Source organism: Salmo salar, chromosome 13 (genome assembly GCF_965601325.2).
Source record: "Salmo salar chromosome 13, fSalSal1, whole genome shotgun sequence".
In the NCBI taxonomy this organism is placed as follows: domain Eukaryota; kingdom Metazoa; phylum Chordata; class Actinopteri; order Salmoniformes; family Salmonidae; genus Salmo; species Salmo salar.
In genome coordinates, this window is record NC_138303.1 from 37,344,011 (window position 1) to 37,469,645 (window position 125,635).

Genomic DNA, 125,635 nt, shown 5'->3' on the forward strand with positions numbered 1-125,635 from the left:
AACATAGTTATCAGTACACACATGTAAATTACAAAGTACTACAAATGTAATGTTAATTCAGTGTGTTCTACCACTTAGCTTCTGAGCATCCTTGAACAACACTGATCCTACTAATTACAAGCATGTAATTGAGACAACACTGACAGTGCTATAATTTAGATGGTGTTCATGGAGAGAGAGAGAGAATGAAGGAGAGAGCGTGAGGAAGTGAGAGAGAATGAACATTTTAGAACGAGAGAGAATGAGGGCGAAAAGAAAAATATTATGATGCATCCCGACTTCCACAGGACACAGTGTGCTCCACACACAGCGCAGTCAGAACACAAGCAGCATTATGAAAGAAGCAGAAATCATTATCTCCTGAGCAGCCAGCCAGCCCAGCAGCCTCACATAAACTACTAGCTACCGCATAAATAATTCATGATATGAGATCTGGCGGAGCTTTAGTGGAAATTGACTGGGAGAAGTTCAGAGGCTTTTCTCTCTCTCGTCAGCTAGTCCTGATGCACTGGAGGGAGGATAATGAGCAGCACTGAAGGGCTGACTGTCTCCCTGTTACACACACTGAATGTAGGTCTGCTGAATGCTAACTACTGTACTGCTTAAGTTGGAGATAATGGGGAATGGTAGGTTTTATCTTTTGGATATCAATTTTGTAGAGTGCAGTTATATCATTCTACTTGGTAAATAACTATATAGTATTAGTACAAAGCTGACATTTTCCTGTTCTGATATTCTAAATCATTGGCTTTATGCCAACAAAGGTAAATGAGGTCAGGGAAGGGCCCATTAAGACAACAAAACAAGGTAGGAGGTACACTGGTGCCATCCATTAGTGAAACATGAGCCAAGAATCAGGTTAACCTTTTTAACCACAGAGCTCCAAAAAATGTACAATTTGAAGTAGATGAATCAAGATGTTGTGGATTTGGACTCATTTACTGGACATGTAAATACATCAGGAGACCAATAACACTCTAAAACCCATCATGCTCTCCATGGCCTTGTAAAGTTAAAGGGATACTCTGGGATTTTGGCAATGAGGCCCTATATCTACTTCTCCAGAATCAGATGAACTCATGGATACAATTTTTTTGTCTCTGAATGCAGTTTGAAGAAAGTTGCTATCTAGTGCTAGCGCTATGACTGAAAGTCTATGGGTATCTGCTAGCATGCTAGTAGATACCCATAGACTTCCAGTTATTGTGCTAATGCTAGTTAGCATTGGTTCACAAAACTCTCTCTAACTTCCTTCATACTGGACACAGAGACAAAAACATTGTATCCACGAGTTCATCTGACTCTTGGGAAGTAGATAAAGGGTAAAGATCCTGAAGTATCCCTTTAATGTGCCGCTATATTCATAAACCATACCACTAATGACATTCAGTTAATATTTAGGTGAGGGCTACATAATTCACACACAAGTCCTACGGGACCTTATCAATAAAAAATCCCTACCTATGTATACAGTGGCACCAGCGAGATATGTTCCCTAAAGTTCCCCCTGACAGTCCCAGATCCCGACAGACAGACAGACAGGAGTCAATTAACAGCTGGCCTCAGGCTACTGTCCCCAGCGTCCACATGAATCCACAGCATCCAGGGTGAGAATGGGATTTCCAAGGACACGGCCCTGCAGCTGAGCTCATAGGGAAAGTGCATTTTAAAGAAGTCTTTTTTCCTTTAAGGGGCCAGATAGAACATCCTCATGAATAAACTGAAACTATACGGGTTTCACAATGCTTTAAAAAAAGAAAAGAACATGGTGACAGAACATGGTGACATTAAGTAATAACAAACAAAACTCTGTTTTGGAATGAGCCACATAGTCAACAGGAAAATCTTCCCACACAGTGACGATGATGACGATAATGATGTTGCTGAGCTGAGCCATAACTTAACTATGCTAAAAATAATAGAAGACAGTCTATTTGGAGGGAGTGTCAGAGTAGAGCGAACCCACTCTGCCTCCTCCTGAGTGTCCATACAGGCTCCCAGTGCCAACACAGAAACAGAACAAGGAGAGCAGAGCAGAGTCACTCATCTGGAAGCATAAGGGATGGAGGGACAGAGGATGGAGGGAAGGGGCAAGGGATGGTGGAGTGGTGGCCGGTAAGGTTACTGGGTAGAGTGGCTTAGGGGAGAGATATTTCAGAAACCCTGATATGCAGTCACTGTATTCTATTAGCTCCTCAGGAAATAAAAACTACATTTAGGCAATGGCGAATGCACTTGTTACCCCAAAAGGACAGCCTTGACCAGGGATGGGTTGGGCCCACAAAAATATGAACTCATCATGAGGGGCCACAGTTGGCAAACTAATTTTATGCAATTCTACAAATTTTGCCATGGGGTGGAGAGGAAAAAGAGCTGTTTTACAGCTAATTTCCTGCAATTTGACACATTTTGCCATAGGATGGAAAGAAATGTTTGCAGTATGATATCCGAGTGAGACTGACTAACAAAATCGATTGGGGCCCACGGGCCGGTAATTCAACCATGATAACAAGTTTGGATAGCTGGCCACTAAACGAACTTAGCAATGTAAAAAACGTCAGCTGACATGGGCTAACTGACTGACTATCAGTGACTGACATAAGAAAAACTGCTGATGCACAACCAAAATGGTATATTCTCCTATTCTACTGGTGTATTCTACTGGTGTATTCAACTTTTCTACTGGTGTATTCTACTATTCTAACTCGCAGCATTTAGTTAAGACCCCGATCCCTGGCCTAGCCAAAGAGACACACTTTGTTATTTCATTAAAAAGAAGCCTCTCTAATTTAAAATTGCTTGGGTAAATCAGGTCTGGATAGCCTAATTCCTAAATGATAAGATTTAGGAAAAAGAAAGATCTTCTTTATGCAACCAGTGTTGCCATCTGGTGCTCCTGGAACTGATGTGTAGACATCCCTGAGGACATAGGGTTATGGAAAGGGTCAGACATGCAGGCAGCCCTGCGGCCACACAGAACCATGACTCTCTGAGACCATAATACATATACTGAGTGTAAAAAACATTATGTACATCTGCTCTTTCCATGACATAGACTGACCAGGTGAATCCAAGTGAAAGCTATGATACATTATAGATGTCACATGCTAAATTCACTTCAATCCGAAGGGGAGGTGACAGGTTAAAGAAGGATTTTTAAGCCTCGAGACAATTAAGGCATGGATTGTGTAAGTGTGCCATTCAGAGAGTGAATGGGCAAGACAAAAGATTTAAGTGCCTTTGAACGGGGTATGGTAGTAGGTAGTAGGCGCACCGGTTTGTGTGCTGCTGGGTTTTTCAGGCGCAACCGTTTTCCGTGTGTATCAAGAATGGTCCAACTCCCAAAGGACATCCAGCCAATTTGAGTCAACATGGGCCAGCATCCCTGTGGAACTCTTTCGACACCTTGTAGAGTTCATACCCTGACGAATTGACAACAATTTCTGTGAGAATTAGATACTCAAACTCTTTCTTTCACTTGGATTTCAATCAAAAAAATCCTTGCCAAGAGAGGAAATCCCAAATCCAACTGTCAACAGAGAGATACTGGGGAATCTGTTTTTAGATGATGCCAACCGTCAACCGACACAGTGGGACATGGGGAACACTGTCCTGGCAGCCCATTACCTATGCTGGAGGGTCAACCTGGGAAAACACACACTGCTCAGCTCTGAAGCAGCCTGAAGAGGAAACATTCAGGATGCTTCCCAAATGGCACCCTTTTCTCAATATAGTGCACTGCACTATGTAGGGAATAGGCTGCCATTTGGGACGCAGCCCCAGTCAGGAAGCTCTTCACTCCGAGTCTCACAGAAAGAGTCTCAAATGGTCGTCATGGATCGATAGACACCGACACACACAGAAAATGTCACATCCAGAAAATGCCACATTTTCTTCGGTCCCATACATTGAGCACAATTATCCATGGCAGTGTATGGAAGGAGACATTAAGTAATTTAGTCAAGGAGACGTGTCCTACAGTGGCGTGTATTCATGGATGCCAAGGGAAGGGTTACTCCCCAGAAAATGGACCAATGAATTGTTTTCAAAACATAAAATCTTGTATATTTCATCACTCTGTGTTTCACAATTTTCCTACAATTCGCAAGAGGCTGAATGAACTATATCTCACAGGAGAAAGCATCCGAGCGAGCGAAACAGCGCCCCTCTCTCATCTATCTGATGTTGTCTGGTCCAAACAAGTATGACATTGTTGCCGTCCCTAGCACTGAATGCAAGGGAAGCCAGCGAGCATCTGGCCTCCCTTGACAAAAAAAGTATAAAACATTAGCCAAATCAGCATTGAGCTAAACTGAGCGAGCTGTTGTTATCCTCCAGTAGCTAGCTACTGTAGCCAGCTAGCTAAAATTAGCCCTTTCCAAAATTAGCCATGGATGGAGATAGGGATTTGGACTCCATACTGGCCAATGATTTTATAACGCGATTCTGATCCAACCTTTGTTATGCCCCTGGCCTGAGAGGATGGTAGTTCAATATGTAGCTAGATTTACAGTAGAAGGCTAATGTTAACTAGCTAACGCTGCCCATGAATGAAAGTTTGGCTAGCGAGCAAGCATTTTAGCCAGGTAGCCTAGGACAACAAAAAATAAAAGTGTGTACTGTATGACAGAGTGATAGACCGTTTAGTCAACATGAAAGAGAGGAGGATGACATTGTCGTTTCTCAACAAGTAGGGATAGTCAACATATTTTTCTACTTACAAGAACGCGCACACACAAACACAGAAATCAGAACCATGAGGCTCATCATATTTAGCTTACGTTGATTGGTGATTTGTTCATGTTGAAATGTTGAAGTTGAAATGGTGCTGGAATAGTGGAAGCAGCTCCTGTTTTCTTTGCGACTTGCGGTAACTCTCTGGTTCTAAACCAATAGTTGTTTAGTGGTCCGAAATTTTCAGGATAATGCACTTGCTTTATCATGCTGTAGGTCATGTAACTGTCTGTTACTGTACATGCAATATGCTTCACTGAACAGAGGTTGCTGTCCGGTGGTGTGGTTGAATTTACTCTGCCACTGTGTCTTCTTATTGTCTCGGCATTTAGGCCTATATATCACAATCGCATATATAACGGTCGCAAGTTTCTCCCTGATTATTTCTGCTGAGATATAGGCCTACCGGACAGTGCCGTCATTAGGCCTGGGCTTCCGGGGCTTTTTTTTTTAAAGGTTTGCCTAATTTAAAAGTTTGCCTAATTTCAGTTTATGTGACAAAACAGGCAATGTACAGTGTAGATAATCATTGTACCATCTAAACTGCTGTGAAATATATTTTCAATAACCAAAATATTTTATTTTCAGCTGTTTGAAGTTGGTGTACGAAACAGAGTAAAAGACGTAAATACGAAACTTAAGAACGGGAAGCATAGAAATAAGGAAAATCTGGCCAGCTTTGTGGTTAGATTGTGAAAAATACAGAAAATACATAGGCCCTTAAATTGTCTTCAAATGTTATGTAATCTAAAAATCTCACATTAGCTGGTAGAACTGACTAAATGAAATGAATCATAAAGGTCTTGTAACTTATACAATTCTACTGTTAAAATTTACTACACAGTGTAAATAGAATCATTTTTGTCACAGTCAGTCTCATCCAAAACAGAGTTTTGTGAGACTTTACGTCGTGACTGCATCACAACGTAAATTAAGGTTGGGTTTGTTTCAAATCCTGCCCATATGCCCACAGCTGGCAGCACACAAGTAATCATCAATTCAGAGTGCAGCTGCAGGCGACCCTATCGTCATGCCTGCGGTAAATTTGGGTTGACTTTAAATATCCCTATGGGCCTAATAAGGGACCGTTGGTAAATTACACAATGTACATGGGACAATGTGTTAAAATTCCAATAGCTCCAATTTTCAATGACTTAAAAACCTCAAACAATGATAAATTGTAGAAATTGATATAAAATATTGAAAACATTTAATGAGACAACTAAAAGATATTGTCCCATTTACATTGTGTAAATTATTGACGGTCCCTAACTTAGCCCCGGAGAGTCAGTCAGGTTGCACACCAGCAGGCTGAAGCTAATTGGCTAAATAATTTGGCTAACTCTTCCCATGTGTGAAGACACACACACACACACACACACACACACACACACACACACACACACACACACACACACACACACACACACACATCAAACCACACCCACATCAAACCACACCCACATCAAACCACACCCCAAAACCAACTCACGTTTGAATTCAGTCATGGCAGCTAGCATTTCTTAAAGAACCAAATCTAAAACATGCCAAATCAGGAAGTGCAGTCGCCCTTTCAAAGAAACGAATGACATGTTGTACCCCTACCTTGCTACGTTGGGGATGAGCCCAGGAGGAGGACAGATGAGAAAAACAGGCCAGTGGAGCACTTTAGAACAGCAGCAGCCAGGGGCAACTTCTAGGGATGAGGATGATTTAGGTGACCCAGACACCGGCCCAAAACAAGTTAAGCTACCCTACTATCCCCTTGACCGTTTTGGATTGAAAAACTAAAGAGACACACCAGATACAGAGACAGCAACAGAAGACTAGATGATGGAAAGAGACACCAGACAAGACAAAGAGATAGCAACAGAAGATAAGGATATGATGGAGAGACACCAAATAAGACACAGAGAAAGTGGCACAAGAGATGGAGAGAGAACAGATGTGGGTTGAGCACACATTAGACTGTATAACTTCAAGCTGTTCTATAGATTCTATTTTGTTTTATTTATTTGCACAAATTATAACAGGTGAAATACAGACAGTGAAAAAGTAAAACATGGTTTACAAAGAATTTACAGGAGAGGTGAAAAAGCCTTTAAAATTACTATTAAAAACAATTGTTTACAACCAGGGCAAGACGAGAGAGGAGGATAGACAAGAGACAGCAACAGAAGAGGGCAGACACGAGGGACAGCAACAGACATCATATAGAAAGTGATGGAGAGGCAGAGTAGGAGTGAGCACACAGCAGACTGTATCACTTAAAGCTGCTCTATGGATTATAATTACTGCACATCTAATCTCTCAATGTTAATTTCAAAGTGCACCAAATTCATGCATTTAGCTGTTGAAATTAATTTTGCCAGGGGAGGATGCCCCCGGACCCCCCTACTGGCTTTGGTGAACATGATGAATGGCCTATAAGCCAGTTTAGTTCCATGATGTACAGCCCCTGTCAGCTCCATGACCGGGTCAATTCCCTTAGAACAGCTGAGACAAGGAGAATATCAATCAATACATCATACATGTCAGAGGAGATAACCAACGCATAACATGCTGCTACAGTCAAAATCAATTTAACCGACATGGGACACAATTAAAAGGCTAATGTGAACAACACATTCTGACAGATACACCAGCTGGGTAACTACAGAAAGAGTCTTGGGGAATTAAATCAGGGAAGAAAATGTATCTGCTATTGAGAGTTCTTATTGGTCAACAGACCAGCTCTTGTTGTCAAATTGACCGGGGCCAACAAATCTCTTGTTGTCAACTCAACAACAGACCAGTGAATTCGACAACAAAATATTTTCTGGCCCCAGTCAATTTGACAACAATAGAGTTTAATTGTTACATTTAGTACCTTTAAATTCAGCTTTAAAATGTATATTTCTCTTAGCTTTCTCCTCTGTGGCAGAAAATGTTCAAAGAACTGCGACTCCCATTCTCCTTTGCTACAATACCTACACTCAGTATTAGAAATAGCATGATATTTAGTGGCTATATGAATACAACTTGGCTCCATGGGTTCTATGGAAATGTTCTAGCGATCTATAGAAACAAGTGAAAACAACTGAACAAGAAATGTCGCAAAAAACGAAACAATTTCAATACTCAAACATGTTCACTTTAAAATTCTCACCCCGTGCCCGTTTTAACTACACAAACACTCTCAAACGAGTATGTATCCTAATAAACCAGATTCAATACGCAATAAAGCTTTAAATAAGTATCAAACATGCATGTTTTTTCTGCTTACCTCTTTCTTTGCCAGGAGTTTGCTTGGTCTGTCTCGTGCGCAGATGAGGTGACACTGGTATCCTTAAACTGGTGGTGAGGTGCTGCCTAGCGACGTGCAACCAACAGCCAATGAGATAAATATGAAGAAAAATTAGCAAAATAGCCTATGCCTTCAGTTTATATCATACTAGAAGCTTCAAGAACATATGCCAACTCCTGGCAATGGAACCGTTGTTTTTTCTCGAAGTTCTGACTGATGACAGCCGTGAGATGAAATGTAAAAATGCATTATGGAAACATTTCCTGGCAAAGTGCTTTCATGATAGTAAGTAGCCTAGACCTAGCCTATGTGATAGCTGATGAAGTGGTAGACTTGGGAAAAGCTCTAATCCATTCAAATAGATGCCAACCTCAAGGGTTCATACACATTTCTTGATTTATACATGTAGTTCTCACGATGCATCATTCCATTTTATGGGCATTCAACAATTTTATGGACATTCAACAGTCATAGGCGACACATGCAACATCATGACAAATTAAACTACTGGCCGCCTCGTGTTAGATCAGTGACAAATATATTTTAATTTGGTCATATACTCTATTGAATGCATACAGGCACAAAAACAGGTTTTAAAAGCAGCTACGGTATTTTCAACATACATAATGAACAACATACATTAATAGCTATGTCTTCTCCATAGAACAGACAGTGTCCATGATGGGCACATGCTTCATCTGTCTTTGCATGCCGGTCATCAAATACAACCAGCTGTATTGTGTGCCAGTCTCACAGAGATGGGTGTTACCCATTAGTTAACAATTAATAGTGTACAATGAAGGGTGTTTAAGGTTTATAAAGTGCAAACATATTCCTTCATGTCTTTGATTATTTAACTTACATCAGGTCTGCCACAGAGTAACTCCTATATAGGCCATGATAATACTCACAGTGTTCACTTACAGTAAGAGCAATAACCTAAGCTTATTTGATCTACAGTTCCCCCTAGTGGGCTGTTTTTTTATGTCCATGTTGAGAACCCAGTTCTGAGAACCCATTGTTGGCTTAGCGGATGTGGGCCATCTCCTCTAGGAAGGGGGTCTTCATGCAGCCAGTGCAGAGCTGGTCCATCCACAGGGGCGCCTCGTGCTGCAGAGGGGTGCGTCGGGGGTAGAAGGTGTAGGAGAGGTCGTAGTTCAGCAGACAGCTGATGGAGGCCATGTAGACGTCTGAGAAGCGACACAGGCGGCGGGAGAAGTAGGTGGGGTTGTGACAGGTGCGGAAGATACTGCCGAACTGGGGGTTGAAGAGGTTCTTTGTTCTTAGTCTGTAATAAAAAGGGACAAGAGAGGAAGAGATAATACAAATACAAGTGGGTCATTTTCAGGCTCTGCAGATATGAAATCCTAATCACTTCAATGTCCAGAGTAATAGGTACTCAATCAGTACCACTAAATCCATGGGACCAACCTGAGCTCCTCTCTCTCCTTCAGCCAATCCTGCAGAACCTCCCTAGACTGTGAATCCCGATGCATCTACAAAAGGACATGACAAGAGTCAGCTAATGTATGGGAAAAACTTGACAACCATACTTAAGATGTACAGATACAGCTCCTTATCAAATAATGAATTCAAAAGAGATCTTGTATGTATGTTAATATGGGGAGAAGGGAAAACATGCCAGTATCTATTCCCCAGAGGAGTGTACCTGCATGCGTTCCAGCAGGCCTGTGAGGGCCTGAAGCCATGTGAGGCTCTGGGCGTACTGTTCTGTGTTCACCACCTTGGTCTCCAGATCCAGCTCAGGCACTATGGCTCCCGTACGCCACCCATGACGCAGCATCAGATCCTTGAAGAGGGAGAATACCATGTAAAGGACAGTAAACATATTCCGAGGTTTAATTCGTGAGTGAAAGAATATAATACAATAGAATAGTCTCTTTTGTTCACCAAAGAGTGAGCTTCTGTCTTGGGTTTCACCTCTCAGCAGGCAGCATGAACACACATTTAATAATTGTTATAATTGGGTTCGTAGGAGTTCAATATGTATGTAGTATATTGGTTCCTAGTTTATCATTATCATCATTGAAAAATATGGACTTTATGAGCCGGACGCAATACCTGCTAAAGCCCAAAGATGGCAGTCACCAGAGAACAACTTCCACAAGTGATGATTCGTCCCCGCCATCAGACTCACCCTCCAAATCGTCTAGTCGATTATGAGGTAAGCTACGATTCAAGGTAGAGAACACCATAAAGACCACCCCAACGAAGGACCACGAGTAGAGGTCGCTGCGGGAGGAATTACTTTCTCTCACAACCAGACCAGCAGCAGTTAAACTCCTGCAAAAGATGAGAGAATCACCCGCTCTTCTTCCAGAACGCTTGCAACGTGCCTGAAGCTAATTGAAGAGGAAAGTGACAAGTTGAGATGTGAGATAATGGAATTATTAGGAAGAGCTAACCTCATCCGCTTCAATGAGCATCCAGCAGTTCAATTCACCTCCCAGGCTGCGTCGCAACATTGAGGATGGAGCCTCATTCTCATCGGTTGCCAACTCACCAGCACCCCACAGCAGGCACCCTGACTCGAGGTCATCAAGATCAACGTCAGCCTGAGCTGGCATAGCTGGTGACAACCAGAGAGGACACACTGAGTTCACAAAGGCAGCATGATAAGATCAAACAGCACATTGAATAACTCAGGATCAGAGAGCTCCCCGACCCAAACCAGTCATCATCATTGTCATGATCAACTCAATCAAATCCTCACTGTCGTGAGCCATCGCCTACACCTGACCGGCGCCGTTGCCAGCCGACACCTGACCGCCGCCGTCAGCCGACACCTGACCGCAGCCGACACCTGACCCTCGCCGTCAGCCGACACCTGACCGCAGCCGACACCTGACCGCCGCCGTCAGCCGACACCTGACCGCAGCCGACACCTAACCGCCGCCGTCAGCCGACACCTGACTGCAGCCGACACCTGACTGCCACCGTTGCCAGCCGACACCTGACCGCCGCCGTCAGCCGACACCTGACCGCAGCCGACACCTGACTGCCGCCGACACCTGACCGCCGCCGTCAGCCGACACCTGACCGCCGCCGTCAGCCGACACCTGACCGCCGCCGTCAGCCGACACCTGACCGCCGCCGTCAGCCGACACCTGACCGCCGCCGTCAGCCGACACCTGACCGTCGTCGTCAGCCTACACCTGACCGCCGTCATCAGCCCTCACCTGATCTCCGCCGCCGCGACTACTCACCTGATCGTCGTTGTCACGCACCTGTCCGCTACTGCAAACCTTCTCCGCCCAGCTGGCAGCGCACCTACCGGGACCAACTCCTAACATCCCCAACTTCGTCAAAGATGACCCACGGGCGTTAGCCCTCAAGAATGTGCTGCCTGTAGATGCAACAGAGTGCTTCAAGTTTCAGATACTTGTTGACCCACTGAAGTTGGAAGAGGCGTTGCTAATTGCAGACTCCTACAGCAACAGCACATACCCATGCAGCAACACCTTGGATTCCCTCACAAAACTGTATGGCCAGCCCCACCAGCTTGCCCTCCAGCGTATCACAGGATTAATGGACAGTGGTGACACCAAGGTATTCTGAAGACACCCATTCCAACCCTGCTTCACCTGGCAGAGTGGCTTGAGTACGAGGTGAGAGTGCAAGAAGATGGCACGCAGTTCAGCTGCGACCAAGGCAGGGACCACCCTGGCTCACGTAGAGATCAGCGTAAAGACAAGTCTTTCCCCAAGACCACCACCATCCTCCACAGAGGTGAGCAGAGAAAGGACAAAGCCAAAGCCTGCACAGAACCAGTCTCTGGAGGAAAGGTCATGGGAGAAGCCAAAGTAGTACTGCCTGTTCAGTACTTCTTTGTGAGCTCTGGTTCACCCAGGATGGCGTGGAACACCAAGAGCGCACTCTTGGACTACGATGGCAATGTCTGTCTGACACTCTGGTCCACAAGCATGGTCCCATAGAGAAAGCTGGGCCCACCATGCGCAACATATATTGGATCCTTGCCAGCCAGTACGATCCACTCAGCTTCATCATCCCATACACTAGAGGTCTTCACGAATCCATCTGTACCCGAATACCTGAGACCCGATCCGGGACCCAAGCAGGTTCGGATCCAGAATTCAAAAAATTGTCACTGGTCTGGGTCAGATCTGATTGTCACGGGTCTTGGGTATGTATAATTTTAACTGACTTGTCCGGAAGGGCCCGTACAGATCCGAACGCGACAGCTGCAGTAGAAAGAGGGAGAGAGAAAAAGGTTATCATTAATGCTGCTGCTCTTGCTTTTCTCAAGAGTGTAGCATGGCGTGTGTAGCTTGTTATTGTTGTTGGCCAATCATAAGTCGTCAAAGCGGCGAGCTACAGTCATAGAGCCTCTGTGTGAGGCAAAAGTTAGGAGATATCTAGGCTAATCAATGGAAGATGAAATTAAAATGACGGAATTAAAAGTTAAAGGAGAAGGATAGGCTACAACGACCAAAAGCCAACAAGTAGGCTGCTATTTAATATTCTGTTGTTTTTACTTGTAACTGTAGGATGAGAAAGCGCATGCACTGTAGCCTCAGTTAGCCTAATTAGCTAACGTTAGCTAGCTTAACTAGTTTCTCCCGGGTTTGATGCAGTCAAAACAGGTACTACATAATCATATTTGATGATAAATAACCTAGCTATGGCAGCTATTAGTCTACTATATTACGAGTCAGCTTGGTTAGCTGCTGTCTCTTCCTCCGTTCTCCCTGCTCCCAGTGTCACTCGCTCACAGTATTTCCGCATATCGGGTCTAGGTGGGAAAGCCCGAAGTCCATTTCGGAAGACCTCTACCATACACCACACAGGCCAAGGCCATGGTCCAGAGGCTCTGAGACAAGAAAAGGGGTTGGGATAACCCAGATCTACCTGAAATTCTCCACTCCTGGGCTACAATATCCAGACCCCTTCTACTGCCAGTACAGGGCACGGAACCCCGCCGATCCTCTACAACTGGAATACTGACATAATCTGCCCGAGGATTCCAACAGGCCCCTCAGGCGCGACGTCCACTGAAGGCCCATTCTGCTAACCGCGGCCTACTAGCTACCTAGAGCTACATGGAACCCTACTAATTCCATGACTGGTCTATCGACGTCACCGCACGAAGAGGGAAAAACTGTTTCACCCCCATCGCGACGTACCCCAAAGACTAACTTGCTAGACCCGGTCTGTTAAATGCTAGCTTGCTTGCCCCGGTCTGCTAACTGCTAGCTTGTTTAGCCCCGGCCTACTAACTGTTAGCTTGTTATCATCGGCCTGCTAACTGTCTGAATCGCCGTGTCCCCAGTCATCCCAACCACTCACTGGACACATATGTTCACTTGGCTATGCATGCCTCTCTCTAATATCAATATGCCTCGTCCATTACTGTCCTGATTAGTTATTACTGTCTTATTTCACTGTACAGCCTCTAGCCCTGCTCAATATGCCTTAACCAACCATGTCGTTCCACCTCCTAGATATGCAATGACATCACCTGGTTTAAACGTCTCTAGAGACTATATCTCTCTCATCATTACTCAATGCCTAGGTTTACCTCCAATGTACTCACATCCTACCTTACCTGGCTGTACACTACGCCTTGAATCTATGCTATCGTGCCCAGAAACCTGCTCCTTTTACTCTCTGTTCCGAACGTGCTAGACGGCCAGTTCGTATAACCTTTAGCCGTACCCTTATCCTACTTCTCCTCTGTTCCTCTGGTGATGTGGAGGTTAATCCAGATCCTGCAGTGCCTAGCTCCACTCCCACTCCCCAGGTGCTCTCATTTGTTGACTTCTGTAACCGTAAAAGCCTTGGTTTCATGCATGTTAACATTAGAAGCCTACTCCCTAAGTTTGTTTCACTCACTGCTTTAGCACACTCTGCTAACCCGGATGTCTTAGCCGTGTCTGAATCCTGGCTTAGGAAAACCACCAAAAACCATGAAATCTCCATCGCTAACTATAACATTTTCCGCCAAGATAGAACTGCCAAAGGGGGTGGTGTTGCAATCTACTGCAAAGATAGCCTGCAGAGTTCTGTATTACTATCCAAGTCTGTACCCAAACAATTCGAGATTCTACTTCTAAAAATTCACCTTTCCAGAAACAAGTCTCTCACTGTTGCCGTTTGCTATAGACCTCCCTCTGCCCCCAGCTGTGCCCTCGATACCATATGTGAATTGATTGCCCCCCATCTATCTTCTGAGCTTGTGCTACTAGGTGACCTAAACTGGGACATGCTTAACACCCCGGCCATCCTACAATCTAAGCTTGATGCCCTCAATCTCACACAAATTATCAATGAACCTACCAGGTACAACCTCAAATCCATAAACACAGGCACCCTCATAGATGTCATCCTAACTAACTCGCCCTCCAAATACACCTCTGCTGTTTTCAATCAAGATCTCAGCGATCACTGCCTCATTGCCTGCATCCATAATGGGTCTGCGAACAAACGACCTCCACTCATCACTGTCAAACGCTCCCTAAAACACTTCTGCGAGCAGGCCTTTCTAATCAACCTGGCCGGGGTATCCTGGAATGACATTGACCTCATCTCGTCAGTAGATGATGCCTGGCTATTCTTTAAAAGTGCCTTCCTCACCATCTTAAATAAGTATGCCCCACTCAAAAAATGTAGAACTGGGAATAGAAATCATCCTTGGTTCACTCCAGACCTGTCTGCCCTTGACCAGCACAAAACATCCTGTGGCGTTCTGCATTAGCATCGAATAGCCCCCGTGATATGCAACTTTTCAGGGAAGTTAGGAACAAATATACACAGGCAGTTAAAAAAGCTAAGGCTAGCTTTTTCAAACAGAAATTTGCATCCTTTAGTACTAACTCAAAAAGTTCTGGGACACTGTAAAGTCCATGGAGAATAAGAGCACCTCCTCCCAGCTGCCCACTGCTCTGAGGCTAGGAAACACTGTTACCACCGATAAATCCACTATAATTGAGAATTTCAATAAGCATTTCTCTACGGCTGGCCATGATTTCCACCTGGCTACCCCTACCCCCGTCAACTGCCCGGCACCCTCCACAGCAACCCGCCAAAGCCCCCACCATTTCTCCTTCACCCAAATCCAGATAGCTGATGTTTTGAAAGAGCTGCAAAATCTGGACCCATACAAATCAGCCGGGCTTGACAATCTGGACCCTCTCTTTCTAAAATGATCTGCCAAAATTGTTGCAACCTCTATTACTAGCCTGTTCAACCTCTCTTTCGTATCGTCTGAGATTCCCAAAGATTGGAAAGCTGCTGCGGTCATCCCCCTCTTCAAAGGGGGTGACACTCTAGACCCAAACTGCTACAGACCTATATCTATCCTACCCTATCTTTCTAAGGTCTTAGAAAGCCAAATTAACAAACAGATTAACGACCATTTCGAATCCCACCGTACCTTCTCCGCTATGCAATCTGGTTTCAGAGCTGGTCATGGGTGCACCTCAGCCACGCTCAAGGTCCTAAATGATATCATAACCGCCATCGATAAGAGACATTACTGTGCAGCCGTATTCATCGACCTGGCCAAGGCTTTCGACGCTGTCAATCACCACATTCTTACTGGCAGACTCGACAGCCTTGGTTTCTCAAATGACTGCCTCGCCTGGTTTACCAACTACTTCTCTGATAAGAGTTCAGTGTGTCAAATCGGAGGGCCTGTTGTCCGGACCTCTGGCAGTCTCTATGGGTGTGCCACAGGGTTAAATTCTCGGCCCGACTCTCTTCTCTGTATACATCAATGATGTTGCTTTTGCTGCTGGTGATTCTCTGATCCACCTCTACGCAGACGACACCATTCTGTATACTTCTGGCCCCTCTTTGGACACTGTGTTAACTAACCTCCAGACGAGCTTCAATGCCATACAACTCTCCTTCTGTGGCCTGCAAACTGCTCTTAAACGCAAGTAAAACTAAATGCATGCTATTCAATCAATCACTGCCTGCACCTGCTCAGCCGTCCAGCATCACTACTCTGGACGGCTCTGACTTAGAATACGTGGACAACTACAAATACCTGGGTGTCTGGTTAGACTGTAAACTCTCCTTCCAGACTCACATTAAGCATCTCCAATCCAAAATTAAATCTAGAATCGGCTTCCTATATCGCAACAAAGCATCCTTCACTCATGCTGCCAAACATACCCTCGTAAATCTGACCATCCTACCGATCCTCGACTTCGGTGATGTCATCTATAAAATAGCTTCCAACACTCTACTCAACAAACTGGATGCAGTCTATCACAGTGCCATCCGTTTTGTCACCAAAGCCCCATACACTACCCACCACTGTGACTTATACACTCTCGTTGGTTGGCCCTCGCTTCATACTCGTCGCCAAACCCACTGGCTACAGGTTATCTACAAGACTCTGCTAGGTAAAGCCCCGCCTTATCTCAGCTCACTGGTCACCATAGCAGCACCCACTCGTAGCAAGCGCTCCAGCAGGTATATCTCACTGGTCACCTCCAAAGCCAATTCCTCCTTTGGTCGTCTTTCCTTCCAGTTCTCTGCTGTCAATGACTGGAATGAACTGCAAAAATCTCTGAAGCTGGAGACTCATATCTCCCTCACTAGCTTTAAGCACCAGCTGTCAGAGCAGCTCACAGATCACTGCACCTGTACATAGCCCATCTGTAAACAGCCGAACTATCTACCTACCTCATCCCCATACTGTATTTATTTATTTATTTATCTTGCTCCTTTGCACCCCAGTATCTCTACGTGCACATTCATCTTCTGCACATCTACCATTCCAGTGTTTAATTGCTATATTGTAATTACTTCGCCACCATGGCCTATTTATTGCCTTAACTTACCTCATTTGCACTCACTATATATAGACTTTTTGTTTTCTTTTGTTCTACTGTATTATTGACTGTATGTTTTGTTTATTCCATGTGTAACTCTGTGTTGTTGTATGTGTCGAATTGCTATGCGTTTATCTTGGCCAGGTCGCAGTTGCAAATGAGAACTTGTTCTCAACTAGCCTACCTGGTTAAATAAAGGTGAAATAAATAAATAAAAAATAAAACTTGGACCTCCCAGCCAGCACAAGAAGTGTCCATGTCTTCAGTGATGTTTCAGAGCATGTGTATGGTGCTGACGCGTACCTCCGCACTGAAGATGCCAATGGGCGGGTCTAGGTGGCATTCCTTGCAGCAATATCAAGAGTGGCTCCAAAATGGCAAGACTCGAGCTCTGCGATGCACTCAGCGGTGCCCAGCTGGCAGTGGCCCTCAGAAGAGAACTCACCCTGGAGATCCATGACATCACATACTGATCGGATTCTACAACAGTCTTAACCTAGCTCCAGTCAGACTCCAGCAGGTACAAAGTATTTGTGGGCACAAGACATGCACAAATAGAGGAGCTCACGGATCCCCAGGCCTGGCGTTACGTGGACACAGAGAGCAATCCAGCTGATGCTATCATACACGGCAAGACACTGTCTCAGCTCTCAGAACATAATCATTGGAGTCAATGTCCTCCCTTCCTATGGCAGGCACAGTAATCCTGGCTGAGAAGACCTGACAAAGTACCTCCTGAAAAAGAACAGGGGCTGTGGAAGCCTACTTTAGATGGACTCCTGTCAGCGGACACTAAGTTGTCTCTCCCTGATGTTTCCCAGTAAAGACACTTTTTAGGAGCTAGTGGAAGCCACGAGGGGGACAGTAGTGCCAAAAGATCCTCAGTTGACAACTTCAAGCAAGCCTAACTCAAAGTTCTTAGACATGCCCAGTCAGAGTTTCCCAAAAGACCTCTCCCTACTAGAAGCAGGTAAAGCCAGTTCCTCCGAGCAGCCGTTTGGTGACTCTGGCCCCAGAGTACAACAACGACACCGGAAAGATCCGTATTGGAGGTCGCTTTCGGAGATGTGATCCGGTCACAAGGCTACTAATTAAGAAATATGACAAGCAGCCGCGGTATCCAGGCCCAGAGAGGGTGTTTGTCGAGTTAATTGAGGGATCTGGATTCTGAGGGGAGGGCAGCTATCTGTCGCTTCCAGCATGGTGATGCCAGACAGATATAACTAAGATGGCTGACCTGCCTCCAGCCCAACTGCGGTTCTACAAGCCGACGTTCTATACTACAGGTGTGGAATGCTTTGGACCGTATGTTATCAAGATTGGCCGAAGAAATTAAAAGAGATGGGGCATCATCTGTACAGGTGGATCTATTGTCGAACATAGATACAAATTCGTTCCTGATGCTTTTGAGATGCTTCATCACTCGCAGAGGAAAGCCCTTTTGAGATCTTGTCAAATTGAGGATCACATTTCAAGGGAGGAGAGCAGCCCGCCAAAAGTGGCACAGGGATAAGGAAGACCTTGCAGTGGGGAGCGTTGTGATGATCGTGGACAATCAGTCTTCTAGAGCGCTCTGGCAATTTGGAACTGTCAAGTCAGTTATCCCTGAAGCAGACGGGAAAGTGAGGACAGTGGAGATCCAAGTCAAAGACAGAACCTACGTCAGGCCTGTCGCTCGGCTTATCCAGCTGTCCACCCTTCCTCAAGAAGCTACTAACCCTTAGCTGGCCTGTCAGTTGAAGCAAATTCGTTCAACACATTTGGGGGCGGCTGAAAAAATGGCCAGCTTTGTAGCACTCCCTTCTGGTTAGTTTAGTCAGGCAGTTTTCAGACCCTAACCACCTTTAGTTTTCTTTTTGACCAAGGTCACGCCAGTCATTCATATATTAACCAATCAGCAGCCTCTATTGCCAAGACTTCAGGTTAATTAATTTAGGACCCCTAGCATGGTAGGGCATAAGCCAGATAACATTGCTTTCCATCCTGACAAGCACCACGTTTTTCACTCTGCTACCTTTTTCCTCTTGTGGACAATGTCCTTGCTGTCTAACATTTTATTATGCATGCATCTAAAATGTAAGCGCCTTAAGATCATTATGTCCGTTGGTTTTGGAGCTAAGTATTGACTGTTGTTGTATTTTGACATTTATGTTGAGTTTGTTAGCTAGCTCGTGCTCCCGCTAGCATTAGTGCTAGCTTTAGCATTTACATTGAGAATGCATTAGTATGTTAGCATGCCTAGTAGCATTAGCCATTTGTTAGTGTTTTTCATTTGTGGTGATAGCTACAAGCCTGTTTAGTAGACAGATAGGCATATTTTCCTGCTGCATGGCTAGAGTCTATGTTTTTATTATCTCCCTTACAGAATCACATCTGTCAGTTTCAACAGTGGTCAGACCTGTGTGTGAGTGTGTGTGTGTGTGTCCATTAAAAAACTCTAAACTGGAAATACTGTCTCCTCATTGTTTTTGGACGGACATTGCTGTAGTGGTTACTACCGACCTGGAAACTGAGTTTTCTATCTATTTGAATGGTCCTTCGATTTTGTAACCAAACCATATTTTTCAATCATAGTGAGATAAAATAGTCACTCACAGCCAAGTCACTGTAGAGATGGTCTCCAAAGTATAGCACACTGGACCCTCTCCAGCCTGTCAGCCTCAGGAAGTCGTAGAGGTTTCCCTGAAACACAAACTAAATGCCTCAGTATTCTGTTAAAGGGGAGATGTCATAAGCGTTGTAGTTTAATATTGAAGATGTACACACTTGTTTGTAGATCTGTCCTTTGTCCAGACTGTTTATTTTGTCCCACTGGAGGTCACCATTTCCATCCAGGCGTCTAAATGGTCTGTAAAAGGGGCAACATTGGCGAGCAAATTGAATATGGTCCCAATAAACCTGGTCAACAAGAACACTCCATACTCACTTGACACAGTCATTGAAGAAGTGTGGTTTGTCTGCCTGAACGATGACCACGTCAAAGAAGTCCCTCCAGTCCTTCCCAACCATGTACCTCATGCCTTTATCCCTACAATCAGAGATATCAGAGAGTGAGTGGACCACAGGAGGCTGCTGAGAGGAGGACAGCTCATAATAATGGTTGGAACGGAGCGAATGGAATGGCATCAAACACATGGAAACTATGTGCTTGATATATTTGATACCATTCCACTTATTCCACTTCAGCCATTACCACGAGCCCGTCCTCCCCAATTAAGGTGCCACCAACCTCCTGTGGATTGGACCAATCTTACAGAGAAAGCAACAGAGGTGTGGCTCATTCCATTAACCAAAATAGACTGTGCTGACCGACTGTGAGTGCTTCTGCCCACTCTTCCCATTCGTCAATAGTGTTCTGACTGAATGATACATCAGTGTTTGTGTTTCCTCTGTCAATCATGTTGGGTAACCATGAAAACAAGTAATTGACATTAGGAGAATGACTCTTCCACGATCCATCGTAATTGTGGTCAATTTACCAACCAATCAATACGTTATTCAAACCAACATGACCCTGGGTCTTCATCCTCAGATGGACACTCACACAAAGCTGAAGGGGCTGTTGGTGATGAGGAACAGTTTCTTCCCGTGGCTGACCAGGCGATGCAGAACAGCATACGTCTCATCCCCTCCCAGAATGTACTTCTCTATGGATGGGAAATGAGGGGAAAAATAACAACATTAACAAAAACATGTCAAACTTTAACATTCTGCAGGCTTCTGAAAATAAGGCATTTGACTGGACTCCACAAACAGAATCCAACACCGCTCACCCAGATCTTGCATGATCCATTTGTACATGTAGCCTTTGATGTGAACCATCCCAATGGCTTCCTGAGGATAAAAATAACATACATTATGCAAATAACAAGTGCCAATGAATCTACTTAAATTCAGTTACAACATGTACCTACAGATAAGGATAAATTCAACATGCTCATAGTGCATATAGTCAGGTTCTGAATATCACACTCTCTACTCCAACCCAGTCTAACAGGCAGAAGAGCTTGGTTACAAAAGGGACGAGGGAGGATAAAGTCAGAGCTAGATCACTTCTGTTTCTCCTGGCAGACAAAGTGAATCTGAAAAAGACAAACTGTAATCTAAACCCTTTGACCCCAGTGTGGAATGAGAACAGCTATTGTTCATTAGTCCACATGTCTGAATCCCTGGCAACCTCTCTCTAGGAGGAGGACAGGGATCTGAACCTGGTGCTGAAAACCCCCACTGTGTCCAAACGGTCAAATTAACCTGGCAGAGGGTTTGGAAAAGCAGCAAGAGGGAGGGAAAGAACATTACACAAGGTGATAAATGGCATGAGAGTGTGCTGTGAGAGTGTGCTATGAGAGTGTGCTGAGACACTCACTGAAACGTCTTTGTAGAGGTGCTCGGGATCGTACTCGATGTCGTTGGAGATGAAGAAATCATTGGCCACAGCCAGGAGGGTCATCTCTGGGATGGAGAAGATATCCATGAACTGCTTAACCTTGGGTCCCTATGGATGATAGATCAGCTGCTTATTGTATGCTTATAAAAAAAATACAGTTATACCATGACTCTAAATTGGGTGTGATTAGAGAAATGCGGTTTCAAAATGTACATAAAATACTTATTTATAAACATTATATTACCACCTAATGCTTCTAGCTCAAATGAGGCACCATGTTTGGAACCAGTTACTTTCCATTGAGGAAAAAAATTAAACCAGTGTCCACAGGGAGCAAGGCCTGTACACAGAGCTAATCCCTAATTTATAAAGACAGGGATCCCAGTGCCAGACCCAGAGGATTGTGGGTAGTGGGCGCATGTTTGTGATGGAAGATTAGAAGGCAGGGGAGGCATGGTGTGCTCCCTCCACAGTGTTGTATTCAATGTAGAAGAATGTAAAGAATGTGAACCTGTGTGAAAACATCAAAGCCCCTGGCCCTACAGACTGAACCTGATGAACAAACACTATGCCACAGTCAGACTGTCAGACCACATGTAGAGATGTATTAAGATTTGTCCAATAATAACCTGTAATTACAAACAAACTGCAAAAAGGCTTTAACGTTAACATCCTGTAGCAGGTTAGCTCTTTTACTTGATTTGTGAAATGTTGCTTGTCAGTTGCTAAAAGAGTAATGACAAAAGTCGAGCTTACAAAATACAATGCTTATATCAAATCAAATTTTATTAGGTCACATGCGCCGAATACAACAGGTGTAGACCTTACAGTAAATGCTTACTTATAAGCCATTAACCAACAATGCAGTTTTAAGAAAATACAACAACAAAAAAGTAAGAGATAAGAATAACAAATAATTAAAGAGCAGCAGTAAATAACAATAGAGGGGCTATATACAGGGGGTACCGGGACAGAGTCAATGTGCGGGGGCACCGGTGTCGAGGTAATTGAGGTAATATGTACATATAGGTAGAGTTATTAAAGTGACTAAGCATAGATAATAACAGAGAGTGACAGCAGCAATGTACTGGGCCGTACGCACTACCCTCTGTAGTGCCTTGCAGTCGGAGGCCGAGCAGTTGCCATACCAGGCAGCGATGCAACCCGTCAGGATGCTCTTGATGGTGCAGCTGTAGAAACTTTTGAGGATCTGAGGACCCATGCCAAATCTTTTCAGTCTCCTGAGGGGGAATAGGTTTTGTCGTGCCCTCTTCATGACTGTTTTGGTGTGCTTGGACCATGCTAGTTTGTTGGTGATGTGGACGCCAAGGAACTTGAAGCTCTCAACCTGCTCCACTACAGCCCCGTCGATGAGAATGGGGACGTGCTCGGTCTTCCTTTTCCTGTAGTTCACGATCAGCTCCTTTGTCTTGATCACACTGAGGGAGAGGTTGTTGTCCTGGCACCACATGATCAGGTCTCTGACCTCCTCCCTGTAGGCTGTTTCATCAATGTTGGTGATCAGGCCTACCACTGTTGTGTCATCAGCAAACTTAATGAGGGTGTTGGAGTCGTGCCTGTCCGTGCAGTCATGAGTGAACAGGGAGGACAGGAGGGGACTGAGCACGCACCCCTGAGGGGCCCCCGTGTTGAGGATCAGCGTGGCGGATATGTTGTTACCTACCCTTACCACCTGGGGGCAGCCCGTCAGGAAGTCCAGGATCCAGTTGCAGAGGGAGGTGTTTAGTCCCAGGGTCCTTAGCTTAGTGATGAGCTTTGAGGGCACTATTCTGTTGAACGCTGAGCTGTAGTCAATGAATAGCATTCTCACATAGGTGTTCCTTTTGTCCAGGTTGGAAAGGGCAGTGTGGAGTACAATAGAGATTGCATCATCTTGCGGATCTGTTGGTGTGGTATGCAAATTGGAGTGGGTCTAGGGTTTCTGGGATAATGGTGTTGATGTGATACATGACCAGCCTTTCAAAGCATTTCATGGCTACAGACGTGAGTGCTCCTGGTCAGTAGTCATTTAGGCAGGGACTACGGTGGTCTGCTTGAAACATGTTGATATTACTGGCAAATGTCAGTGAAGACACTTGCCAGTTGGTCAGCGCATGCTCGGTGTACACGTCCTGGTAATCCGTCTGGCCCAGCGGCATTGTGAATGTTGACCTGTTTCAAGGTCTTACTCACATCGGCTGCGGAGAGCGTGATCACAGTTAACCGGAACAGCTGATGCTCTCATGCATGTTTCAGTGTTACTTGCCTCGAAGCGAGCATAGAAGTTATTTAGTTCGTCTGGTAGGCTCGTGTCACTGGGCAACTCTCGGCTGTGCTTCCCTTTGTAGTCTGTAATAGTTTGCAAGCCCTTCCACATCCGACGAGTGTCGGAGCCGATGTAGTATGATTCGATCTTAGTCCTTTATTGACGCTTTGCCTGTTTGATGGTTCGTCGGAGGGCATAGCGGGATTTCTTATAAGCTTCTGGGTTAGAGCCCGGAAATCAGGAGGATAGAGTTATGGTCAGATTTGCCAAATGGAGGGCGAGGGAGAGCTTTGTATGCGTCTAAAGGTAATGTCATTTTAAGTAGGACCTGTCCTCATAACTGTTGGCGGCAGATTAAAATAAAATACCTTGATCCTGTCAGTGCACTAAGAGTGAATATTTTAACAGGCAACTCTGGAGGAAATGTATTCTTCAAGGACACAGTGACTGACCTTTCCATAGAAGCCGCTGACCTGGTGCAGGGGGACATGGTGCGTCCCCCCATAGAGCCTCAGGACCTCCTCATCTGGAACTGGGTTCAGCCCCCTAAAGGGCCAACACAGTTTTAGTACACTGACTGACATTGCAGAGTGTTATTCACCAACCCATAAACAGAACTCACCGATACACAGTCCCCAGCTGAATGTAATGGAAAGCATCTATCTTCATCAGGAGGCCCTGGGGGAAGACAAAACATATAGTACTGTAAACGCACTGCACCTTGAGATTGGATGTTTAAAAGAGTGGCAGAAGTGCTTTACGGGGTTTACCTTTTGAATATCATAGTGAAGACCCCGTGCAGCAAAGTTGGGGATGTAGTCATATTTGCGGATACCTTCAGGGTACTGTCAAACAACAGCAGAAGATGCTCAGCTTAGAAGGGTCCACAACTGTACTCATACATGGAATTATCAGGAAAACTGAATATACAATACGTATTGGCGGGTTAGTTAGAGAACACACACCTTGAAGTGCTCGATGAGGAAGTCTCGGGCAGTGTTGTAGATCATAGTGTTAAGGGCATCGGAGTAGAGGGCCAGGGTGTAGTCATAGTCAAACCCATAGATGTCCACCTCCGCTAGGCTGACCTCGTTGTTGGCGTAGATAGTGGAGGAGTTGAGCAGGTTACACACACTTGGTGGGATCAGGTCTGGAAAGAGACAGCACAGAGACATACACTGTAATAGAGCGACAACATAATAGACTGATACTATGTTTATGGCATCAGAGATGACATAACTACAGCTTTATACCATTTGGTACTTCAATGTTAAGTACTAATGTTTTTTTTAGATGATGCCAATTGTACAGCAGGAGTGCACTGTACCTGAAGCAAAGTACTGAGTTTAGTGAGGCAAGCAACAACAGAATTACAGGGTAATCATTGGGGGTAAGAAATGTGAAACACTGAATGGGATTTAGAGGAAAATTAACTTTTGCACACACACACAAACAGCCAAATGTGTTCATAATCTAAATCACTGGACCTAAAAATTGAGCAAAATCCCAGATTTTCATGTGAATATTCTAAAATCAGCATAACCAATATGCGTATTTTCCCACAAGAAATGTTTCCATCAAAATGACTTGTTGCAAATAAAAGGCTGTGTGTGATGACCTAGCCCTAGCGCACATGCAAATACCTTTTGAGGGAAAATTCCCATGGAACGAATCACCACAACAACCACCACTCACACAGTTCCCATCGATCCTGCGCCTCCCCCTACCCGTTGGCTACAGCGCACAGATAGTTTACATTATGAGATTATTATTATGGACAAAAGAGCGAGATTATTTTTATTTGTCAAACTGCAGCCAAACATCGATTATCATGTCACCAGAATAAGACCCTCGATATTTATTGGAAAGGAGCGTCAAACTCATCACTGTGCACTTCCACCACCCAGTGAAGTTTATCATCATTTATTTCATCTCTAGCCTAATAAACCACATACTTTGCTGATGAGTCGTAGTGGGAGGACCGCACAACATGTCATAGTGTGACTCAAAGTTGACTTCGATATAATGGTTAATATATCAATATTTGCACAAACGCGTTTCCACCGACATTTCTCCCATAATTAATTTTACCGACGCACAAAAAAAAAACTCGTCTAGCGTACTTTCTTTTGTCGACATTTGGAAAGTTTATCGAAAAGTGTTTTTTCAATCAGGCGTGTCATGCAATTGTTTATCCTAAATGTACTTTACTAGCAAAAAAGATTTCATGGAAACATGGTTTGTGTCTATTTTTGTATTGCTCTGCGTGTTTTCAACCCGGTTCTTCCAGTGCAATCATAACAGCCACACAGCAAACACACAGACTCAGATTAAAAAGAGGATCACCAACGGTTTCCCAATCTATCACTAAATCCCTGGAATATGACGACGCTACCATGTTTCATTTTTAGCTGTCTATGACAGATAAGTGGGCCAAGGCCTTTTGGATGAGACGAGTGACAGCAGCTGGCCGTTAACGTGACAGATTGACCATATCTAGCTTGAAACCTCATTCTCAGATTTGTGTCTCTCCTCTAACTCTGCCTCTACCTTCACTACCAAGTACGATCCTTCTAGTGTCTTTATAGTGGAGGTTATGGCTATGTGTTTGTGTGCTGACAATCTAAAGAAGGAGTAGATAATTAATCACAATATGCAATCGTATGGCTAGTGGGTAAATGAGAAAGAGTGTGTCGGGGAGACCATGGCCTGTCCTGTAGGGGTCTGGGATTGGTTCTGAGATCGTTTTTTTGAATATAGCCTGTAGAATTATAGAGTATGTTGGTTAAGACAATTTGGTTCACTTTCATTTTTTCAGAACAAGACCAATGACAGGATTGCCATCCAGCTGTCATGCTTGACCCACTTTCAAACCTAGGGAAGGGATGAACTATTACAGCACTGGTCTAGAAGAGGATGAACTCATATAATCCCTGTGCATACAGTAATGTCTTCAACCAGGACATGACAAGACTCACATCAGTAGCAGATGGGGAGTAATACGGAATCATTCCCCAACAGCACCCATCACTATAAGTGTACGCACGTCACAAATGATGGGAATCCTTTGAAGTTTACCCTGCAGACATTGAGAGTATTTGTATTTTGTATTTATTAAGGATCCCCTTTATCTGCTGCCTTCTTCCTGGGGTCCTGCAACATTAAGGCAGTTATATACAATTTAAAATATTACATTTCATAATACTTTTCACAACACATTAAGAGTGTGCCCTCAGGCCACTACTCTACTACCACATATCTACAATCCAAAATCCATGTGTACGTGTGTAGAGTGCGTGTCTTATCATGTGTCTGTGTGTCTGTGCCTGTGTGTGTCTCTCTTCACAGTCCCCGCTGTTCCATAAGGTGTATTTTTATCTGTTTTTTAAATCGCATTCTACTGCTTGCATCAGTTACCTGATGTGGAATAGAGTTCCATGTAGTCATGGCTCTATGTAGTACTGTGTGCCTCCCTTAGCCTGTTCTGGACTTGTGGATTGTGAAGAGACCTTTGGTCCCATGTCTTGTGGGGTATGCATGGGTGTCTGAGCTGTGTGCTAGTAGTTTAAACAGACACCTCAGTGCATTCAGCATGTCAACACTTCTTACAAAAACAAGTAGTGATGAAGTCAATCTCTCCTCCACTTTGAGCCATGAGAGATCTACATCCATATTATTATTAATGTTAGCTCTCTGTGTACATCCAAGGGCCAGCCGTGCTGCCTTGTTCTGAGCCAATTATTATTTTCCGAGGTCTCTCTTTGTGGCAACTAACCACACAACTGAACAGTAGTCCAGGTGTGACAAAACTAGGGCCCTGTTGATAGTGTTGTTAAAAAGGCAGAGCAGCACTTTATTATGGACAGACTTCTCCCCATCCTAGCTACTGTTGTATCAACATGTTTTGACCAGGACAGTTTACAATCCAGGGTTACTCGATGCAGTTTAGTCACCTCAACGTTCTCAATTTCCACATTATTTATTAAAGATTTAGTTGAGGTTTATGGTTTAGTGAATGATTTGTCCCAAATACAATGCTTTTATATATTTTTTTATATTTAGGACTAAGTTATTCCTTGCCACCCATTCTGAAACTAACTGCAGCTCTTTGTTAAGTGTTGCAGTGATTCCACTCGCTGTAGTAGCTGGCGTGTATAGTGTTGAGTCATCCTCATACTTAGACACCGTGGCATGTCATTAGTAAAGATTGAGAAAAGTAAGGGGCCTAGAAAGATGCCCTGGGTAATTCCTGATTTAACCTGGATTATGTTGGAGAGGCTTCCATTAAAGAACAACCTCTGTGTTCTGTTAGACAGGTAACTCTTTATCCACAATATAGCAGGGGGTGTAAAGCCATAACACATGTTTTTCCAGCAGCAGACTATGATCGATAATGTCAAAAGCTGCACTGAAGTCGAACAAGACAGCTCCCACAATCTTTTTATCATCCATTTCTCTCAGCCAATCATCAGTCATTTCTGGAGGCACTGTGCTTGTTGAATGTCCTTCCCTATAAGCAATGCTGAAAGTTTGTTGTCAATTTGTTTACAGTAAAATAGCATTTTAACTGGTCAAACACAATTTCTTTCCAAAAGTTTACTAAGGGTTGGTAACAGGCTGATTGGTCAGCTATTTGAGCCAGTATAGGGTGCTTTACTATTCTTGGGTAGCATAATTACTTTTGCTTCCCTCCAGGCCTGAGGGCACACACTTTCTTGTAGGCTTAAATTGACGATATGACAAACAGGAGTGGCAATATCGTCCGTTATCCTCAGTAATTTTCCATCCAAGTTGTCAGACCCCGGTGGCTTGTTATTGTTGATAGATCATTTTTTCACCTCCTCCACACTCACTTTACGGAATTCAAAATTACAATGCTTCTCTTTCATCATTTCATCAGTTATACTTGGATGTGTAGTGTCAGCGTTTGTTGTTGGCATGTCATGCATACATTTGTTAATCTCGCCAAAGTATTCAAGTAATTGGCAATATAAGTGGGTTTCGTAATGAATGAGCCATCTGATTCAATGAATGATGGAGCAGTTTGACTTTTTGCCCAAAATGTCATTTAAGGTGCTCCAAAGCTTTTTTGCTATCATTCTTTATATAATTTTTTTGTTTCATAGTATCATTTCTTATTGTTATTCAGTTTAGTCACATGATTTCTCAATTTACAGTACGTTTGGGGGGAGAAAATATGACAAAGGACAACTGTGAGGTCAGTCTACTACTTACCGTGCACAAGCCGTTTCATCTCATTATAACGTGCCCATAAGTACGTCCTTTGATCTGCTTTTGGGGCGGTGGAGGAGTACGATCGTCCAGACACTGTCAACGGCTCCTCGGGACCCTTCTTGCCCCCAACCTGATGTCTTTGAGCGGCAGGTGTAGAGGAGCAAGCGGCAGGTAAAGGCATCGCCGCCGACCTGCAATTTGATTCACAGCTTTGATCTTTACACTTCTTCTCTCCACTTTTCAATTCCCTGCTTGTTGAAAAGTTTATAATTTTCGAAGATCTTGAAAGAGGTGGTGTCCAGCTACCGTTTTGCCATAATGCACGGCCCAGTGTAGTACCCACTTTTTTGCAGGCCATTCTAAGAAAAAACGGCGAAAACAATGCGTAAAAATATACCCGTCGAGTTTACAATTGCTTTAACGGAACTTGACCAATGAACTTGGTACCTGTTTACAGAATAAATAACTGCAAGTACCGCTGACTGCAGTGTACAGTTTGGGCAGGGCTCAATGTGGGCGGAGTCAAACGGCGGGGCCGCCCTCAATGTGGGCGGAGTCTAACTTTTGGCTCCGCCCACGCTTGACCCCGCCCACTTGTTTTTGTCCATCTGAGATTTGACAGTCAGACACTGACTACAAACATACACGTTTGCGCAAGGCACACGTTGAAAACAAACGTATTTCATTTTTGAAGATCGTAAGAAATATTATATAAAGTGGTACCAGCACATGTGTTGTAACACTTTTTGCTTCATGCTATATTTGAGACAAGCTACTGATATTGTTGCAGTGAACAACAGACTTGTTATGTGAGTCATGCACTGTTAAAATTGTGTTGATAAATGTTTTACCTTTGTAATTATATTATTTATATATATACAGTTACTACCTATCCTGATTTATAATGCCATTTACTCATGAGAATGGAGACAGACTATACCATATAGACATACTGACAAGCTGAATGTGCTTTTGTACATTAAGTTACAGTGAGGGAAAAAAGTATTTGATCCCCTGCTGATTTTGTACGTTTGCCCACTGACAAAGAAATTATCAGTCTATAATTTTAATGGTAGGTTTATTTGAACAGTGAGAGACAGAATAACAACAAAAAAATCCAGAAAAACGCATGTCAAAAATGTTATGAATTGATTTGCATTTTAATGAGGGAAATAAGAATTTGACCCCTCTGCAAAACATGACTTAGTACTTGGTGGCAAAAACCTTGTTGGCGATCACAGAGGTCAGATGTTTCTTGTAGTTGGCCACTAGGTTTGCACACATCTCAGGAGGGATTTTGTCCCACTCCTCTTTGCAGATCTTCTCCAAGTCATTAAGGTTTCGAGGCTGACGTTTGGCAACTCAAACCTTCAGCTCCCTCCACAGATTTTCTATGGGATTAAGGTCTGGAGACTGGCTAGGCCACTCCAGGACCTTAATGTGCTTCTTCTTGAGCCACTCCTTTGTTGCCTTAGCCATGTGTTTTGGGTCATTCTCATGCTGGAATACCCATCCACGACCCATTTTCAATGCCCTGGCTGAGGGAAGGAGGTTCTCACCCAAAATTTGACGGTACATGGCCCCGTCCATCGTCCCTTTGATGAAGTTGTTCTGTCCCCTTAGCAGAAAAACACCCCCAAAGCATAATGTTTCCACCTCTGTTTGACGGTGGGGATGGTGTTCTTGGGGTCATAGGCAGCATTCCTCCTCCTCCAAACACGGCGAGTTGAGTTGATGCCAAAGAGCTCCATTTTGGTCTCATCTGACCAAATCAAATCAAATCAAATTTATTTATATAGCCCTTCTTACATCAGCTGATATCTCAAAGTGCTGTACAGAAACCCAGCCTAAAACCCCAAACAGCAAGCAATGCAGGTGTAGAAGCACGGTGGCTAGGAAAAACTCCCTAGAAAGGCCAAAACCTAGGAAGAAACCTAGAGAGGAACCAGGCTATGAGGGGTGGCCAGTCCTCTTCTGGCTGTGCCGGGTGGAGATTATAACAGCACATGGCCTAGATGTTCAAATGTTCATAAATGACCAGCATTGTCAAATAATAATAATCATAATAGTTGTCGAGGGTGCAACAAGTCAGTAACACAAGAGTAAGTGTCAGTTGGCTTTTTCATAGCCGATCTTTGAGAGTATCTCTACCGCTCCTGCTATCTCTAGAGAGTTGAAAACAGCAGGTCTGGGACAGGTAGCACGTCCGGTGAATAGGTCAGGGTTCCAGCAGTTCTGGGACAACAGGTCTGGGACAGGTAGCACGTCTGGTGAACAGGTCAGGGTTCCATAGCTGCAGGCAGAACAGTTGAAACTGGAGCAGCAGCACGGCCAGGTGAACTGGGGACAGCAAGGAGTCATCAAGCCAGGTAGTCCTGAGGCATGGTCCTAGGGCTCAGGTCCTCCGGGAGAGAGAAAGAACGAAAGAGAAAGAGAGAATTAGAGAGAGCATATTTAAATTCACACAGGACACCGGAAAAGACAAGAGAAATACTCCAGATGTGACAGACTGACCCTAGCCCCCCGACACATAAACTACTGCAGCATAAATACTGGAGGCTGAGACAGGAGGGGTCAGGAGACACTGTGGCCCCATCTGATGAAACCCCCGGACAGGGCCAAACAGGTAGGATATAACCCCACCCACTTTGCCAAAGCACAGCCTCCACACCACTGGAGGGATATCTCCAACCACCAACATACCATCCCGGGACAAGGCCGAGTATAGCCCACAAAGATCTCCGCCACGGCACAGCCCAAGGGGGGGCGCCAACCCAGACAGGAAGACCACGTCAGTGACTCAACCCACTCAAGTGATGCACCCCTCCCAGGGACGGCATGGAAGAACACCAGTAAGCCAGTGACTCAGCCCCCGTAATAGGGGTAGAGGCAGAGAATCCCAGTGAAAAGAGGGGAAACCGGCCAGGCAGAGACAACTAGGGCGGTTCGTTGCTCCAGCCTTTCCGTTCACCTTCACACCCCTGGGCCAGACTACACTTAATCATAGGACCTACTGAAGAGATGTGTCTTCAGTAAAGACTTAAAGGTTGAGACTGAGTCTGCGTCTCTCACATGGGTAGGCAGACTATTCCATAAAAATGGAGCTCTATAGGAGAAAGCCCTGCCTCCAGCTGTTTGCTTAGAAATTCTAGGAACAATTAGGAGGCCCGCGTCTTGTGATCGTAGCGTACGTGTAGGTATGTACGGCAGGACCAAATCGGAAAGATAGGTAGGAGCAAGCCCATGTAATGCTTTGTAGGTTAGCAGTAAAACCTTGAAATTAGCCCTTGCCTTAACAGGAAGCCAGTGTAGGGAGGCTAGCACTGGAGTAATATGATCTAATTTTTGTGTTCTAGTCAGGATTCTAGCAGCCTTATTTAGCACTAACTGAAGTTTATTTAGTGCTTTATCCGGGTAGCCGGAAAGTAGAGCATTGCAGTAGTCCAACCTAGAAGTAACAAAGGCATGGATTCATTTTTCTGCGTCATTTTTGGACAGAAAGTTTCTGATTTTTGCAATGTTACGTAGATGGAAAAAAGCTGTCCTTGAAACAGTCTTGATATGTTCTTCAAAAGAGAGATCAGGGTCCAGAGTAACGCCGAGGTCCTTCACAGTTTTATTTGAGACGACTGTACAACCATCCAGATTAATTGTCAGATTCAACAGAAGATCTTTTTGTTTCTTGGGACCTAGAACAAGCATCTCTGTTTTGTCCGAGTTTAAGAGTAGAAAGTTTGCAGCCATCCACTTCCTTATGTCTGAGACACAGGCTTCTAGCGAGGGCAATTTTGGGGCTTCACCATGTTTCATTTAAATGTACAGCTGTGTGTCATCCGCATAGCAATGAAATTTAACATTATGTTTTCGAATGACATCCCCAAGAGGTAAAATATATAGTGAAAACAATAGTGGTCCTAAAACGGAACCTTGAACAACACCGAAATTTACAGTTGATTTGTCAGAGGACAAACCATTCACAGAGACAAACTGATATCTTTCCGACAGATAAGACCTAAACCAGGCCAGAACTTGTCCATGTAGACCAATTTGGGTTTCCAATCTCTCCAAAAGAATGTGGTGATCGATGGTATCAAAAGCAGCACTAAGATCAAGGAGCATTAAGACAGACGCAGAACCTCGGTCTGACGTCATTAAAAGGTAATTTACCACCTTCACAAGTGCAGTCTCAGTGCTATGATGGGGTCTAAAACCAGACTGAAGCGTTTCGTGTACATTGTTTGTCTTCAGGAAGGCAGTGAGTTGCTGCGCAACAGCTTTTTCTAAAATTTTTGAGAGGAATGGAAGATTCGATACAGACCGATAGTTTTTTATAATTTCTGGGTCAAGATTTGGCTTTTTCAAGAGAGGCTTTATTACTGCCCCTTTAGTGAGTTTGCTACACATCCGGTGGATAGAGAGCCGTTTATTATGTTCAACATAGGAGGGCCAAGCACAGAAAGCAGCTCTTTCAGTAGTTTAGTTGGAACAGGGTCCAGTATGCAGCTTGAAGGTTTAGAGGCCATGATTATTTTCATCATTGTGTCAACACTTTCACCTAGTTATCCTCTGAATCATTCAGATGTTCATTGGCAAACTTCAGACGGGCATGTATATGTGCTTTCTTGAGCAGGGGGACCTTGCGGGCGCTGCAGGATTTCAGTCCTTCACGGCGAAGTGTGTTACCAATTGTTTTCTTGGTGACTATAGTCCCAGCTGCCTTGAGATCATTGACAAGATCCTCCCGTGTAGTTCTGGGCTGATTCCTCACTGTTCTCATGATCATAGCATCTCCACGAGGTGAGATCTTGCATGGAGCCCCAGGCCGAGGGAGATTGACAGTTCTTTTGTGTTTCTTCCATTTGCGAATAATCGCACCAACTATTGTCACCTTCTCACCAAGCCGCTTGGCGATGGTCTTGTAGCCCATTCCAGCCTTGTGTAGGTCTACAATCTTGTCCCTGACATGCTTGGAGAGCTCTTTGGTCTTGGCCATGGTGGAGAGTTTGGAATCTGATTTGCTTCTGTGGACAGGTGTCTTTTATACAGGTAACAAGCTGAGATTAGGAGCACTCCCTTTAAGAGTGTGCTCCTAATCTCAGCTCGTTACCTGTATAAAAGACACCTGGGAGCCAGAAATCTTTCTGATTGAGAGGGGGTCAAATACTTATTTCCCTCATTAAAATGCAAATCAATTTGTAACATTTTTGACATGCGTTTTTCTTGATTTTTTTGTTGTTATTCTGTCTCTCACTGTTCAAGTAAACCTACCATTAAAATTATAGACTGATCATTTCTTTGTCAGTGGGCAAATGTACAAAATCAGCAGGGGATCAAATACTTTTCCCCCTCACTGTATACCAGCTCCAGTAAAGAGATCAGAGACTCGGGTGACTTCTACGTCATCTTTACTAAACAACATAACACAATTAACAATTGAAAAAAATAACCCAGCAGACAAAAACAAGGTTTGACCACTCCTCAAAAATGACTTCACTCCTGCTCCTCAAGAGGCAAAGACAGTCATGTTCTTGTTGTCAACTGCCTCCACATAGAACATCTCATAATGTCTCTGTAACAGGAACATGAATGGTTCCTTGAGGAGAATATTTTCCTCTTCATCCAGGCCATCATACAACCATAGTTCTTTAAGGGTTGTAATGCGGTCTTCCCCCTCCATCATACAACCGTAGTTCTTTAAGGGTTGTAATGGTCTTCCCCGTCCATCATACAACCGTTGTCCTTTAAGGGTTGTAATGCGGTCTTCCCTGTCCATCATACAACCGTAGTTCTTTAAGGGTTGTAATGCGGTCTTCCCTGTCCATCATACAACCGTAGTTCTTTAAGGGTTGTAATGAGGTCTTCCCTGTCCATCATACAACCGTAGTTCTTTAAGGGTTGTAATGTGGTCTTCCACCTCCATCATACAACCGTTGTTCTTTAAGGGTTGTAATGCGGTCTTCCCCGTCCATCCCAATTACACTAGAGAGGGAAACAGTGCCTTTAAATGTTTGGAGTTCACACCACCTTGCTGCCTCTAGGGTGTCCCTTAGAAGAACATCTGCTTCCTTGAAGAAAAAGGAAGAATAAATATTAAGAGAAGTGCCTCATTGGGTGATCAAGACAAATTACACCCCACTTTCACAATACCACCATGCAAACAAAAGCCCCTATTACTAAAGGGGTTTTCAGTGATATCTATAACTACTCAACAAGTCATCACAACTATTATATCTTACCATGCATCAAGCCTTCAGCATTACACACGGTAGACTACATACCCAGTTCACAGCTCCCAGTTCACCATGCATCAAGCCTTCAGCATTACACACAGTAGACTACATACCTAGTTCACAGCTCCCAGTTCACCATGCATTTTGTTTTCAGTATCGTCTAGAAAGAAAACAGATGGTGGTCATTAAGTAATGTAAGGGAACCTCTAGGGATGTGTGTACAAGAATGCACTTTACTTTAGCTAATAGCCTATACAGTACCTGATCCTGCAGAGCTGGATGCTGATGTGACATGCTGTGACTTCTTAGGGGGACGTCTTCTACATCATCCTGAAATATATTGGGGGGGGTTAAGTCTTTAAACATTGGTTTAAGACTATACCACTCATCATATGACACCTACCTGTAGTGTGTTTTGTTTTCGCCGCCTTTTTCGATCTTTCAACCTCTTCTTCAGACCTTAGTGAGTGAATGGCATACATTTTTATTTATTTTATTTCACCTTTATTTAACCAGGTAGGCCAGTTGAGAACAAGTTCTCATTTACAACTGCGACCTGGCCAAGATAAAGCAAAGCAGTGCGACAAAAACAACAACACAGAGTTACACATAAACACACGTACAGTCAATAACACAATAGAAAAACATTTGAAAAATCTATGTATAGTGTGTGTAAATGTAGAAGAGTAGGGAGGTAAGGCAATAAATAGGCCATAGAGGCGAAATAATTACAATTTATCATTAACACTGGAGTGATAGATGTGCAGATGATGATGTGCAAGTAGAGATACTGGGGTGCAAAAGAGCAAGAGGGTAAGTAATAATATGGGGATGAGGTAGTTGGGTGTGCTATTTACAGATGGGCTGTGTACAGGTGCAGTGATCGGTAAGATGCTCTGACAGCTGATGCTTAAAGCTAGAGAGGGAGATATAAGTCTCCAGCTTCAGTGATTTTTGCAATTTGTTCTAGTCATTGGCAGCAGAGAATTGGAAGGAAAGGTGGCCAAAGAATGTGTTGGCTTACATACATTCAATATCAAAATATATTCAGGTCAGTCTGGCTACAGTGAAACAAGTGTTTTTAAGGATGCAAATGAAAAGTCTTTATAATGTTCAAGACTTATGGCATGGGAAAGTTCTGTAGGAGAACTAGGCACCACCATCGCCTAATTTGCTGCATGATTTCCTTTGAAAAAGAAAATCACATATATCCACTAGTGATGAGAATTTCATAATTTATACATACCTCAGTGAAATCACCCTGTGCTTCCATTGCAATGTACAGAGCGTACTGTAAGTTAATAAAGAGTAGGTTGTTTAGTTTGATAGTTATGATAACAACAATAATGATAATAGTAAATAATAATAATAATAATACCACCCCCCAAGAATATATTTCAGGATGTAGAAGTCACAGCATGACACATCAGCATCCAGGAGTTTGATGTATGAATTGTGCATGTAGTGTAAGATTTTATGGAAATAGGTCCCAAAAAGTGTCAAGAATAATAAACAAGAAAAATTATGAGCAATAACAATAGTGTGCTTTGCATGCTGCAAGCACAGAAATAATAATAACATATGTAATAACAGAAAATAGGACTAATATAACATACTGAATAGCCAGCATCTTACCATCAAAACAAACACACCACAGTTGTCTGAGAAACCTTGCTTTGGTAGGCCCTGTGGTGTGAACAAGGTACATTTTCAATAAAGGAATGACAATCAAATGGTACAGTTCAGTGGAATAATTTAAAGGAATATCTAACCTGAACATCATCCACACCAAAGGTCCTCCAAGGTCCAGGGGACAAGACCCGAGCAATGTTTCTGTGAACACAGTGTATGTGAAAGTTAAGAAAAAGTACAATTCAACAGCTTTTTATTCTCCAGCATGCATAACAGTTTTGTACACAGTTGGAACTGAATTAGCCCAAGTATTTTTCACAACAAGTATGGGTATTGCTGGACCAGAAAATGTATTTTCGATTGTGTTTTTGCAATTTCTCACATCAATGCACTCACATGCAAAAAATCTTTCCTCAGACACTGTTTCAAAGCAATGTGTATGCCTTATTCGTAAATGTGTTTGGAAGTTTTTCTTATTTAACTTCAGTTTGCAGTGTGGACAAGTTACAGTTACTTTTCTTGACTTGCCATGTATGTTGGGACCAGGTGATTTCATTATTGTATATACAATGTGTAGGCTGTGTAGACTCGCTATATGTAACTAAGGGAATGGCCATCGGCATCAACGATACACATTTAGAGCCAGCCAAACAACAAGGTATACATTGAAGAAACACAGAAAATGAACGATCACATCACGAAAAACTTCCAAACACATTTATGAAGAAACCTAGGCTTACTGCTCAACTAGGCAAATGTCCAAATAAGATTCCCTCATTGTAAGCAATTAGCTAGCTCACGTGCAAAAGGGTGCTATTGCTAATTAGCTTGCTCAAGTGCAAATGGGTGCTAATTAACGCTATGCTAACATTGGTGCGGTAGTTGGTTATATAAAAATATACCACTGCACTGGTATAACATAATATTACAAAGTACATTATGCATAATGACAGTCTCACATCCATGGTTTATATTTTTATCCATGTAGGTTAGGTTCGATTAAGATTCACTTTCGTTGACACCTTAGATGTGAACCTCAACTTGGGTGACCTTGAAGGAGACTAGTGATGGGTCATTCGCGAACGTTGGGAACCGGCTCGCATATCAGAGCCGAATCTACAGTTGAAGTCGAAAGTTTACATACACCTTAGCCAAATACATTTAAACTCAGTTTTTCACAATTCCTGACATATAATCCTAGTAAAAATTCCCTGTCTTAGGTCAGTTAGGATAACCAGTTTATTTTAAGAATGTGAAATGTCAGAATAATAGTAGAGAGAATGATTTATTTCAGCTTTTATTTCTTTCATCATATTCCCAGTGGGTCAGAAGCTTACATACACTCAATTAGTATTTGGTAGTATTGCCTTTAAAATTGTTTTGCTTGGGTCAAACGTTTCGCATAGCCTTCCACAAGCTTCCCACAATAAGTTGGGTGAATTTTGGCCCATTCCTCCTGACAGAGCTGGTGTAACTGAGTCAGGTTTGTAGAATCCTTGCTCACACACACTTTTTCAGTTCTGCCCACAAATTTTCTATAGTATTGAGGTCAGGGCTTTGTGATGGCCACTCCAATACCTTGACTTTGTTGTCCTTAAGCCATTTTGCCACAGCTTTGGAAGTATGCTTGGGGTCATTGTCCCTTTGGAAGACCCATTTGTGACCAAGCTTCAACTTCCTGACTGATGTCTTGAGATGTTGCTTCAACATATCCACATAATTTCCCCTCATGATGGAATCTATTTTGTGAAGTGCACCAGTGCCTCCTGCAGCAAAGCACCCCCACAACATGATGCTGCCACCCCCGTGTTTCATGGTTGGAATGGTGTTCTTTGGCTTGCAAGCCTCCCCCTTTTTCCTCCAAACATAACGATGGTCATTATGGCCAAACAGTTCTATTTTTGTTTCATTAGACCAGAGGACATTTCTCCAAAAAGTATGATCTTTGTTGCAAACCGTAGTCTGGCTTTTTTTATGGCAGTTTTGGAGCAGTGGCTTCTTCCTTGCTGAGCGGCCTTTCAGGTTATGTTGATATAGGACTCGTTTTACAGTGGATATAGATACTTTTATACCTGTTTCCTCCAGCATCTTCACAAGGTCCTTTGCTGTTGTTCTGAGATTGATTTGCACTTTTCACACCAAAGTACGTTCATCTCTAGGAGACAGAACACGTCTCCTTCCTGAGCGGTATGACGGCTGCGTGGTCCCATGGTGTTTATACTTGCGTACTATTGTTTGTACAGATGAACGTGGTACCTTCAGGCGTTTGGAAATTGCTCCCAAGGATGAACCAGACTTCGGAGGTCTACAATTTTTTTCTGAGGTCTTGGCTGATTTCTTTAGATTTTCCCATGATGTCAAGCAAAGAGGCACTGCTGAGTTTGAAGGTAGGCCTTGAAATACATCCACAGGTACACCTCCAATTGACTCAAATTATGTAATTTAGCCTATCAGAAGCTTCTAAAGCCATGACATCATTTTCTGGAATGTTCCAAGCTGTTTAAAGGCACAGTCAACTTAGTGTATGTAAACGTCTGACCCACTGGAATTGTGATACAGTGAATTATAAGTGAAATAATCTGTCTGTAAACAATTGTTGGAAAAATTACTTGTGTCATGCACAAAGCAGATGTCCTAACCGACTTGCCAAAACTATAGTTTGTTAACAAGAAATTTGTGGAGTGGTTGAAAAACTAGTTAATGACACCAACATAAGTGTATGTAAACTTCCGACTTCAACTATATTTATAAAAACATAAAAAAAATAAGATATGAATAATCAAAAGATTTAAATGAATAGAATTAACTAATAAATAATATAGATCCTCAAGCGCACACACATTTGTTCTGACTGTCTGCTCAGACTAACAGCCTCACTTGTTGTTCCTGTCAATCAGACGCGCAGTGTCAACCAATGAACCAAAGACGCGTGAGGGAGGGCCGAGCCAACTCACTCACAGTCACACACTTAGCAGCGGAGGAGAGAGGAAGGACAGCTGCGAAAACAACAGCTGGAAAATGAGTCGGAAGCACAGTAGCATTTGGATGCATTTTAATAATGTAGACAATGTTAGATCACAGTGTAGAATTTGCCAAAACCAAATCTCATATAAAGCCGGTTCTACTCACAACCTACACCGGCATATACAAACTGTGCACCCAACTGTGAATCTAGCTGTGGCGGAGCTTTGAGAAACTAGCAGGCCTGCTAGTGATAGTGGTGGAGTCAGCACCTCCACACGTGGAGATGTATCCACTCAGTCAAGTAGGCCTACTCGACCCACAGCAACGCACTTCTATGGACCAGTTTATGCCAAAGCCTATGTCTGTAGCAAAACAAGGCCAGATTGATATTGCATTGGCTAAAATGATTTCCACTGATTTCCAGCCATTTTCGATCGTGGAGGACAGAGGTTTTAGAAATGATAGCAATAGTCTAAATCCGATGTACACAATTCCAAGCAGTAAAACCCTTTCAAAATCCCTTATTCCTGTACGAGAGCACACAGGCTTCAGTGCGGGAAAGAGTCCAAAAAGCTACTGCAGTTTGCCTTACCACTGACTGCTGGATATCAAGGGTAACCACTTCTTACATGTCGGTTACATGTCACTTTATTTAAGATTTTTCGATGTCTAGCTGTCTTCTGGACTGCTTAGAGTTCAGCGACAGACGCGCCTCGGAGAACTTGGCAGAGGAACTGTTGAGAGTGGCCAGAGAATGGCAAGTAGATGGAAAAGTGGTCTGTTGTGTTAGCGACAATGCAGCTAACATAACCAAAGCCATGAACATTTTAAAATGGACCCATCATCCATGTCTTGCCCACACAATCAACCTGATCGTAAGAGATGCTCTAAAGGTGATGAAGCCCACTGTGGACAAAAGTGAAAGCAGCTCTGGAATACTTCCACAGGAGCACAGTAGGTGCTGAAAAACGAAAGTCTACACAACGCCAGATTGGGATGCCTGAGCTGAGGCCTAAACAAGACTGCACTACAAGGAAAAATTCAACATTTTATATGTTGAAGCGGTTTCCTGAGTCAAAGGATGCCATCATCTCTACCCTGGCCATTGTCAATGCACCTGTTGTTGCTCTGACCCAAGAGGAATGGGAGGTGGTGGAGGAAGTGTGCAGAGTCCTGGAACCCTTTGAGCAGGTCACTGTGGAGATCAGTGGAGAGATGTACAGTAAGCAGTTATTACTACATCATTATTTAATCCAGTATTATATATGTATATGAGCAGTAGATGAGAATGTAGTATCAGTAGACAAAACATGAACCTGACCTAATAAGTTACTGTTCTCTCTTTTCAGCTATGTGACCGCCTCAACAATGATACTCCTGTGTAAGGGTCTGCAGCGAATCACAGCCAGCCGCCAGAGAGAAGCAAATGTAACCACAGGACATGTGACAGAGTTGATGGACACCCTATGTTCATCAATGGACAGAAAGTTCAACAGAATGGAATAAAATCACGTGCTATCAGAAACCGCTGCACTTGACCCCAGGTTTAAGAAGTTAGCCTTCAGTGATGCCAAAGCGATTGATAAGGCACTTCAAAGAATAACCTCAGCAGCAGGGAGGGACAGCCCCAGCAGTCAGCTGGCTCAGGCACCAGGGCAACAGGAAGAAGAGGGATCAAATGGAGCAGAAGCACCAGCAGTAGTGCCACAAACGTCTGCTGTTTGGATGCTGTTTGACGAGAGAGCAACTGGGGATGCAGCACGAAGGAATCCCTCAGCAGATGCCATAATGGAGGTCCGATCCGATTTGGAGGAGCCCCTCCTCCAAAGGTCTGCAGATCCTCTGAGCTGGTGGAAGAACAAGGCCTCTGTCTACCCACGGCTTACTAAAGTCATGACAGGGAGACTCTGCGTAGTGGCCACATCCTTTCCCTCTGAAAGGGTCTTCTCAAAAACGGGACAAATAATTACTGAGAGAAGAAACCACATCAGCCCCTCGAAAGTGAGGCAGCTTACATTTCTGAATGCAAATCTCTCATAAAAGCAAAACATGGTCAGCATTGCTGTGCGCTGCTGGTTATAACATGGCAATAAAGAAGAGAGAAAAGAGGGACCAGTTTAATGTTTTAAGTGGGATGCTGCAGTTTTGCACATTATTTGTCTTTGATATGGTGCAATATTCTATTATGCTGTTCAGATTGTATTCGTTTTAAATGGTCAGATTTATATGCACTGTTTATATACATTAAAACGTTATGCAAATGTTTAATAGCATTCTTTTTCATAACAAACCAATGCATTTTTAAATACATTGTGGTTAAGGTAGAGTATGATTTCATTTAATAATTTAATTAGAATTGTTTTAACACCACTCATAGTCAAACTATCACAAACTGATCGACTTGAAAAAATGCAAAACATATTTTTTTTAAAGAGCCGTTTGGGAGCCAAAAGAGCCGGCTCACTGAAAAGAGCCAGAATGCCATCACTAAAGGAGAACTGTTCAGGTTAAACGCGTTTTACTCCGCCCACATTGCGAACTGCAGTCAGGGGCTTCTCACTCTACGCCCCCTGGTGTAAGGGGAAGGGCCTGGACTTCATTGAACCAATCACAATAAATTGCGTGAATCCAAGGGATACGTCAAATACAATGTAACGAATGAAACATCAAATAAATTGGCTACATAACGTGCTTCAAAAGTAGCATTACCTCCTCTTCTGAATTGCCAAGTCATTAGGGGAAAGCACTCAAAATACATTTTAAAAAGGAAAACAGTTTGATTAGAATACCATAAACCCAACAATTACATACACAGACAGTGGCGTTCCTTTATTCTCCATCACACAATAAGTGGTGCACAGGTCAATAAAATTAAATTACTTTACATGCACAGAAATGTATGAACACCATTTGGGTTGTATCGACACAAAATCAATTTACAGATAAGATACATTGTCCACATAATACATATTGATGTTGTATGATGATCAGTTACATTTACAATACATGTACAAACACATTGGTGAAAAGAGTGAGAAAAGGGGGCTCAAAGTGCAGAATAATGTACAAACTCATACTAGTCAATGATGCACCAAAAGAAGAGCCTATTAGTTTCCTCAAAAGCAAACAAATAAAAGCTCCATTATCATATAAATAAAATACACATCACGTGTTGAATAATACTGTTCATCTTTAAAAAGACTTCGCCTAAAATCAGCTGACCGGAGGCAGAGGAGAAAAACCAAGGCACTATTTCAAAAATTAGAACCACCAATTAGCATCATGTATTGACCTTCACTAAACACAATTGTACAGAGTTGACCTCAGACATTTTTAGAATATTTAAATAACATAAAAAGAGGCCATCTCCAAAAAACATTTAGGTTAGGCTACTAGATATGATCATATGTAGATCTGCTGCTCAGATCCTGTTATCCCATTGGTTCTGTACTGAGGCTGGCAGTGTGGTCCTGAAGGGCACCTGTAGAAGAAGACCCAAGACCACGGCAGCTCTGCTGCCAGGAGAGAGAAGAACCATCCAATACAATTAGAATGAAGTAGTAATAATTACATTTGTATGGAACCATCAGCCTCACGAGGTCCTGAAGAACAAGATGTCTGCAGGGTCTTCAGTCTCAGAGTGATACACAGGCTCTGCTGAACTACGTGCATAGCTTGGAATGAAGCATGCTAATCACATATCGCCAAATCTTTTTCTGAGCTAGTTAATTCAACTGTGATATTAACCTTGAGTCCTGAGACTATGGCTTTGTAATTTCCAATCAGTGGTATTGATCTCCTGACTGAAGGGCATGGCTGGTAGGCCGAAGCCGAACAGTGAGGTACGTCAAAGAATAAAGACAAGGATTTAACAGTTATAGCCGGTAGAAAATGCAAAGAGCTAGAGGAATAAATAAACATCAAGACAAGAGCGAGACAAGACTGGGGGGGGGGGGGGGGGGGGGAAATGCCCATGAAACCTGTGTTGATATGGGGCACGTCCGAAATGGCACACTATTCCCTACCTACTGCCCTACTTTTGACCAAATCCCTATGAGCCCTGGTCAAAAGTAGTGCACTAATATAGGGATAGTGGTCAGGCTAAGCAGCAGTTGTCTAACGGGGATGCGGTCTGACACCACTGGGAGAAGCCCATTTCCAGACAGGCTTTGTCATGTTGCTAGGCTAAAAGTCTTCACTAGTGTCAAAAGACATGCAGCAGCATAAAAGTGGAATATATAACCTTGCATACATACACGTCAACAGCAGGAAAAATAAAGGGTAGATAATACTGTGCCGGTCAGGAAAACAGTCCTTTAGTTCATAAAAATATAAATAAAATGAGCTTCTTTTGCTTCTTTTACACTCCTTTACTGGTTGCATGCAGGTAGGCATCTTTGGTCGATACAGAAGGTGGGGAGATGTGTTAGGAGCAGCCAGTCCACTGGGTCTGATGAGCAGAGTAAGAGAAGGTCTGGGATGAAGAGGATGTCTTGGGAGGAATGATGACTTCAGGAGGGAAGGCGTTTGTTTCAGGAGGTCGACATGGAGAATACAGGGGATTGGGGTGATCATGATGGCTGACTGGTTTCACCGCTGCAGAGACAGGGGGAGGCAGATGCATAAAAAAGGACATTTAGTAATAAACCAAAGGACCAAAACAAACTGAAAAAGGATACGGTCACCGATCCAAACAGCACAGCAAAACACAACAAATGATTAAGACAACAGGTATGAAGAGGTTGGCAATTGACAATAGTTTCTGGGACTATGTGGTGCTATTAGTACAAAACCAATGCTGAGGCCGGGTGTATTGCATTTTGCTTGTTTACTTTCTCTAACCTGGGCTTAATTCTTCAGCACTGCTGAAGGTGTGTAAAGGTAGTTGGTTAATGGTTACGACTATTTGTGACTAGAGAAAACTTATGTTGACGAAACGCCAAATTGTCATTGGTTGCATGAGCGTGATTCACTGGGCTGTGACCTACGAGCCCTGGCTGGTTGTGGGTGAGGATCACTGGTGCCTCTAGAACCAGACCAACTCAAACTACTCTGTGATTCTTCAGTGTTTCGATGACCTGGGCCTGGGGCCTGTCTGGTCTTTCTACCAGCTCCACTGGTCTGACTGGTGGGAGAGAGGGGAGCTGCTGTAAGGCACCTTGAGGTTGGAGCAGAACTTGAACGGGAAGAGCTTGTGGATGTCATCTCTGAAGAACTTGATTTGTAAACAACGTTGTGTTGTTTTCTACGAACAGAAACCTCCAAGGTTGGCTTTAACACTGGCTTAACAGTGCCCTGTTGGTCCAATATGTTGACAGAAGGGACACAGCAAGACCTGGAAGAGGCCAGATTCTCTATCGATCTGGAATTGAAAGACTTTACTCTGGAGGCAGAGGACGAGGAGCACAAAGTACGATTGGAGAAAAAGGTGCCTTCACGATTAGGGCCTAAAGCCCCTCTACCACTCCTTACAAAAGCACGGCCAAAGACGGCACTATCCAGGGAGCTGGAAGACCCTCTACTGGAGTCAGACTGGGTGTCATCCTGTTCCTCCCAAGGACTCAGCCCTGCTCGGAACACATCAGTGACACTACGACTTCTAATGAACGTGGCATCCCTGGGGAGCTTGGCTCCTCCGTGTGGTCGGGGAGCGGTACAGGTAGAAGAGGAAGAGGTATATAGGGGAGGAAGAGGGTCAGGATGGAAGGAGGTAGTGGTGGAGGAAGACCGGGTTCTTACAGGGCTGGTGTGGAAGCTGCGGGTGAGGGCTCGGAGGTGATGGGTGGCGGTGCTGGGCACGTTGTTGGTGAGGACCGGGCTGGAGCGGGGGCTGTTGCGGCGGGGGCTCCGGCCCGTCTTGTTGCCTAGCTCCTTGGCCCTGGCGCGGCGGGGGCTGCTGCCGAGGCTGTGGGGGGACAGAGGGGCCTCCAGGTCCTCCAGACGCTGGGTCAGGGCCAGCTTCTGCTGGATGGCCATGCGGAGCAGGGAGTTCAGGGTCTTCTTCTCATCCTCAGCCACCGCTAGCTGCCTCTGCATCTCATCCAGCTGGGTGACATACTGGTCACACCTAGAGACACATGCATGTTAGAGCAACACAATCACACACATTTAGTAGACATGTTAGACAGATAAATATGTTATAGGAACTGTACAATCAGACAAAACAAATAATCTGAATTATATTTTGTATATATATCAACAGCTATGATGAAAACAGAGAGGAAGATGAGACATACACCGAGCACACAAAACATTAAGAACACCTGCTCTTTCCATGACAGACTGACCAGGTGAATCCAGGTGAAAGCTATGATCCCTTATGGATGTCATGTGTTAAATCCACTTCAAATCAGTGTAGATGAAGGGGAGGAGACAGGTTAAAGAAGGATTTCTAAGCCTTGAGACAACTGAGACTGAATGGGCAAGACGAATGATTTAAAGTGCCTTTGAACGGGGTATGGTAGTAGGTGCCAAGCCCACCGGTTTGAGTGTGTCAAGAATTGCAACGCCACTGGGTTTTTCATGCTCAATAGTTTCCCGTGTGTATCAAGAACAGTCACCCACCCAAAGGAAATCCAGCCAACTTGACAACTGTGGGAAGCTTTGGAGTCAACATGGGCCAGCATCCCTGTGGAACACTTTTGACACCTCAGTCAATGCCTCAATGAATTGAGACTGTTCTGAGGGAAAAAGGGGGTGCAACTAAATATTAGGAAGGTGATGGTAATGTTTGGTCAATGAGAAGACCGACAGTAAGATCACACGAGACAAACCCAAGAGAAAGAGAGAAAGCCAAGAAAATACAAAAAAAAGCTGTTTCGTTTCTGAATTTGTTGAATAATAGTTACAATTTCTGAGTGAGGTCAACATGGCACTGTGGGGAAGTTGCTCTAAATGTCCACTTGGTGGCACCATTACACAAAGTTTACCAAGTCATTTCAAGAGGGTCAGTGCTCAATGCTGTCACTCAGAATCAGACAGGGTCTTTCAAATGCTAGGCCTAATCAAACGTCAGCTCATTTACCGCCCCTAGAGAAGAGACCGAGCTTATTGTAGTGTCCATGCCCCAATGAATTTAGGCTGTTCTGAGGGCAAAAGTGGGTGCACTCAATATTGTACGTTTTGTACACACAGTGTATTATGTAATTCTATGATTAAGCACATAAAAATGTCAAGTGCACACACATAGGAGGTCCCGTACTGGGAAGAAATGAAATCTACGTTTACCCCAGGTAAACACCCACATCTACTAAGGACAAACCTTAGAAATACAGAAACAGTAGTCCAGAACAGTGTAACCAACATCAAGACACAAATAACAAATCCCTTCGTCCTGCCACACACTAATGAAGGATATACATGCTAACACTCAAAAACAAATACTGTATCTGCCTACCAACAAACAGAGCACTGCAAGTGAGTCAGGGGCATAGCCTACATTCTGCACAGGTTAATTCTGTCTCGGTCTACTCTTGGTTGCTAGCAGCTATCCTTACAGAGAGGGATGGGGTGGGAGAAGGGAACGTTGCGTGGAGTCGCTTTCCCTGTCCCGACATGACGGACAGGTCCTTCCAGGCTGAGGCTCCAAACAGGGCAGTGCATGTGCGTGCTAATCTGCACGTGAGAAAATGGATTGTTGCGGACTGCAGAGTGGTAAAAGGACTCTAATCTGATTAGAGACGACACTGTAGTGACAATGTCTAGTACGCGTCTCAAAATGGCAGCCTATCCCCTATTTAGTGCGCTCCTTTAAACCAACGCCCATAGGGCTCTGGTTCAAACGTAGTGCAGCATAAAGGGATATGGCTCCATTTGGGACGTAACCAAACTCTATAATACCATGGCATGACACGTCGGACTGTCTCATCTAAACAAGAGCCACAGGAGCACAAACACTAAGCATGACGATTAACTTTAGCTGATTTAAGCTGGAGAACAATTAGTTCCAGTGGAGGGAGTCTGTCCACTGCTAGGTCTACATCTGCTCACAGCAGCAGTGGTAGGCTAGGCTAGTCTGTGGATGTGCACTGCTAGGTCTACATCTGCTCACAGCAGCAGCGGTAGGCTAGGCTAGTCTGTGGATGTGCACTGCTAGGTCTACATCTGCTCACAGCAGCAGCGGTAGGCTAGGCTAGTCTGTGGATGTGCACTGCTAGGTCTACATCTGCTCACAGCAGCAGCGGTAGGCTAGGCTAGTCTGTGGATGTGCACTGCTAGGTCTACATCTGCTCACAGCAGCAGCGGTAGGCTAGGCTAGTCTGTGGATGTGCACTGCTAGGTCTACATCTGCTCACAGCAGCAGCGGTAGGCTAGGCTAGTCTGTGGATGTGCACTGCTAGGTCTACATCTGCTCACAGCAGCAGCGGTAGGCTAGGCTAGTCTGTGGATGTGCACTGCTAGGTCTACATCTGCTCACAGCAGCAGCGGTAGGCTAGGCTAGTCTGTGGATGTGCACTGCTAGGTCTACATCTGCTCACAGCAGCAGCGGTAGGCTAGGCTAGTCTGTGGATGTGCACTGCTAGGTCTACATCTGCTCACAGCAGCAGCGGTAGACTAGGCTAGTCTGTGGATGTGCACTGCTAGGTCTACATCTGCTCACAGCAGCAGCGGTAGACTAGGCTAGTCTAGTCTGTAGATGTGCAGGCCGAGTGAAAACGAGGCCAAGAACGGTAATGTAAAACAAGGCCAACCACAGGACTTTGGACAAATGTCACACAATATGTACATTTTTGATTGTAGCGTAACACTAATTGATGCGCAAAGTGTAAATACTTTTTCCTGTGTTATCCTCAGAGATTTAAAATGGAGCGTATCCACTTGTAAGACTGAATTCTGTTTCTAAATTGTCAAATTAAGAAATAAAAACAGTGCTTCTCCAACTCAGGTCTCTAGATTGGTGTTATTCTGTGATTGTGAATATATACTGAACAAAAATAAACGCAACATGCAACAACTTCAATGCTTTTACTGAGTTATGAGTTACAGTTCATATAAGGAAATCAGTCAATTAAAATAAAATTAATCAAGCCCTAATCTATGGATTTCAGGCCCACACACTTGGGACCCAGGCCCAGACAATCAGAATGAGTTTCCCCCCTCAAAAATGGGCATCATTACAGACAGAAATACTCCTCGGTTTCATCAGCTGTCCAGGTGGCTGGTCTCAGACAATCCCACAGGTGAAGGCGGATGTGGAGGTCTTGGGCTGGTGTGGTTACATGTTGACATTGGAGGCGGCTTATGGTAGAGAAATGAACATTACATTCTCTGGCAACAGCTCTGGTGGACATTCCTGCAGTCAGCATGCCAATTGCACGCCCCCTCAAAACATGAGACATCTGTAGCATTGTGTTGTGTGACAAAACTGCACATTTTAGAGCGGCCTTCTATTGTACCCAGCACAAGGTGCACCTGTGTAATGGTCATGCTGTTTAATCAGCTTCTTGATATACCACACCTGTCAGGTGGATGGATTATCTTGGCAAAGGAGAAATGCTCACTAACAGGGATGTAAACAAATTCGTGCACAAAAAGAGAGAAATTAGCTTTTTGTGCGTATGAACATTTCTGGGATCTTTTATTTCAGCTCATGAAACATGGGACCAATACTTAACATGTTATGTTTCTATTTTTGTTCAGTATGAAAGTAAATCAATGACTGTACCTGCTGGTGAACATGACCCTCAGTGAAGAGAAGGTGGCAGCGTCCTCCTTCAGGGCCTTAAGCTCGTTCCTCAGCTTCACCATGGTCTCAGACACCATGCTCTTCTCTGTCTCGTACTTGGTCTTCAGGTTGCTCAGAGCCAACTCTGCTGTCTGGAATAGAAACATTATGGCTTGTTTGATCGTTTGTTATTGTTCTGCATACCACCCTATTCTCTTCCCAACAGCAGAAATATGACAAACATCTATAAGATTTATCTGGCCATGTAAATTCCTAATAAAGCTTACATAGATATTGCACATTACATACAAACCAAACGGGCGTAAGAGACAGCGAGCAAGACAGCGCCACAATCACCAGATGGTGCCGCAAAGTATTATGGGTTGCACCTCCGTCACTAAACTTAAAGTCCGAATCGAGTCCAAAGTCCCCTGTGCTCGAGTCCAAGTCCCGAGTCCCTATGGCTGAAGTCCGAGTCCCAGTGCTCAAGTCTGAGTCACTAGGTCCACATGAACTCAAAATAAAAGTTACATACCCAGTCAGACAGTGTAGAACCAAGAGGAATTGAGTCAAATTGTTTGCCATCCTTTTTCCTTTCTTTCTGTGCCACCAAATGTTTGCATATAGGCTACTGGTAAATGTCACCAGGGTCACATTCAGTTGCATAACGTTTTCCAACATTGCAGATCGAAATTCAATGACTCGAACCAATGTTATTCCTTATTCAACATGTCAGAGAGGCATGTTTGTTCTACATAGAAATAGGCTATCTGAATGTTCCAAAACGTTGCGTCCCGCTGAACGCGCCCCAGGTTGTTATCTATAGCTAGCTAATGATGTAACATGACTGAACAAGGTGTAGCCTAAACATATGGTTAAACGGTCCAGCCCACAAGTAGCCTGGTTTTAGGAACAGCCCGCAATATGCTTTAATGAATGTAAAATGCAGGCCTCCAGAGTGGCGCAGTGGTCTAAGGCACTGCATCGCAGGGCTAGCTGTGCCACTAGAGATTCTGGTTCGAGTCCAGGCTCAGTCGCAGCCGGACGCGACCGGGAGACCCATGGGGCGGCGCACAATTGGCCCAGCGTCGTCAGGGTTAGGGGAGGGTTTGGCCGGCTGGGATGTCCTTGTCCCATCGCGTACTAGCGACTCCTGTGGCGGGCCGGGCGCAGTGCACGCTGACACGGTCACCAGGTGTACGGTGTTTCCTCCGACACATTGGTGCGGCTGGCTTCCGGGTTAGGTGGGCATTGTGTCACAAAGCAGTGCAGCATGGTTGGGTTGTGTTTTGGAGGACACACGGATCTCGACCTTTGCCTCTCCCAAGTCTGTATGGGAGTTGCAGCGACGAGACAATCGGATACCACGAAATTGGGGAGAAAAAAACAGGGGTAAAATAAATGTAAAAAACTAATTACTAAAGAAAATTAGATACAAAAATAAAAAAAAAAGGCAAAAATGCACAATAGAAAGAAAAAAAACCATAGGACCCGTAATACCGGCGCTATCTTTTGAAAGGTAAGGGTTAGAATCAATCTGTTTTCTCTGAGGAAAACAGGGAGGCTTGGCTACAGAACCTGGCTATGCAATGCAGTGGGGAAAGTGGGAGGGTTGAGCGAGACTACAAATTCAAAGACTGTTTTTCTCTCCCTTGAGCATAGAAAAGTAGGCAGACTTTCCACATTGTTACATTACAGCCTTACTCTAAAATAGATTTCCCCCTCAATCAACACACAATAACCCCTTATGACAAAGCAAAAACAGGTTTAAAAATGTTTGCAAATGTAATTAAAATAAAAAACAGAAATACCTTATTTACATAAGTATTCAGACCCTTTGCTATGAAACTCAATTTAGCTCAGGTGCATCCTGTTTCCAATGATCATCCTTGAGATGTTTCTACAACCTGAATCCACCAGTTGTAAATTAAATTGATTGGACATGATTTGGAAAGGCACACACCTGTCTATATAAGGTTCCACAGTTGACAGTGCATGTCAGAGCAAAAACCAAACCATGAGGCCGAAGGAATTGTCCGTAGAGCTCTGGAGACAGGATTGTGTCGAGGCAGATCTGGGGAAGGGTACCAAAACATTTCTGCAGCATTGAAGGTCCCTAAGAACACAGTGGCCTCCATCATTCTTAAAATGGAAGACGTTTGGAACCACCAAGACTCTTCCTAGAGCTGGCCAGACGGAAGCCACTCCTCAGTAAAAGGCACATGACAGCCCGCTCGGAGTTTGCCAAATGGCACTTAAAGGACTCTCAGACCATGAGAAACAAGTATCTCTGGTCTGATGAAACCAAAATTGAACTCTTTGGCCTGAATGCTAAGTGTCACGTCTGGAGGAAACCTGGCACCATCCCTACGGTGAAGCATGGTGGTGGCAGCATCATACTGTGGGGATGTTTTTCAACGGCAGGGACTGGGAGACTAGTCAGGATCGAGGGAAAGATGAACAGAGGAAAGTACAGAGAGATCCTTGATGAAAACCTGCTCCAGAGCGCTCAGGACCTCAGATTGGGGCGAAGGTTCACCTTCCAACAGGACAACGACCCTAAGCACACAGCCAAGACAACGCAGGAGTGGCTTCAGGACAAGTCTCTGAATGTCCTTGAGTGGCCCAGCCAGAGCCCGGACTTGAACCCGATCAAACATCTCTGGAGAGACCTGAAAATAGCTGTGCAGCGATGCTCCCCATTCAATCTGACAGAGCTTGAGAAGAATGGGAGAAACTCCCCAAATACAGGTGTGCCAAGGTTGTAGCGTCATACCCAAGAAGACTTGAGGCTGTAATCTCTGCCAAAAGGTGATTCAACAAAGTACTGAGTAAAGGGTCTGAAAACTTATGTAAATGTGCTATTTTCGTTCTTTAATTTTTAACACATTTGCCCAAAATTCTAAAATACAGTTTTTGCTTTGTCATTATGGTGTATTGTGTGTAGACTGAGGGGGGGGAACAATTTAATACATTTTAGAATAAGGCTGTAATGTAACAAAATGTGGAAAAAGTCAAGGGGTCTGAATACTTTCTGAATGCACTGTAGCGAGACTTGTTTTACTATTAAACTCAATCCACTAGGCACAAACGTCAGTTCAACATCTAGTTTAGATTTAGATATGGTTGTCAATGTGAATTCAACGAGATATCAACCAAGAATTTCACCCCGTCATTGGATTTAGGTTAAATGTTGGGTGATAAAATACAAAATTCCCTTACGTTGATGACTTTTTGCAAATCATATCAGTTTTCCACATTGATTCAACGTCATCACATTGCATAGTTTGGTTGAAATGACATGGAAACACTGATTCAACCAGGTTTTCGCCCAGTGGGAATGCTGTGATTGTTTACTAACCAGACAAAAGGTAGCTAACTAGAAAGCAGACTGGTTAGCTACGGGGAAGCAAGAGCGTCGTCTGCGTGATGTGTATAATCAGAGGCCGAGCCGGAGTGCATCTGTGCTCATCACTGGAAAGCTCTCAATCTCTCCAAAACTCTTGTCCTGTCCACTTAGTAGTCAGAGGATTTTGTCTAGTCTCATTTTATAGTCTTGTCAATTGCCTCTGAAAAATAAGTGTTTAACGAATATTTGTCACGACTTTTATTGACAAAATTAAGACAGTAGAGATGAAAATATCAACCCTTCAATTAAACAGAAGCAAGAACTACAGCATGCACCCTGTCAAAGCAAATCACCAAGAATGTATTGGGAAATATCTTACTTATAAAGTCCATTGGCATTCATCAGTACAGTCAGACATGATACTGCTTAATGAGGCTTGCAAACCTTACTGAATTAAATTACTTTTCTAGCAGTGTGCCACTGTGGGGAACAAAGAAAGCTTAAGCAGAAGTATAATCATATTAAGTGAATAAATATTATAGTTCTGTCTACATTTCTCACAGTAGAAAAGGAGAGAGCCTGACATCTGAATTCAGTGGCAAACCCGTGACAGAGAGGCTACCCTAATCGAGCAAAGATTAGCCGTACAGTGTGTGTTTGCGTGTGAGAGAGCAAGTGAGTGAGAGAGAGCAAGTGAGAGAGAGCGAGCGAGAGAGAGCGAGAATGAGAGAGAGAAGCAGTTGACAGCAAAATCAGGTCAGCCATGTCGGGATGCATACAGAGTAGAGGGGAGAAAGGAGCAGTGTAATGGAAGATCTCTGAGGAAGACGTCATCATTCTCCAACTACAGCTCTCCACCTCTACACTCAGACCATCCAATGACGTCTAGCCTACCCCTTCCCCCTCTTCTTAGGGAATATCATTTCAGCTGTTCATGGAGAAAAAAAAATATTGATCGCAAAAAAAGATGAAAGACTGAATTGAACAAAGGAACGTCCCCTGCAGGCAGACTGGTGGATCTAGCTGTCAGAAGGGGTTCATTGACAGAAAGTTGGAGCAAAACTTTACTGTTGTTGCTATGGGTCAGATACCCAAGGAAATAGAACAGGATGAAAACCTTCACAGCAAGCAAAACAATGGAGAAAGGCCAGAGGAAGTCCTATTAAAATGTTCAGTTGTTATCAAGTTAGAATGTTCTCTACCGACTTTGGTCTGAGGATTACAGGTCATGGATTGGTCAGGCTGAGAGTCATTCAGCCAGACAAACCCTGAATGGAAGAATAGATCCACCAGGGAATTAAACTTATTTTCAACACTAAAATAGACACCGCCCATTGATGACCGATTTCAAGATCAATAGTGATATACGGTGACCTTTCGGGGTCTGATTGGTTGTGTGTGTCGTGTGTGTGTTCAACTTGGCGTGCCCATTGAGTGATTTGTCTGCAGTGCTGTACCTGTTTGTTGGCTTTGAGGACCGTCCTCAGCGTGGCGATCTGCTCTCTCTTGGTGCTGAGGAGAGACTTGAGCTTCAGCACCTCCTCCATGAGGGCCTCGCTTTCCAGCTCCCCTCCACAGCTGATCCCTCCCGAATAGGGCAACGTACCCCTCTGGCGACACAGGTCCACCGCCACCTAGGGCAGGCAGTTCACAAACCATGAGTGATTGTGCTAGTATCATTATTAGGTATTACTTTCAGTTTCACTAAAGTGATGGACCACTCAGCACAACACGTGTTAGAATTGGTTATCGTCCCAGCCTTTATCAAAGTTTATCAACCGAAACAAAGCAAGGATGCCAAAATTATCCTCATAAAGGAGGTCAAATAACTGCAAATGAAATATTACATATGTAGTCTTAGTGGTCTACTACTCTCTACAATCTAAAGATATCCGCTTTCCCGATCGATGCCAAGCGCCAGACAAGCTGCTTAAAAGCTTTCGGAGGCCAAATAACACATTCTGTACTGTGGGATCAGAATTCAGCAGACTATGAACTAACTGAAGTGGCCATTAAATATGCATGTTGAGTGGAAGACAATATGGCGGTGGCACTCGTACCTGGAGGTGTTTGATCTGGCAGCGGATGACAGCCACCAGGTTGCGGACGTTGGAGGGGTCCCTGAAGTCCATGGTGGGGGAGCTGGGGCAGACTGGGGCGGGGGAGGAGCAGCGTGGTGTGGGGGAGTTGTCACAGGAATCCTGGGGAGTACCAGGCCTGCTGTCTCCATCCCCTCCATGCACTGCTTTCGCAAACAACTCATTGGAGCGTCGCTTGTTACGTCCATGATGGGGATGGGGGTGCAGGTGGTTGGACTTCCCTCCACTCCCCCCTGACTGGCCCCTGGCCCCGTCACGGTAGTAGTCCAGGGTGACGCGTTTGGGCGTGAGGTTGTTGCACACACAGATGTGGTGGTAGAGGTTGGCCAGCTCCTCAGAGAAGGCCAGCAGCTCCTCCTGTGCCATGCTGAGATGACCCTCAGAATCAGTAGCCACTTTCCTCGTCGCTCCGATCTCCTTCTCCAGCTCACTGATGCGCTCCTGGTCCTGCCGGCTGGACTTGATGCACTGGCGGATCTTCTCAGCCAGCTCATGGGCCTCTCCCCTCCACCGCTCCTTCTCCTGCCGGCAGCTCTGCTCCAGGGCTGAGTAACGTTTCCCAGCCTGGGACAGCTCCCCACGCAGCTTCAGCAGCTCCTCGCCGGCCTCCTTCATCCGGGCCTCCAGCACCTCTGTGCTCTTCACATCCAGCTCATAGTCATAGTCATTCGCCCTGTTCTCCAGGGTCCTGGTGCTCCCGTCCCCCTGGTCGCCCGCTGCCTTCCCCTGGGGCAGGATGTGTTTCTGCAGCTGCACGGCCTCCAGCTGCTGGGTCAGGGAGCCCACATTGTCTTCCTGCTCACTGAAGGCCTGCTGGGACAGCTCCAACTGCCTCTGGAGGTCCTGGACCGTGTTGGCCAGACCAGTCTTATCCCTCTCAGCCTGGGGAAAGAGACATGGAGAAACAGAAAATAAGACTAAAACATCTTTGCTTGAAAGAGGCATTATAGCTACAGTACCAGTCAAAAGTTTGGACACACCTACTCATTCAAGGGTTTTTCTTAATTTTTTACTATTTTCTACATTGTAGAATAATAGTGAAGACTTCAAAACTATGAATTTACACATATGGAATCATGTAGTAACTAAAAAGTGTTAAACAAATCAGAAAATATTTTATATTTGAGATTCTTCAAAGTAGGCCACTGATGGACATTTTCTACGTTTTTCTTATAACTAATTTCTTAATGTGCTGTTCTATAAACCAATTTCTGTGTTCATGCAAGTGGCTAACTGAACGAATCCTCACAATCAGTAGCTGCAATTTGACAGTACGCCCTATTTGGTAAAAGACCAAGTCCATACTATGGCAAGAACAGCTCAAATAAGCAAAGACAAACAACAGTCCATCATTACTTTAAGACATGAAGGTCAGTCAATCTGGAAAAATTCAATTACTTTTAAAGTTTCTTCAAGTGCAGTCACAAAAAACATCAAGTGCTATGATAAAACTGGTTCTCATGAGGACCGCCACAGGAAAGGAAGACCCAGAGTTACCTCTGCTGAAGAGGATAAGTTCATTGGAGTTAACTGCATCTCAGATTACAGCCCAAATAATTGCTTCACAAAGTTCAAGTAACAGACACATCTCAACATCAACTGTTCAGAGGAGACTGCGTGAGTCAGGCCTTCATGGTCGAATTGCTGCAAAGAAACTACTACTAAAGGACACCAATAAGAGATTTGCTTAGGCCAAGAAACACAAGCAATGGACATTAGACCGGTGGAAATGTTTGGTTCCAACCGCCGTGTCTTTGTGAGACGAAGAGTTGGTGAACAGATGATCTCTGCATGTGTGGTTCCCACCGTGAAGCATGGAGGTGTGATGGTGTGGGGGTGCTTTGCTGGTGACACTGTCAGTGATTTATTTAGAATTCAAGGCACACTTAAACAGCATGGCTAACACAGTATTGTACAGCGATACTCTATCCCATCTGGGTTTGCACTTAGTGGGACTATCATTTGTTTTTTTAACAGGACAATTATCCAAAGCACACCTCCAATCTGTGTTAGGGTTATTTGACCAAGGAGAGTGATGGTGCTGCATCAGATGACCTGGCCGCCACAATCACGTGATCTCAATCCAATTGAAATGGTTTGGGATGAGTTGGACCACAGAGTGAAGGAAAAGCAGCCAACAGGTGCTCAGCATATGTGCGTACTCCTTCAAGACTGTTGGAAAAGCTTTCCTCATGAAACTGGCTGAGAGAATGCCAGGAGTGTACAAAGCTGTCATCAAGGCAAAGGGTGGCTACTTCGAAGAATATAAAATACATTTTGATTTGTTTAACACTTTTTTGGTTACTACATGATTCCATATGTGTTATTTCATAGTTTTGATGTCTTCACTATTATTCTACAATGTAGAAAATAGTTTAAAAAAAAAGAAAAACCCTTGAATTAGTAGGTGTCCAAACCTTTCCCTGGTACTGTAAATATATAGTAGAAGGCTTTAAATGCAATTTGCTATTATCCATTTTCCATGGCATTTCAAAGTGGCAATTATGCCTCAGATTACTGTAGCAAGCATTTGGGTGGCTGAACTAAACGGCACATTCAATACGAGACCAATGTCAGTAATACATTTCTCCAGGTTGATCAATCTTTGCTGAGACAAAAGCAGAGGTTCTCTCTGAGACGGTACACACACATTCCACCATCCAGTGCCTTCAATCTCACTGCATTATTCATGACGTGGAGCAGCACTCGAGCCACACAGCCTCAACATGCTCGTTCAGTACTCCTAACATCTGCTGGGCCTGGGCGGCAGCATACCTACCCCCGGCTGAGTGCTTTATAAATTATACATTTACACAACTGAAATAGGACAATAAATTATTGGTTGGGACAGAGCATACTGTAGAGCTAAAAGAAAGTGTAGAAAAGTGGTAATTGAATGTGCAATGTGGTGTTTGATAGGCCGTTTCAAACAGTTACTGACAGTACAGTCACACTAAGTGATCCAATGATATCTGTAGCAGGATGTGGTCTATAGCAGGAAGCTTACCTGACTGAAACCTTTACAACTCATATATAGGACATCGCCATGGCAAGAAGTACTGCTGATCAGAGAACTAAATCTAGACATTGACACACGTAACCACTAGTCTACAGACCATCTCTGTTACAATCTTTTTTAATTCCAACAATTCTTTACTGAAAGTGAAGACAAACAGATGATTAGTTGAAATGAGTTAGTGTCCATACAGTATGTACCAGTACGTACGTGGTGTTGATCCCATTGCGTACCTGCATGAGTTGCTGTTTGAGTTTCTGTCCGTCAGAGAGGTGCAACTCACTGAGCAGGTCAGACACCAGGCCAGGGGCAGGCCTCAGGAACACGTCACTGTTCCTGGGGGTGGAGAAGCGCTGGACATGCTCATTAGCCTTGGGGTTAGGAGGAGCGCAACCAGACCCCGGGCCGTCGTTGCAACCGCTATCCTTTTGGTGCTCCCGGCCCCCTCCACTGTCATCCAGCTGCATCTCCAGGTGTGTGACCGAGTCGAAGGGGTTGAGGGCTAGGGCCGAGAGCTCCCTCCTCAGGGTGTTCTTCTGCTCCCTCTCCTCCTTGAGGGCCTCCAGGGCCTCATCCAGCTGACGCTCGGCGATCTCCCTTAGCTGCGCCGCCTCCTCCAGCTGGGCCCGGAGAACGTCGTCTTGCTCCTCCTTGTGGGTGAGCTCCAACTTCACCGCCTCGAACTCCACCTGCAGATGACAAGACGAGAGAGAGGGCATGTGATTACAGAGACTCAGAGTGTAGGACTGAGTGTTACGGGCAGGGTTGGGGATTACATATACATTACAACAACAAAAATGGTAACTAATCCGTTACGCGACCAGCAAAAATATTGTAATCAGATTACAGATACTTTTGAAAAACTTGATTACTTAGAGGATTACTTTTAAATTCAGAAAGGATCTTTGCAGAATTTTTGTTAACACTTTTCTCAATGACAGTCATATCAGCATTGAAAAAGGGTACAAGTTTAAGTTTGTTCCACCTGAGAGAGTCTGACCACAAGTCAGAGACCACTATGATGACACACTAAATATGTTTGATGGATTGCGGGAAAAAGGCAGGAATAAGCTTTTGTAGGCTAACCGTCCAAGCTATGTCTTTCAAATGGTGCGACTGCTGTCGGCATCCAAAGATGATCCAACTTGAATTAACACTTGGAGGTAAGGATGACAGCAGTGGTGTAGTCTACGGCGATACGGATATTACTTATTGTTATCTACATAGCACATTGATGTGAATCACACTGCTGCTCTCTCATTTAGCTATTTATGCCTTTCGGATTGTGGTTGTTGTGGATGGCTGTTCACAAATCTAAATGTGTATTTCAAAGCAATAATGGTTGAATTCAAGAAGTTTAAGCTGCCTATCAATCATTGTTTTTGAAACCGGTGGACAGCCAAGTGAACAATGAGCTCTTTTAACAGCTGCACAGTGCGGATCCCAGCCTATGGAATAAAAGTGGGGCTTTTATTGCTCAATTTAATTCATGCTGATAAAAAAGAAAATAAATCCATAGGACATTCTCAAACTTGCACACTTTTGATAGACTTAAAAAGGGTAATCTGTAGTTACTAAAACTATTTTTGTACATACAAATTATATATCCATTGATTCTTGAAGAATATAACTTAAATGCCTCATGAGCTTAGTTCAACTATCATTCTCCATGAGAATCCAAAATAAGCTGGAATTCCTCCAATGTTTGTAAATATTGTACATGTAAACAAACACTGTATAGCCTCATAACATGTTAAAACAATAATGTTGATATCATGGATGGTCAGTCCTTGCATCCATAGCTCTGTCTATTAATCTGAGAGTGGTTACATTTCTCCAGGCCCATCCCTCAGCTTTTTACCATAACAGAGGCAGGGCGAACGTTTTGTTATTGTTCCATCTGTGGATTTGCCCTTTAAACAGCTGCACATGACCTTTTTGTTGATGACACTTTAATATCTTGATAAACAATAGGTCTATAGCAAATGCAGCATATGGCATTCATTTTTCAGTAGTAAATAGCATGTTTCAGTAGTGCTCAAAGCATGCCATTTCATGAGCACAGCATTTATTTTTCAACTCTAATCAATGGCTAATAAGTCCTTAGTTTTGGGGTTATGCTCAGGTTAAACAATTTGTCTAATCTATACTTCCATATTTGCAAGTCCTATTCTTAAAGATCAAGGGGTATAACATTTATTGGAATGACGAATTCTGAGACTTTGTTTTTAATGTAAAGATATAATTTAATCGTATTATATGTAGTAGAAAGTGATGGGTTAGAAGAAGCCTACATAACCAACCCATAAAGTAAAATGTAACATCCATATGGTCAGCTATGTAAACTGTAACATTGATTTATCCTACAATAAATGTCGTTCAATTGGTAACATACATTTGTCTTCTTCTAATGCCTCTTAAGGGGAAGTCATCTAAAAGTTACAGAATGTAATCAGATTACGTTACTAAGTTTGGGTAATCCAAAAGTTACATTACTGATTACAATTTGGGACAGGTAACTAGTAACTAACGGATTACATTTAGGAAGTAACCTACCCAACAATGGTTTCAGGTCACTATGGGAGGGGTGTGTTGAATGTTCCAGAGAATTTTTCCTTAAGGGACAATAAAAGTGAATCTTATGTCTGTTGGGTGGTACTGAACTAGGAATGTGTAACTGTCATTACTCTGACCTTAGAACATGAGGAATTTCTGTGGTCTATGTTCTACAACTTACTTTTGGACTGGCAGTTGGTAAATTATTTCAAAACCTTCTCAATAATTGATCTATGCTACTTGGCCACCTGATGAGTAAGACGAGTTTACGTCACATTTACAGTATGCTTATGCGTGACCAGGATGAGAATCAAATCTGTCCCGATTGTTCGTAGAGACTTCCCACTTCCGAGATGCCACTGTCTCCCATCTGAGATGACTCCCCAACAATGAGTGTGTGTGTCAGCCAGACCGACAGGGGAAGTCACTGTCAGCCAAACCCAAACCCAGGGCGCACGCACGCACACACACACGGCTAGCCCTTATTCATCAACCACTTGGAAAGAATCCTCACACACCCTCAGTCTAAACCCAGTAGGAGATGGAGACTTAAATGGGCAGGAAGAATAGAAGCCTACCAAACACATTATAGTGCTGAGCGATTAACATACATTTCAGTTATTTTACCCCTTTTCTTTTTAACTCATTGACCTCCATCGGTTCAATTATTAGAATTCTATTCTGTTAGTTTATTTCCTGTGAGCTCAATGCGCACATTGCAGTTTCTCTAGAGATCAGATCCAGCCTGAACTGTGTGATGTAGTAGGGAGATGTAGTTTCCAACGGGCCAATATTCTACATAATTACCACATTTTATGCACTAAACTAACTACAATGACCATAATCCATTGCACATCTACGTGTCCGGTCTGTGTTTCTTTCACGCCTGCTATGAGAGACAAGAATGCGCGATCATGAGGGATATAGAGAGCAAATGTCGCTTCGCAAGGTATCTCTACCTGAAAATACATGATCAAAGTGATTGCTAGTATATATTCAACAGTCAAAAGTAGGCCTTATTTACAAAGTACTGATTTTGTCAGACAGCATAGGTAGGAGCTCTATAGAGATGAGATGACTTAAAATGAAATAATAAAGTTATTAAATACAACAAATGTAATATACACAACTGAAATATTTTATTAACCTCTCTTGGGTAGGGGGCAGTATTTTCACGTCCGGATAAAAAAACGTACCCGATTTAATCTGGTTATTACTCCTGCCCAGAAACTAGAATATGCATATAATTGTTTGATTTGGATAGAAAACACCCTAAAGTTTCTAAAACTGTTTGAATGGTGTCTGTGAGTATAACAGAACTCATATGGCAGGCCAAAACCTGAGAAGATTCTATACAGGAAGTGCCCTCTCTGACCATTTCTTGGCCTTCTATAGCCTCTTTATGGAAAACAGAGGATCTCTGCTGTAACGTGACATTTTCTAAGGCTCCCATAGGCTCTCAGAAGGCGCCAGAACGGGGAATGATGACTCTGCAGTCCCTGGCTGAAAAACAGTAGGGGATTTGGATAGTGGTCGATCTGAGAACAATGACACGGGTGCGCGCATGCACATGAAGACACCATTTTCTATTTTCAGTGTTTGAACGAAAACAACGTCTCCCGGTCGGAATATTATCGCTATTTTACGAGACAAATCGCATAAAAATTTATTTTAAACAGCGTTTGACATGTTTCGAAGTACGGTAATGGAATATTTTGACATTTTTTGTCACGACATGCGTCCGTGCGTCACCGTTCGGATAGGGACCTGAACGCACGGACAAAACAGAGGATATTTGAACATAACTATGGATTATTTTGAACCAAAACAACATTTGTGGATGAAGTAGAAGTCCTGGGAGTGCATTCTGACGAAGAACAGCAAAGGTAATCCAATGTTTCTTATAGTAATTCTGAGTTTAGTGAACGCCAAACTTGGTGGGTGTCAAATTAGCTAGCCCGTGATGGCGAGCTATCTACTCAGAATATTGCAAAATGTGCTTTTGCCGAAAAGCTATTTTAAAATCTGACACCGCGATTGCATAAAGGAGTTCTGTATCTATAATTCTTAAAATAATAATGTTTTTTGTGAACGTTTATCGTGAGTAATTTAGTAAATTCACCGGCAGTTTTCGGTATGTTTCCTAGTTCTGAACGTCACATGCTAATGTGAAAAGCTGGTTTTTGATATAAATATGAACTTGATTGAACAAAACATGCATGTATTGTATAACAATGTCCTAGGAGTGTCATCTGATGAAGATCATCAAAGGTTAGTGCTGCATTTAGCTGTGGTTTTGGTGACATTATATGCTAGCTTGAAAAATGGGTGTCTGATTATTTCTGTCTGGGTACTCTCCTGACATAATCTAATGTTTTGCTTTCGTTGTAAAGCCTTTTTGAAATCGGACAATGTGGTTAGATAAAGGAGAGTCTTGTCTTTAAAATGGTGTAAAATAGTCATATGTTTGAGAAATTGAAATTATAGCATTTTTAAGGTTTTTGAATATCGCGGCACTCGATTCCACTGGCTGTTGACTGATTTCGTCCCACATACCCGAGAGAGGTTAAAGTAACGTGAATAAATTTGTTAATAAGTGATAAGCAGTAATGGACAGTCACTACCATCATGGGAATGTATTGTTTTATTCTGTGTTACAGCATTCAACCCAAATAATCGAAACAAAAAACAATATATATATTTTTTTAAATAATCGAACCGACCTAAAAGAAAAAGCACTAATTGCTCAGCACTATCACAGAATGATCTGGAACCCCCTTTTGGCCATAAAGAAACGAACACACTCCCATTGTTTGTTATGACGTTGCACATTTTTCAGCGGTTACACAAGGTACTGAGTCATTCGAGGTACACATTCCATGAGCCTTTTGAGAAGAATAGAGTATTTTGGCCCAACTACTGGCTGTTGTATTGGAGGTGCCGATGGGAGACCAGGGTTGTGTTCAGTAGGGCACACTGTAGCAAAACTTCATGCAATAGAAAACTAAAAGCAGTGTTTTTACTGGACAGGTTCAGCTTTTTCCTCCCAGTTTCAAAAACAATTCTCCCTACTGAACCAGGCCCTGTTGTGTTAACTGTGTTATTATCAGTGAGGCGAGTGATTAGAAGGGAGGGGCTCTGACCTGGTTCTCCTTGAGTACAGACACCTGTTTCTGCAGACAGGTGTTCTCCTCCTCCAGCTCACTGTTGTCCTGGAGCTGCCGGAGCTCCCGCACTTTATACTCCTTCATCTCATTCATCATGTGGCCCTTCTCCAGCTCCGAACACTCACACTCCTGGGAAACACACACACTCTCAGTATACAGTTGAACTAATAACAATGTTATGGAAGCACTGCACACTGCTCTTGACATTTGAACACACACGAGCCTAGCAGGAAGTAGAGATGTACAAATGCTACTAAATAGTTGTATTCTTCCAGATTTAAGTGAATAGTGGTGTGTAAAGCATTAGGTATGTCAGTGAATGATAGGCACACTATTAATACCTTCTTCAGCTGGGAGGAGAGGCCGGCCTGTCGGTCTATCTCAGCGTGAGCGTTGCCCAGAGCGAGGCGCACCTGCCGTAACTCGGCCTGCAACTCAGCCATGCTGGTTGCCATGGCAGCCTCCTTGCTGGCAGTCTCCTCCAACAGGCACTCCTCCCGGGTCTCCCCATATGCTGTTGCCCGCTTGTGGCAGGTCACAGAGTCTGACAGAGCCTAGTTGCACACACAGACGGAGACAAAGCAAAAAGAGCGGCATTTATTTGGGCGTCATCCAGAGTCTGCCAGAGACCAGACAGACAGACAAAGACAAAAAAGGTGCCATTTATTTGGGTGTCCAGTTGTTCGTGTGACCACCATATGGTGGTATGTAAGGCACATGGTCCATCAGTGGGGTGCACCATGAAAGGCAAGCTGGAAATTAAAACACGGTGCCAAGTGGCACATCCACTAAAAAGACAGCATTTTTTCTTAGACCCAAGACAACAAAGATGTATATAGGTGGCAGTGGTAATAGGACTCCACAGACCAGCTGTTGGAATCTGAGCGGTCTTGAATACTAAGTATATCCCATGCATATCTTATGCTTACGTGTCCTCAGTTGAGAATGTGGTACGAACCAGTTTCATCTGAGACAAGTCAACGTCAAAGAGGAATACATTCTTTCAAATGACAACTTTGTTCACTTTACCCCAAAAATGTGATTTGATAGTTACGACTTCTAAGCAAATAGCCTATATTCATTTAACGTCACAACATTATAGAGAGGTGGTATAGAACCCAAAATCTCCTGATTTGAAGTCATACTGCAATTGGAACTAATTAATATGTGAAATACAGGTATGCCCCATAGTAGCTTTCCTTTCACATGTAAAATTTAAGTGAAAAATGTGTGATTAAAAAAAAACAAATGTGGTTAGTGAATTAAATTTGGTTGATACTGGGAGTACAGGTGGAGACAGACTCTCAGAGCACAGCAGCAATCTCAACAAGACCAACCTAAAACAATTGAGGCTTACTTCAGTTACCTCTACTCATCCTGATAACTGCAAGTCACTCTGGATAAGAGCGTCTACTAAATTACACAATTGAACACCAGGTTGTTGGGTTGTTGCAGGAGGTAACGTACAAAAAGAAATGAGAACAAAACATTCAGTTACATAAAAGGTGGTATTTACCCAGAACATGCTACGCATTATATATACAGTTGAAGTCGGAAGTTTACATACACCTTAGCCAAATACATTTAAACTGAGTTTCACAATTCCTGACATTTAACCCTAGTAAACATTCCCTGTCTTAGGTCAGTTAGGATCACCACTTTATTAAGAATGTGAAATGTCAGAATAATAGTAGAGAGAATGATTTATTTCAGCTTTTATTTATTTCATTACATTCCCAGTGGGTCAGAAGTTTACATGCTACCAAATACTAATCGAGTGTATTGCCATTCAATTGTTTAACTTGGGTCAAACGTTACAGGTAGCCTTCCACAAGCTTCCCACAATAAGTTGGGTGAATTTTGGCCCATTCCTCCTGACAAAGCTGGTGTAACTGAGTCAGGTTTGTAGGCCTCCTTGCTCGCACACACTTTTTCAGTTCTGCCCACAAATTTTCTATAGGATTGAGGTCAGGGCTTTGTGATGGCCACTCCAATACCTTGACTTTGTTGTCCTTAAGCCATTTTGACACAGCTTTGGAAGTATTCTTGGGGTCATTGGCCATTTGGAAGTCCCATTTGTGACCAAGCTTTAACTTCCTGACTGATGTCTTGAGATGTTGCTTCAATATATCCACACAATTTTCCTCCCTCATGATGCCATCTATTTTGTGAAATGCACCAGTGCCTCCTGCAGCAAAGCACCCCCACAACATGATGCTGCCACCCCCGTGCTTCACGGTTGGGATGGTGTTCTTCAGCTTGCAAGCATCTCCCTTTTTCCTCCAAACATAACCATGGTCATTATGGCCAAACAGTTCTATTTTTGTTTCATTAGACCAGAGGACATTTCTCCAAAAAGTACGATCTTTGTTGCAAACCGTAGTCTGGCTTTTTTTAATGGCAGTTTTGGAGCAGTGGCTTCTTCCTTGCTGAGCGGCCTTTCAGGTTATGTCGATATAGGACTCGTTTTACTGTGGATATAGATACTTTTGGACCCGTTTCCTCCAGCATCTTCACAAGGTCCTTTGCTGTTGTTCTGGGATTGATTTGCACTTTTCGAACAAAAGTTCATTCATCTCTAGGAGACAGAATACGTCTCCTTCCTGAGCGGTATGACAGCTGTGTGGTCCCATGGTGTTTATACTTGTGTACTATTGTTTGTACAGATGAACATGGTACCTTCAGGCATTTGAAAATTGCTCCCAAGGATGAACAAGACTTCTGGAGGTCTACAAATTTTTTTCTGAGGTCTTGGCTGATTTCTTTTGATTTTCCCATGACATCCAGCAAAGAAGCACTGCTGAGTTTGAAGGTAGGCCTTGAAATACATCCACAGGTACACCTCCAATTGACTCAAATGATGTCATTTAGCCTATCAAGGTTTTACTGCTAACCTACAAAGCATTACATGGGCTTGCTCCTACCTATCTTTCCGATTTGGTCCTGCCGTACATACCTACACGTACGCTACGGTCACAAGACGCGGGCCTCCTAATTGTTCCTAGAATTTCTAAGCAAACAGCTGGAGGCAGGGCTTTCTCCTATAGAGCTCAATTTTTATGGAATAGTCTGCCTACCCATGTGAGAGACGCAGACTCAGTCTCAACCTTTAAGTCTTTACTGAAGACACATCTCTTCAGTAGGTCCTATGATTAAGTGTAGTCTGGCCCAGGGGTGTGAAGGTGAACGGAAAGGCTGGAGCAACGAACCGCCCTTGCTGTCTCTGCCTGGTCGGTTTCCCCTCTTTCCACTGGGATTCTCTGCCTCTACCCCTATTACGGGGGCTGAGTCACTGGCTTACTGGTGTTCTTCCATGCTGTCCCTGGGAGGGGTGCGTCACTTGAGTGGGTTGAGTCACTGACGTGGTCTCCCTGTCTGGGTTGGCGCCCCCCCTTGGGCTCTGCCGTGGCGGAGATCTTTGTGGGCTATACTCGGCCTTGTCCCGGGATGGTATGTTGGTGGTTGGAGATATCCCTCCAGTGGTGTGGAGGCTGTGCTTTGGCAAAGTGGGTGGGGTTATATCCTACCTGTTTGGCCCTGTCCGGGGGTTTCATCGGATGGGGCCACAGTGTCTCCTGACCCCTCCTGTCTCAGCCTCCAGTATTTATGCTGCAGTAGTTTATGTGTCGGGGGGCTAGGGTCAGTCTGTCACATCTGGAGTATTTCTCTTGTCTTTTCTGGTGTCCTGTGTGAATTTAAATATGCTCTCTCTAATTCTCTCTTTCTCTCGGAGGACCTGAGCCCTAGGACCATGCCTCCGGACTACCAGGCTTGATGACTCCTTGCTGTCCCCAGTTCACCTGGCCGTGCTGCTGCTCCAGTTCCAACTTTTCTGCCTGCAGCTATGGAACCCTGACCTGTTCACCGGACGTGCTACCTGTCCCAGACCTGTTGTCCCAGACCTGCTGGAACCCGGACCTATTCACCGGACGTGCTACCTGTCCCAGACCTGCTGTTTTCAACTCTCTAGAGATAGCAGGAGCGGTAGAGATACTCTCAAAGATCGGCTATGAAAAAGCCAACTGACACTTACTCTTGTGTTGCTGACTTGTTGCACCCTCGACAACTACTATGATTATTATTATTTGACAATGCTGGTCATTTATGAACATTTGAACATCTAGGCCATGTGCTGTTATAATCTCCACCCGGCACAGCCAGAAGAGGACTGGCCACCCCTCATAGCCTGGTTCCTCTCTAGGTTTCTTCCTAGGTTTTGGCCTTTCTAGGGAGTTTTTCCTAGCCACCGTGCTTCTACACCTGCATTGCTTGCTGTTTGGGATTTTAGGCTGGGTTTCTGTACAGCACTTTGAGATATCAGCTGATGTAAGAAGGGCTATATAAATACATTTGATTTGATATCAGAAGCTTCTAAAGCCAGGACACCATTTTCGGGAATTTTCCAAGCTGTTTAAAAGACACAGTCAACTTAGTGCATGTCAACTTCTGGAATTGTGATACAGTGAATTATAAGTGAAATAATCTGTCTTTAAACAATTGTTTGAAAAATGACTTGTGTCATGCACAAAGTAGATGTCCTAACCGACTTGCCAAAACTAAAGTTTGTTAACAAGAAATGTGTGGAGTGGTTGAAAAACTAGTTTTACTGACTCCAACCTAAGTGTATGTAAACTTCCAACTTCAACTGTAACTGTACAGGGTCTGTTAGAATCTAGGCTAGGGGCCTAGTTGGAATGAGTGGTCAAAAACAATATTACCCAAATTGTGACTATGTCCGATTACAATATATTCAGATTATTTCTTTATATGAATGACACTTAACCTTTATACAGTGAAAATGATGTGTGCTTTGACTCTGATAGGTGTTGTTCCCTGTTATTAGAGGTCGACCGATTATGACTTTTCGACGCCGATACCAATTATTGGGGGACCAAAAAAAGCCGATACCGATTAATCGGCCAGTTTTCTTTTTTTATTTGTAATAATGACAATTACAACAATACTGAATGAACACTTATTTTAACTTAATATAAGACATCAATAAAATCAATTTAGCCTCAAATAAATAATGAAACATGTTCAATTTGGTTTAAATAATGCAAAACAATGTGTTGGAGAAGAAAGTAAAAGTGCAATATGTGCCATGTAAAAAAGCTAAGGTTTAAGTTCCTTGCTCAGAACATATGAAAGCTGGTGGTTCCTTTTAACATGAGTCTTCAATATTACCAGGTAAGTTTTAGGTTGTAGTTATTATAGGACTATTTCTCTATAGGATTTGTATTTCATATACCTTTGACTATTGGATGTTCTTATAGGCACTTTAGTATTGCCAGTGTAACAGTATAGCTTCCGTCCCACTCCTCGCTCCTACCTGGGCTCAAACCAGGAACACATCGACAACAGCAACCCTCGAAGCAGCGTTACCCATGTAGAGCAAGGGGAAAAACTACTCCAAGTCTCAGAGCGAGTGACGTTTGAAACACTATTAGCGCGCACCCCGCTAACTAGCTAGCCATTTCACATTGGTTACACCAGCCTAATCTTGGGAGTTGACAGGCTTGAAGGGGTGGGTACAATTTGTGGAACGTTCCAACAGGAATCTGTTCCAAAAAACGTAAAGTAAAAGGTTGCCAACCAACAATGCATACAAAGTAGCAACACATACAAACCTAGCTAACTAGCTGCCGAATAGGCATCAACTCACCACGTAGCTTATTCTTAATGTTTATCCATAGGCAACCAGAGTGAGGACAGACATTTTTTGGAATAAACGTGATGAGTGAAAAACGCAATGAAATAGACCACTCCCTACCCGGTATCTTATTCTGCCGCTATACAGCTTTGTATGCGTTGTTTTTTGGCAACCATGTTATTTACGAAGTTTTTGGAATAGATTCCTGTTGGAACGTTCCACAAATTATACCCACCCGGCATGAAGTCATAAACAGCTTGAAACACAGCGAAGAGGTGCTGGCAAAATGCACGAAAGTGCTGTCTGAATGAATGCTTACGAGCCTGCTGGTGCCTACCATCGCTCAGTCAGACTGCTCTATCAAATCATAGACTTAATTATAACATAATAAACACACAGAAATGCGAGCCTTTGGTCATTAATATGGTCGAATCCGGAAACTATCATCTCATCTTGTGGAGTGCAATGTAAGGCAGGTGATTAGAGCGTTGGACTAGTAACCAAGGTTGCAAAAACAAATCCCCCCTGAACAAGGCAGTTAACCCCAGTTCCTAGGCCGTCATTAAAAATAAGAATGTGTTCTTAATCTGACTTGCCTAGTTAAATAAAGGTGTAAAATATATATATATATATATATATATATATATATATATATATATATATATATATATATATATAAAATTCAACAATTAAAAATATTAAAATTAAAACAAAATATTTTTTTAAAAGATGGCCAAAAATACTGATTACCGATTGTTATGAAAACTTCAAATCGGCCTCAATTAATCGACCTCTACCTGTTATGTTCACCCCTAATGCCATAATGTTGTCTGCATCAGACAGAGCATCTTAGATAAGCGTTGGAATTATACTGAACAAAAAATATAAAATGCAACATGTAACAATTTCAACGATTTTACTGAGTTACAGTTCATATGAGGAAATCAGTCAATTTAAATAAATTCACTAGGCCCTAATTAATGGATTTCACATGACTGGGAATACAGACATGCAGCTGTTGGTCACAGATACCTTAAAAGAAATGGGCCTCATCTCTTCACGGTATTTCTGAGCATTCAAATTGCTTATGCCTGCCCATACCATAACCCCACTGCCATCACGGGGCACTCTGTTCACAAAGCTGACACCAGCAAACCACTCGCCCACATGACGCCATACGGTCTGCGGTTGTGAGGCCGGTTGGATGTACTGCCAAATTCTCTAAAACAATGTTGGAGCAGCTTATGGTAGAGAAATTAACATTAAATTCTATGACAACAGCTCTGGTGGACATTGCTGCAGTCAGCATGCCAATTGCACACCCCCTCAAAACATGTGACATCTGTGGCATTGTGCTGTGTGACAAAACTGCACATTATAAAGTGGTCTTTTATTGTCCCCAGCACCTGTGTAATGATCATGCTGTTTAATCAGCTTCTTGATATGCCACACCTCTCAGGTGGATGGATTATCTTGGCAAAGGGGAAATGCTCACTAACAGGGAATTAAACAAATTTGTGCACAACATTTGAGAGAAATAAGCTTTTTTTGCATATGGAACTCTTCTAGTAGAGATAAACAGTAACATATCTATACACATCAACATCCTATGACACTACAGAAGCAGAAACTGACCTGTCCTCCTGATCACACAAACTGAATTATTCATATAAACACCAGACCTCGTTTTGAGTCTTGGGGAATATTCATTCAGCCAAGCTAGTAACATGCTTCAACATGATAGAGTATCTTTAAGGGACCTATCAAATGTTCAGTAGGCAATGAATAACTTGCTATGCAACACTGGATTAACAGCTACCTAGCAGCATTATGATTGTGATTATTTCTTAGTTCAGAACAACTTTGCTAAAAGCTTGTGTACTAACAGCAAGCCCATTGTTTGGTGAATCCCAGGTTGGTTAATACATAGCCATGTGTGACTGGCACTTGTTCACACTGAAGTACTTAGTGTTAGACAAAGCCATAAGAAACGTATGAACAAAAGGTCTCGTCTCAACTCAATCACAGACAATGTCACCACCATGTACACATATTAGTAGCTGTACATGTGCAAGTAAGGTTTATAATAGCTATATTGAACATTTATTTGACTGGCCTGATTATTTTCAAGGTACACTATGATTAATATAGTGTTTCTGCTTTTTAGATATAATTACTGGGATTCTGCTGACCTCTTTAAGCTGCTGCAGCTCCTGTTTGAGAGTCTCGTGCTCCTCCTCCAGCTGGGTGTGCTGCTTCTTCAGTTCGGCGCTCTCCTCTAGCACCACCAGGCCATACCGGGCCGCCTGCAGTTTCTCCTCGTTGGCCTCCTGGAGCTCCAAATTCAGCCTCACCACCTCCACTCTCAGGTCACTGCCCTCCATCTCCTCATCTCCTTCAGCCCCCGTTGGGCCTGCCTCCTCTACCTCCAGCATCCTGTCCTCCTCCTGACTGCTGTCTCCCAATGCACCACCAGGACACCTGCTACCTCCTTCAATCCTCCTGCCTCATTACTGCTCACTGTGGGAGTGGAGGAAGGAAACACACAGCCCAGGGGCATTTAGGGATCATCATACTGTTCATTGCCACAAATAGTAACCAATGATGTTACAGTTGAAAGCACAACTAAGCCGAGGTAAAACAATATGATTTAATTTGACTCGCAAGAGTTGCTGACAGCTGACAACTAGCTAAAATGAAGAGAATAATACATTTGGCAGCCCAGTCAGTCATCAAGAGATTAGGTGGTTAGATGAGTTTAACTAGTCCCTCTGTCACTTTCTTGTGATCTTTGTTGTCAGGCTAAAGGCCAATGAGTGTAAAGAAAAAAGCAACTACATTTGTAAATTATGTTACAGCATTTGTTTACATGCTCAGTTTTTAGCCTAACATTCTCCCACTTGAGCATAATGCTAGCTATCTAGCTCAGTTGGTAGAGCATGGTGTTTGCAACGCCAGGGTTGTGGGTTCGATTCCCACGGGGGCCAGCACAGAAAAAAAAATAAAAAATGAAATGTATGCATTCACTACTGTAAATGACTAAAATGTAAAAATGTTCTACATTTAATTATTTTAAATATAACCTTTAATTAGGCAAGTCAGTTAAGAACAAATTCTTATTTACAATGACGGCCTACACATCATCATTTATACATTTACAGATCTGCATGTCTCTTGGGATATTGTTGCAGCATCTAACGTTAGATAACTTTTACAGTCAGTCTCCTGCTGTAACGTAGACTGGCTGTCAAATTAATTTCAAGTCTGTCCAATTAATTAACGTTATCTACAATTCCCAGACACTAACGTTAGCAAACTCATTGGCTGGCTAGGTGTCATTCAATCAACGTTAGGTAGGCTAACTTGCCAACCATGTTTTAAACTAGTTAGCAGTCGTTATCTAACTACGGCTAGTTAGCTAGTTAGTTCAAGATGGATGAACTATGGTTACGTTAGCAGAGTTGAGTCTACCCAACACGAAGATTAACAGTTAGCTAACAGTTAACTACTTTAGCTAGCTAGCAAGCAAGCGGGCTAAAACGTTCGCATTGTCTTGGTTATCCGTAGCTAGCTAGTTGACTTAGGTAGCTAACGTTAGTTGTCAGAACTGTCAAAACAAAGACTCCTACTATAGCTAGCCAGCCAGCCATCTGTGGTCAGACTAACTAACTAGTTTGTTATGCAAATTCACGTTAGCTATTTAACGATAGATAGCCGCAAGAGCTAAAACAACTGAAGTGCATCACTAGCTCGCTAAATCTCTCACCTCCAATATCGATACACTTGTGTTGCCAAAAGTCAAAGTTATTTCATAATCGTATATCGAAATCAAGCTAACCGCAGGGTTCAGAGAATTCGACACTTCCCAGTCCTCAAGTCGAATTTCTGCGTGGACTAGCTAGCTAACCGTTAGCTACCCACTCAGGTTTCCCTACCAATGTGCGCTTCTCTGACTTGAGCACGTTGAAAGTCATTGTGCACGGAAGCAACCGACGTAGTAGCCCATTAATGACAGAGCAGTGAAAGACTGCCCCCTACGTCGAGAATCACAACATGGAATTAGATAGCTACGGCGCACCCGATTTCAGAATAGTGTTTTATTTTTACTTTGAGCAAAAATATTTTCAAAATGTCAAATAAAAGTCAAAAATAACGAGAAGGATGTAATTGCAGACGGCAATTAGGGGCGTTTTCAGATTTAGGGTTTCTTGGTATCAAGTGTTTTTCTTCCATTACATACACGTACTTACGGTTTACTTCCTTGTTATCCAATCCGCACGTTTTTGCAGGCTGCATTTTCAATTACACATGTTGTAATGCAAAATGTAAAAAAAAAAGTTTGTCAAGAGTGCTGTAAAACCATGATTAAAGATTGTCACTTGGAACATTAATGACATAAGGTCTCAAAGGTGGAATTAAAAAGGCTCTTGTCATGCTAAACATGTTTGGCATGCCAATGAGTGACATGGAGTTGTCAGGCATTATAGTAAAAACAGACTGGCACTCAGGCTAGTTTGATAATCTAACATAAACTAATATCATAAATTTGCGATTGTACAATACACGTGACATCACTTCTCTACTTCAATTTGAACTCTGGCAATTTAACATTAGCTACTGTATCTGTCATTCTGTGTTTGTCTGTGAAAGGAGACCTGCTGTTGTTAAAGTTTATAACTCGTATTGACGGTTATAAATCCTATTTCAGCTTCAGTCGTGGACACAGCGGTTGGGATCATTCATTACTTTTCAAAGTGTTGATCTTTAGAATCACGCAAACCCAGATTTTCATCCACGGTTGCCAGGTCTAGCAAACATTTCTAGACCAATGACTATTCATAACCAGCCAACAAGGCCTGAAAACTAGCACAAAAAATTGCAGTTTTTTCGCAGCAAGGGGGGAGTTGCCACATTTAGCCAATAAACCATTTTTCCATAACAGTATCAACCGAATTAAGGAATCCGTTTTTCCATCAATATAATAATTATTGTGAGCTAATGTGACTAATAAACGAATTTGAATATGTTACAAGAGAAAAGATAATTCTCCTTTATTAAACTTTAAAAAACGAATGTTTATTATGTACCAGATGTTAAGACTACAAACCGTTATAAATGGCCTATTTGGGAGATTGACTTGTCATTTCAATAGGCATAGGCTAGGCCTACAGACTAAAATCTGGGTTTATGATTGTAATTAAACTTTGCCATGGTTTGGTTAGCTAGATGCAGGTAGCCAATAGCCCCTGATAGGCCTACATCTAATTTCAGATAGACCACACAATAGCCTAGGCAAGATGTAAGTTTAACGATTTAGCAGCTTGTTTAGTACGAATTGACATTCAACAAGAATAGCGAAGCGATTTTCATGGTAAGAAGTGCTTTCGTTGCACAATAGCTTGCTGGAATAGGCTACAGAGGATGGGGTTGTAATTTAAATAACTAAATCAAATGTTAATAATATGGATATGAACCGAATAGGCCTATGCTTGTCAACAACAGCCAGTGTTTATTTATTTTTTAAGCTGTAGCCTAATCTGACTGTTTGTAACACTGAGTGGCGCAGCGGTCTAAGCTTCACTGCAGTCCCTGGTTCGAATCCAGGCTGCATCACATCCGGCCGTGATTGGGAGTCCCATAGGGTGGCGCACAATTGGCCCAGCGTCGTCCGGGTAGGCCGTCATTGTAAATAAGAATTTGTTCTTAACTGACTTGCCTAGTTAAATAAAGGTTAAATACATATATTTTTTTATATCAATCTAATGCATTCTAACAACAGCTGATCAGCAATTGCGATAGAACTGTGACCATGATCACAATCGATAACTTCCAATTTCATTAACTAAACATCAGTGGTGTAAAGTACTTAAGTAAAAATACTTAAAATTACTACTTAAGTCGTTTTTGGGGTATCTGTACTTTACTTTACTATTTACATTTTTGCCAACTTGTACTTTTACTTTACTACATTCCTAAAGAAAATAATGTACTTTTTACTCCATACATCCTCCCAGACACCCAAAAGTACTCGTTACATTTTGACACGAAAATGGTCCAATTCACACACTTATCAAGAGAACATCCATGGTCATCTCTACTGCCTCTGATCTGGCGGGCTCACTAAACACAATACTTCGTTTGCAATTATGTGTTGGAGTGTGCCCCTGGCTATCCGTCAACAACAAAAAAACTTGAAAATGGTGCTTAATATAAGGACTTTAAATGGTTTATACTTTTACTTTTGATACTTAAGTACATTTATCGATTCCATTTACTTTTGATACTTAAGTATATTTAAAACCAAATACGTTTAGACTTATACTGAAATTGTATTTTACTGGATGACTTTCACTTTTACTTTAGTCATTTTCTATTAAGGTATCTTTACTTTTACTCAAATATGACAATTTAGTACTTTTTCCACCACTGCTAAATATGCTAATTAATAATTGCATAATAACACAAGGCTATAACAACAACAAACTGAAGTTATAGGCTATTTATTAAATCAGTTTGCAAGCTCCAGGTAGTCAACACAAGCATGGCACAAATTGATTTGCAATGACTCCAGTGATATCGTCATTTCAACATATTTATTGTCTAAAATGGTAGGCTACAGTAGCCTGCATAGGCATAGAAATGAACAGGCTAGTTGATAGCCAACAGATGCAAATGTATCATTATCCACATTTATTGTATAACATGGTAGGCTACAATAGCCTACATAGGCATAGAAATGAACAGGCTCTAGATGAAGTTCAGATCAAATTTTATGATAAATTTATGCAGAAATCCAAGTATTTCCAAAGGGTTTACATACTTTCTCTTGCCACTGTACACACTCATAATATGTACCTTCTTAATTGGTTTATTAAATAGGAGTTGATACTTACTGCAAAGACAGTGCCACCCCATTTGCTGCAGAGGAGGGCCTGACCGGCCTGCTGACCACCAACCACAAGATGACCGTTGAATGCTATGGAGACCAGGAAGAGTTCTCCAGTGAGGAGCAGTATGTCCTGGACAACGAGGGAAGGGCTGTTCTCACACAGCACAGGGGAGAAAAAAGACTTTTATCATATGATTTGTCCCATGACTTTCTATATTTTAAGAAATATTGTAATGGAAAGTTTCAATTGTTTACTTGATGTTGTACTGAAAAGCCATCATGTGTTTCTCATGTGATCTGAGTGTTTCTTTCTGTGTGTGTGCCCACTTGCTTTTTCACAGGTGTGAAGACTGACATGAAACAGTTATGGTTATCCCACGAGCTGACCCAGAAAAGCCTGAATGGAAACTGTTCGAACTGCAGTTTTACAAGCTGCTTCAGTGCAGGGGGACAGGGGTTGGGTGCAGGAACCCACTACCAGTATCTCAGGAGGCTGGGGAGACCCGAGAGTACCTGAATCCACTGAGAGCAGGGACAAGCTCTGGAAAGAAGAGGACGTTAGCAGGAGTCATTTGTCCCAAAAAGAGTAAGCCACTAAAGGCTGGCCCAAAGCCTCAAGGCAGCCTGTTAGCCTTTTTCAAGCCCAAATCCACACTTGTGACTCTAACTAGGGAAGCCCCAGGGAGTTCAAGTGAAAGGGGTCAGTGTCAAATCAAATCAAATTTTATTGGTCACATACATATGGTTAGCAGATGTTAATGTGAGTGTAGCGAAATGCTTGTGCTTCTAGTTCCGACCATGCAGTAATATCTAACAAGTAATCTAACAATTTCACAACAACTACCTTATACACACAAGTGTAAAGGAATGAATAAGAATATGTACATATAAATATATGGATGAGCGATGGCCGAACGGCATAGGCAAGATGCAGTAGATGGTATAGAGTACAGTATGAGATGAGTAATGTAGGGTATGTAAACATTATATAAAGTGGCATTGTTTAAAGTGACTAGTGATACATTTATTACATCCAATTTGTAATTATTAAAGTGGCTAGAGATTTCAGTTAGTATGTTGGCAGCAGCCACTCAGTGTTAGTGATGGCTGTATATAACAGTATGATGGCCTTGAGATAGAAGCTGTTTTTCAGTCTCTCGGTCCCAGCTTTGATGCACCTGTACTGACCTCGCCTTCTGCATGATAGCAGGGTGAACAGGCAGTGGCTCGGGTGGTTGTTGTCCTTGATTATCTTTTTGGCCTTCCTGTGACATCGGGTGTTGTAGTAGTCAGAACCAGGAGAAAGAGGAGGCCCTGGCTTCAGATCCTACTGTAGACCCCACATGTTCCAAGTAGGTGTCACGGGGGTTCTGGAAGACAGTCCTGCGTGGGCCGTCCCCATGCCCCCCTGTGAGGTACATGGGAACCCCGTTTACGCCGCACAGTCAAGAAGGCGGGCCAAACTTTGGCAAGCAGTTCTTTGTGTGTAACCGCCCTCAGGGCCATGCATCCAATCCTGAGGCTTGCTGTAGCTTCTTTTCCTGGGTGGATAATAAAGGAAAATAGTGACTATGGTCTTGCAAAACACGGACATTGCCCCCATGCAGTGTTTTATGTGTTATCAATCTGCGATATTGATTTATTAGTAAAATAAAGACTCGTTTTTCTAAATTGTCAGCATGCTACTGTCTCATACTTCTGTAACATATTTCACATGATCACGTTCAGAGGCTGCCTTCTCACCATATGGCAAGCATCCCAAAGCTTACGGTTGGTGTTGTGTAATCAAATGACAGTGGGTGCTAAACTCTGACACAGAGTGATCTGTTGCTCATCATCAATAATGCAACATGAGCATGAATAGATGGAGTGTTTATCATCAGAAAACAGACTGTTGTCAATAATATTCCTGTATTCGTTGGGCGCTGCTGTGCTGCCTTTAGTCTCACTATATGGCATCAGGACTAAAGTACGATCATACAGCAAAATCACCCAAGTATTTTGACAATTGTCTCAATGTAATTTCTCATTCTGTAGAGCTCAAATATGTAGTCGGGTATGCTAATGTTTCATATACTTCCCATGATTACTAAGAATTTTTACATTTACATTTGTGGTTGTTCAGCTTTGCATGTCAAGCGCTGAGGAAGCTGTTGCGCAAAAATTAGTCCCCATATTCTTTATATTTACCCTATTTGATTAACGACAAAAACAGTGCTGATGGCAGTAGTTTCCAGTAAACTTGTTCAGCCTTGCTATGGAAGTTTTAGTTAGATAGCCGAACATTTTTATTTTTTATTATTTTTGTCAAATGACAACTTTATTCCCAGATCAATGTGGGCACAGAGCTTCAGTGTCTTGTAGTGGAGAATTTGAAAACCTTCTGTAGATAATAGTTTTGCCTCCTGAGGGAACATTCCCCTATTACGTACTCCTCATAGTGATGATCGATCTGTTGGTTGTTCTGAGGAACAGATCACGTCAAGTATCTGCTTCTACTCCCGCGCATTTTCTCCCCCCGCTTCTACTTTATCTCTTCTCATGCAGTTCCAAAGAGGACTCCCTGGTTTACCGGCATCATTTGAAACATGATGAGCAGCTGCATTACCTGCAACTGAAGTATTTACAGTATATTGGCCATCCTTCCTTGGTGGGTCCTGACTTTCTGCTCCCGAGGAGACCTGTCTGTTCCAGACCAGTAGAGAGGTGAGTACAATAACATATCCTGCTGTCTACAATCTGACACCATTCCGCTGTCTGCCACGTAGGTCATGAAACGTACAGTACTTTTGCTTTTGAATGTAGCGATAGTAACAACCTTAAAAGTAAGGTTAAAACTAAGACGACATTTTTACTGTAAACTTAGTGTTGAGATTAACTCAAGTTATTCTTTATTTTACATTCAATTTGGCTATAAGTACTGAGATGACATTCTTTCAAACATGCAATGGGAAAAATCATGCATCATTTCATTGAAATAAGAGTCATTCATCTTCATGGCGTGTTAACCAAAATGCAGTTTTAATTGAATACCAGCCATAGTCGTAAGCCTTTCCTGCAGTCAAATTACCAAATCGCCCGTCTAGTGGCCCTCATGGGTGGAATGGTATTCATATTTATCATAATTTCATAATTAATAAACATTATTTCAAACAACCCGCCGAAAGTCCGGTGTTTTCTTTTCGTCAAACGGTTTTGTTATATTTCAGTCTCCTGTGATGTACATAAAGTGTATTATTGGGACGCAAACTCAAAATGTAATACATTTCAACTCTATATCTCACATGGTACAGGCGTCTTCTTTTCTTTAAGCCCATAACCATGTGTGTGAGGTGTACACTTTCGTTTCAAAGTAGATTTGTTTAAGACTACCAAGAAACACTCTGTGTGACCCTGATTTAGCCCACTGCAGTAAAATTAAGAAAGACAGTGGTGACATCACTCACATTTCAGAAGGATAATTTACAATTGTCAAATACTACAAGGGCATAATGTACGTACGTTTCAGTCAATGGAAACTTTTTGTGTTCGCGGTAGCTGTGACCTTCTTCCTTTGTGTCATGGTAGATAAGAACATGTTGATGTTGGTTGGAGGTGGGGGTGCATTCCGAACTCATACACTGCATTCGGAAAGTTTTAAGACCCCTTGACTTTTTACACATTTTGTTACTTTATGCTAAAATGGATTAAATAAATAAAAAAATCCTCATGAATCTGAACACAATACCCCATAATGACAAAACGAAAATAGGTTTTTAGAAATTCTTGCAAATGTATTAAAAATAGAAATACCTTATTTACATAAGTAGTCAGACCCTTTGCTATGAGACTCGAAATTGAGCTCAGGTGCATCCTGTTTCCATTGATCATCCTTGAGATGTTTCTACAACTGGATTGGAGTCCAACTGTGGTAAATTCAATTCATTGGACATGATTTGGAAAGGCACACACCTGTCTATATAAGGTCCCACAGTTGACAGTGCATGTCAGAGCAAAAACCAAACCATGAGGTCGAAGGAATTGTCCGTTGAGCTCCGAGACAGGATTGTTTTGAGGCACAGGTCTGGGGAAGGGTAGCAAAACATTTGTGCAGCATTGAAGGTCCCCAAGAACACAGTTCTAATGGAAGAAGTTTGGAACCACCAAGACTTCCTAGAGCTGGCTGCCCGGCCAAACTAAGCAATCAGGGAGAAGGCCCTTAAGAACCTGATGGTCACTCTGAATGACCTCAGACTGGGTCGAAGGTTCACCTTCCAACATGACAAAAACCCTAAGCACACAGCCAAGACAATGCAGAAGTGGCATCGGGACAAGTCTCTAATGTCCTTGAGTGGCCCAGCTAGAGCCTGGACTTGAAACCGATCAAACATCTCTTGAGAGACCTGAAAATAGCTGTGCAGCGACGCTCCCCATCCAACCTGACAGAGCTTGAGAGGATCTGCAGAGAAGAATGGGAGAAACTTCCCAAATACAGGTGTGCCAAGCTTGTAGCGTCATACCCAAGAAGACTCAAGGCTGTAATCGCTTCCAAAGGTGCTTCAACAAAGTACTGAGTTAAAGGGTCTGATACTTGTGAAATTTCAGGTTTTTTTTTATACATTTGCTAAAATTGATAAAAACCTGTTTTTGCATTGTCATTATGGGGTATTGTGTGTAGATTGATGAGGAAAAACAACAATTTAATTCATTTTAGAATAAGGCTGTAACGTAACAAAATGTGGAAAAAGTCAAGGGGTCTGAATACTTTCTGAATGCACTGTATCTAACTGACTTAGTTTGAACTTTATTAACCAACCAGAAAATAGACATGATCAAACCCATTTTGAACAACTAGTGGCCTACATTTTGTGTCTTTTACTACACATATTTCTATGAGTGTAAACATTAGGCTCAATGAGAGTTGGGATTCTTCCAAGCAGAACCCAATGATTGTTTGACAATTTCCAATTTATTCTGTTCAACGCTGCCTGTCTCTTATGTTGACCTAACTGGTGTCCATCTGTGTTCAGGCACATGACAAAGGTTTAGCGTTTGAAATGTTTACAGTCTTAAAGCAGAAGCACATGTAGGTAACCTTAAATAAAGCACTTACCTCCTAAGCTAATTAAGGTGCTGTGGCCTTGAATCGAGCAGGATGCAACTCTCTCGCTGATCCCATCTACCCAGAATACCTCAATGGCAATGTTAAATAGCCACCCCTAACTACTCATTTTGATAGTCTTACTATGGAGATAGAGAGATGGCTACCCATTATTTTACTGTACTATTAGCTTCCACGTTGTTTCGTAGTTTGGGACCATAAATATGAAAAATATACAGAATGTTTTGCTCACGTCCATCAAGTTAAACATGATCTCTTGAATGCAGACATGTAGCTACCACTAGATTCCATTCACAATCAGACTGTAACTCAATATTAATCTGACCGACAGGTTTAACAAAGGGTTAAAGAGGGGAGGTGTGTTATCAGACTCCCTCTCTCTCTCTCTCTCTCTCTCTCTCTCTCTCTCTCTCTCTCTCTCTCTCTCAAGCATGTCCTAAGCTCTCTCTCTGTCTCCCTTCCTCAGCCCAAGGAGCTTTAGAGAGGGGAAAAAAGTCCTCAGTGGGTATCAACAACACAGACAGTGGTGGATTGGAAAAAGATCTCCATCCTAAAGGAAACAGAAGTTCCCCTCCACTATCTGGGTAAGTAGCTGTGTGAGTTGTAGTATGTTGTAATAGTGTGTGAGCTGTTGAAACAATGGAAGGCCAACTGTCAATAGAGGCAGTTTTGCATCAGACAAGGGCCATGTGGTGGGAGTCTGAAGCACAGCGCTGCTAATGTGGTGGACTGGGAGGCTCATGACACACTGATGGTCTGTTCTACTCAGGTCTAAAAGTTGACTTAAAGGTTTAGTAAACTGGTAGTATCAGCCACTGTTTTATCAACGTTTCACTTAGACTATATGCTGTATGGTCATATTTTTGCAATAGCTATTTAGAGGAATAAGTTATGAGCTATGTAAGTTAAAGCAACTTTGTTTCATATGTGGTTGTTTTATAGTCCTTGGGGGATTTTAACCCAACGAAGGGTGGTGGCATGCTGTCTTTCCTGACCAAAACTCCTCTAAAACAGAACTGGTAGCAAACTGGTTGAACCACAGCCAGTAAGGTGCTCTGTTTCTGGTGAATAGGGATTTTTCAACGATTAGTAAGGAGTATAGAAAAACATGAGATTCATGTGAAGTGCCTTAGCAGTCAGTCCCCAGGGGTTTGCGGTCAGAGGGCAGCTTGACCCTCAGAGAGAGAAGAGAGTTGAGAGTTTATGGTGTGCGTCTCAAATGGCACCCTATTCCCTACATCGTGCACTACTTTTACCAGAGACATATGGGACCTGCTCAAGTATAGTGCACTATAGGGAATAGGCTCCCGTTTGGGATGCAGCCTAGGGCACCCATGACACAGTGGCACTGAGACTAGGGAGTGTGAACTGGGAACACAGAAACTACTCTCCATGTTTGCTTTGTGTTGCCCAAAGAAGATTAGCACAACATTAAGTCCTTAGACAACATTTGTTATTTAAAGCCTTTCCTGGCACATAAGATTCAAATAGCTTTATATTCCCCCCCCCCCCCCCCCCATGCTTCAACAGTATTTCCCTTCATCCAGGCAATGGGCTTTAAATATTGTGGACTGGCATTGGTTAATTAAGAACATGTGTTTGGTAGTTCTACTGTAGGTCAACACTCTGAGTAGCCCTTCATGCAGCCTTGATTACATTTCTGGATAAAAAGTCTCTTAAGGTCACACAGAGCACAACGCTGTATTATAGAGGAGAAAATAAGGTTATTGAGATTAGCAGAAAATCAATTAACACAAATAATGTTTAGCCTTTTTTCAAGTATTTTTAATATACGTTGTGCATTGTGTTCTCAGTCCAGCGTTTCTCTCCGAACCCAGTGGCCTTTCCTTTACCTAGTCATGTGAAGCCTAGTGACTGCATCCATAGTCAGGAGAGTTTAGGCTAACTCCAGTGTCATCATGACTTTATTCATGTCATTAGGTCTGTCCTGAGGTCAGCTGTTATAGTCATCTCATTACACCAGTACCATGCTTTCCACATTACATCTCTGCTTTCCACAACAGACTTTCTGTCTGGACAACCCAGCAAACGTCTTGTATATTCTAAGCGCCAAATATAGACTGTCAGACAGTTATCCTTCAGGAGTATGTTTAACAAAGTATAGTCCTATCTTATTTAACTTTTAAAGAACACATGGTGTTTAACATGACCTTTATTAGAATTAGTCTAGTGATTGATGGCACCATGTGTAGTCATCAGCATCAGAGTCATGTCTTTAGGAACCCCTTCTAATATTACCGAAGAACAATCTGAGGACGAATTTAAACTTCAACTCGGTGCTCTTTATTTCCATAGGTTGCGTTTGAGACTTGGCTTAGTCCACAGGATCTTCATCCCCAGCACAGCCATGGATGTTGGGAGAGGTATGGAGCTCCAAAAGATGAACGGGCAACATAGCAGGGACCTTGGTTCAGATAAGCTCAATTTAGAAGATGGGTGAGTCTCTTGCTTCACCAGCTACCCTAACACATCAACAGGCTACCTGTCTGCATTTCGTTACTCACAGCAATGCTAACGGACGGGTAATGAATATGAGATTTTGCTACCCGTGGATCTTTGTATACGTGAGTTGTGTCACAGTGGTACCACGGCTTACTTGTTTCTAAATGTGTTTATTTTCTCTCTAGGTTTGACGGGCTGGAGTTCATGGCAGAGCGGGATGAGTTCCTGCCAGGGAAGAGCCCAGGAATAAAGGCACCTCAGTTCACTGATGTGAGTGCTCAGCCTTAGTTCAAAGGTCAAATGTGTGAGCATGAGAAATAAGTCTCTTGTTACTAGTGTAATTACATTGTTACTACACAGGTATAAGAGCAAATGTAAACTAAAACTAGATGTTCTACAGCCCATTCTGTATGTGTGGTTTTTTCCTTTCTTTCCGGACCATAGTTTGAGGGGAAGACGTCATTTGGAATGTCCATCTTTAATCTCAGCAATGCCATCATGGGCAGTGGAATTCTGGGACTAGCGTACGCCATGTCAAACACCGGAATCGTCCTCTTCCTGTAAGTTACCATGCCAACACAACACAGGCCGCGCTAGTCCTCCTTCTTTGGCAATATCACTGTGGTTACTTAAGGTTTGACGTCACATGCAGCCCTACCATGACCTCAGATCAGACAGATCTGAGCTGAAAGGTGTGTGTGTGTGTGTGTGTGTGTGTGTGTGTGTGTGTGTGTGTGTGTGTGTGTGTGTGTGTGTGTGTGTGTGTGTGTGTGTGTGGTGTGTGTGTGTGTGTGTGTGTGTGTGTCCAGGCTATATACCCAATAGGGTTAAAGAATGACACTGGCTGTGATGACACTATGATAAATACACTATCCAGGCCATACCAGACCCAGTGCTCGCCAGCAGATCCATCAACGGAAACATTTGTTTGTTTTACAAGAAAACAGTAGGGCTATTATGGGTGTGACATTCTGGCTATGTGTGTGTGTGTACATTATTGAGAAGTCTGTTGACTGTATAACATGTTCACTTAATGACAAGCGCCCCCCTCTACTAGTCACATGCTTTTTAGATGGGTGGAGCCAAGGATACACACACAAGGTGTGATCCAAGGACACGGTTTAGCCTGATCTGTGTTGTACGTCCGTGTCACCGTTTGTGTGTGTTCGCAGTCGCTTCCTGTGTCTGAGTATGTGGGCTGGACTATCAGTGTGTGTATATTTGTGCTCATACACACACTGCTCTCCTAAATCAGATTTGGGGTTATAAATAGCTTGTAGTGATCAGATCAAAGGCAGGTCTGCCTGGATCAGTCCTGTGTGTCCATTGGGAAGGGGGGGACTGGCAGGCCAGTGACCTGCGTCACAAACAAGTCACACTTGTGATGGCCATTCAAATGGCCTAAGTGTACTGGTGCGGCGAGAGAAATTGTGTCAGCGACAGATTTACTGAGTCATTAGCCTTAACTCCGCCCGTTAAGCTGTCTGGAACCGCGAGACTACTGAGGCATTGATGAGGCGCTGCCAAATGGAGTACTGATATGTTGATTTAGCTAGTTAGACTAGTTACAGAGCTTTATCCTGTTACGAGACCAGTGTTATGATTAATGTGTGTTTTTGTTTCAGTATCCTGTTGCTATGCATTGCCATTTTGTCAGCCTATTCCATCCACCTCCTCCTGAGAAGTGCAGGAGTTGTAGGTAAGATGCTGGTATTTCACCAAGATACCTATCTCTTTACTAAAACCAAGAACATTTGTAGTATAGCCTACCATTACTTAAGATGTCCAAGGAACCAGAGTACGTGGCTGAAAGGATGTTATGGTTCGCGTGAAAGCAACAACCACAGAGACAATATTAACACGCGTGTGTGTGTGTGTGTTCTCTCAGGCATACGTGCCTATGAGCAGCTAGGGCACCGTGCTTTTGGACAATCAGGCAAAGTGTTGGCTGGCTCCATCATCACCATGCACAACATCGGAGGTACAGTACCGTGACCGTCAAGCCATGATTGGCTTATGTTATTATATGTAAGCCCCGTGAATGTACCCGCTTAAGTGCAAGTACAAGTGTCGTTGAAAATGCTTCCGTCATAGCGTGTGTGTAAACGCGTTTTTGTTTTCCATTTCCCGTAGCGATGTCCAGCTACCTCTTCATTGTGAAGTCTGAGCTCCCGTTGGTCATGCAGGCCTTTCTGGGCCTGAAGGAAAATACTGGGTAAGTGTCTCTAGAGGGCAGTTGTTAGTGTTATTTCATCACGTCGGCTAGTTAACAGGGCCTTTAAAGTGTTATTTCATCACGTCGGCTAGTTAACAGGGCCTTTAAAGTGTTATTTCATCACGTCGGCTAGTTAACAGGGCCTTTAAAGTGTTATTTCATCACGTCGGCTAGTTAACAGGGCCTTTAAAGTGTTATTTCATCACGACGGCTAGTTAACAGGGCCTTTAAAGTGTTATTTGATGGATTGACGTGACAGTTGGCCTGTTCTTTGTTGTCTAATGTCCCTGCTGTCGGTCAGAGAGTGGTACTTGGATGGAAAGTACCTGATCATCATCGTAAGCGTCATCATCGTCTTTCCACTCTCACTCATGCGACATCTTGGTATGTTTCCTCAATCACTCGTTTTTTTTGCTCTCTCCGTTTTTCATATTTCGTACTTCTTGTAACATGCTAGCAATGATAAGGATATGTGGACAGAGTGACATGACATGGCTCTATTTAACACACAGTGTTCTTGTCATTACTTCACAGGGTACCTGGGCTACACCAGTGGCTTCTCGCTCTCCTGTATGGTTTTCTTCCTCATCTCCGTGAGTCTTCTTTGCCATCAACCTTCTAACCAATCTCCCAACCAACTGAGCAATACATAGCCTGGTCCCAGATCTGTTTGTGCTGTCAACGACCATACAAGTTGGCTATACAGCACAAACAGACCTGGGACCAGGCTAGTCAGTACGTCAGTGCTTGACTAAACAGTCAGTTGGTCCCTCCCACTAGGTGATCTATAAGAAGTTCAACATCCCATGTCCACTGGAGAACATATCCAGTCATGGTAACCACTTAGTGTCCGTCCTGGAGGAGAGTCACGATAACCACTCATTTGTCTCCTCTGATGTGGACTTCTGTGAAGCACAGTCCTTCACCATCAACATGAAGGTTAGAGAGGAAAACTAGTTTCAAATGAAATGAGATAATGGTATACAGTATGGAGTTAAGGACTTGTTGTGGCAATATGTGTTTATTATACTCCAATGAGCTGCAAGTTCTGTTTGTAGTTTTTAACCATTTAATTCATGGTATGTTTTGTTTTCAGACAGCATATACCATCCCCATCCTGGCTTTCGCTTTTGTCTGCCATCCTGAGGTGCTTCCCATCTACACAGAGTTACGAGAGTAAGTCATGACTTGACACAATTCCGATTAGAGATGCAACACATGTCCACGTGGTTCACACACATACAGTTACTGCCAAATTCAGCTACTAATCGATCTCTGTGCACTTTGACCTTAGCGCCACCAAGAAACGCATGCAGAAGGTTGCCAACATCTCCATTCTGGCCATGTTCGTCATGTATGGGCTAACCGCTATCTTCGGTTACCTCACCTTCTTTGGTAAGACACTGCTCCTGAAGCGATGAGAATAATGAAGTACTTATTATGTTCAGACTGTTCACTCATCTTGTTACCGTGTTGCTACCATTTGAGAAGTCAGGAATTGGAGAAGTGGTAAATGAACTTCTCTTTATAGTTAAGACCTTTTCAAAGCATCTGTGTCTGGAAGTATGAATACCATTCTCGGTTTCTCTGTGTTTTAGGTGGAGTAGATACCGAGCTCCTTCATACATACATTAAAGTGGACCCATTGGACACACTGATCCTGTGTGTGCGTATGGCTGTGCTGGTTGCTGTTACCCTTACTGTTCCTGTGGTACTCTTTCCGGTGAGACTCAAATCTATCATGCAGCCCTGAACCGTATCAGTGCTGGCTTGTGTTTATGTATTCTCATATTGGCTTGAAGGGCCCAGTAATGTTACTTTAATTCCTCTTTATTCCAAATTAAGCACTGCAGTATGAGGATAATTAAGCTCTTGACCCCGCAAGACCCCCCCCTGCTAGGTCGCTAATTGGCGAACAGGTTTCAAGAACGTATTTGACCTGCTCCTCCTGAGACATAGTCTGCGTCACCAATGGACACAGCTGTGGCGTGTGATGTAGGCCTGGTGACACCTCTCTGTCCCTCCCTCCCCCCCTGCAGATCCGCAGGGCCCTGCTGCAGCTGCTGTTCCCTGAGAAGCCCTTCCACTGGGCTCACCACATCTCCATCGCCGTGTGTCTCCTCATCATCGTCAACCTATTGGTCATCTTCGTGCCCACCATTCGAGACATCTTCGGCATCATTGGTAAGTGAGCAGAGACGGAGACATGTAAAATGACTGGCTGTAGTTTCAGTGCAAACCCAGTTAAGATTCACAGACTACTGTTATCCAAAGTAGAAACTAAAATGAGTACTACTTTAATGGCCTCTCATAGTTTTGTTCCTATTGAAAATGTTAACATTCGACCTCTTCACCTCTACATCCCTCCTTTCCTCCACCTTTTCCCCTTCTCACCCTAGGGGCGACCTCTGCACCCAGCCTGATCTTCATCCTCCCGGGAATCTTCTACATCAGGATTGTTCCTGAAGAAACGGAGCCTTTAAAATCCATACCAAAGATTATGGTAAAACCTCAATCCGTTGTCTCATCTTGTTTAGCGATGTAGCAGTAAATAGTCTTCAGTAATTACAGTCAAGCTTATTAATCAATGTCTGAGAATTCGCTCTCATCCCTCTCTTTTTGCCTCGCTCTCTCTGCAGGCTGCCTGTTTTGCTGCGTTAGGCTTCGTCTTCATGGTGATGAGTACGTCATTCATCATCCTTGATTGGGTGTCCGGAGAGTCTCGGAGTGGAGGCGGGCACTAGCAACAGACCATAATAAAAAGTAATACCAGCAAAATGCCAACCAAATCTATCCCAAACATCAAATACCCACGACGTGCCCATTATTTAACCATAGCCAAACGAGAGGACCTTGGCTGGACATGGAAAAGAATATATCATTACAATTCCCCCACAAGATGGCATTATGTTCTATGTGGTGGTAGGTCTTGTACGGGGTGGGAAACAGAACCAGCAACCCAAAAGCAACAGCTCTGAGGTGACACACGTTGTGGTTTGCTTTTAGTATGTTGTTTTGAGGCACTAATAAAGTTGTCGCAGAGACAACAGGTTCTGAGGGTAATGATAGCATATGTTAGAAGTATACCAATGAATGGCTTCATCATTACCCTCCTTATCTACCTCCCTTGAATTTTTAATGAGATATTTTTACACGTAAAGAAATGAAATGGATCTATTATAATTTTTTTCTTTATGGGAAGTTTTTATTTTCAAACAAGATTGTACAGTATGTTATGTAATTTTCTCTATGATTGTCATTTATAAATCAAGGAATATGTGTTATTTTTAATCAAATCCAGAATTTGTACTGTGTTTTTGCCCTGTGCCCATACATATTGCTAGGTGTATTGACTCTAGAGTATCCTAAGGTTTGATCATTCCTGTTAGTTTTTTTCCCATGGTACCAAGCTCATGTTAGCATAACACAGTCAGACATTTTCCTATAAGTGCAGCTATCAGCCGTGATAATTACCGAAGGGATGACCCTCCCAATTCTTCATGACTGATTGATTTAAAAACGTTTATGTGAACTTTATATTATATCCAGCAACTTTAAATGGATATTTAAAACTTTTATATTGTTTGGTTTTTTTATCTGTCATGTGGTACATACCAGAAAATATATGAAATTTAGTCAAGTCAACATGGAATGCAAATGATTAGGGGCAGAGAGGGCTGTTGGTGTGATCTTACAAACAAATGTCCACTCAACACAAACTCAATACTGACCTCCCTGTCACTAGTCAGTCAGAGAGCAGAAGTAGTATGATGTCATCTGCTATCTTTGGACTTGGCTTTTCTGAGTAAGTCTGAGAAATTCTGAATAGGGGAGTCCTGTATAAAGATGTGATCAATTGAACTTTTAAGAGAGCATGGAGACTGTCTTTATTTGGTCTTTTAAAAATGGAGTTATTCGTCCAATTAAGTTTAATGTAATTAAATGTTTTGAATCTGGTTTGTTCTCTTTTATAATATCTGTCACGTTACTGTGTGGTCTAAGCAGAGTAAACTGAGTGCCTGAGAAGAGTTTGACGTTTTAAGAAAAGAAACAATGACTAACTAAAACCTAAAAGAGACTTCTTAGTCAGACCATGAAATAGAAGCATCGCCATTCAACCGTGATCATCATCGTGGGCGAGATAAAAGGGGGGGTGGACTGTAATTGTCCATTTCCTGCTTTGAGTCTTTGTGTGCATATAACACATTGTAGAAGGCAGAAGAGAAACTGCCTGCATCATTTCAACTTGGTATTAACTTACAGTCAGTGCCTGTTTGAGGAAGAGGACAGCCAGGCACATCAATGATCAGCTCCTCTTTGGTACTAAGTGGATATTCTGAGAGGGAACTATGAGTCTGGGACCTAAGTCTAAAGGAGTTCAGGGGTACAGTCCCAGCGCTCTGCTGAGCCCACAGGAGAATGAGAGGCTGGGGGACCTCCTGGGGAGGAGGTGTGCTGTAAGTACTTCCTGGGAATCAAGGAGGGAGGGGATGATTGGTATATTTGGTTGATGTTTGGTATGTAGGAAGCTATCTGGTTGAATGATTGGTACTAGGAAACTGGATGGTTGGTGTGTAGGAAGCTATCTGGTTGAATGATTGGTACTAGGAAACTGGATGTTTGGTATGTAGGAAGGTATCTGGTTGAATGATTGGTACTAGGAAACTGGATGTTTGGTATGTAGGAAGCTATCTGGTTGAATGATTGGTACTAGGAAACTGGATGGTTGGTGTGTAGGAAGCTATCTGGTTGAATGATTGGTACTAGGAAACTGGATGGTTGGTATGTAGGAAGCTATCTGGTTGAATGATTGGTACTAGGAAACTGGATGGTTGGTGTGTAGGAAGCTATCTGGTTGAATGATTGGTACTAGGAAACTGGATGGTTGGTGTTTGGATGGCTGGTATGTAGGAAACAATATGACTGGTGTTTGAGTGTTTGGTATGTAGGAGAGTGTTTGGGTGTTTGGTATAGGAAACTATATGGTTGGTGTGCTACTGCAGATTGGTGTGGGGTTATGAGTGTACTTTAAAGGCACGGACACACCGGTAGCGTTTGCCAGCCAAGAGTACTTAGCGAGAGAATATGTATCAACTTTAAATACAGGTTATGATATATCTGTGAATTCTAACGTTTTATCAATTTCCCTGTGTGTCAATTTCCCCAGGCCGTGGACAGAAAATGTTTTTACATCTTCTTTGTATACAGTAAGATATGATTGGGCAGTCTTCTGGTCGCCAGTGGTTCAGCCTCATCCTTATTGTTTATCTTTTTCAGGGACTGAATGAACCATCCGTACTGTTGCTCTGCTACGTTTTATATAGTGCATTGGCAATGGCATTTAATGTAAAATGGACATTTGGTAACTTTAAAAGTAATCTATTGTTAGAAATTCAAACAATTAAATTACATTTTGCATGTACACCAAGAGTCTCTACGCAATGACTTTAAAACAGACATGAGTGAATTACAGGAAATGCTGGTGTAAACCACTTCCTCTGGTAATAGAATCAGAGGCACCAGTTAAACTCAGTCACATATGAGTATGTGCAGTCTGCTTTTTTTTCTCACATTCCAACTTCCTGGTTTCTGAGGTAGGCCCAAGCCTGCAGTGGTAGCTGATCATTTTAACAAAACACAAGATCTAAAAAGTCCTACTACAGAAAATGTGATGACATTAATGGGGCAGGTGTTTGCTCTGGCAACTACCCAATAACTTTCCGAACCACAACAGAGTACCAAGCAGCAGATTGTAAGCGCGTATCACGGGGAACTTGGCTCTGTATAGTCAACTCCTGATAAATGCAATGAGTTACAATTGTCCTAAATGTTTGCTCTTAACCTGAGCACAGCCTGTCCAGAGTAAAATCATCTATAGTCAGTATTTGAATTGCACTTTTCCGATGTGCACTTATCAGGAGCCAACATATAAACTAATTCCATACCGTGTGTGTGTGTGTGTGTGTGTGTGTGTGTGTGTGTGTGTGTGTGTGTGTGTGTGTGTGTGTGTGTGTGTGTGTGTGTGTGTGTGTGTGTGTGTGTGTGTGTGTGTGTGTGTGTATGTGTAGTCCCTGGCAACGGCTGTGGTGCAGCTGTATATGGCCCTGCCACATAGTCCCACCTGCTGGAGCCTGCAGCACACTGGGGTGGCCTGCTTCACCAAGGACAACCCTCGTCGCTCCTACTTCATACGCCTCTTCGATGTCAAGGTAACAAGAATATGTAATGTCAGCTATAATGATGGAGAATGTCAATCAATCATATTTCTTTATAAAGCCATTTTTACATTAGCAGTTTAACCCAGTCTAGATAAGGATCCTTTGTTGATCCGCTGTTGAGTTTACCATGAGCGGACAGCCTGAAGGATCAGTTGTAATATTGTCCACTGTTGAGTTTACCATGAGCTGAGAGCCTGAAGGATCAGTTGTAATATTGTCCGCTGTTGAGTTTACCATGAGCTGAGAGCCTGAAGGATCAGTTGTAATATTGTCCACTGTTGAGTTTACCATGAGCTGAGAGCCTGAAGGATCAGTTGTAATATTGTCCGCTGTTGAGTTTACCATGAGCTGAGAGCCTGAAGGATCAGCTGTAATATTGTCCACTGTTGAGTTTACCATGAGCTGAGAGGATGAAGGATCAGTTGTAATATTGTCCACTGTTGAGTTTACCATGAGCTGAGAGCCTGAAGGATCAGTTGTAATATTGTCCACTGTCCATTTAAGCTACAGTTATGCTGACAGTTGTTTTTTCCCCCAGAAAGGACAGCTGACCTGGGAGCAGGAGCTCTATAACCAAATGGTCTACCACAGCCCCCGACCCTTCTTCCACGTATTTGCTGCAGATGTAAGCAAAACATGAATATGCCCTGGATACTCATGATGATGGCTTGACTGTAAATCCAAAGTTGAGTGATTGTCCATTTGTATTTCTCATTCTGCAAATGTATGCCAAGATATGTCAAAGTTCACTCCAATACAATGCAGGACTGCCAAGTGGGGCTGAACTTTGTGAATGAACAAGAGTCTGAAACATTCCTATGTGCAGTGGAAGACAAGATAAACCAGAGAAACCGTCAAGGTCAGGTCATTTGTTGTAGGATCCAGGACAGAAACATTGTGTTGTGTTATTTGGTAGTCAATGGTTGTTGTTTGTGGTTGTTGTTTGTCATATTTGAACTAATATACACTACTGTTCAAAGTTTGGGGTCACGTAGAAATGTCCTTGTTTTTGAAAGAGAAGCACATTTTTTGTCCATTAAAATAACATCAAATTGATCAGAAATACAGTGTAGACATTGTTAATGTTGTAAATGACTATTGTAGCTGGAAACGGCAGATTTATTATGGAATATCTACATAGGCGTACAGAGGCCAATTATCAGCAAACATCACTCCTGTGTTCCAATGGCACGTTGTGTTAGCTACTCCAAGTTTATCATTTTAAAAGGCTAATTGATCATTAGAAAACCCTTTTGCAGTTATGTTAACACAGCTGAAAACTGTTGTTCTGATTAAAGAAGCAATACAACTGGCTTTCTTTAGACTAGTTGAGTGTTTGGAGCATCAGCATTTGTGGGTTCGATTACAGGCTCAAAATGGCCAGAAACAAAGACTTTCTTCTGAAACTTGTCAGTATATTCTTCTTCTGAGAAATGAAGGCTATTCCATGCGAGAAATTGCCAAGAAACTGAAGATCTCGTACAACGCTGTGTGCTACTCCCTTCACAGAACAGCATAAACTGGCTCTAACCAGAATAGAAAGAGGAGTGGGAGGCCCCGGTGCACAACTGAGCAAGAGGACAAGTACATTAGAGTGTCTAGTTTGAGAAACAGACACCTCACAAGTCCTCAACTGGCAGCTTCATTAAATAGTACCCGCAAAACACCAGTCTCAACGTCAACAGTGAAGAGGCGACTCCGGGATGCTGGCCTTCTAGGCAGAGTTCCTCTGTCCAGTATCTGTGTTCTTTTGCCCATCTTAATCTTCTCTTTTTATTGGCCAGTCTGAGATATGTCTTTTTCTTTGCAACTCTGCCTAGAAGGCCAGCATCCCAGTGTCGCCTCTTCACTGTTGATGTTGAGACTGGTGTTTTAGCTAACACAACGTGCCATTGGAACACAGGAGTGATGGTTGCTGGTAATGGGCCTCTGTACGCCTATGTAGATATTCCATAAACAATCTGCCGTTTCCAGCTACAATAGTCATTTACAACATTAACAATGTCTACACTGTATTTCTGATCAATTGTATGGTATTTTAATGGACAATATTTTTTCCTTTTCTTTCAAAAACAAGGACATTTCTAAGTGACCCCAAATTTTTGAACAGTAGTGTATCTCTGATACTGGAAAACAGAACAAATATTGTAAGGTGTGGTTCCATAGTGGTTAGCTGTGGCTTTTTAAAGGAAAACGTTGTGGTGGAGATGAGAAGACATTACCTAAACTGACATCCTCTCGTTTCCTGTTCCCTTCTTTTCTCCTTCTCACAGTCTCAGAGAAGAAGCAGCGCCCCCTGCCTTCCAATGGTAAGCCTGACATACTAATACCACAGACATTTTGATGCGGGTGTCTGAAGTAATCACTAAAGAATCCTTTTCCTTTTCTTAATATGTGTGTTTTACTTACAAACAGAGGTAAAGGCGAGTATCCCTTATCCCATTGTACGTGTTATACCCCAGGCACTAATACTAACTGACCCAATATGTAAACATGCAATGTGTTTCATACATGTACACGTCAATTGTAATCCAGGACCTGGGAGTCCCGCTTCTCCCTCTGTGGCAACCATGGACATCCAGAACCCAGACATCCAGGCTTCACGCTACCGCTCCGTCACACCTGTGCCTGCTCCTGCCTTTGTCAGTAGGGGGAAAAAGGACAAGAAGAAGGACAAGAAGAAGGGCAGTAAACTCTCCAAAGCAGACATTGGAGCACCCAGTGGGTTTACGTGAGTGGATACTAAGCACACACTTATAAGCAGGTGGTAAAATAAAGCCTTCATAAGCTATCACAACACATGTAGTTACATGACACCTATCATCAAATTGTCTGTGCTCAATTTGTTTAATTTACAAACCAGGATAGAATCCAAGCTTGCCACTCATACCTTTCTAAGGTACTCACTCAGGTGTATGTTCCTCTCCTTCTCTCTCCTCTCCTCCTCAGACACGTGAGTCATGTGGGCTGGGATCCCAATAACCTGGACCCTGACCTGAAGAAGCTGTTGTCCTGTGCTGGGATCAGTGAGGCTGAGCTGAAGGATGAGGAGACCTCCCAACTCATCCAACAAGTCATCGAGAACTCAGGCGGCATGGAAGCAGTCAAAAAGGCCATGCACACTGGTGCGTGTCATTCTGAGTGTCTGTCTCCTGGTCTAGAGTTACCAACTTCCTCACTTTTTAGAACTAACTGTAAATCTCTTTTTGTAATCCAATAAATTGCCATTTTTTCATCCCATGGAGTATAGATCCTGGGCATCCTCACCCTCCGCCTGGTAGACAGGGTTCTCTACCTCCCGTACCAGGCAGCTGTTCCTCCTCTCCTGCCCCCACTCCTCCACGGGGGGGTCGCACTGGCCCCCTGCCCACTCCCCCAGGACAGCCAGGGCGAGGCCCACCCCACTCCCATCCCCCTCCATCCCGTGGAGCCCTGCCAACTCCACCCCCCTCAACCGGCCGAGGCGGACTCCCACCCCCTCCACCCTCTGTGTCCTATACTTCTCCTCCCCCTCCCCCTCCCCCTGGCCACCAGCGCTCCATGCCTGACCCTCATCCACCTGCTCCATCCGCCCCCAGCCGAGGAGGCCCAGCGCCTCCTCCACCTCCTCCCCCGCCTCCCCCATCCCAGAGCTCTGGAGACTTTCCTCCTCGCCCCTGGAAAGGTCCCCCACCACCTGCTCCTGCATCTACAGGAGGATGTGAAGAAGGTGGTAGAGGAGCTCTGCTGGATCAGATCCGTCTGGGGAGGAAGCTCAAAAACGTGAACTAAACTTTGTTATTCAAATGCAGAAATTGTCTTTGTCAATGAGAGTGAAGTCTATATATTTCAGTTTACATGATCATTGACCTTTGACCTTTGTGTGTCCCAGGTCACAGACAGTCCTGAGTCACCTCCACCTGCCGAGACAGACTCAGAGGGCATCGTAGGAGCTCTGATGATGGTCATGCAGAAGAGGAGTAAAGTCATCCACTCCTCTGGTAAACACTTTCTCATCCTAATCTATCATTCATTCATTCATGTATTATATTCCATCTACAAATGTGTAAAATAAACCAAATGCATTGTGGTTCGTCCTCATGAATCTAAAAATAAATGGCAGAATAACAGACATAACTCTCTTCTGTTTCAGATGAAGGTGAAGACGAAGGAGGTTATGATGATGAAGATGACGATGAGTGGGACGACTTATAAGTGCATTCCATCCTGTATTATTTTCCACTCTGTAACCATGGACTCAACAGTCTGTTTGATCCAGTTAATCTCTTTTGTGTTGGTGTTTTTGTATCAGTTGCTGACTGGAAGGTGACTCACAAAGATTTACATCAGAAGAATGCTACAGATAAGGATTGTGTGAAAGTCCCAAATGTGAGAGAAATCAACAGAACGTAAGACAGAGAAAGGATTGATGGATCACATATCTTTATATTTGTCGTTCAAACGTTTCCAGTGTAGGACTCATGCTGAGTATGTACAACACATTACAGTATGTTACCGTACAACACATTACAGTATGTTACCGTACTACACATTACAGTATGTTACCGTACAACACATTACAGTATGTTACCGTACTACACATTACAGTATGTTACCGTACTACACATTACAGTATGTTACCGTACTACACATTACAGTATGTTGCTGTACTACACATTACAGTATGTTGCTGTACAACACATTACAGTATGTTACCGTACTACACATTACAGTATGTTGCCGTACAACACATTACAGTATGTTGCCGTACTACACATTACAGTATGTTACCGTACTACACATTACAGTATGTTGCCGTACTACACATTACAGTATGTTGCCGTACTACACATTACAGTATGTTGCCGTACTACACATTACAGTATGTTACCGTACTACACATTACAGTATGTTGCTGTACTACACATTACAGTATGTTGCTGTACAACACATTACAGTATGTTACCGTACTACACATTACAGTATGTTGCCGTACTACACATTACAGTATGTTACCGTACTACACATTACAGTATGTTGCTGTACTACACATTACAGTATGTTGCTGTACAACACATTACAGTATGTGGCTGTACTACACATTACAGTATGTTGCCGTACTACACATTACAGTATGTTGCCATACTACAATTACAGTATGTTACCGTACTACACATTACAGTATGTTGCTGTACTACACATTACAGTATGTTACCGTACTACACATTACAGTATGTTGCCGTACTACACATTACAGTATGTTGCCGTACTACACATTACAGTATGTTACCGTACTACACATTACAGTATGTTGCTGTACTACACATTACAGTATGTTACCGTACTACACATTACAGTATGTTGCCGTACTACACATTACAGTATGTTGCCGTACTACACATTACAGTATGTTACCGTACTACACATTACAGTATGTTGCTGTACTACACATTACAGTATGTTACCGTACTACACATTACAGTATGTTACCGTACTACACATTACAGTATGTTACCGTACTACACATTACAGTATGTTGCCGTACTACACATTACAGTATGTTGCCGTACTACACATTACAGTATGTTACCGTACTACACATTACAGTATGTTGCTCAATATCATTAGAAAATATGGTGAGGTCTTCTTCACAGTCTTCTTTATACCTGTTCCGATTAAAAGTGACAATTTCATATTGCTGGAATGTAGTATTATAATGTAATACAAAGATTATGCACACACAGGATTTACCATCTTATTCTTCTACATGTAGATATTATCTGTTTTGTTGAAAGATCCCTCAATTCCCTTTCAATCCACCACCGTCCACGCACACAATTCAAAGAATACTGTATAGTTATGAGTCCTCAAACAAACATAGGTCACAAAGGTGTTAGAGAGAACAAGAGAGTCACCACAATTACAATATCACATATGGTATTAGTAGACAAATACATACATACATGTACATCACACCAAAACATTATCGCTCAACATTGAACAGCAAAATGTACACATTTCCAACCGACTAAAGCGTGCAAAGGCAAATGTTTATCAATTGTTTTATATCATAATCATTAAACATTAATAAACCATGGATCTATTTTGATCCTAAAATATATACACGTATCGATATATTACATTTCTATACTGAGATACTGGGTTGTGTGAAGGTCGGTATCACATGTCATTCAATGTACAAAGAGAGATGAAACTCATGTTTGGTGTCAAACATGGATCTCTAGTCTACCATAGGAGTGTCCTAGCTGGCTAGTGTTGGAAGTCCAGTCCTCTATCCTCCTTGGGTCTCCTGGTTCTCTGTGTGTCTCCTGCTGATGCGTTTAGGCTCTTGCTCCTGGCTCTCTGTGTGTCTCCTGGAAGTGCGTTTAGGCTCTTGCTCCTGGCTCTCTGTGTGTCTCCTGGAAGTGCGTTTGGGTTGTTGCTGCTTGTGCCTCAGCTGCTCCCAGTAGGACTGACAGTACTGGTGGATGAGCCTGATCTCTGGCTGGGACAGGGTGTCTGTGAAAGGGGGGGTTGGAGGGACCCTCTGCTGCTTGGGGTCATGTTGTCCCCCCCGTCCAGTGGGAGGGCTGTTGGAGGTCATGGGGTCGTTGTCAGGGGAGGTGAGGGCCAGCACGATGTCTCGGTCCAGAATGCGCAGCAACACCCGGGCCACCGTGTGCTTGAAGTTGTTCTCCGTGGCCAGGCAGTGGTATAGCCCGGCATCCGATTGGCTGAGGGACTTCAGAAGGATCCCGTGGGGCGTCTTCAGATACTCTCTGTCCCGGTTGAGCTGAGGGGTGAGAGAGAGAGTTATGGTAGTGAGGGGAGAGAGAGAGTTATGGTAGTGAGGGAGAGAGAGTGTTATGGTAGTGAGGGAGAGAGAGTGTTATGGTAGTGAGGGAGAGAGAATGTTATGGTAGTGAGGGGGACAGAGAGAGAGAGTTATGGTAGTGAGGGGGAGAGAGAGTGTTATGGTAGTGAGGGTGAGAGAGAGTTATGGTAGTGAGGGAGAGAGAGAGAGTGTTATGGTAGTGAGGGTGAGAGAGAGTTATGGTAGTGAGGGGGACAGAGAGAGAGAGTTATGGTAGTGAGGGGGACAGAGAGAGAGTGTTATGGTAGTGAGGGTGAGAGAGAGTTATGGTAGTGAGGGGGAGAGAGAGAGTTATGGTAGTGAGGGGGACAGAGAGAGAGTGTTATGGTAGTGAGGGTGAGAGAGAGTTATGGTAGTGAGGGGGACAGAGAGAGAGAGTTATGGTAGTGAGGGGGACAGAGAGAGAGTGTTATGGTAGTGAGGGGGACAGAGAGAGAGAGAGAGTTATGGTAGTGAGTTAGAGAGAGAGTTATGGTAGTGAGGGGGGGAGAGAGAGTTATGGTAGTGAGGGGGAGAGAGTGTTATGGTAGTGAGGGGGAGAGAGAGTGTTATGGTAGTGAGGGTGAGAGAGCGTTATGGTAGTGAGGGAGAGAGAGAGTGTTATGGTAGTGAGGGTGAGAGAGAGTTATGGTAGTGAGGGGGACAGAGAGAGAGAGTTATGGTAGTGAGGGGGACAGAGAGAGAGAGAGTAATGGTAGTGAGGGGGACAGAGAGAGAGAGTTATGGTAGTGAGGGGGAGAGAGAGTGTTATGGTAGTGAGGGTGAGAGAGAGTTATGGTAGTGAGGGAGAGAGAGAGAGTGTTATGGTAGTGAGGGTGAGAGAGAGTTATGGTAGTGAGGGGGACAGAGAGAGAGTTATGGTAGTGAGGGGGACAGAGAGAGAGTGTTATGGTAGTGAGGGTGAGAGAGAGTTATGGTAGTGAGGGGGACAGAGAGAGAGAGAGTTATGGTAGTGAGGGAGAGAGAGAGTTATGGTAGTGAGGGGGAGAGAGAGAGTTATGGTGGTGAGGGGGAGAGAGAGTGTTATGGTAGTGAGGGGGAGAGAGAGTGTTATGGTAGTGAGGGTGAGAGAGAGTTATGGTAGTGAGGAGGACAGAGAGAGAGAGTTATGGTAGTGAGGGAGAGAGAGAGTGTTATGGTAGTGAGGGTGAGAGAGAGTTATGGTAGTGAGGGGGACAGAGAGAGAGTGTTATGGTAGTGAGGGTGAGAGAGAGTTATGGTATTGAGGGGGACAGAGAGAGAGTGTTATGGTAGTGAGGGGGACAGAGAGAGAGTGTTATGGTAGTGAGGGGGACAGAGAGAGAGAGTTATGGTAGTGAGGGGGAGAGAGAGTGTTATGGTAGTGAGGGTGAGAGAGAGTTATGGTAGTGAGGGAGAGAGAGAGAGTGTTATGGTAGTGAGGGTGAGAGAGAGTTATGGTAGTGAGGGGGACAGAGAGAGAGAGTTATGGTAGTGAGGGGGACAGAGAGAGAGTGTTATGGTAGTGAGGGTGAGAGAGAGTTATGGTAGTGAGGGGGACAGAGAGAGAGAGTTATGGTAGTGAGGGGGACAGAGAGAGAGTGTTATGGTAGTGAGGGGGACAGAGAGAGAGAGAGTTATGGTAGTGAGGGGGAGAGAGAGTGTTATGGTAGTGAGGGTGAGAGAGAGTTATGGTAGTGAGGGAGAGAGAGAGAGTGTTATGGTAGTGAGGGTGAGAGAGAGTTATGGTAGTGAGGGGGACAGAGAGAGAGAGTTATGGTAGTGAGGGGGACAGAGAGAGAGTGTTATGGTAGTGAGGGGGACAGAGAGAGAGAGAGTTATGGTAGTGAGGGAGAGAGAGAGTTATGGTAGTGAGGGGGACAGAGAGAGAGTTATGGTAGTGAGGGGGACAGAGAGAGAGTGTTATGGTAGTGAGGGTGAGAGAGAGTTATGGTAGTGAGGGGGACAGAGAGAGAGAGTTATGGTAGTGAGGGGGACAGAGAGAGAGTGTTATGGTAGTGAGGGGGACAGAGAGAGAGAGAGTTATGGTGGTGAGGGGGAGAGAGAGTGTTATGGTAGTGAGGGTGAGAGAGAGTTATGGTAGTGAGGGTGAGAGAGAGTTATGGTAGTGAGGGAGAGAGAGAGTGTTATGGTAGTGAGGGTGAGAGAGAGTTATGGTAGTGAGGGTGAGAGAGAGTTATGGTAGTGAGGGAGAGAGAGAGTGTTATGGTAGTGAGGGTGAGAGAGAGTTATGGTAGTGAGGAGGACAGAGAGAGAGAGTTATGGTAGTGAGGGGGACAGAGAGAGAGTGTTATGGTAGTGAGGGTGAGAGAGAGTTATGGTAGTGAGGGGGACAGAGAGAGAGAGTTATGGTAGTGAGGGGGACAGAGAGAGAGTGTTATGGTAGTGAGGGGGACAGAGAGAGAGAGAGAGTTATGGTAGTGAGTTAGAGAGAGAGTTATGGTAGTGAGGGGGGGAGAGAGAGTTATGGTAGTGAGGGGGAGAGAGTGTTATGGTAGTGAGGGGGAGAGAGAGTGTTATGGTAGTGAGGGTGAGAGAGCGTTATGGTAGTGAGGGAGAGAGAGAGTGTTATGGTAGTGAGGGTGAGAGAGAGTTATGGTAGTGAGGGGGACAGAGAGAGAGAGTTATGGTAGTGAGGGGGACAGAGAGAGAGAGAGTAATGGTAGTGAGGGGGACAGAGAGAGAGAGTTATGGTAGTGAGGGGGAGAGAGAGTGTTATGGTAGTGAGGGTGAGAGAGAGTTATGGTAGTGAGGGAGAGAGAGAGAGTGTTATGGTAGTGAGGGTGAGAGAGAGTTATGGTAGTGAGGGGGACAGAGAGAGAGTTATGGTAGTGAGGGGGACAGAGAGAGAGTGTTATGGTAGTGAGGGTGAGAGAGAGTTATGGTAGTGAGGGGGACAGAGAGAGAGAGAGTTATGGTAGTGAGGGAGAGAGAGAGTTATGGTAGTGAGGGGGAGAGAGAGAGTTATGGTGGTGAGGGGGAGAGAGAGTGTTATGGTAGTGAGGGGGAGAGAGAGTGTTATGGTAGTGAGGGTGAGAGAGAGTTATGGTAGTGAGGAGGACAGAGAGAGAGAGTTATGGTAGTGAGGGAGAGAGAGAGTGTTATGGTAGTGAGGGTGAGAGAGAGTTATGGTAGTGAGGGGGACAGAGAGAGAGTGTTATGGTAGTGAGGGTGAGAGAGAGTTATGGTATTGAGGGGGACAGAGAGAGAGTGTTATGGTAGTGAGGGGGACAGAGAGAGAGTGTTATGGTAGTGAGGGGGACAGAGAGAGAGAGTTATGGTAGTGAGGGGGAGAGAGAGTGTTATGGTAGTGAGGGTGAGAGAGAGTTATGGTAGTGAGGGGAGAGAGAGAGTGTTATGGTAGTGAGGGTGAGAGAGAGTTATGGTAGTGAGGGGGACAGAGAGAGAGAGTTATGGTAGTGAGGGGGACAGAGAGAGAGTGTTATGGTAGTGAGGGTGAGAGAGAGTTATGGTAGTGAGGGGGACAGAGAGAGAGAGTTATGGTAGTGAGGGGGACAGAGAGAGAGTGTTATGGTAGTGAGGGGGACAGAGAGAGAGAGTTATGGTAGTGAGGGGGAGAGAGAGTGTTATGGTAGTGAGGGTGAGAGAGAGTTATGGTAGTGAGGGAGAGAGAGAGAGTGTTATGGTAGTGAGGGTGAGAGAGAGTTATGGTAGTGAGGGGGACAGAGAGAGAGAGTTATGGTAGTGAGGGGGACAGAGAGAGAGTGTTATGGTAGTGAGGGGGACAGAGAGAGAGAGAGTTATGGTAGTGAGGGAGAGAGAGAGTTATGGTAGTGAGGGGGACAGAGAGAGAGTTATGGTAGTGAGGGGGACAGAGAGAGAGTGTTATGGTAGTGAGGGTGAGAGAGAGTTATGGTAGTGAGGGGGACAGAGAGAGAGAGTTATGGTAGTGAGGGGGACAGAGAGAGAGTGTTATGGTAGTGAGGGGGACAGAGAGAGAGAGAGTTATGGTAGTGAGGGAGAGAGAGAGTTATGGTAGTGAGGGGGAGAGAGAGAGTTATGGTGGTGAGGGGGAGAGAGAGTGTTATGGTAGTGAGGGGGAGAGAGAGTGTTATGGTAGTGAGGGTGAGAGAGAGTTATGGTAGTGAGGGTGAGAGAGAGTTATGGTAGTGAGGGAGAGAGAGAGTGTTATGGTAGTGAGGGTGAGAGAGAGTTATGGTAGTGAGGAGGACAGAGAGAGAGAGTTATGGTAGTGAGGGGGACAGAGAGAGAGTGTTATGGTAGTGAGGGTGAGAGAGAGTTATGGTATTGAGGGGGACAGAGAGAGAGTGTTATGGTAGTGAGGGGGACAGAGAGAGAGTGTTATGGTAGTGAGGCGGACAGAGAGAGAGAGTTATGGTAGTGAGGGGGAGAGAGAGAGTGTTATGGTAGTGAGGGTGAGAGAGAGTTATGGTAGTGAGGGGGACAGAGAGAGAGAGTTATGGTAGTGAGGGGGACAGAGAGAGAGTGTTATGGTAGTGAGGGTGAGAGAGAGTTATGGTAGTGAGGGGGACAGAGAGAGAGAGTTATGGTAGTGAGGGGGACAGAGAGAGAGTGTTATGGTAGTGAGGGGGACAGAGAGAGAGAGAGTTATGGTAGTGAGGGAGAGAGAGAGTTATGGTAGTGAGGGGAGAGAGAGAGTTATGGTAGTGAGGGGGAGAGAGTGTTATGGTAGTGAGGGGGAGAGAGAGTGTTATGGTAGTGAGGGTGAGAGAGCGTTATGGTAGTGAGGGAGAGAGAGAGTGTTATGGTAGTGAGGGTGAGAGAGAGTTATGGTAGTGAGGGGGACAGAGAGAGAGAGTTATGGTAGTGAGGGGGACAGAGAGAGAGAGAGTAATGGTAGTGAGGGGGACAGAGAGAGAGAGTTATGGTAGTGTGGGAGAGAGAGAGTGATGGTAGTGAGGGGGACAGAGAGAGAGAGTGATGGTAGTGAGGGGGACAGAGAGAGAGAGAGTTATGGTAGTGAGGGGGACAGAGAGAGTTATGGTAGTGTGGGAGAGAGAGAGTGATGGTAGTGAGGGGGACAGAGAGAGAGAGAGTTATGGTAGTGAGGGGGACAGAGAGAGTTATGGTAGTGAGGGAGAGAGAGAGTTATGGTAGTGAGGGAGACAGAGAGAGAGAGAGTTATGGTAGTGAGGGGGACAGAGAGAGAGAGTTATGGTAGTGAGGGGGACAGAGAGAGAGAGTTATGGTAGTGAGGGGGACAGAGAGAGAGAGTTATGGTAGTGAGGGGGACAGAGAGAGAGAGTTATGGTAGTGAGGGGGACAGAGAGAGAGAGTTATGGTAGTGAGGGGGACAGAGAGAGAGAGTTATGGTAATGAGGGGGACAGAGAGAGAGAGTTATGGTAGTGAGGGGGACAGAGAGAGTTATGGTAGTGAGGGAGAGAGAGAGAGAGTTATGGTAGTGTGGGGGAGAGAGAGAGTTATGGTAGTGAGGGGGACAGAGAGAGAGTGTTATGGTAGTGAGGGGGACAGAGAGAGAGAGTTATGGTAGTGAGGGGGAGAGAGAGAGTTATGGTAGTGTGGGGGAGAGAGAGAGTTATGGTAGTGAGGGGGACAGAGAGAGAGAGTTATGGTAGTGAGGGGGAGAGAGAGAGTTATGGTAGTGTGGGGGAGAGAGAGAGTTATGGTAGTGAGGGGGAGAGAGAGAGAGTTATGGTAGTGTGGGGGAGAGAGAGAGTTATGGTAGTGAGGGGGACAGAGAGAGAGAGTTATGGTAGTGAGGGGGACAGAGAGAGAGAGTTATGGTATTGAGGGGGACAGAGAGAGAGAGTTATGGTAGTGTGGGAGAGAGAGAGTGATGGTAGTGAGGGGGACAGAGAGAGAGAGAGTTATGGTAGTGAGGGGGAGAGAGAGTTATGGTAGTGAGGGAGAGAGAGAGTTATGATAGTGAGGGGGACAGAGAGAGAGAGAGTTATGGTAGTGAGGGAGAGAGAGAGTTATGGTAGTGAGGGAGAGAGAGAGTTATGGTAGTGAGGGGGAGAGAGAGAGAGAGAGTTATGGTAGTGAGGGGGACAGAGAGAGAGAGTTATGGTAGTGAGGGGGAGAGAGAGAGAGTTATGGTAGTGTGGGGGAGAGAGAGAGTTATGGTAGTGAGGGGGACAGAGAGAGAGAGAGTTATGGTAGTGAGGGGGACAGAGAGAGAGAGTTATGGTAGTGAGGGGGAGAGAGAGAGTTATGGTAGTGTGGGGGAGAGAGAGAGTTATGGTAGTGAGGGGGAGAGAGAGAGAGTTATGGTAGTGTGGGGGAGAGAGAGAGTTATGGTAGTGAGGGGGACAGAGAGAGAGAGTTATGGTAGTGAGGGGGACAGAGAGAGAGAGAGTTATGGTAGTGTGGGAGAGAGAGAGTGATGGTAGTGAGGGGGACAGAGAGAGAGAGAGTTATGGTAGTGAGGGGGAGAGAGAGTTATGGTAGTGAGGGAGAGAGAGAGTTATGATAGTGAGGGGGACAGAGAGAGAGAGAGTTATGGTAGTGAGGGAGAGAGAGAGTTATGGTAGTGTGGGGGAGAGAGAGAGTTATGGTAGTGAGGGGGAGAGAGAGAGAGTTATGGTAGTGTGGGGGAGAGAGAGAGTTATGGTAGTGAGGGGGACAGAGAGAGAGAGTTATGGTAGTGAGGGGGACAGAGAGAGAGAGTTATGGTAGTGAGGGGGACAGAGAGAGAGAGAGTTATGGTAGTGTGGGAGAGAGAGAGTGATGGTAGTGAGGGGGACAGAGAGAGAGAGAGTTATGGTAGTGAGGGGGAGAGAGAGTTATGGTAGTGAGGGAGAGAGAGAGTTATGATAGTGAGGGGGACAGAGAGAGAGAGAGTTATGGTAGTGAGGGAGAGAGAGAGTTATGGTAGTGAGGGGGAGAGAGAGAGTTATGGTAGTGAGGGGGACAGAGAGAGAGAGAGTTATGGTAGTGAGGGGGACAGAGAGAGAGAGAGTTATGGTAGTGAGGGGGACAGAGAGAGAGAGTTATGGTAGTGAGGGGGACAGAGAGAGTTATGGTAGTGAGGGAGAGAGAGAGAGAGTTATGGTAGTGTGGGGGAGAGAGAGAGTTATGGTAGTGAGGGGGACAGAGAGAGAGTGTTATGGTAGTGAGGGGGACAGAGAGAGAGAGTTATGGTAGTGAGGGGGAGAGAGAGAGTTATGGTAGTGTGGGGGAGAGAGAGAGTTATGGTAGTGAGGGGGACAGAGAGAGAGAGTTATGGTAGTGAGGGGGAGAGAGAGAGTTATGGTAGTGTGGGGGAGAGAGAGAGTTATGGTAGTGAGGGGGAGAGAGAGAGAGTTATGGTAGTGTGGGGGAGAGAGAGAGTTATGGTAGTGAGGGGGACAGAGAGAGAGAGTTATGGTAGTGAGGGGGACAGAGAGAGAGAGTTATGGTATTGAGGGGGACAGAGAGAGAGAGTTATGGTAGTGTGGGAGAGAGAGAGTGATGGTAGTGAGGGGGACAGAGAGAGAGAGAGTTATGGTAGTGAGGGAGAGAGAGAGTTATGGTAGTGAGGGAGAGAGAGAGTTATGGTAGTGAGGGGGAGAGAGAGAGAGAGAGAGTTATGGTAGTGAGGGGGACAGAGAGAGAGAGTTATGGTAGTGAGGGGGAGAGAGAGAGAGTTATGGTAGTGTGGGGGAGAGAGAGAGTTATGGTAGTGAGGGGGACAGAGAGAGAGAGAGTTATGGTAGTGAGGGGGACAGAGAGAGAGAGTTATGGTAGTGAGGGGGAGAGAGAGAGTTATGGTAGTGTGGGGGAGAGAGAGAGTTATGGTAGTGAGGGGGAGAGAGAGAGAGTTATGGTAGTGTGGGGGAGAGAGAGAGTTATGGTAGTGAGGGGGACAGAGAGAGAGAGTTATGGTAGTGAGGGGGACAGAGAGAGAGAGAGTTATGGTAGTGTGGGAGAGAGAGAGTGATGGTAGTGAGGGGGACAGAGAGAGAGAGAGTTATGGTAGTGAGGGGGAGAGAGAGTTATGGTAGTGAGGGAGAGAGAGAGTTATGATAGTGAGGGGGACAGAGAGAGAGAGAGTTATGGTAGTGAGGGAGAGAGAGAGTTATGGTAGTGTGGGGGAGAGAGAGAGTTATGGTAGTGAGGGGGAGAGAGAGAGAGTTATGGTAGTGTGGGGGAGAGAGAGAGTTATGGTAGTGAGGGGGACAGAGAGAGAGAGTTATGGTAGTGAGGGGGACAGAGAGAGAGAGTTATGGTAGTGAGGGGGACAGAGAGAGAGAGAGTTATGGTAGTGTGGGAGAGAGAGAGTGATGGTAGTGAGGGGGACAGAGAGAGAGAGAGTTATGGTAGTGAGGGGGAGAGAGAGTTATGGTAGTGAGGGAGAGAGAGAGTTATGATAGTGAGGGGGACAGAGAGAGAGAGAGTTATGGTAGTGAGGGAGAGAGAGAGTTATGGTAGTGAGGGGGAGAGAGAGAGTTATGGTAGTGAGGGGGACAGAGAGAGAGAGAGTTATGGTAGTGAGGGGGACAGAGAGAGAGAGAGTTATGGTAGTGAGGGGGACAGAGAGAGAGAGTTATGGTAGTGAGGGGGACAGAGAGAGAGAGTTATGGTAGTGAGGGGGACAGAGAGAGAGTTATGGTAGTGAGGGGGACAGAGAGAGAGAGTTATGGTAGTGAGGGGGACAGAGAGAGAGAGTTATGGTAGTGAGGGGGAGAGAGAGAGAGTTATGGTAGTGTGGGGGAGAGAGAGAGTTATGGTAGTGAGGGGGACAGAGAGAGAGAGAGTTATGGTAGTGAGGGGGACAGAGAGAGAGAGTTATGGTATTGAGGGGGACAGAGAGAGAGAGTTATGGTAGTGAGGGGGACAGAGAGAGAGAGAGTTATGGTAGTGAGGGGGACAGAGAGAGAGAGAGTTATGGTAGTGTGGGGGAGAGAGAGAGTTATGGTATTGAGGGGGACAGAGAGAGAGAGTTATGGTATTGAGGGGGACAGAGAGAGAGAGTTATGGTATTGAGGGGGACAGAGAGAGAGAGTTATGGTAGTGAGGGGGACAGAGAGAGAGAGTTATGGTAGTGAGGGGGACAGAGAGAGAGAGTTATGGTAGTGAGGGGGACAGAGAGAGAGAGTTATGGTAGTGTGGGGGACAGAGAGAGAGAGTTATGGTAGTGAGGGGGACAGAGAGAGAGAGTTATGGTAGTGAGGGGGACAGAGAGAGAGAGTTATGGCAGTGTGGGGGAGAGAGAGAGTTATGGTAGTGAGGGGGACAGAGAGAGAGAGTTATGGTAGTGAGGGGGACAGAGAGAGAGAGTTATGGTAGTGAGGGGGACAGAGAGAGAGAGTTATGGTAGTGAGGGGGACAGAGAGAGAGAGTTATGGTAGTGAGGGGGACAGAGAGAGAGAGTTATGGTAGTGAGGGGGACAGAGAGAGAGAGTTATGGTAGTGAGGGGGACAGAGAGAGAGAGTTATGGTAGTGAGGGGGACAGAGAGAGAGAGTTATGGTAGTGAGGGGGACAGAGAGAGAGAGTTATGGCAGTGTGGGGGAGAGAGAGAGTTATGGTAGTGAGGGGGACAGAGAGAGAGAGAGTAATGGTAGTGAGGGGGACAGAGAGAGAGAGTTATGGCAGTGAGGGGGACAGAGAGAGAGAGAGTAATGGTAGTGAGGGGGACAGAGAGAGAGAGTTATGGTAGTGAGGGGGACAGAGAGAGAGAGTTATGGCAGTGTGGGGGAGAGAGAGAGTTATGGTAGTGAGGGGGACAGAGAGAGAGAGAGTAATGGTAGTGAGGGGGACAGAGAGAGAGAGTTATGGCAGTGAGGGGGACAGAGAGAGAGAGTTATGGCAGTGTGGGGGAGAACAAGGTCCACATGTGCCTCATTTGGATTTCAAAAGTGATTGACTATTTCTCTATGGATAATTTTGAACTGAAATAACATTGGCTGACCATTAATACCGTTAATATCTACAAGAAAAACTTCACTTCTGCTCCAGAGTGGAGCAGCGGTCTAAGGCACTGCATCCCAGTGCTAGAGGAATTACTACAGACCCTGGTTCAATTCCATGCTGTATCATAACTGGCAGTGATTGGGAGTCCCATAGGATAGGGCACAAATGGCCCAGCGTCGTCCGGGTTAGGGTTTGGCCAGGGTAGGCCGTCATTTGAGGTGGCAGGATAGCCTAGTGGTTAGAACGTTAGTTCGAATCCCTGAGCTGACAAGGTACAAATCATACAAATTGTCGTTCTGCCCCTGAACAAGGCAGTTAACCCACTGTTCCTAGGCCGTCATTGAAAATAAGAATTTGTTCTTAACTGACTTGCCTAGTTAAATAAAGGTAAAATAAATTGTAAATAAGAATGGGTTCTTAAATGACTTGCCTAGTTAAATAAAGGTAAAATAAATTGTAAATAAGAATGGGTTCTTAAATGACTTGCCTAGTTAAATAAAGGTAAAATAAATTGTAAATAAGAATGGGTTCTTAAATGACTTGCCTAGTTAAATAAAGGTAAAATAAATTGTAAATAAGAATGGGTTCTTAAATGACTTGCCTAGTTAAATAAAGGTAAAATAAATTGTAAATAAGAATGGGTTCTTAAATGACTTGCCTAGTTAAATAAAGGTAAAATAAATTGTAAATAAGAATGGGTTCTTAAATGACTTGCCTAGTTAAATAAAAAATAAACGTATGTTTATTTAGTCAATCAAACAGAGATAAGCCCTGTGCAAACTGCTCCAACAGCTCAAGTGTAACCTATAAATGTGATATGAATTTGATATTTTAATAATACTGGTCACTTTTCAAAGAGCAGAACGAGATGCATGCATTTTCCTCCTTACCGCTTTCCTCCTTCCTTCTCTCTGATAGAGCCACTTGACTGTAGCCTGAGGAGAGCGAGGCTGACACTCCAGGAAGGTACTGCTCCCTTCCACACCAAACTGGACTGTCTCTCTCAGACGATTCTCCACTGAAGGAGGGAAGGAGGAAGAGAGAGAGAGAAAGAGGGAGAGAGAGAGAGAAAGAAAGAGGGAGAGAGAGACAGATAGGAGATTATCTTAAATGCCAGTTATTTGCTAATGTTTTAATTATTACATGATTTGATTGTGTCACTGAATTCTGCTAAAATATATTTTTTAAAGTGTTTTGTCTAACCTTTGGCATTGAAGCCTCTGCACTGTCGCAGTGGATCCCCATGTTTCACATCCTGTCTTCTGCTCCTCCTGAGTGAGAGAGACAGAGCAGAGTTCATCCAACACATTTCACAAGCACAGAAATAAATTCAGTCATTCACACATTTATTCAGACAGACAGACAGACAGACAGACAGACAGACAGACAGACAGACAGACAGACAGACAGACAGACAGACAGACAGACAGACAGACAGACAGACAGACAGACAGACAGACTAATAAAGCTTTATGACACTCCTTCCTTGTCAATATCAGATGAGGGGTTGTGGTGTGTGTTGTGTTGGTGTGTGTTGTGTTGGTGTGTGTTGTGGTCCTGACCTCTTGGTGGCGGGGGTGAAAGCAGAGCAGCTCTCCCCGTCCCAGGCGCAGTAAGGGTCCCGTGCCAGACAGCAGTCGGAACAGGCCCTCCCATATACCCCACAACGATGCAGAGATACCTGGGTAAGCCCTGCCTCCGATGACACGTACAGCTGTTGCTATAGTGACGGAATGAAAACAAGAGCTCAGCATCAACAATATCTCTCTAGTGTTTCCTGTCGATGAAGAAAGAGAGAGTTCAGCTTACCCTTTTAGATGATATCCTCATTGTTTTTACAGCAGCACGTGTCTGTAATTAAATGTATTGTGTCACATAAGGATCAACAAAGCGTAACCATTGAAGGAATGTCCAAGGACAGGGGTTAGAGACTTTTGCTATAATGTTAACAATATTTAGAGAAATCATATAGGCACACCCTGAAAACCTCCACTTCCTCCAGGGTGAGCTCCTCCATGGTGCTCGGGTCCTTGGGTAAAACTATGACCTTTTGGACAGTGCCACGATCTGGAACAAGAGAGGTCTGATGACACCATGTCAAATTTGGACAAAAGACAAAATGTGAAATTCCAACATGCAATGAAGTCCTTCTGTCAGCCAATTGCCCTGGGACAGAGAGACACTCACCTGTGCCCAGGAAGAGCACCTCGTATCGGGCGTCCACTGCGTCCACCTGGTCCACCACCAGGGCTGTGAAGCGGTAGTCCACCCCGGTCCTCACCACCAGGGGGCGACGGTGGATAGGGTACACAGGGTGGTACATGAGGGGATGGGCTCGCATGAAGTTCACTGCCTCGTCTGAGAAGTCCTTAGAGGTGCGAATGCCCGGGGTGAATGTTCCTCCTGGACACTAGAATTATATATAGTGAGTAACACAGAGAAAGAGAGAGAGACAGAGTGTAAGCAATGCCTTTCACTATTGGAAAGAGGCGACAGTTGATGGGATGTATATATATGGATTGTTTTCAGTGAGTAACTGGTCTGAACCTACTGTGCCAGGGCGAGGGTAAGGAATCTTGCCGGTGTAGGCTGTCCACTGGTAGTTATGACCATGTTTGTGGGAGAAGGGTCCATTGAAGACGTTACGGATGTCAGCCATGGAGTACACACAGACTGCTGAGCCCTTGAACACAGAGCTGGGAGAGAAAGAAGGGGAAAACAGAGAGGGGGAATGCAGTCAGCATCAACCAGTGAAGTGGAGGAGGGAGGAGAGAGAGGTAAACCAACAGCTACTAGATGAGAGTAGAAAAGCAGGAGCGAGAACAGGGCAGGCCTTTAGAGAGAGGGGAAATTGGAGAGAGGCTAAGTATAACAGGTAATGTAAGACAGATACAATGATGACCTACCCAGCAGTTGTGAAGAGGGCATAGACCACAGGGTTGCGTTCATCTTGCGTGGTCTGGATGAAAACATCCCCTGAAAGGATGACGAAAGAGACAGAAATGATTTTCCTGTAGAATAGATGAAAGATTCACTTCCATAGACAACTAATGATCCCTAAATCTTTATCTAAATCTTTATCTAAATCACTAAATCTTTCACTGAGGTCTGTCTCACTCAATTCGTCAAACAAGGTCTCCACCCCATCGTCTCCGATCACAGAGCACACCAGGCGGGCTTTCAGGAAGGTGGTCCATCTGTTCACCAGGGACTTCTGACCCCCCTCATCATTCTGGGAAGAGGGAATGTAAAGGACGGAAGAGGTAAGGGAAGGCTGTTTCCTTGGAAGACACTTTTTTTTTTACCCTTAACAATTCCCCCATTCACAATGTTGTCCATAATGTTGCAGTCAGACTATAATTCTGTAAGTAATTAAAGTAATAGAGTTAATAAGAATACAGAACAGCGTAGTTTCACAGGGCCACCCTGCAAGGTCCGAGCAAGGCCTTCTCACCAGACACACTCGTCCCACTCTGGCCAGCACACTAGGGCTGGCCCCTCCCCCTGCATCCAGACTCTTCTCCCGGAAGAAGAAGTAGAGTTTATCATCATTCCTCTCGGCGCTGTCGGGGATCTGCTGGATCTGAATGAATACGGGTTCTGAGACGGACGGAGAGAGAGAGGAACGGAGTGATGAAAGAAAGAGAAACCTGCAGCATTAGCAGCAGTTTGCCATGTTTTCTTGGATCCAGATGTCGCTGGTTCGTATCTGGCTTGAAGGACCACGATAATAAATTGCAACATTTTGGGAATCCACCCTCACAAGAGGCAGTCATTTTCAGGCGTAGTAACTCACCATTGAGCCACTTGGAGTCATACTGCTCTGTCCTGACTGTTGTTCTGCCCCCCATGGTCCTAAAGAGGGCTGCGTCTGTCCCCATGAAGTCTACATGGACCCCTGCATACAGATTCCCATCTGCAGATGAGAAGAGAGGAGGAAGAGAAAGAGATGGAGAGGTTAGGAAACAGTGAAAGTGGGAGGGGAGACTGTCCCAATTTTGGGCAGTCTACTAAGTGTATGCACAAGTGAGGTGAAGCTTACCGATAAGAGCACCAATGTTCTCCTGAGAAGGGTCGTAGGAACATTTGCCCTTCCCTGATTCCGTAAATCCAGGAACTAGCCTGAACACATAGTCCTGGAAAGAGAGAGACCAGAAAGGCCATATAAGGATCAAATGTTTTGAAGTGGCAAAATGTATAGTGAAAAATAGCTCAAATCTGAGCCCTAGTTTTGAGTACCACCATTTTGAGAAATCCGAGCTGCTGGTCGTGAAGATGCACAGATATGCTGCAGTTAATTGTCTTTTAAAATGATTTTGGGCATATTGAACCTCTCACCTCTGCCTTCCAGCCTCTGTTGATGAAGGTGCAGATGGGTTGGTAGGCTCCAGTCCCACAGGTGTACAGATGGGTGCGGTTCCATGGCTCTATCATACGCACAAAGTTTGCACACTCACCCTGGTGTGTGTACACAGACATGGGAATGCTATCAATTGTTGGTGTATGAAAATTCTCTTTCAAAACTGTGAAATAAGACCCATGAAAATGGGACATCATTAGTTAATACTGTAAGGTAGAGGGGCCAGGGTTCTTTTACAAAGACAAGGCATTCTCACCTGTCCTCCTTTTCCTGTCATCCGACATTCCCCTCTTCTCTTGTCAGAGGTTGGCCAATGGATCTGTAATGGACAAATGAAACCGGACATTACAGGATCATTTTACTTGAAGTCTTTTACTACGGGGCAGCAGGTAGCCTAGTGTTTAGAGCGTTGGTCAAGTAACCGAAAAGTTTCTGGATCGAATCCCCGAGCTGACCAGGTAAAAATCTGTCATTCTGCCCCTGACCAAGGCAGTTCCCCGGTAGACCGTCATTGTAAATAAGGATTTGTTCTAACTGACTTGCCTGGTTAAATAAAAAAAATACTACCACATTAAACTGTGATAAAGCTATGCATACACAGGAAAGATTCCTCCAGTCTCATTGGCCTTTTTGAGGGAGTTGTGGTTATGTGTGTTCTTACTATGAGGGGCTCCTTGTTGACGTTGTGCATGTCCAGGGCCACCAGGTACTCCCGGCTGCCCAGGTAGAGACGCCCCTGGTCCTGGTCCATCAGCAGGATGCGGTAGTCACTGGTGTTGAAGGAGAAGGAGAAGGGACGGACTGCTCTGGTGTCCAACAACTCTGCGGAGGAGAGAGACGCATAGATGCACAAATATGCATAGATACACACAGGGACACAACGTTAGTGTAAATCATATGCAAAATAAGTTCTGTGGCAGATGAGAATGGTAAAATCTTAATATCCAGCAGGGGGAGCCACGAGCTCTTTCTGTTTATTGCCTTGAATCTTTCCCATACAGTTTCCCTGATAACGACTACAAGTTTCCTTGAATCTTTCCCATGCAGTTTCCCTGATAACAACTACAAGTTTCCTTGAATCTTTCCCATACAGTTTCCCTGATAACGACTACAAGTTTCCTTGAATCTTTCCCATGCAGTTTCCCTGATAACGACTACAAGTTTCCTTGAATCTTTCCCATTCAGTTTCCCTGATAACGACTACAAGTTTCCTTGAATCTTTCCCATGCAGTTTCCCTGATAACGACTACAAGTTTCCTTGAATCTTTCCCATGCAGTTTCCCTGATAACGACTACAAGTTTCCTTGAATCTTTCCCATGCAGTTTCCCTGATAAAGACTACAAGTGCTTTATTTCGCACTATCAGCAGCATGTACAGAACATAGACTACTAACACCAAGAGAAAATGTGCGACTGACTAAATATGTAACTTCTCAGGACGTATTCCAGAGGCTTTTAAGATTTCAATATTTCATGCGTTCCAAGCTTCTGATTGAGTTTGTGGCATTGACTGAATGTACTGTGCAACTTTATGGATGCTAATGCAGGTCTCTGAGGACACACGGTATGAGGAACTCTAAGTAAAGCCTTTAAACCAGGTCTGTTCTGTGACCCACTCTCTGATGGCGCATTTCCCCAGCATGTTCCATCTCTCTTTTCCACCCGAGTGTTTTACACAAAAGTCTCAGAATTTTCTCTTTCCTTCTATGCGGAACGGCACCCGTGTCGCACTGGGCCATGGCTCTGGTGGACCTGCTCTGACTTGGAGCCAAGGCAGCCACCATTTACATAACAATGACCAACTGAACGTTAAAACCTTCTCACAAAGCAACAGTCTTGAACGATGCAGAGGTTGTTGATTCTGCTCGCCACAAATCTTTAGTGTCACACTCCTGAGGGAAACACAATAACACTAGAGCTTACATGAACATAAAACACTGGTGTGCGAGTAAGTCTTAATGGAAAAGCACCATGAATGAGTTATACACCCATTCATTCATTCATTCATTCATTCATTCATTCATTCATTCATTCATTCATTCATTCATTCATTCATTCATGCATTCATTCATTCATTCATGCATTCATTCATTCAGAGACAAGAGACGTCACATCTCCCCGTATCAGATCATAATTACTATATTTACTGAAGCTGCCCTCTTGGCCAGGTCTCCCTTGTAAAATAAAGTATCTTGACCTTAATGGTTAAATTAAGGTTCAATAAAACGGACCTAGAGTGGCAAGAAACAGTATGTGAACCCTTTGGAATTACCTGGATTTCTGCATAATATTGGTCATCAAATTTGTCACCACAATAGAGAAACATAGTGTGCTTAAACTAATAACACACAAATTATTGTATTTTTCTTGTCAATATTGAATACATCATTTAAACATTCACAGTGTAGGTTGGAAAAAGTATGTGAACCCCTAGGCTAATGGCTTCTCCAAAAGCTAATTGGAGTCAGGAGTCAGCTAACCTGGAGTCTAATCAATGAGACAAGATTGGAGATGTTGGTTAGTGCTGCCTTGCCCTATAAACACTCTATAAACACTCACAAAATTTGAGTTTGCTATTCACAAGACACATTACCTTATTTGAACCATGCCTCAAACAAAAGAGATCTCAGAAAAAGCCTAAGATTAAGAATTGTTGACTTGCATAAAGCTGGAAACGGTTACAAAAGTGTCTCTAAAAGCCTTGATGTTCATCAGTCAACGGTAAGACTATTTTTATTTTTTTTCACCTTTATTTAACCAGTTGAGAACAAGTTCTCATTTACAACTGTGACCTGGCCAAGATAAAGCAAAGCAATGTGACAAAAACAACAGAGTTACACATGGAATAAACAAACATACAGTCAATAATACAATAGAAAAATCTATATACAGTGTGTGCAAATGTAGTAAGATTAGGGAGGTAAGGCAATAAATAGGCCACAGTGGTGAAATAATTACAATTTAGCATTAACACTGGAGTGATAGATGTGCAGATGATGATGTGCAAGTAGAGATATTGGGGTGTAAAAGAGCAAAAATAATAACAATATGGGGATGAGGCAGTTGGGTGGGCTATTTACAGATGGGCTGTGTACAGGTGCAGTGATCGGTAAGCTGCTCTGACAGCTAATGCGTAAAGTTAGTGAGGGAGATAAGTCATGAAGCTGTCTATAAATGGAGAAAGTTCAGCACTGAATGCTCAATGAGGTTAAGAAGAATCCTAGAGTATCAGCTAAAGACTTACAGAAATCTCTGGAACATGCTAACATCTCTGTTGATGAGTCTATGATACGTAAAACACTAAACAGAATGGTGTTCATGGGAGGACACCACGGAAGAAGCCACTGCTGTCCCAAAAAAACATTGCTGCATGTCTGAAGTTTGCAAAAGAGCACTTGGATGTTCCACAGCGCTACTGGCAAAATATTCTGTGGACAGATGAAACTACAGTTGAGTTGTTTGGAAGGAACACACAACACTGTGTGGAGAAAAAAGGTACAGCACACCAACATCAACCTCATCCCAACTGTGAAGTATTGTGGGGGGAGCATCATGGTTTGGGGCTGCTTTGCTGCCTCAGGGCCTAGACAGCTTGCTATCATTGACGGAAAAATGAATTCCCAAGTTTATCAAGACATTTTGCAGGAGAATGTTAGGCTATGTGTCCGCCAATTGAAGCTCAACAGAGGTTGGTTGATGCAACAGGACAAAGACCCAAAAGACAGAAGTAAATCAACAACAATGGCTTCAACAGAAAGAGTCCTGACCTCAATCCGATTGAGATGCTGTGGCATGACCTCAAGAGAGCAGTTCACACCAGACATCCCAAAAATATTGCTGAACTGAAACAGTTTTGTAAAGAGGAATGGTCCAAAATTTCTCCTGACCATTGTGCAGGTCTGATCCACAACTACAGAAAACGTTTGGTTGAGGATATTGCTGCCAAAGGAGAGTCAACCAGTTATTAAATCCAAGGGTTCACATACTTTTCCCACCCTGCACTGTGAATGTTTACACCGTGTGTTCAATAAAGACATGAAAACATAATTGTTTGTCTGTTATTAGTTTAAGCTCACTGTGTTTGTCTATTGTTGTGACCTAGATGAATATCAGATCAAATTTTATGACCAATTTATGCAGAAATCCAGGTATTTCCAAAGGGTTCACATACTTTTTCTTGCCACTGTATGTACAATAGCTTTTAATCGTGTATGTGCTATGATGTATTTACTAAGTATCGTAGAAACACGTGCAATCTATACAAAATCCCTGTTTGTCCATGTGGGGACATGATGAATGTCCCATGGCATTTGACAAAGGTTTGTGAACAAACATCAGCATATGCACGTACTGTTTTAGCCTGGCCAGAGTAAGGACATCTGTGTTTACATCAAAGTGCTCTGCCGTCTTCCTTTGAGGTGACTGTTTGTCTGAATACTGTTAACAGGATGCAGTCAATGTGCCGCTAAAATAAGCTGCTGCGCAATCGGATCTGCTCCTGGCTGACACGGGATGGTTCTTAAAAGGTGGGGCAAGGTCCGGTTCTGTTCCTGCAAGGTAAACACAGGATAACAAGCCTTTCTGGCAAACGTCCATCTGCTCCGTCCACTGGGGCAAAGAGGACAGCACAGGCTAAAACTAGCAACATGCCAACACACACCCCCGAGTCCCGACACAGTGCCTGGCCGCGCCCATCCTCATTGCCATAACAATGTGTTGGCACTATCTGATAAAAAAACACTTCATGTATCTTCATACCTCATTTGATTCAGGTAAACCAGGTCCAGACATGAAAGACCTGAGACAAATGTCCTGATCTGACCCTTTTAAAGTGTAAAATAAGTCCAAGTGAGGCTTTAAACCATTCTGCTTTAAACCATAATGCAGAAGACAACCTAAAATGCATATTTCTCTGGCTCTATTTCTACCTGCCATTCTAGGTCACACATGTCAAACTCGGGTCCGAGTGTTTGCGGGGTTTCCCTCTTCCCTTGTACTTAATTGATAAATGAAGGGCACTGATTAGTGTGGAACTTCCATCACCTGGTTGTCTAGGTCTTAATTAAAAAGAAAAAACCAAATCTAGCAGACACTAGGACCTCCATGGAATGAGTTTGACACCCCTGTCCTAGGTCACTGGAAACTTTTTTTTGTCCCTTCCTCAGACACAGTTCCCATCAACCAGGAAACACAAAAGGCCTTGATCATAGATCATATAATTTACAATCTTGATCCGGCATCTTTTCAGTGGTCCTCCTCTCCTCCTGCCCCACTCACCCAGTCCCAATCTCTAAATCACGTCCATGGGAGGGAGTCACATGCACCCCTCCCCCGTCCCTCCCCAAAAACCCTCCTCCACAGGCGCCTTATGGAACAAAGAGAGTCCCTGTCGCAAACAATGAACAATCAATCTTTGGAATGTCAGAAAACACAGAGCAGGGGAGCAAATCCCAATTTTCCACCTATTCTTGGAAATGAAGTGGAGATGATTGGGTTTTAGGGGTGAGTGGGTGGATTTAACTAACAAACGACATCAGTGAGATCTTTACACGGATTTGACTGACAAAATATATTCGTGAGATTTTTACACGTTGGTTGCATTCATTGTGAAATCAACACCACTCTGTGAATGATGGAAGAGGGTGAGAGACAGTTACAGCAAGCAAACAATAAATGTAATATCATCCACAGCAGTCCGATACAATCCAATATGCCAGCAATCAAATATAATACCATTTGGTTAGTTCACCACCAGTTCAGGCTTACCTTTACTATTAGCAACCATTATGCAAACACTGGTGTGTGGGCTTAACTTCTGTGACAAATTCTATCACATTGCAACCAACTAAGCTTATATGTACTTGAACTACCGTAACATTTCAATGAATACCCCGGGAGTTTATTTGCTTAAATCCCTGAACACAACAGGAGCTTATTAGAGACAGGCTTCTATTTGAGCCAGGCTTCTATTTCATTAATGCACACAGCTTTTGCAACAAAACAAAAAAATCCAGCATTTTAATCAATGTCTTAATTTCCTGCACTAATGTGTTATCATTTACACACCATGTCAAGTTTATTTTGTCTTAGTATCACTCTATTTCAAATATATATATTTTTCTTTACAGAATAATTATTCTCCTCTTTGACTGTGCATTTTCGGCAGTTATTACTTTCGCCACTGATTGCCAGACTATTTCTTTGGGTCTGTACTCCCGAAGTTGTTGACTGTTTTTGTGGTTGCCAGTTTGCCAGCAGTTCTCAGCTGTTAGCAGCCAAAGGCTAGCAGTTTCTTACTGGAGATGACTTAATTATTTAATGTAACAAATCTAACACTAAACCCTGTAAACAATTCATGGAAATGTATGGTAACAATTCCTTTAGACCCAGAAGTTATTTGAATAAGCAGATCGAATAATCGATTTTGGAGAATCTTTCTCATCTCTGTAGTTAAATGTTGTCATTGGATCATTAACATAAATCAAATACAAATGTTGTACTATGTTAATGAGGGCTTAGGGTGTGGGCTCAACTGTTATGAAGGGCACTAGAGACCACCACTTCCACCCCCCACTCAATGGCAACATCCACCTTTTGTTTTCTCTCATGAACTTTTTGCCAGTAGGCAGGATATAAGCTTTTTACATATGTATAAAAGAGGAAACATATGTGTGTTTGTGTGCTTGGGCGTGTGTATGTACATGTGTGCGTGCCTGCACGTGATTGTGTGCATGTAAACCACAAGACTTTCTGAGATCGCTGAAAGGTTCACTAAGAACAAAAGCCAAAATAGAAAATATCTGAACCAAGCTGTCCTGGAAGCCATGCCAGCTAACATATGAGCAGTGTCCGTGTCTGAGTGACTTATGTTCTGGTCAAGTGACTCACCTTTGAAAGACAGGCGTATCCTTGGAGCAGACTGTTGGAGGCCTGAGGTACTGCAAACACAGAAACCCAACAGGAGGAGTAGGGCTCGAGTCGCTGTCTTGGCACTATCCATAGTAGAAACAGGTCTGAAAGATAATAATTCATTGTCACGTTTGTGTGAGAGAGGGAGACAGAGAGAAAGAGACCACTGTGTTATGTGAGTGTCTGAGTGACGGCATGGGAGACCGAATTCATAGACCTGTTTGTGCTAGACAGTCGTACTGAGACACACAGTAACAGTGAATTTCCTGCCTCATGCATGATTGAAAATACATTGCTTGGAAAATAATGTTAAAACTCATTTCTGACAGTTTAGGGGTGTTGTCAGGTAACAGTTTTACTTTTATATAAGCATTCATTATGTAGTATCTGCACTTTGCTGGATAGGATTGTTTATAAATTATGAATACTAAAAGCTGAGTCCATAACGTCCATTAAATTCTCTCCCCAAAGGAGTACTTATCAGATGCGCCCTGGAATGCTCTTATTTTTCTAACCAGATATACAAGTAGGCCACAGAGTGCATCTGCTACAATACCTTACAAAAGGGAGGAAATTAAATAGCAAGTTATTTAAAGCACTTCATAGAACTTCATAAATAGACTGGAAATACATTCATAAAAATCTGTTCCCTTGAGTGAGGAAATGTGTGCCCAGCAATAAATATCAGGTTGTGGTTTATAAAGCACGTATTCTACAATTATAAACCTAACATTACCTAACCTTTGTCATGGCCCATTTTTTTTCTCTGCCTACAAGTTTGACTTGTATACATTTGTGTCCTGTAACATTATAAAAACAATTATTTCTCATTTGAAACTGTTTATATTCTAAATGTTGTCATCTTGTAATTGTTTGAGGGGGGGAATCATGAAGTGTCGACTGCTTAATATGCAGGACTTCATTTCATGACCATGACGTCGATCAATGGCTCCTGATAACATCGCAGTTACCTGTGAACTCACACATCAAAAGAAAGAGCGAGTAGACGTTCTCTCCAGATGTAGGCTACCCCTTCGTTCTTGGTAATTACATTGGTCCCTCAACACACTGACTAAAACAAACAAACAAATACTTGTGATTTTGAAAAAGTGTCTAGAGAGAACTTGCCAACGGAGCCTACCTTTTTCCTTTTCTTGTGTAGGAGACCCGAAACTCACATAATAAGATGTTATCGCTACATTCCTTGGACGTCTCGCTCAACAATTGAAGATACTGAAGTCCCACACGAAAACAACGAAAATCCGTTTGAAAAGGTCTTAAATGCTTAAACGTTCACTCAAGTATAACCCTAGAGCCACAGAGTTTCTTAGTCTCTCTCGAATTATTTCCAAACCACATAAAACATATCCCATAGATTTCAGATCAAGAATGATAATTTCAACAGTTTGTCGTCGTATTCCCATTGCCCCCATCCATCTGAAAATAAGAGACTAATATAGGTCCGTATATCGCCTCCTCATGAGGGTCCTATGCTGTGAAGGTCTGTGACTGCAGGTGTTTAGAGGGCTGGCCCCCTCACCTCCTCCCCCGTCTTCCTGCTCCCTCCCTCCTTCTCCTGTCATCATTATAGTACTAGGGAAATGCTCAGTATGTCCCACCTTTAACCCACTTGATCCAGGTAAGGGGAAACGTCTGATTTCGGCTAATGTAGATTGGGCTAAAGTAAACAGGGAATTGAAATTAACTTGAATTCTAAATTATGAAAATACATTAAATTCTAAAACGTTATTATATCACATTAAATTGATTTAGAAATGAAAATACCATTTCAAGCTATTTGAAATTGTCACGTCCTGACCAGTATAAGGGGTTATTTGTCATTGTAGTTTGGTCAGGGTGTGGCAGGGGAGTGTTTGTTTTGTGTTGTCAGGGTTTTGTTCTATGTTTTGTATTTCTATGGTTTTTCTATGTTGTATATTTCTTTGTGTTGGCCTGGTAAGGCTCTCAATCAGGAACAGCTGTACATCATTGTTGCTGATTGGGAGTCATACTTAGGTAGCCGTTTTTCACCTGTCGTTTGTGGGAAGTTGTTTTTGCATAGCTGTGTGTAGCCTGCAATACTGTGTGTTTTGTTAAGTGTTCAATAAAAGTTAAGATGAGCACTCAACCCACTGCACCTTGGTCTACTCCATACGACATCCGTTACAGAAATGATATACTGTACAATGCCACTATATACAGTACTTCCCATCTGTACAACTAGGCTACTGTATTATACACCTTGATTATGCATATACAGTAGCCTACATTCTGATGTCACCGTAAATTGAGGCCCTGTGCTGTGCTCTGAAAGATGTCTCCATCTCAGAGCTGTTTAGCTCCACATGAGAGCCAGAAGAATCCTACAGATTCCTCAGATTCCTGATGGACCGACTCCTGGGCTCACGACAACGGTCACAAAGTAACCAGGAGGGGGATTTTTAAAGAAGACATTCATTCTTTCAAACCAGCTCTATGCCTGAAATGACTAAGCACCATTCTCCTCTCTCCACCATTGGTTTTGTGGAAAGCTGGCAAATCAGGCATACAGAAGATGAAAAGGCACAGGGATGTATTCAAATAAGTAGCTTAAGGCCAGTATTTAACCGTTTCAGATAGTGTTTGATTTGCTCATGGGTGGAGGGAGAGGAATCAGTTACTTGATTTAGACAGTGCCATTGTGTATGCCGAATAAGATGTCAGTCGCATGCACTGTCCGTACTGAAGGGTGCTGCGTTTCATTCAGGGCAATGTTCCCTTCCATCTGCCCTTGTTCCCTCCACAGGTCGGCACACTTGGAAGCTGCATATATTTTTACTCTCACTCTTCCCCATGGTTCTGGCTCGCTCATCGGGCAGGAGAGACCTTTGGGTTACTTTCATGTAAAGTACATCTAGGTTAGGAGTGAGCAATGAGGTATTTGTGTTATTTTTTGTCTTGCTTTCTGTGGGAGGCATCCTTCTCTTTCCAGCTGAGGAAATGTGTCATGAGTCAGCGCTGAGCTCGGGTTTCCGTACTACGTCCTCTGTACTCCGAGCAGCCATGGACACCGCCACACTGACCGGCTCCCACTGCTTTACAGGGCACCAATAACGTCACTGATATGACTTTTTAATGGTCTTATCGGCCGTGTGCCCACCCACTATTGCCTAAACCCGCTGAGTGAGATAATTTAGCTGTATTGTTCACCACCACCACTTTCATAGTAGGAATTATGTTTTTGCCTTCTGTGAATGTCCACAGGAAGACCTTTTTCGATTTGCTCTGATTTTAAAGGACACTTCTGCAATATGATTTAAAGAAAGAGTACAATGGAAGAGCAGGTTCTGCAATAATTCGTAAAACACATGATCAAAAGAGACTTACTGTACAACAATTGCACATCTCAAGTACATAAGACTGTCTACAATGGGAGACTGTCTCTTATAAAAGTAGGAGTACATCTGCAAACATAACACGTACAACGAGGCCCATCTGTGAACATGTACTGTATTTGTAGTCTGTCTATGTCTCTGGGCCTCTCCATCTGACCCTCAGGTAATGTGCCATGTGATTACTATGGAATTGAAAACCTTGTAAGACAGACAGCCCACAGAGCCTCAAGCAGCACCTCTTACCCTGAGAGGGGGCCGAGATACATCAATCAAAACAACATGTCCAAGGACAAAAGCAAGGCCCTAAGAGGAAATAAATCCTATTACTACACTGACGGATGGTGTGAATATGAACCAGATTTATTTTCTGAAAGACAATATTTTATTCAGGTTTTTATCATTTAGGACTGTTCAGAATATTCACACCTACAGGAGCTTCACACTTGGCAGAATGTAAAAGAATAAAAGGTGTTTTCCTAGAGAAAAAAATACCCTTCAAACAAAAGTAAAATGATAATTAGATGACAGGGGAGCAGGTGCTGTAAGTGACATTCATACGCTGCATGCTGAAGTGAATATCAAAAGAGAACAAGTTACGAAAACATACCTGACATGAAGAGTGCATCCATGGCGCTCATACATTTCAGTCAATATTGGAATTGGAAGCTGGGTTATTCTAGGTTTCTACAGTGAAGGAAGGCGGCAGCTTCCCTCTCTGAAGCTGTCTTTCTGCACATGTACGGCCGGCGGTATGACATGTGTTCACCAAGCCTTAGCCAGCCATTCAGTCCCCATCTGCACAGAAGACAACACTGGCACTCTCCCTTACTATAAAATGCAGCTGGGTGACTAGACAGCTGTTTTAGAACAATTCGTTTTAAAAAACAGAAAAAAATACAAGTGGTGGGGAAAAAATGAAGGATATTGAAAAATGCTACAGGGATGAGTAAATGTACAGTGCATCTGTCTTGGGAGATACATCTGTCACCACTTTGGTAAGAGCAGAATGGATGAGCGTGCTAATGCTCCTACGGCTCATTAAATATGGATTCTCTATAGCAGATTTTTGGGCAATAAAGGGTCTGAAGGGACTGTTATTTTTGAACAGTCATTAAAACCTCCACTTCTCCTCCATCTTTCCTGGTGGGACCATAATCACCTCCCATGTTTGTCTTTCTCTTCTTCCATTTGGAGAGTGGAGATCCACAAAGTCAGTCAAGCTGTTGAAGTGAGAACAGCACTCACTTGCATACACAGACACCAGACATACTCAGTCAGATTCTCAAACAATATTGAGCAGTAGGCACACATAAGCATATTCCACTTCAATCAGCTCTCTTCTCATCTACTTCCATCAAATTGAAAATCGACCAATTATTCCTGGGTAATAACGTCTGTCTCTTTCTCTCTCCAATCATCCCTCCCCAGATGTTTCATTGTTATGGTGAGACAATCGTCCTTGCATTCTAATTTGCGTAAATTCATTGTCCTCCAACAGAAATCAGTGAGGGCAAACCAAGGAGGTGTTGTGGTACAAAGATGCTTCTTTCTTCGTGTACTACAGCCTGTGGTGTGGACAGCATGTACTGTAGGAGGCTGTTAAGCCTGTGTGTGTGCATGGAAGTGTGTCTGTTTATTTTAATTTTGTTTAACCTTTATTTAACTAGGCAAGTCAGTTAAGAACAAATTATTATTTACAATGACGGCCTACCCCGGCCAAACCCTAACCCGGACGACACTGGGCCATGTGTGCGCCACCCTATGGGACTCCCAATCATGGCCGGTTGTGATACAGCCTGGAATCGAACCAGGGTCTGTAGTGACACCGCTAGCACTGAGATGCAGTGCCTTAGACCGCTGCGCCACTCAGACCACTGCACCACTGTGTATGCATGCTTGCAAGCGAGTGTGTGTGTGTGTACAAGCGTATGTGTGGTGGGGGTGCTCACACTCATCATTCTAGTGAGATCATGCCTCCCACTCTCTCTGTGACTAGGCAGAGCAGAGTAGTCACCATGCTTTCTGGGATCTTTCAGATAACAGTCATCCATCTGATGTGCATATCTGTCAGGACCTGGGAGGCCAGGCTGAGGCTAATCAGTCCAATCATCTATCTCCCTCCACTCAGCGTCTCCCACACTCCTTGCTCTCCATTCTCACTCCCTCGCTCTTCCTCCACAACTTCTCTTGCTCAGTGGAACTTCTCATAACTTATCTTACTCACCACAAGCATAGTACATACTATGACTGGTGGTGACACACATGCGCACACACACACGTATACACATTGTCAAGTAGCTGGTATTTCCCGGGCACCATGTTGTACTAAGATGATTTATGGATCATGGTT

General features: G+C 43.7%; 7 protein-coding genes across 8 annotated transcripts in view; 3 read left to right on the forward strand and 4 right to left on the reverse strand.

Annotated features, from left to right (window-relative positions):
- LOC106567251 (rap1 GTPase-activating protein 1) overlaps positions 1 to 8,068 on the reverse strand; it is a 125,667-nt gene extending 117,599 nt beyond the window's left edge. Inside the window, exon 1 of the mRNA XM_045693196.2 lies at positions 8,000 to 8,068. The gene's annotated coding sequence lies outside the window, so the exon portion shown is untranslated. The remainder of the gene's footprint in view (positions 1 to 7,999) is intronic.
- Positions 8,069 to 8,541: 473 nt separating this feature from the next.
- LOC106567250 (5'-nucleotidase domain-containing protein 2) lies at positions 8,542 to 29,223 on the reverse strand. The gene is made up of 14 exons (XM_014136313.3): positions 28,734 to 29,223; positions 24,464 to 24,648; positions 24,269 to 24,343; positions 24,121 to 24,176; positions 23,951 to 24,044; positions 21,212 to 21,340; positions 20,619 to 20,679; positions 20,390 to 20,492; positions 19,772 to 19,873; positions 19,612 to 19,693; positions 19,441 to 19,527; positions 9,690 to 9,830; positions 9,452 to 9,516; positions 8,542 to 9,308 (listed from the first exon to the last, which is right to left on the reverse strand). Exons 1-14 carry the CDS (start codon positions 29,089 to 29,091, stop codon positions 9,047 to 9,049), a joined length of 1,800 nt encoding a protein of 599 aa, XP_013991788.2. The 5' UTR covers positions 29,092 to 29,223; the 3' UTR covers positions 8,542 to 9,046.
- A 13,144-nt stretch (positions 29,224 to 42,367) lies between these two features.
- On the reverse strand, positions 42,368 to 73,055 carry LOC106567249 (protein bicaudal D homolog 2). Of its 2 annotated transcripts, XM_014136311.3 has the most exons (10): positions 72,830 to 73,054; positions 71,256 to 71,583; positions 63,752 to 63,964; positions 63,387 to 63,539; positions 57,921 to 58,376; positions 54,633 to 55,553; positions 54,030 to 54,206; positions 49,224 to 49,375; positions 45,299 to 45,626; positions 42,368 to 44,155 (listed from the first exon to the last, which is right to left on the reverse strand). In XM_014136311.3, the coding sequence occupies exons 2-10, from the start codon at positions 71,496 to 71,498 to the stop codon at positions 44,150 to 44,152; spliced, it is 2,649 nt and encodes an 882-aa protein (XP_013991786.1). In that variant the 5' UTR covers positions 71,499 to 71,583; positions 72,830 to 73,054; the 3' UTR covers positions 42,368 to 44,149. The 2 variants fall into 2 exon arrangements, with proteins under 2 accessions (XP_013991786.1, XP_013991787.1); XM_014136312.3 differs by lacking the exon at positions 45,299 to 45,626 and having other exon boundaries at positions 72,830 to 73,055.
- Positions 73,056 to 73,504: 449 nt separating this feature from the next.
- On the forward strand, positions 73,505 to 77,518 carry LOC106567314 (DNA-(apurinic or apyrimidinic site) endonuclease 2-like). Its single transcript, XM_045692750.1, has 4 exons — positions 73,505 to 73,541; positions 75,943 to 76,182; positions 76,317 to 76,652; positions 77,334 to 77,518. Exons 1-4 carry the CDS (start codon positions 73,505 to 73,507, stop codon positions 77,516 to 77,518), a joined length of 798 nt encoding a protein of 265 aa, XP_045548706.1.
- Positions 77,519 to 78,505: 987 nt separating this feature from the next.
- Positions 78,506 to 89,687, forward strand: s38a3 (Sodium-coupled neutral amino acid transporter 3). The gene is given in 17 exon segments (NM_001165378.1): positions 78,506 to 78,658; positions 81,520 to 81,637; positions 83,370 to 83,510; positions 83,702 to 83,786; positions 83,961 to 84,076; positions 85,142 to 85,215; positions 85,405 to 85,497; positions 85,650 to 85,731; positions 86,033 to 86,115; positions 86,266 to 86,324; positions 86,512 to 86,670; positions 86,828 to 86,907; positions 87,026 to 87,126; positions 87,330 to 87,454; positions 87,771 to 87,915; positions 88,131 to 88,234; positions 88,371 to 89,687. Coding segments are annotated over 15 exon segments (1,500 nt in total). The 5' UTR covers positions 78,506 to 78,658; positions 81,520 to 81,637; positions 83,370 to 83,421; the 3' UTR covers positions 88,476 to 89,687.
- A 217-nt stretch (positions 89,688 to 89,904) lies between these two features.
- LOC106567248 (actin nucleation-promoting factor WAS) lies at positions 89,905 to 98,049 on the forward strand. The gene is made up of 10 exons (XM_014136310.3): positions 89,905 to 90,188; positions 91,800 to 91,940; positions 92,488 to 92,574; positions 92,715 to 92,808; positions 94,223 to 94,258; positions 94,485 to 94,680; positions 94,899 to 95,074; positions 95,200 to 95,711; positions 95,821 to 95,929; positions 96,082 to 98,049. The coding sequence occupies exons 1-10, from the start codon at positions 90,081 to 90,083 to the stop codon at positions 96,141 to 96,143; spliced, it is 1,521 nt and encodes a 506-aa protein (XP_013991785.1). The 5' UTR covers positions 89,905 to 90,080; the 3' UTR covers positions 96,144 to 98,049.
- On the reverse strand, positions 96,355 to 121,427 carry LOC106567247 (semaphorin-3F). The gene is made up of 18 exons (XM_014136309.3): positions 121,053 to 121,427; positions 119,891 to 120,015; positions 113,664 to 113,824; positions 113,259 to 113,321; positions 112,981 to 113,100; positions 112,685 to 112,778; positions 112,439 to 112,558; positions 112,097 to 112,242; positions 111,760 to 111,874; positions 111,549 to 111,618; positions 111,194 to 111,338; positions 110,830 to 111,052; positions 110,621 to 110,709; positions 110,452 to 110,493; positions 110,205 to 110,362; positions 109,846 to 109,913; positions 109,533 to 109,660; positions 96,355 to 98,721 (listed from the first exon to the last, which is right to left on the reverse strand). Exons 2-18 carry the CDS (start codon positions 120,000 to 120,002, stop codon positions 98,221 to 98,223), a joined length of 2,355 nt encoding a protein of 784 aa, XP_013991784.1. The 5' UTR covers positions 120,003 to 120,015; positions 121,053 to 121,427; the 3' UTR covers positions 96,355 to 98,220.
- Between the last annotated feature and the right edge of the window lie 4,208 nt (positions 121,428 to 125,635).

Excerpts from the sequence above, each read along its gene's own strand:
- LOC106567248 (XM_014136310.3), top strand. The coding sequence starts at position 90,081 with ATGAGTCTGGGACCTAAGTCTAAAGGAGTTCAGGGGTACAGTCCCAGC. Across the intron at positions 92,575-92,714 it reads TCCACGTATTTGCTGCAGAT|GACTGCCAAGTGGGGCTGAA; the intron begins GTAAGCAAAACA and ends AATACAATGCAG. Across the intron at positions 95,075-95,199 it reads CAAAAAGGCCATGCACACTG|ATCCTGGGCATCCTCACCCT; the intron begins GTGCGTGTCATT and ends CATGGAGTATAG.
- LOC106567250 (XM_014136313.3), bottom strand. The coding sequence starts at position 29,091 with ATGGCCTGCAAAAAAGTGGGTACTACACTGGGCCGTGCATTATGGCAA. Across the intron at positions 20,680-21,211 it reads ACCTCTACAAAGACGTTTCA|GAAGCCATTGGGATGGTTCA; the intron begins GTGAGTGTCTCA and ends TTTTATCCTCAG. Across the intron at positions 9,831-19,440 it reads ATCTCTACAGTGACTTGGCT|GATCTGATGCTGCGTCATGG; the intron begins GTGAGTGACTAT and ends TCCCTCTTCAAG.
- LOC106567247 (XM_014136309.3), bottom strand. The coding sequence starts at position 120,002 with ATGGATAGTGCCAAGACAGCGACTCGAGCCCTACTCCTCCTGTTGGGT. Across the intron at positions 113,825-119,890 it reads GATACGCCTGTCTTTCAAAG|AGTTGTTGGACACCAGAGCA; the intron begins GTGAGTCACTTG and ends TCTCCTCCGCAG. Across the intron at positions 109,661-109,845 it reads CAGAGGCTTCAATGCCAAAG|TGGAGAATCGTCTGAGAGAG; the intron begins GTTAGACAAAAC and ends TCCCTCCTTCAG.
- LOC106567314 (XM_045692750.1), top strand. The coding sequence starts at position 73,505 with ATGTTTGGCATGCCAATGAGTGACATGGAGTTGTCAG. Across the intron at positions 73,542-75,942 it reads GAGTGACATGGAGTTGTCAG|GAGTTGATACTTACTGCAAA; the intron begins GCATTATAGTAA and ends TTTATTAAATAG. Across the intron at positions 76,183-76,316 it reads TCTATATTTTAAGAAATATT|TTATGGTTATCCCACGAGCT; the intron begins GTAATGGAAAGT and ends GACATGAAACAG.
- LOC106567249 (XM_014136311.3), bottom strand. The coding sequence starts at position 71,498 with ATGCTGGAGGTAGAGGAGGCAGGCCCAACGGGGGCTGAAGGAGATGAG. Across the intron at positions 63,965-71,255 it reads AGCTGCAGCAGCTTAAAGAG|GCTCTGTCAGACTCTGTGAC; the intron begins GTCAGCAGAATC and ends GTGTGCAACTAG. Across the intron at positions 49,376-54,029 it reads TCCTCAAAGCCAACAAACAG|ACAGCAGAGTTGGCTCTGAG; the intron begins GTACAGCACTGC and ends TTTCTATTCCAG.